The sequence below is a fragment of the Callorhinchus milii genome, unplaced genomic scaffold, assembly GCF_018977255.1.
Source record: "Callorhinchus milii isolate IMCB2004 unplaced genomic scaffold, IMCB_Cmil_1.0 Scaffold2, whole genome shotgun sequence".
Lineage (NCBI taxonomy): Eukaryota > Metazoa > Chordata > Chondrichthyes > Chimaeriformes > Callorhinchidae > Callorhinchus > Callorhinchus milii.
In genome coordinates this window covers 20,248,437-20,386,035 of record NW_024704743.1, presented here as the reverse complement: position 1 = coordinate 20,386,035, position 137,599 = coordinate 20,248,437, and the positions used below count along the sequence as shown (strand labels likewise).

The window sequence follows — 137,599 nt, the reverse complement described above, 5'->3', positions numbered from 1 at the left end:
AGGGAGCAGCCGTCAAAGGCACTCGCTTGAATGCGGCGTCTGTCCCAGCAAAAAGGACATTATTTTTCTTCCTTTCTTTCCTGTGGGATCGGGTGCACACACACACACACACACACACACACACACAGGGATCCAGTTGGCATTTGTTATTGGCGTGAGCAAGTTTTAAAATCGCGGGTTTCGCACAATCATTATCCCATGTGTTCCTGGTGGAAGCAAAGCAGAGATGCGGGAATCAGGGGATTATTCTGGCGATAACCAAGGATTTATTTTTTTTTGCAATTGCACCTCGTCTGAAATATAACAAAAAAAAATCCCGCCTCATATTTCTCCCCGTAACAGACCTTTATTTCCCAACAAGTCAGAGTTACAGAATAAGAGAAGTGTTGGCCGCACATTGACATTAACACTGATCATTTCTTCTTTGAAACATCTCGACTATACGAAAACATATGCAAAACTACTGGTTGCGATTGTACTACTTAACATTATTACGATTTGTTTGCAAATGTTGAGACACAATCGTCCTGTTTGTTAAGCATTCAAAATAAATAGTACATCTCGCATGAAAGTATTGTATGGTTTATCTTTACTTCCATCAAGAAACAATGGCATCTGTCGCGAGATGAAAGTTTTGTTTTACTTAGTTTACTTTGTTAAAGCCTTCTCTTATTTTTAGGAAAATACAAATAATAAATGTTAAATATATTACGCTAAGACCAACACAATGATTTCTAAAGTGACAATTACTAGTGATTATATTTCCCTGTTTTCCCTCAATAATGCCTCACCGTTAGTATTTCCACTGTCAGGTTCCAGTTTAGTAGTAAATCGCTGAACAGTAATTGTGTTTAGATTTGCCCTGGTTATGAGCTATTATTCTCTTCTATTGTGTAATTTTATGGTTAGACTTAAAATCTTTACAATTGATTAACTCTTCAAACGACTTATGGTTTTAAATCCATTAAAAGCCATGAAGCGGAGGAGAATGTAAATCAAGCTATTCTAACATCAGACCATCTCAGCTGATACAGAACTGATCAGCATTTGCAAAACATAAATACTAGCCATCAATATGCTCCCGCTGTTTCTCTCAAAATTAGTTTAAAAAAAACACATAAGAATAATTACGATGAAAAGTGAGGGTGAGCGAGCTAAACTACAGAAATGGATTGCGCACCTATAAAAGTAAAATCAGTGGGAAAATTACAGCCTATTTTGTGGTTGTACTGTGTATTTGTGTGCCGACATTTGTGGGATACGTTGTCATATTTTTTCTTCCAAATCTTGCAACATTTGTAGTGCAACTGAAGTAAGATAAGAATTAAGGGGTTATAATAATGTGCAATTCCCAACAGCTATTTGACATTTACAGAAGCGTCTGTGTAGCAAACAAACAAGGAAATTCCTCAAATTGTCTAATAAATACAACTACTCTATTGACAGCTATCTTCAGTGCCACATTGACCACTTCCATTAACAAGGAACATATGAAAAGCAGCTTCAACGACTGATCGCTGTGTTGTTGAATAAATTGGGCATTCATAGGCCATCAGAGCACATTTTGACCATCCTCGACAGTGCAGGAGTTGGGAGCAATACGAGTACAATATAAACGTGATTCACTTCAAGCGGTTTGCATTATGTATAACTTTATCCACGTCATTGCCTTTCCGGGCAAAAATAAAAAAAAAGGATCGTATGTGTAGAATACTGGGTTGATGTGTCGGTAAAGCAATAACCTACTATATATGCAACCTTTCAACCTCCTCAGAGAGTGTTTTTTTCTTTTTCAAATAATATTGTTGGTGATTTGATAACATTATCCCCTGTACCACATATTAGATTAGAAGAGAAGAATGCATAGTACCAAAAGCAATGAAGATATGATCACATTGTTTAAAACAGGCAGCAAAAAATATTTTTGCTGATCCACTTCAGCTGTACCAAAAACGTGGGGAGAATATTCATTCAACTGACTGCGCTGCACTCTCACTGAGCACACATTGTGTGCCGTGAAATTCCGTATATCTCCAATGAGGGAACAAAATGCCAATACCATTTATTAATATTACCAGAAATACGCATCACTTTCTGTATCTATGGTGCTTGCATTTGAGGAAGGTTGGAGTGACGTTTAGTTTGGTAGTTGATTTTGAGATACATAAGGATACAGTATATACATTCCCTAAAGCTAAACTTCAAAACAGTTCCTGAAACTCCGCCACGTCGTCGTGGGCTCAGTAATTCCATTGAGGACAGATGAGCGTTTGTAATTTCTGTTTCACTTTTCACGTCTCCAATCCACTGAGATGGCTGTGAGGGGGCAACATCTCGACCAGGGATGGAGATGGAAATGTAACAATGAAATCGTTGTGGCTAAAGCCAGTCCCTTTCCAGTCACTGATTGCCTTGATTGGGTTAAGATGCTTATCACAGAGCTTCAGCAATAATCTCTGACAAGAAATGACAAGCACACATGTTAGTGGCACATGTATACAGACCCTGTGACACTAGGCCACAAGCATCAATAATAAGCAACTTGTTGTGTTGTCAAATGAATCCCAAACTTGCAAAATAGATTGAACAATTTAAAAACAACGGGCGGGTAAGACATGAAACAAAAACACACGTAAAACGCAACTTTAACAATTAATACTGACATAAATCGCAGAACAGCAACAAAATTAAAACGTCCGTATTACTGGTAAATGATTAAACTTTACTATTATGGAATCTGACTTTGTTGATGTTTTCTTTGTGCTCATGTTAGCTCAAAACATTGTCCCAAATGATTCGGAGAACTGTTAACAGTCATGGTCGTTTCAAACTTGTCCACTTTTAATTTCAATACAATTAAGTAATTCATCTAGGCTTTTTTACAGTCTTTAGAAAACAGAGATGGTCATTTGGTCTCGACTGAAAGATGAAGGAATCGGAGACAATGCATTTCGAAGATATCATTAGCATTTGTATAACCATTAGACATTGAAAATAAATCACTCATTTCTTTGACGTTTCGACTGACCATGTACAGCCCTTGCCATTGATGTGGGTAATTTACCAATTAAGACTTTGCTTATGCAGAATAATTCTAATCTATTTCATACAGTCATCAGACATTTGGCTTTCAGTCAAACTAAAGTTGGTAAAATCAGTAATTTTGTTTTAATTTGTGTTCTTATTTTTATTTTTTTTTAAAAATTTTTTTGGGGGGGTGGGTGTGGGAGGGGTTTAGCCTGATGTGAAAAGGCAGGGGATGTCTTTATTAAGCACAGTGCCGCTGAGTTGAAACAAAAATCATTGTATGTAAACATAAGGTTGGTTTATTCCGAGTCCAGTTGGTTTTATGTTTAGTTAAGGTTTGATTTCAGTTGCATGATTGATAAAATATCCTTGTTGGGTGATTTAACACTGCACACCTCAAGTCAGGTGTTTGTTGTTTGTTTATTCAACAGTGGATGCCACAACGTTAGATGAATTTTACCCCCTTTTTAGGCACAGTATAATTTCAACCCATTAAAAGATAAATATTGATATTGAGATGCAGCAGATTGTTACTAAGTAAAGCTTTCAATCCTATTCAAGTAATATTTCTTGGGAGAACTTTTTTTTAAACAACTGATGAATCGGACCTTAAATCAACTTATTTCCACGTGGAGTTGCTGTTCGTGATAATTGACTATTAGCTGGCTAAAGAGCTAATGAATCCACTAACTAAGTTCAAAAGTAATCATTCAATGGAGTAACGCAACGGGCAAAAGAATATGCATTTGTTTCTGACTTCCCAGAATGATCACAGCCCTCTTAATCCAATCTCTGTGTATTTTTTTTCCAGAGACACTGTTTGTATTGTATTGTAAACTGATCTGCTTCTCAATCGCTGGATTCCAAAGGCAGCTGCATCTAAGATGTAAGCTGCAATTGGTTAGAAAAATTACAACTAACGTATTTACTTTGTGCTGTGCCCCCACCCTATGATTGGGCATTGCTCAGGATCTGCACCAAACAGATGCATTTGATTCTTTATCCGCATATAAATCGAGATCCTTCCAGTTCGCTTCTGTGCATGTGCATGTAATGGGAGTGCATGAATAAATCTGCTTCTCTCTGTGTCGGTTCTCAACCCCTCTGCAAAATATGACACTCCTTTCAGGTGACACGGTGCAGTAGAAATAGTTGTGTGAAGCCAAGGAGAGCAAACTGTGATTCCATGAAATACAACATGGCTCACACTACCTGAACACGTTTCCACCACTCAGGCAGCATTTCCTGTGATTAATTCCCTTGAGATCTGGCATTGCACTTACATGTATTTATACGAGGCAGATCAGCAAAGATGTAATTTCACGATGCATCCAATCCAGTCCAGATAAAATTACCTTTGGGGTGTAATTTGAGTAAACTTTAATTGTTCAGGTTTCTTGGCGTACTTTCCCAATACTTCTCCGAGTTTGTGTTTAACGAAAAAAAGCCTTGAAATAGCACAGAAGTTTAAAGAATCTCTTGCATCCCAGTTGTGATTTAATTATCTGAGGGGAAGAGTAGATGTGCGCTCCCTAACGATTTAAATCATTCAAAACGTGCAGAGACATTTCAGCAAATATTCAATAAGTGAAGGGCCTGATGGTATTTTCATCTCAAGCTTTCGAAGTATAGCACTAATGGTGCATTGTCTGATCATATAGAAACATGGTACAATATTGCATTTTACTAGGCAAGTGGGGTATTTCGGTGTACATAGGACTGAGATTTATTATCTGGAAGTGTTTGACACATTAGCTGGTGCAGCCACTTGCCTTTAGGCTACACTTAAGAGCGCGCTAAATTCTCCGTATAAACCAATTTGTAACATGAGCTTTAATTGGAAAGTTTTCTGGATGTGTAGGAAACAAATAAACGCACAATTCCTGTGGTCAAATAAATGATTCCTTTTGATGATAAAATGACCAGAATAACATAAACGTAAAAGAAACCAATACAAGTTTTTTTTTGATGTATTTGCATGGGGAATACTCCAGGGGAAACTATATTCACATTAGTTCAGATATAAAATAATGCCCGACAAATAGATTTTGTCTGAACATCTGAACTGAAATAACTCACCTGGGGAAAGTTTAAGGGTGGGGAGTGTTTTCTTTCCCAGGACGATTATTGCATTCACTTATAATTTATGTTTGTTGTCAACTTGTGAAGTAATTGTATGACGAGATGCATTTTCTCTCTGTTGCTTTTTTTTAACGGGACAATCACAAGGCACCTGAGCACTTCACTTAGTTGTGTGCATTCTTTGAAGCATCCAATTGAAAGGGGGTTTAGCTTCATGGGTTTGAGATTGAGTGCTTTAATATGATCCGTTTTGGGTCTCTTCATTTCCTTTTGAAATATTAATATGTATACGATTACCACCACCTTCCCAATTTCCATGGATGATGCCTGATTTCTAACATGTAGATTATTTAAACTCCTGACACCTTTTAGTGCAGCTATTTTCTGTACGAAAACGTACTAATCCTTCTCGACTTGCGAAAACACGCCTCCCACTTTTTTGTGTGCCACAGGAAATAAATGTAACCCTTTCCTGGATTGTTTTTTTGCACTGAAGACTAGTCCGCTTTATCTGTAGTTCTATTTATGTTCTTTCTTTTTGCAGGTGTTTCACAATTGATAGAATGATGTATTTTCTCTGCACAAAGTGGGCAAAGTGGGCAGTAACACAGAGACAAGTATTTTACTGTACTTACTGAGAGGGGTGTTCAGATTCTAAACACCTTGACATCTCCACATTTTGAAAAGGGCAGCACTTTTAAAATAAATAAATGTGAATATAATTATTTTGCCTGAATCCCAGTTTCAATTCACATGGTATCTGTTAATTGAATATGTGGCAGATTGCAGTTATTATATTAAATTTCACATTTGAGGAACTGGGCTTCATATTTTGTTCAAATTAGTGAAGCTTCTTCATATCACCACTTCTTTCAGGAACACTAAATATCCTTGTATATCACATATCGCATAGATACAATAATTATGCCAGCGATTGACTTGACTGCACCTATGATGTGACGCAACCAAATTGTTACCTTTTTTCTGCTGCAGTTTTTTATTTTAGAAAATAATCAGAATTCCATTTGGTTATAATAAAAATAATCTCGCATTTGATAATAATGCCTTATCATGTAATTGAGATGTCTCAAAGTGCTCCACAAGATAAACTGCAAAGTGCATGGACTGTGTATTTTACAGGCAAATACGCAGTGAATTCTGCATACCAATGCCCCACAAACAGCCATCAAGTGAATGATCAATTTCATCCTGGGGATTATTGGCCAGGACACCAGGAAAAAAAATCTTTTTGAGTGGTGTCATGGGAGCTTTATCGTCTACCTCAACAGACATAAAAAGATCTGTCTATAGTGAAATAAATAAATTATAACATATGCAGCATGTGCTTTGCAAATATAGACTTTGAGCAGTTACCTAAGGTAAGCATAAAAGTAGTCATTTAACTGCTCTAATATTTAATTCAATGTGTTGGGATATAACATTAAGATAGCTTAATGTAAGTTGAGCTGTATCTTTGCTGACCTGTGAGTAAATGGTTAGTTAGATCAAAATTTATATGAAAATGCAAGTTATTTCTGGGCTTTTGCAACAAGGGTGTTTTGCTTTTCATAAATAAAACAATTAGGTTTAATCCTTAGATGAATCTCTGCCAGCTGGTAAAACAGAGATTTCCATCTACATGGGACAACTGATTTTGCATATTTTCAGTTCATGACACTGGAAACAGTCCTCCCACATACAGACAGATGTCCTAAAATTTGTATTGTGTTACTAACAGTAACCCTGTAAGACTAAAATCGTGTTTAATTTTTATAAGAAACTTCACCAGTTGCACTTTAATCACATTAGCTCCAAGACCCGCTACTCCATTCTTTCGATCAAATTAGAATATTTATTAGTTTCTACATGTAAAGTGCAAAGATCCCTTGCAGTTCCCACCATTCATTTTGGAAGGTTGGCGCAATCTTTATTAAATGTTTATATTGCCCGAAATGGTTTAAAGGTTAGCTTTGCAGCAGAAAAATTTTGGTCGCCCAACATCATATATGCAATCAGGTCAATCCCTGACACAAGTACTGTATCTTAATGACAAATGACCTCTGACCGCCCCCCCCACCTCCACCCACCATAGACATGGAACTTTGTGAACAATTAATCTTTCCGTGGATCCCCAAGAGTTGACTAACATTGCTTCTGGTGTAGTTTTTGAATGCAATATTTTTGTTCAAACAGGGTTGATGGCATAATTTGGGGGCAACTATGCTGAAGAAGATTTTGAGTCTAACAGTGTGAATGAAGTGAATTAATATATAAAAAAATACAGATCATTAACCTAGGGTTTGTCAGTGATTATATAATTTTAACTGTGCATATTAGTCATTTCATCCACATCATCGGTCTCAGTAATTCTTTCCAGCTGGATTCCCCACTGCCACCATCAACACTGATTACTTAAATTAATACGTTGGTGTTAATTTCACTGTACCTAGCAGTTATAAATGAGAGCAGAATAATAGCAATGATACAGTGACTGTGTGAAACAAATAATGTACCGTGTTGGCTTTACTACACATTAGTCTACGATCATTTAATAAAACAGTTAACAAAGTATTCCAGATCTTGCAAAAAACATGACTTCTTTCTCAACTCATAAATCTTTCACAGCAGACAAAACATAAAAATAGCCAGTACATAAAGAATTCCATTTTCCTACTTCAACTGACCCAATGCATCTTTCAAAGCTCAGAATGCCTATATGGGCTAATGTTAGAAGAACATCAAAAGCTGAACATTATCATATAATAAATAAACCATATCACCATCCATATCGCAGGTCAGCTATTTTTTCCCAATAGTATTTAAAAAAATATATTTGTACTAAGCATTTTAATTTATGGTTTAACATGAACAATGTCTGTAGTATTGTTAGATTTTGATGCACTACATATTGAACAAAACATTTATTTGAATTTAAGTAAGGTATGGATCCATTTATAAATAATCAGACTAGTAATTTTATGCACCAAGATTTGTATAAGCTTCTGGGATCACCGAGTTCTTCATACATCAGTCAATATCAAAAGTGGCACCAGATGACCTACATTCTTTTGTTGTAAAAAGTGGTCCAATTTGCTATGTATTTGGTCTTTATCGACTGCACTCCCTGCATCGTATTTCCCAATATAACTATGTCTACCACATTGTTATGTCGTCACATTTTGTTTGGGCTTTCAGTCTGTCCCCATATAAATGGAGGCAGTAGTTGATTACACACAAAACAAAACATCTTTACTGGGAGCTACATGGTATTCTAAGGTTGGCCTAGTATACACGCAGCTTGATCATTGGGGACGGGACCATCAAATGGATTATTCAGTTAATTCAAGACAATCTCCAGTCAGATTTTTGCCTTCTCAATTGTATCAATAGTTCTATTTGTTTTCTAAAAGAAAACTTTTAAAAACACAGACAGATCATTGAGGATAAAAAAAACAAAAAAAGTTATGAAATAAGAATGAAGCACTTAAAAAATATAGATACTGTATTCAAATTATAGTGTGTTTATGCAGGCATAAGCAATATTATGGTAGGAAGTGCAGCTCAAAACAGACAATCATGCCATAATATTTATAGCTATTCAGTATTCATTGATTTGCAACCTGCAGTATCTAGGTTAACCACGGAGTACATTAGTATTGTGCAACTAATGCCAGGCCGAAAGGGATATTCATCTTCAGTGTTTTCAGATTCCCTGGGTATTGACTGACTAGAGCGAGAGCTTCCTTGGGTAACTTCAGAAAAGATGAATCACTATACCTAATTCCTCACTGAAACTGGCATGAGTTACTAATCTGTGGCCGGCAAAGTTTATTAGAGTTGAAGTATGCCATCTTCAGGACCTTAATTCAGATCAGTTTAAACTGGGTTACAGAAACATAAGCCTAGCTACATGGAGAAAAGTCCAAGATGAAGACAATGGGCCATAGGAAAATGGGCCATTCCAAATGAAAGCTGCATTCAAAGGCAGAATGAAGAATTCTGTTTTCCTTTTTTCCTAAACATCCAATTCGAGACACCGTGTCCTGAATATCGAATGTGCATTGTATTGAGCAATGTCCTCAATTCTTTGTCAAAATGTGGTATCTCAAATGAGTTGCTACACTGACATGGCTGCATATTATTTTCAAACCTGAAATTGGTTTGAAAACAATGACTCATCTTGAATCTCTGGGCAGAAAGTGTCAAATTTTTAGGATCATAATGAAATGAGTTCAGATTTATCTCTTCATTAATCATTTGCACGCGTAAATATGTCACTTTGTTGGTAACCATAGTTAAAACAATGTTTTATATTTTTGATGTTGTCCATATGGGTATAATTTATGCAACTTTCTCTGACATTGAAATTAGCACCATATGAATAATGTTTCATAGAAATGGTTCATAAACAAATGGAATTAAAATAATTAAAAAACGATATTTAAGAACAACTGCATGTCATAATAAGAAATAAGAGGGAATTTGCATTTTTATAACACTGTATCACATTGAAATATCTCAAAGCTTTTACCTGGTAATTACTGATAAATATAATTGTTTTGTAGGCAAATACAACAACCACTTGAATCTACAAGGCCACGCAAATAGTCAGGAAATGAATGATTGTTGACCATCACATCAGAAGAAACCTTTTCAAACAGTAGCATGGGATCTTTCACTTCCACCAGCATAGGCAGACGTTTTTAACATTTCATCTGTAAATACCTCTGATAATGTAGCATTCCTCAGCCCTGGAGCCTAGACTGTGAGCTCAAGTCCCGGTTCAGTCAAGAGAGCTATCAACTGAGTCAAATTGACACAGATGTCAGTTTGACTCAGCTGGTAGTACTCAGTTGGTAGCTTCATGTTATAATGGCTTACAACATAGTCTTTTCATACGTGACAAGTAGGTTTGAATTCTGTTTACGCAAATGCGAGAAATTTCTTCTGATGGTTTTGAAGGCTATTAATGAAATGTTGAAAATATGGTTGGACAGTTTCAAAACAGCTCTTCCAAGTAAAATTCTGCCTCTAATTTGATACAAATTGGGAATGTATAGATAAGGTAGGAAACAAAAAGTGAGTGATCTTCTCAGGTTTCAGTAAAGGGGCACTACTGGCATAATTTAGGAAGGTCTCTCTATAGGTACAATTTTTGTACTTGAGAAACATTTTGTGCTTGCTACATGAACAGTCTGAAAGAACAATTACAACAAAAAATGACAGGCATAGATGTCATAAAGATATGTAGCATGTAGCACAACCTTCGTAGAAAATTAATTTTACAGGAAACGTATTCCATGATTCCGCACACAGTAAAAATTGGATTTTAATGGACGTTTCCTACTTAAACCCCAAAAGTAGCATCATTCTGCCTTGAGCTACTTTTTTTTGTTTGCAATTACTGCACACACTGTCAGGAATGGGAGTTAAAGCAATTAACAATGTCTGGTAGGGAATTAAGCTGTGCAAGGCATAATTTTTCCTTAGTCTGAACCTTTTCAGAAAAAAGGGGTATTTAGTAAGGTTAAGATGAACAGAGCATCACAGCACCATAGGAATTAATCATCCTGTTTTGTAATTCCAAAATAAGAACATAGACACTGAATTAATGAAGTGTTATTGGTTGGGATTATGGGAGCACAACTGGACCATTTTTATCAGGACTAACAATCATATGAAACAAATATCAACAAGGTAATATACAGTTGTCATGCAATTGATGAATAACTCACACCCCACACACATTTCCATTATTTATCTTGTATATCTGCACATTACAGCAATTACAATAATTGCTGTTTATTAATTATAATGCAGTATAACATGCACACGGTTCACAAATTCAAGTATAACATTTTGTGAGTAATAATGTTGCCCCTGAGAGATGGAAGAACACATGGAAGATGTTGAACATACAGAGACACAAAAAGATCAGTGACAGTTAAATTTGCCACACTAGCTGCATTCTCCATGTTAAAAGGGAAAATGAATGATGGTATTCTGGTTATAATATTATGGGCATAAATGTCTGTTTCAGATATTTCCCTTCAATGTTTCCAGTTCCTCTGTTTTTAAGATGGATTGTGTAGGGCTATAGTAAATCAATGCAGGAGATGGTGCTGTTTGTCATGCTTTGGCTCAGTTATGGATTGATTAATTTACTGTATGTTCCCCTGACAATTGTCTTGCTAGAAAGCCAGAGTATGTACAAGAGAACTATTCCCCTGTGATCATTTTTTCTGAGAGCTGCACGTGCAGTCAACTCTCAATTCAATGTATTCTATAGAAATAACTATAGGAATACAGTAATAAGATACCAGCGTGGATATCGAGTGGAATATTTGACACTTTACAGTAAAGGTAGCGCAAAAGTTACTGAGTATTTGTCAGTAACCACCAACTAGGAATCCTTGATATTTCTGAATAATTTATAGTGAACTGTAACATTCTTAACATATTAATGATCTTTGCATTTAATATAGTATAATATAATATATAATATATAATAATAATATAATATATAGTATAATATAATATAGTAACATGTCTTCGAGACGTCTCAAAGCGCTTCACAGAATATACTGTCAAGTGAATTGACTGTATATTTTGCGGGCGGAGTATTTATTATGGATGGCTTTGTCTTTAATAGCCTTCATTGCCTTTAGCAGTGATTTTCCAATGGATGCGAGTTGAAATGTCTATTGCAAAACATTAAATCGTACTCTCAAAACGCCCTCCATCATACTTTCATTAACATCTGTGTGCGCTAATGATCATTACTAACTGCTCATTAAAAAATGCTGCAAGTCTCCTTAAAATTCTCGAAGGAGGGCCCTTGTATTCTGTTCTTAATGTCTAAGTAAAATAACCTGCTTACATTTCTGCCTCTGATTATTTTTAAGTCATGGATCATTTTGATTTTTTTCTTTTTTACGTGCTTGTTAAGTACTTCTATCCTCCTTGGGGTGAAATAAAGATGGTCTCCTCGGAGCTGAGATAGCTTCAAGGTGACATACTTGGGAACAGAATGTCGGAATCAAGTCAACCCTCTGTGGTGGTGGATTTGGTCTCCATTCAATTGGTGTATTGTTGTACAAATTTGGCTAATTAGAACAATAAAAGAGGGGGTGTTGTTTCAAACTAGTTTCCATTCACAAGTCAAAAGATATGGGCTCCAGATATCCAAACAGCCATATATTGTCAGTAATTTCACAAATGATAAGCTGAAGTTTTGAGCATTTCAGAACTTTCAGTATTTGGCAAATTCTTAAAAACAATGTTAATTTTGAAGCTGTTTTTTGTAAGTTCTTTAAAGAGTTTATTCTGAATTCCTACAAATACACAGTTTTTAATCCTGTGAAGTGGTTTGAAACATCTCAGTTATGTGATAAACGCTAACTCAAATACAAGTATTATTATTAATAATTCAAATTAAGTCAAAATCTGCATGGTCTCAAATACTATGTTCAGCAAACCTCTGGCTTACTGGGCTTTGGGTATCTGGAATGCAAACCTAGGCCCGAACCTAAAAGCAGACCAAAATTTTCTGCAAGCCCTCATGTCGACTGCCACAAGCTCAATTTCCAAGCATGCCCTAGTGCTGAGGAGCTCACCATCCTTGCCAGCTTTCACAGTGGTCAGGGATATCGACTTTGAATCAGATTGTTTGAATCCCGCGAGCAGAAGATGGCTTATTCGATAGCAGTATTCAAACAATTACACTGCCGGTACCAAGCCGGAAATTTCCCCCATTTAGTCTGGCTAGCTAGGGTTTAAGTGTAAATAGAATAAATCTAGACCCAGGTGAAGTTTCTCCACAAGAATACACATTGTAAATGTGCAAAAGACTTCCAAGGAATTTGGCAAATCAGAAAGATTACACTTAAAATTCTGTACTGTTATTTTATCCATTTGTTTTTGAAACATTCTCAACAGGCATGAGATTGATGTCCACAATGTCACTGATAATATGTTCAATAATACATGGGGAGGAGGATGGTACAAGGCAGCGATGGACCATTTTGAAATTACTTGACCCCTGATGACCCATGCATCTTTTTTTTAAGTACTAGGGCCAAATAGAAGGGAAATGATATACAGTGCAGGTGAATTGATATGCGCTTTGACAAGATGTTTTTGTTCCATTGAAAGTTTAGCCTGAAGAAACAACTTATTCTCTTGTATTTTATTTATATATTTTTTCTAAAGTAACGCAAATTCATTTGCTTATAGTATTCACTAGGCATGTACAATTATTTTCAAGTATTTAAAATTGATAAGATCTATTTATTGCATTGTTAATTGTTGATGTCAGGTCTGCCCACCCTCCTTTATTGAGAACATTGAGAAATGAATAGTAGATAGGGTGGTGGAGGGTTGCGAATGAAAGAAGAGCTAAATCAAATGGAACAATTCAAATCCATTATCTTCTCCGAGAACTTAAGGAATAATTTTACTGCAAAAAAGTCATGAAACAATGGTTCAACCAAGAAGCTCTAAAACAGTTCAGTGAGCAATTTTTTCCCTTTAACTAAATTAATAATTTGCACATATTTTACAATTTTACAAATTTTCTGTTTACTTGGTGTGAAGAGCTTGTTTGTAAATATAGTTGACAAGGTCTAAGGACATAGGATGTTATTAATGTGGGCAGACAGATTTATCAGAACAAATTAAGGAGAAGGGTTTATTTTGCTCATTATTTCTAATGAATTTGTGTATGAGGACTAAGCTATTCTGCTTGATTCTTAAGTTTAGCCTGTAGATAATAAATAAATATAGTGCAATTTTAAAAGCATAATTTAATTTTATTTCTATTCATGTCATGTTATATATAATTTGGATTGCATTATAATAATTTATAAGTGCACAGGGAGAAATTTGCAAAACCTACTGAACAGAGCAGAATAGCGCTGAGGCCACATAAACAAATTTGTTAAATGGAGTACATAGGGCAGAATAACCCCCAAGTGATTCACGATCTGGTATGTAATTACATAGAAATGTCCAAAATTAACAAGCCTCAGTTGGGACTAGAGATAATAGTTTCCTCTTGTCGGGTAGTCGTTATTTGGAATAGATTTCTAGTACTGGATCATACTTTGCATGAATTTTTTTTTAAAAAAAGGAAAATAAGTGTCTGACACTCATCGCTATGCTTAGGTGTATCTAAACCAGACTGAGAGTTCCACGTATGCATTCCACCTATTCATGGATACTTCCCTGTCTCCAGAATGGAATGTGCACTCTCTCTCTGGATGGAAACAGTCTATTTATCTAATTCTGGAAAGTATTAGATGCAAGTTGGCAAGAGACAATGTTTGGGGACCCCAAAGTTGGTTAAACTGATTGAGTTTAACCAACCAAGCTTTCTGCTGTTACTCTACCTAAGTCAATACCGCTTGATAGGGCTTTGGCTTTCCAGTCTAAGAAGAGCCAAGTTATATCAATAACACAGTCTGGCAAGCTTTCTGCTGGTGTAATGTTGCCCCACCTGGCTGGTATTCATCCTGCATTCTGTTGCCTGGTATTTCACCTTGTAGCCAGCTCAGGTCTGAGGAGACCTTACTGATCTCCCCCAAGGCTTTAAGTGGAGGGACTGTGGCATGGAGTTCCAGAGGGTGGGGGCAGAGTGGCAGAAGGCCCTCCCGTCAATGGTGGGGTGGGCGAGGTGGGGGACATGAAGCAGGCCAGAACCCGCTGGGCGGAGGGAGCATGCAGCAGGATAGGGGGTTAGGAGGTTGCAAAGGTAGGGGGGAGCATGACCATGGAGGGCTTTGAAGGTGAGGTCCAGGATCTTGAACTGTATCCTCTGTGTGATGGGAAACCGGTGGAGTCAGGCGAGGATGGGTGTGATAGGGACACGGAGCCTGGTGCAGGAGAGGACACGGGCTGCAGAGTTCTGGATGATCTGTAGCCTATGGAGGGAGGAGTTGGGGAGGCCAACAAGCAAGGACTTTGCATAGTCAATCACGATCCATAGATGCACACTCCACCTTACTAAGCCAATCTGGAACCTTAATAATAATAATAATAATCCTTGCATTTGATATAGCGCTTTTCACGTCGGGAGGACGTCCCAAAGCGCTTCACAGAACACACTGTAAAGTGAATTGACTGTATATTTGTGGGCGAACGCGGCAGCCAATTGCGCACAGCAATGTCCCACAAACTGTCATGGATTGAAAATGACCAATTTATTATTGTTTTTTTTTTGGAGGGATTATTATTAGGCGTGTGGAGTAAGGAAACTTGCCCAAGGTTTCACCCTGACCTGCCTGGAATTGAATTCAGGTCTCTCGCTTGCAAAGCGAGTGCTCTAACCACTGAGCTACAGGACTCCACCTTGAGTTCTTATTTGATCCTCAACTATCCTTTCTGCCCCACATCCATGCCATTAACCTGTTCTACCTTCCCCCACCTCTGCAATATTGCCCGGCTCCACCACTGTCTCACACCACAGGCCGCACCTCACACCCACATTCATTACATCGAGGCTTGACTATGCAAACTCCTTGCTTTGTCTTCCTCCCCAACGCCTCCCTCCATATGCTGCAGATCTTTTTGATACTCTTAAGCAGAGTAATGGGTTTCCGCATATATCAGATACTTGGTTGACCAAAACAAAATATGTGATTTGAATGCATTAATAATCTTTGAATAACTGAACTAAAAAAGTATAAAGGGCAATGTCAATAATTGCAAGTACATGGCATTGCTTGAATCTTGTAGTGTGTTTTAAATTTTAAATATTTCAATGAAGTGGGTCATAAATTACATCTTAAGTGTATGAAACAGCTTTGTAATACTATACAGATATTATAAAAATGAAAACATCTCCAATGGCTTAGTGGGTTTATCTAGTGCAGAGCTCAGGCACACAGAGTAGGAAGGCCGAAGTTTCAATTCCTAATCAAGTGCAAGGCCAGCAGTAGGCACCAATTGATCTGCCTGTGGACAGCAAAACCAACCAGGCTCCCAATTCTTGATCACTACCCAATGATCTTGTTGGAAATGCATACATGAAGATAAGATCATGCTTGGTTGTAAAGCCCCCAAAGTTCAGATTCACACATGAAAAAAGGCCACTTGGGAAAGCTATTGAAGAGCAGCCAGTGAATGTGGATCTGCATCCCAGTACAAATCTGCAAGAGAGGATGATTCTTTTTGTGATTGGAAGGAGGGACTTACAAGCTGGAAAGAAAATTAGGAAATCTACAACATGGGGAAGTAGATTTAAGGAAGTGGCAAGATATTCTGCCAAACATCCATTTTTTTTGAAGGGTAAGGTGTTAAAATGTGATGGTTGTTAGAGGGGGTACGGACCTAGCAAGTTGTTTTTGATTAAACATCATGAGATAAAATGTTCATTTATTTTCTGCTTTTAAATCCTGACTAGTTTAGTTGGTTACCTTCCTGGGAAGTAAAGAGAAAGATTCCTGGGTTCGATCCCTGGCAAGGTGAAATGTTGGGCAAGTTTCCTTTACTCCACACACCTCTGTGTATTGCTTTCCTGGGGGTAATAATTCCTTCAAAAAAAATTGTTACTTCAATCCACGACTGCTTGTGGGACACCGCTGTGCGCAATTGGCTGCCACGTTTCGCCTACAAAGTATACAGTCAACTCACTTTACACTATATTCTGTGAAGCACATTGAGACATCTCAACTTCACGATAAGGCGCGATATCAAATGCAATATAATAAGATGAGCAGGGTCTCTTTATAATAATAATAATAATAATAATCCTTGCATTTGATATAGCGCTTTTCACGTCGGGAGGACGTCCCAAAGCGCTTCACAGAACACACTGTAAAGTGAATTGACTGTATATTTGTGGGCGAACGCGGCAGCCAATTGCACACAACAATGTCCCACAAACAGTCGTAGATTGAAAATGACCAATTTTTTTTATTTTGTTTTGGAGGGATTATTATTAGGCGTGTGGAGTAAGGAAACTTGCCCAAGGTTTCGCCCTCTGCCTGGAATTGAACTCAGGTCTCTCACTTGCAAAGCGAGTGCTCTAACCACTGAGCTACAGGACTCCACTCTTTGGGGTTGAGTTAGCTCCAAGGAGCCGGTCAGTGTAACATTGGAATCGAGTCAATCCTCTGTGGCTACCCCAGTCGTCCAGTTCCTGAGCCAAGCAGGTCTGCACTCCAAAGCACCGGCTTATTGCCAGGAACCGGAGAAGCAAAACAATCAGCAAAGCCTGGGATTCTTCCCCTTAACTCCTATTAATAGGCAAGGTGGATCTAGCTGGACGAGCTCATGTTAGAAACGTCACAAAAACTTGCGGAGGGTGACCAGATGCCACAAATAACTTCAGTGGCAACCCGATGACCTGGAAGCGGGCGATAATTTTTTTTAAAAAAAAAAACCCCAACCCTTTCTAAGCCGATTTCCCGGGGGTAACAATTTTACTGCGTTACGACGAAGTCCGCATTGACGGGGGCCGTCTTACAATTGATCAAGGTTAAAGGATCTCGGTGGGTTCCTCGATGATTCGGGGTCCGCAAAAACGAGAAGCGGAAAGTAATCCTTTTAGCAGGAGAGAGAGGGGGGAAAAAAAATCGTGACAATTGGAAGCAGAATCAATAGGATGTCAATTATTTTTTTGTGTGTGTGGGTAAGAGAGGAGAGAGAGAGAGAGAGAAAGAGATGATTGAGTTGGTGGAGGCAATGCCAAAAGGCAAACCTGCAGTAAATGAAGGGTATGGGATGACCCCACAGTGGAGCAGTTTGTCTGGTCATCAACCAATTGGTGGTGTAAAGACACACGCGTGTGTGTGTGTGTGTGTGTGTGTGAAAACCAACCCCTCCTCCTCTCCCCCACCACCACCACCTCCACACAAAACAAGCGCTTGAGGACGCCCCCTCTACCCCCCCCCTCCCACACAGCTGAACAAAATACATGCGGTGCTATCTCTTTCTTTCAGAGACGCCGATCGACTTGCTCCTGGTGTTCCCTTCTCCTGGTATCTGGGGGAGTGAGTGAGTGGGTGGGTCGGGGGTGACTTATTTACTTACTTACTTACTTACTCACTTGGCACTTGTGTCGCGGCTCCTTTAAGAAGAGCAGTGCGTGTGTGTGTGTGTGTGAGTGAGTGAGTGAGTGAGTGAGAGTGAGGACGAGGGAGAGCCACGTTTCCAGGCGAGTGGCGGCGGCGGCGGAAAGAGAAGCGAGAGAGTGGAGTACAGTGTGTGCGGTCGGTCGGTCAGTCAGTCAGTGTCGGGCCCGGGCCCTGGTCCTCCTGAAGTGAAGGCAGAAGCCAAGGGGGGGGGGAGGTGGGGAGAGCTTCTGCTGCTGCTGTTGTCGCTGCTGTTGCCGGTGCCGCCGCCGCCGCCATGGCCGCGCGAGGCGGGCGGTTGGGACGGTTGGTCGCGGCGGCGGCGCTGCTCGTGCTGCTGACGTGCGGCCGCTGCTCGGCGAGTTGGGACCTCGAGCTGTTCGACCTGGTGGAGGAGGTGCCGCGCGACTTCTACAGCTTCCTCGACATCAAGCAGGTGAGGGAGGGAGGGGGGGAGGGGGTGCACAACACTGTGTGTGTGTGTGTGTGGGGGGGGGGGGGAAGAGAGAGAAAAGACCCCCTCCTCCTCCCCAAACTCCCTCCTTCTCCCTCTTCTCTCTGCCCTCCTTCTCCCTCCTCCCCCCCCCCTTTAGTTACCAATCCATCGTCAATCAATTGCTTATTGCCTTCAGATCAAGTCCCCCGTCCCCGTCCCCCCCACCCAGGTTAGGAGTTCACCCACGGCTCGTTTGGCTGTGGCGGATGGCAGGGCTGCCGAGGCCTAGTTGCTGCTGCTGCTGCTGTTTTTTTTGGGGTGTGTGTGTGTGTGTATGGGGGGGAAGGTGGTGCTGGTGGTTGCTGTCTGTTTGCCGGTAACACTGATAAATGTCGTCGTCGTCGTCGTTCATCTCTTCCCGGTTTGTTTGCTGAAGGGAGAGGACGGTTTTTACGGCCCTTTTCCTCTCTGTCTCGACTGACTGACTGACTGACTTGGTCCCATGTTTTTAAAGCCGTTTCCCCCCACACACCCCCCACACACACACACACACACTGTCTGTGTCTGTCTGTGTGTGAATTTTCACCGGTTCAGTCGTACCCTTTTTTTTTGAGGGGGGGGGGTTAAAAAAAATTAAACATATCTTTTTGGGGGTTAAAAAAAATGAGAGCGAGAGAGAGAGAGAGAGGGAAAGAGTTTCTTTTCCCACTTCCCTCCCCCCCCTCTCCAAAAAAAAAACACTTCAGTTATTTGAGAGATTGGACGGGATCCCAAGCAAAGAAAATTTAAAGTGGTGTTGGAAGTGACTAAAACTCCTGGTGGTGAGGTCGTGATGTGTGTGGTGGGTGGGGAGGGGGGAGGGGGAGGGGGAGGTGAGGGGCACTCGAGGTGTGTTGGCAGCTTTCAACACGGATTTAAGTTTCAAATCTAATGTTTTAAAACGGCAGTTATATTCAGGGTAAACGAGGCGGATGTTTTGCTTTCTGGTTTCCATGCAGACTGGTTATTACAGAGAGAGCTGTTTGTTGCCACACAGCACAGTCATTGTAATAACTGTTAAGATGCCGCTGCCTCTTATGAACTCAAGGATTCAGTTAAGTAATCAATCAACTACTGAAATGTCAGTTTTTTTTAGGTAGATTTGTCCCATGCTTTCTTTTGTTCCGTGAAGTTAGTGGGGGTTGACCATTGAATGGCGGCGCGCGTTTGCGATTGGCGAAGGGGGGGTTGGAAATTGCAGCATTTTCTTTTAAGTTGTCCTTGGTTTTCTTTCGGATGCGTACACATTTCCCGGCTGACTGATCGCTGCTCACCCCACTTCTTTCTCGGTTGACAGAAGGCGCAGAGGAATGTAACAGGGATAATTTCCACCCTTACCGAAGCGCGCGAACCACTACGCTTCACCTCCTCGCAATGCTGCTGCTGGGCTCAAATTGTCATTGCTGCTGTTAAAGGCATAAATGTGATTGCTGCTGTTGTACTGCTCATTAATATATGGTGTTTGAATTTATGGTGCTGTAAAAGAATGGGATTTCCCCTCTTTTGGTCATCTTCATTTTCATGGATCGCTTTTATTGACCAATTGTGATTATCAAAGTTTACATCATATTACTTAAATATCAATTTACAATGACCAGTACAGAGATCTATTAGTTATAGTCATCAAATGCAGTCATTGTTTTTTTACAATAAACTAAAGCTGTGAGACTGCAGACATATTACATGGGGTTAGGGTTACAAAGGGCAATTTCATGTTAGGCGTCAGGAAGTACTATACCGCAATAGAAATCCTTAATCCAAGTACTACTTCACGGCTAAGTTAAACTCTTGCCTCGGAGTTTTCCTTCATAGAATATTAATAAAAACTATCAATACAATGAATCTATTCAGAGATATAATGAAAAACTCTAGCGGTTTCCTCCCCTTCTCTATTATACTGTGGATGAAGGAATCCCTACACACATCAATGAACAGTTTGCAATCTGCTTATACAATGATGAAGTTGTGAAAATAATTTCCCCATGTTTTTAATTCTTCAGGTTCCAATGAAATTAATTTACGAAGGAGTTGGAACATCTTTGTGTAGTTATTACTCCTTAAATTAAAAAAATTACTGTTTCCATAATAAGTTGTGATTGAAATTACCCCCGTGGGCATTAATTGCATTTGGTTCTGGTTTATTGAGTCCATTTCCAGTCCTACCTGGAAAGCTTTCCCACTGCTTGTGCAGCGAGGACCACTCCTACCTGTTTGAACTTCAGCTTGCAGGGTTAACGGGAGCGGAGTGGGAAAAGCCCCTGCTCTCAGTGACTGGTCTGCCCTTATTCAGCCACTAAATATATTTATAATAATAATCATCCTTGCATTTGATACAGTGCCTTATTACGTCTTCGAGATGTCTCAAAGTGCTTCATAGAATTTACTGTAAAATGAATTGACTATTTTGTGGGTGAAATGCAGCAGCTAATTGCGCACAGCAATGTCCCACAAAGAGTCGTGGATTGAGTGACCAAATTTTTTTTAAAGCAGTTATTACCCCCGGAAAAGCAATACACCAATCAACTAACAACCAGGCTCCTATTTACTACTAGGTAAACAGAAGCGTGTAGAGTAAGGAAACTTGCCCAACATTTTGCCCTACCCGGGAATCAAACCCTTATTTGTAAGGAACTAATGTATTTGCAAGGATTCACTATACTTGATGCACATCATAAATACATTTTGTTTATAATTGGAAAAACAAAATTCCATTGTAATTTAAATATTTGTTTTCTGTGCAGTAGAATTCCTCATACCATTTTGGTCATGACAAATAGCCTTTCATTATGAAACGATGTTAGTGTTCAGTATTGTGTTTGCGAACAGATTAAGCAACACTGTAACAGAACTTAATGGTATAATACTGTGGTAAAGGATTGGCAACCTCTTTCCCCTGGGAATACAACTGTAATGGTTATTGCATGTACATGGCTGTCTCAGCAAACCTACCACACGGATTCCCAAAGCAATTTGGTTAGTTGATTAATTTTTGAAATATAATTTTCAAAAATATTTTCAACTTCTCACCAAAAACAACTTGAATTTATATAACACCTTTCACACATGGCAGCATCTCGGAGTTCTCATCATTGTTGAGTGGATTTTTCTAAATATTGTTTAAAATGATAACTTGGGGAAAGGTTTACTTGTTTGATGTAAGCAGTTATCTATCAAGGGCCCTTTGCAGAGTTTTTTTAAATGTGGAACTGATGCATAGGGCCTGGATTAAGTTCACTTGCCTGCTTACCTAATTCCAGAAAGAAGTAGGTGCACGTTGGCAAAAAACACAATTTTGGGCTCCCCAAAGTGTGCTTTGGAGTACTGCTGCAGTTTAACCATGTAAAATCACATAGATTGCCATTGCAAATTGACTGGCAAACTTCTCTGTACCTGTCTTGCCTGGACTGCGCTTCCAGTTAGGGCTTTGGCTTACAGAAATAACAAGAGCTGAGTGGTGGGGGTGGGGTGTGGTGAGGGGAAATCCTCTCCCAAATGATTGCTTTCTTCCAAGTCCTGATGATGAGGAGGTGGATGGTGGGGTAAGCTGGATTCCTTGGAGCTCAACTGGCCTCAAGGTGACTTGTTTGACAAAGGAATATCTGAATCCAGTCGATCTTCTGTGACTTTCTCAGTAGTCTGGTTCCTCAGCCAGACAAGTCTGCAGTTCTCCAGGGCTAAAACCACATGGCTTACCATTGAAAGCACCATCTGGCAAGCTTTCCTCTGCTTATCCAGCTAGGACCACCCTACCACTTAGAGATAGTTTCAGTGAGTTTCGCACCAACCCTCACATGGAGAGCTGGAGTATACATCCTGGATAAAATCCAAGTCTTGTACTCCCATAGCTTTCAGGTTCTCCATGAGGACTTTATGAGGCATTGGGTCAAAAGCTTGCGTGAATTGATTCCTGCAATGTAGGTGGGTTTCCCCATTACGAGTTCTGTGATCTTGTATCTGTATGAGGGTTGATGGGATTATAAATGCCAGCATATTGACTGTTGGGAAGCCATATGACAGATTGTACCTAGACTTCCAAAAGGTGTTTGACATGAAAGATTCTTTCACAAACTGATATTCACTGGGTATCAAGGGTAACACATAGACATTGATTCAACATTGGTGGAAGGAAATACAGAAGGTTGTTGCTCGGGAAGCTAAGTCAAAATGGGGGAGGTAATAAGTGATGTACCTCCAGGTCTGCACTTATTAAAACCATGTGAAGCAACAAAAATAAGCTCAATAGGATGCTTGCCAAATTAGCTGAGGTCAGAGTCCAGACCTCCAGAAGACTTCCTGAAGTTGTATATTGCTATAGTCAGGTCATATGTAGAATACTGCGCACAATTCTCGTCACTATGACAAAAGGAGGCTGTTCGGGCCTTAGAGGCTGTGCAGAGGAGAACAACAAGGATAAACCATGGCGTTAGAGGAATAATAATAATAATCCTTGCATTTGATTTAGCGCTTTTCACGTCGGGAGGACGTCCCAAAGCGCTTCACAGAATATACTGTAAAGTGAATTGACTGTATATTTGAGGGCGCACGCGGCAGCCAATTGCACACAGCAATGTCCCACAAACAGTCGTAGATTGAAAATGACCAATTTATTATTGTTTTTGGTTTTGGAGGGATTATTATTAGGCGTGTGGAGTAAGGAAACTTGCCCAAGTTTCGCCCTGACCTGCCTAGAATTGAACTCAGGTCTCTCGCTTGCAAAGCGAGTGCTCTAACCACTGAGCTACAGGACTCCACAAATGACCTATGGTTAATAATTAGACAGTCTTGGAAGGTCTTTCAGAGGGGTCTTTATACAACAACAAGAATACATTTGTATAGGGCCTTTCACGTCAGGAGGATGTCCCAAGGCGCTGGACAGTGTACAACATTTCAGACCCAGGAAGGGAGAAAGGGGAGAAAGGGAAGTTGACCGATGACATGGTCAAAGAAGAGGGTTTTGAAGTGGTATAAGATTTTAAATCGGATCGAGAAAGTGAATAAACAAGAAATATTTTTTTCCCAGAGGGTGAACAGGATACTAGGAAGCGAGTTTGAGGCCAAGACACTAGACTCATTTTTAAAAAAGAAAAGTTGGTGCTGTGATGAGAGGATGGAAGTTTTGGTATTTTGGAAACATGAGATGAGAAAGGCATAAGGACCTTCTTCATATAAACCTCTTGGTTCTTCTATGGGTCTCGTCAGTGGGTCAAAAGGTTGTGGTTTTGAGACCTGTGTAGGGATTTTAAGAGTATCCTAGCCAGATGCTGAGTTCCATCCTATGCATAGAAATGACCTTGTTTGGAATGGAATGCACACTCTTCTTGGAAAACTGCAACCTGCTTACCTAATTCTGGAGAGTATTAATGAAGTCCTATAGCTCAGTGGTTAGAGCACTCACCTCGCCAGCGAGGGATCTGGGTTCGATTCGCAGGAGAACGAAACCTTGGGCAAGTTTCCTTACTCAATATGCCTGATAATCCCTCAAGAAAAAAACAATAATAAATTGGTCACTTCAATCCATGACTGTTTGTGGGACATTGCTGTGCGCAATTGGCTGCCGCATTTCTCCCACAAATATACAGTCAATTCACTTTACAGTATATTCTGTGAAGATGCTTTGAGACGTCTTGAAGATGTGATGAGGTACTATAACAAATGTAAGTATTATTCTGGAGAGTATGAGGTGCAGGTTGGCAAAAGCCATGGGGTAGACACCCCAGAGTATGTGTTGGAGTACTGCTAGAGTTTATCCAGCAAAAATACATAGTTTGCCATTGAGAAAATTATCTGGCAAGCTTCTTGATCTTGTCCAGTTAGGACCACTCTACCCGTTGCCTGTTAGTGAAGCCCTGCAGGGTTAACTGGAGCCAAGTGGGTACAATTCCTAACTCCAGGGTCAGTCTGTCATCAACAGTGGCTTGGAGTACTGTGGATGGGTGTGTTTCATGAGCTGGACTACCAAAACTTGCCACAGAAGGTTAACTTGATTCCCACATTCCACTGGAGTCGCTCTGGAGCCAGTGCAGCTCCAAGGAGAGTGCTTACCTCCCTCCACCTACCGTCCCAAGGAGGCACAGTGCTAGGAGTAACAAACGGAAGAACTAGCACCAGTATGGATTCAATGAGCCGATTGGTTTCCTTCTGTGCTATAAATCTGTACTTTGACCATTGCTGAAAAATGTGAGAGGGGTTAGCCCAACAATGGGCTTGGTGGTAGTGTTTTCATGGTCGTCTAGACTGCTGACACTTCCCGCCTATGCTCACACATGAAGAATGACCACATAATAATGGGGTACCAGATGGTAGTTTGTCCTGCTACCGTTCGTTGAATTTTATCTGTGTTTTTATCATGAAAAGGCAGAAAGAAAAAGACTTAAGCCAGTAATGAAGCTTCAGTTTTAGACATGGTATTCAATTAAAGTGGATTTTATGCTTGTATCATATAGAAGCCTGTGTTCAAGGATTATTGCTTGAATTCTGCTTTTCTTGCTAAATGCTTTTACCAAGGGTACCTAAAACTTCAAAGCTTTGGTCTATTTTAAGATATGGCAGATTGATGGTTTGGAAGTCAATGAAAAGTTTGTGACTCTATTTAAAGTTGTGCTATTCCACTGACTATTTTGAGATCTTCTGTAATTATAAACCATGTTTTCTGGCTTTTTCAAAAACCGTTCAAGCTGCTGCAAATTCCTTTTGAGTTGCAAGTCTGTTCCATAGTGATGAGAAGTAAAGCGCATTAGAGGAGAACAAAGAATGGAAAGATGACCTCTATTGCAGAGTAACTTAATCTTTTTATCCCAAAATAAGATGTAATCTCTGAGCAACAACTTTTACTTTGCTTATTGCGTTTACGATTATATTGTACAATTGCTTAAGAATTCTGAACACAGACACTTTCATTGCAAAATCAAGATTCAAGGAGTCCAAAGTACGAATATCAAATCTGAACATCTCTTCAGTTTCAGTTTTCATCCTTTGTATAATATATACAATATTTATTCCCATTGTTCACCCTATTCTTTGATGATAATTTTAGGTTTTTATCTGTTGTCATTCAGGTGGATGTAAAGTGATTTCAAAGAAATGGTCTTCCTTCTGATTCCATCATGTTTTATATTCCCTTTTTAATCCAAATTTGCCAGCAAATTAGAATTAATTGGCTGTGCATCTTGTTTATTAGTTGTGGCTGGCATAGTTTATTCACTTAATTTTCAATTGGTTACATTTTGTAAAATCCTTCAGTGCTTCCATGTAAAGGCACTATCAAAATCCAAGTTGTTATTTTCATAGATATAGGATAAAACAACGATTGTGCTTCATCTGGCTAGTGTCAAAGTAAAATAAATCTTCGATAACCCTCATGCTCCTTGATCAATTTCTTTTGCCTAATAACTCTCATCCCTCTTAAACAAGATGCAATCAGCCTCCATGATCTCGCTGTCATTTATTTAATATATTCACCAGTCACTTTCTGGAAAATATTTAAATTTCAACTATTTATTCACTTTCCTCCTATGAACTTGTCATATTTTTCTTGATTTTCTTGTCCTTCCTCTCCTGAGTCCTTCTGACTCGCTACCTCCCTTACTTAGTTCAAGGTCTGTCTCGAGACTACCTATTCCCCCCCTTAGCTCACACCCCCATCTCAGATGCCAAGCCAGCAAGTGTTTGGGACATCTTCCTGAGGTGAAAGGTGTTATATAAATGTAAATTCGTATTGAAGCCATTTGAGTCTTTTCCTTCTGAGGTACAAGTTAGCACTTCAGTTAAACAGCCCTGGGGTACTCTTCAGAACTTCACTAAAATGTAAATTTTGTGAATGTGTGAGTCTTAAATGTTACTGAACAGCCTAATTGACTGCAGGGGGTATCGCAGCTGAATCCCAGTCACATACTCAATCAACATCCACACATGCCTGCCTTAAAGCAGGGGAAAGATACAGTCAATTCACTTTACAATGTATTCTGTGAAGTGCTTTGAGAAGTCTCAAACATGATAAGGTGCTATATCAAATACAAGTATTATTATTGTTAATAAGAGTAATAGTAATACTAATGAAGAGTTACAGGGATAGTTATATAGGGATTGAAATGAAACGTTGGAACCACAGCAAGTTTTCCTCTCCTAAAGTTGGGGTGCTGAGACCAATTTTACTACCCGATTAACTAACAGCATAGACCTATTTACAATGTTCTTATCTGTATGACTATTATACACTCGGCCATTATGAGACGCCTATTCTCTCAAGTTTTTAGATGGAGTATGCTGATCCGTTTTCCCAATTGTATATGATTTGATTGTAAATTTGTACTGAAAGTTGCAGTTTTAATGCAGAAAATAGTTTATATGATGTAGGTTATCCACCATCATTAATGTATTTGATCAGTCAGCCCTTCAGAACATGAAGTGACCTAGTGGTACAGTTCAGTGTTTACTTCTGTGCTCACTTGTGCCTGTGGTATGGTGCAATTTTGATATCTTAGATTGGGGGAGGATGGCTAGAGGGTGAGCTACTTTTAGCAAATAGTGGAGATTGCTTCAGGGTGTTTCTAAATTCTTTCAAACAGTCTAATGTGTTGCATAATTAGTTAAAATGAAGCCCCAAATTTCCCCCTAATGATTCAATTGATAAAGTCATTGCTTATTGTAATTGAACGCACCAAACTCTGCTCCCCGATTACCCCAGTCCTTGCCAGACTGCACTGGCTGCCTGTCCCAGAGAGGATCGACTTCAAGATCCTCACCCTTGTATTCAAATCTCTCCACTCCTCTGCATCCCCCTACCCCTCTGACTTCCTCTCTCCTCAAAACAGTACCCGTTGTCTTTGTTCCTCCAGATCTGGCCTCCTCCTCATCCCCCGAGTCCACCGCTCCACCCTCGGCGGCCGTGCCTTCAGCCACTATGCCCCGAGGCTCTGGAATTCCCTTCCTCGCTCCATTCGCCTCGCTCCTTCTCTTCCTATTTTCAGGTCCCTGCTAAAGACCTTTCTCTTCGACTGCACCTTTGGTCACCTTCTTCCCCATCCCCCTGGCTCGGCCCCGAGATCCGTTACTATAAAGCGCTCTGAGACGCCGTCCTGCGTGGACGATGCTATATAAATCCAAGTTGTTGTTGAACCATACAGAGCAAGGAGGCCCATCTTAAGATAAAATTAAAGGCAAGAACTCACATTTGCTATGTAAATACAAATTGTTGTTTGACATTTGGCAAACTATACTCTTATTGCAGTCAAGTGATTGATCTTATCTTAGTTTCAGAACAGTTTGTACTCTTCATATGTTGACTCTAATTGAAGCAATCAAATATAGAATTAGGTCTTGCACAGTTCCTTCCAAACAATTGCTGTCTGTTGTTTGTACAACAACAATTTGCATTTATGTAGTGCTTTTTACGCCGGGTAGCATCCCACAGCGCTTAACAGTGGCGAAGTCTGACCCCGAGCCGGGGGGAGAGGGAGGGGGGAAGTGATTGTAAACACAATTTGAAAGTGGTGTTTGTAAGTATACAGTTTAACATATGAATGAAAACTTTTGCAGATTTTATAAGAACTCTTAAGAACTGTAACTTTTGTGTAAGTTGTTTGCCATCTTTATTGAAATGAATGGTCAAGCTTTATTTTTTTCAATATTGACAAAATCTGGTTTATCCTCTGAGTAGTCTTTACCAGTTCTTGACCAACAATTTACAGACAAATGTATCGATTAGATATTTATAAACGTACACTGCCATGCTTGGTGGGTTTACTGTGCAGTATAAGAATGTTTTGAAGCACTTTATAGAGACAGTTTGGGAGCCCGAACTAGGAGGATCGTGATGGAGTGACTATAAGTGCAGTCATAAAGGTTTTGAAAGTAGGGAGGAAGACAGAGATATGAGAAGCGGGTTCCAGAAAGTGTGTGGAGGGGAGGAGAAATGGCTGAAAAGCACTCCCCACAATAATAAGTGGAACGAGTGAGAGACATGAAACTGACTGAGTTGGTGAAGTAGTTGGAAGTAGGACCACAGGAAATTGTAGGAGAGTGGGGAAGGCCATTAGAGGCATTTGAAGGTAAGGATGAAGATCTTAATGTTGACTTCGCTGGGGATAAGTAGCTGGTACAGACAGACATGGGGTGGGGATGGCTTGTGTAACCTTCCTGCTGCTTGTCCAGCTCGGACTAGCCTATCCATCAGAGCTTTGGCTTGTAGGGTTAACAGAAGCTGAGTGGATAGAGTCCCTGCACCCAGTAACTGGTCTGCTGTTAGGGGTGGATTGGATGGAATTAAAAACAGGATGAAGAGGGAACCACCAAAGAGATGTAATGTAAACTGAGTCCAAAAAGTAAAGCAAGTACGTTATTTTTGTGAATGTTGTGTTCGCTCATCATGATTTAGGATGCTAATACTTTGAAATGAAGATTTTTTTCCAAACAACATCCAGTATCGCCAGATGCAAAGTGGAGCACCTGGAATCTATTGGCCTGCAGAGAGGCGCGCATCTCCTGCTTAAAATCCGCCACTCCAGTTGATGGAACCATCGCTCAATGGGAAGGGATGTGTGCCCGAGCTGCGGACTGGAAGATTGTGGCAATGCTGTCGCGCATTTCATTCTGAGATGTGTTGCCCACCGGGAAGCTCGCAGATGTTCCGGGTACCTACCATCCACTTAGTGAGGGCGCAAACCCACACTTGTCGGATGTTGAATGACCAACTAGTTATCCACTAGGCAGGCGGGGGGGGGAAATGTAAACGGGGTCTCCTTGGAGATGAACTGGCTCCAAGGTGACATGTGTAACAACGGAATGTTGAAATCGAGGCAGCCCTCTGCGGTGGTCTCAGTAGTCTGGTTCCTGAGCCGGGGGGGGGGGGGGGGGCGGTCTGCAGTATTCTAGGATACTGCAGATAACATCACCTTGAAAGGCAGACCATTCACTGGGGGCAGGGAGTCATCCCTCTCAGCTCCTGTTAACTCTGCAAGTTAACTGGTAGGTTGGTCCAAGCTGGAGAAGCAGCAGGAAAGCTTGTCAGACAGTAATATCAATGGCAAGTTATGCAGTTATACTCCAGCGGTACCTCAACTCACACTCTGGGGTCCCGAGGCTTGGCTCTTGCCAACCTGCACCTAATATTTTTCAGAATTGGGTAAGCAGGATGCACCTCTTCAGGAAGTGAGTGTGCATTCTATTCCATCAATCTTATCTCTGGGATTACCATGGGTAGGTGGGATGCATGGAATTCTCAGTTTGGTTTGGATACTCTCAAGCATGGTGGTAGTTTTTTAAAAAAAATTCTACTAATCCATATGTTGTCAATTTTCACACTAGCCTTCCTGTATTCCTTTTGAGTGAGATCGCCGGTTTAGTCATGTGAAGTAGATCTGTGACCACTAGCCATTCAGTTGAGACTCTGGGTTGGATTTGAACCTTTGTAAAGACTTGAAACTTGATAATCTTAATAGGTTGTTTCCATGCTCTATACAGTGCGTGCATGTATATATTTTATATTATATAATAATATGAGAGTGTTGAGAAAATTCAGCCAAATAAAAGGGAAGTTTTCTGCAAGAAACAAATCTTAACCATAATTTGGAGAGCTACTATAATAAAATCCTAGCTAAAAGATTGTAGAACTTTTATCAGTGAGAACTGAATAAATGAGACCTGATTTTAATTTGAGCTCAAAACATTTCCCAGTATATACAAATATAATGTCTTTCATATTGGTGCCTCCTTTTTTTTAAAAAAAGTCAAATCTCTACCAAATGTGAACATTTCTAAAAGGCGGGTAAGTTGAGGTGAATGAATTGGTGTTTCGAACAATAGGCTGAAATGGCCTTCTCCCAAACTGTAAGTTTCTGTGGTTTGAATTAGCGACAAACTCCAGCTGATCCAAGACTTGGCCACTCCCATTCTTACCAGCAACAGCTTTGCATGTCCATCAACCCCACTGGCCTTCTGTGGCTCACTGCAGATAGATTTCAAGATTTTCAGTTTCAACTGCAAATACTCACTTGTGCTCGCAACACCCTACCTCTGTGATTTTTCTCCAACCTACCTCTTTCACCGTGCCTACATTTCTATGTTTTCCAGCAAGTAAGTTGTTTCTGTTGATAGGAAATTCTGCCTGGTGTTTCTTTTTCTGTTACTAAAACTTCCTTGGATTTTGAAGGGGAAGGCAATTGTAATTTTTTTCCTATTAAAGAATTTATAATAAATCATTCTTGCATTTAATGATGTGCTGTCGTTGAGCTGTCTCAAACCGCTTCACATAATATACTGTAAAGTGTGCAGCTATGTGTATTTTGTGGGCGAACCTGGTGGCCAATTTATGCACAGCATTGTCCCACAACCAATCATGGAGTGAGTGACCAATGTTATTTATTATAATAATAATCATCATCATCATTGCACTTGATATAGCACCTTATATGTGTTTCAAAGCACTTCACAAAATATACTGTACAGTGGTGTGTGACTGTATTTTGGGGCGTATGTGGCAGCAGATTTATGTGCAATATCCCACCAGTAGCCATGGAGTGAGTGACCATTTTTTTTATTTAGGGGCTTGTTAGCCTGGACACTGGGAGAAACTCTTTTCGAATAGTGCCACGCAGACAGACGGGACTTGGTTTAGTATTTCATCTGAAGGATGGCACCTCCAACAATGCAGCGCACCCTCAGCCCTGCATTGAAAAGGGTGCAAGCTTGACCAAACCAAGAAAAATATATTTTTGTATTTCTTGACGACATATACAGAAGCATTTGATAGGTTATTGGATTCTCCAGCTCTATAATTAAATTGAGAGCTGATATAGCACCTTATTGGTATTAATTTTAAGATATTTAATGAATGAGAGGGAAGATTATATACACGCACACACCAGCACAAACGTGCAGGTGTTTAGATGTGGAATACTTTACCAGGTGTAGTGGTCGAGGCAAAAACCCTATTAGCTTTCAGGAGGAACTAGATGGATATCTTAAAAAGAGTAATTTGCAGGTAAACTGGGGTGAATGCACGAGAGTCAATCCAGCCTGAGTCCTATGTCACACGAAGCTTAAACCCACAACCTTCTGACTCTGAGGCTATAATTTGTGGTCTTGCTTGAAGACTCAAATCTGTGTATTTTACCTCCAACTGTACCTCACACCCAGCATAGCCGAAACTCTTGTCCATACTTTCATCATTTCCTGCCTCGACTATTCCAATACCCTTTTTGCTGGTCTGCCTAGTTCCACTGTCCACAAAATCCAACTGATTCAAAACTCCACCGCCTGTATCCTCAACCCCTCGAAACACCATGATCCTATCATACCAGTCCTTGTAAGGCGCCATTGAATCCCTATCCCAGTACGGATTGACTTCAAGATTGTGGCATTAGTCTACAAATTGCTTCATGCCCTGGCATCTCCCTGCCTATCTGACCTCTCCACTCCACTACCCGCCACCTCCATGCGGCTGGCACTGCCCTCCTGCTTAGCCCCTACACTCCACCATAAGCGGCTGTACTTTCAACCACTAAGCTCTGAAACTGTGGAACACTCTCCCTCCTTCCCCATTTTCAGAACATGCCTGAAGACCTTCCTCTCCGGCCGTGCTTGCGGTTTAAACCCCCGCGTTCCCCCTTCCCTCCTCGGCTTCAGGCTCTGCCATTGTTAAGTGCTCCAAGATGCTACCCTGTGCGAAGGGTGCTATGTAAATGCCAGTTATTTCTTGCATTCCAGTTCTGTGCTCATAAGTCAAATAATCTATATATTAATCAATACTTTTCAGTATCTTAAATTCCTGCATTATATTTCCTCCCTCAATTTTCTCTAGCATTCTGTACCTCTTAACAGTTCACATGTTCCGGGAATCAACTTTGCTCTTTTCTGGCCCCTCTCTGAAACGCATTAATATCACACTAATATCATTTTAAAGGCAGAATGCCCTAAATAGCGCACTGTTAGTTTATTATACACTGATCTTATGATGGCCCAGTTATGAAGATTGATCCCTTTTGATGGAATTAACACAATTTTGTACATTTTTGTACAAATAATGGAAGCAATGTCCTCTACACATTTCTCCATCTATGTTAGAGTTGATTAAAAAAAATAGACTCCCTCTGCGATTATGCACTGTTATGTGTCTGATTGTGCACATTGTTAAGGGAAAATGGGATCTAAGTGTTTAAAGAAGACGAGAGAGGCCTAATTTATCTTTTTTCTCTCAGGTTTAGAGCATGAGGAATTGCTCATTTTATACGTGAAGATCCCATTTGTAAAATGAGAATTACAGGTATAATGTAAGTAATCTATGTTTGGAGCAAGGTTGTCCTTTTTTGGAGCAAAGTCATTTGAAATGTCACCAATTACCATACGCCAAAGCCTAGTAGCAACTAAATGAGCAATTTTAGGTGGCAACTCAAAAACGTAGGTGCATTAGTGCCCAATTTGAGACTCGGTATATTGTAAAATTTTAATCCTTTGACAATGATCTATAATCTTTGGTAAAATGCTTTTAAGTTAAATGTATAGTTCTCTTCAGTATTATCATTAATAATCATCGCATAGCTTTTCCCAAGAAATAGAAAAAAATTCCTTTTTGCGTTTTTAAAAACAGTACACAGATCTAGACTCATGATTCCTTCCCTCTTTTTATAAATGGAAATTTGAGCATCTAAAAAAATGCAAAATAAAATTTATCAGTAATCTGATCAGTTTAATCTCCAATTTAGCAAAGTAGCCACAGACCATATTGGTTTATTGGACTGCCAAGGAATTCCAATGAATTAATTAGTATACATCCTAGATTTGGATTGATACTTTAATGTCTTAAACCTCAAAATCTATTTGGATAAATATTTCAGTATAGAGCTTCAGGATTTCGTAATTGTGAATAAATATTCAAAGGTTATTGATCTTGTTACCAAGTTTCCATAGTAATTTCTCTGGATTTCAAAATCTCTATGTACTTGTACCAGATAAGCTCAGTGAGATCAGGGCAGCATAAGCAAATAATTTCTAATGGCTAAATTTACAGTAAATTTATTATAGAAAGTCTGAAATAGTAGGTTATGTCATAGATGAGTTCATCTTAAGTATGAATTCTGTTGATATATTTACATTCACACACAAATGATTATTTGGAGAAAAACGAAGAATAATGCTGGACAAATGCTCTGGTTTGAATAGTTTTCTGGCACACTCCCTGTTTGGTCCAGCCAGCCAGTCTTCCCAGCTCAACCCTCCACAAGCTACAGATCATTGGAAACTCTGCACTCCATATCCTTTTCCAAACCAGGCTCACCAAATCCATCTTTCTAAGACTCCACTGACTGCCTTACAAATTAACTTTGTTCTAACATTTTAAATGCCTCCCATACCCTTGTCTGAACCCCTCTCTTTGAGTCCCACTCTCTGCAGTCCCATTCCCTTATGCACTCCTCCACTCTGCCAACTCTGGCCTACTTCATGACAGCTCCCATCTTGCTGAGCTTTCAGCAATTTTACCCAGCTCTCTTGAGACTTTTTCTAAATCCCTCTGCCATGCAATCTCCCTCTCCCATTTTGTAAAGTTTGACTGTGCATTTGGTTGTCTTCCTCTACCATTCCCCCCCCCCCTCGTCTGCCACAATGTTCGGGCTCTATACATGCAAATTTTACAAAGTTTACAAAAAATATACAGCACAGAAACAGGCAACTCAGCCCAACCAGTCCATATTGGTGTATAAGCTCCACATGAGTCTTCACTCATTCTCTTCTATTTCCCTCTCTCTTGTGTGAAGGTCTGGCTTTATCTTATAATAATAATCCTTGCATTTGATATAGCGCTTTTCATGTCGGGAGGACGTCCCAAAGCGCTTCACAGAACACACTGTAAAGTGAATTGACTGTATATTTGTGGGCGAACGCGGCAGCCAATTGCGCACAGCAATGTCCCACAAACGGTCATAGATTATAAATGACCAATTTATTATTGTTTTTTGTTTTGGAGGGATTATTATTAGGCGTGTGGAGTAAGGAAACTTGCCCAAGGTTTTGCCCTCTGCCTGGAATTGAACTCAGGTCTCTCGCTTGCAAAGCGAGTGCTCTAACCACTGAGCTACAGGACTCCATGAATGCGTCTATACTGTCTGATTCAACCACCACGTCAGGCAGTGAGTTCCCCAAACTCATTACCCTCTGGTGAAAAGTATTATTCTTGCAAGTATTATTATTTTATAATTTTAAACTTCTGTTAGGTCCTCCTTTAAACATTCTTTAGTGAAAAAAGGCCTAAACCTATCCAGTCTATACTGAAAGCAGTAAGCTGCGATGTGTGGTATCGTCCTCGTAAACCTACACTGGACTCTTTCCATCGTTCTTATAACAACAACTTGGATTTACATAGCGCGCTCCATGCCGGACGGCGTCTCAGAGCGCTTTACAGTCACGGATTCCGGGGCCGAGCCAGGGGAGGGAGAGGAAGATAACCAAAGGCGCGGTCGAAAAGAAAGTTCTTCAGCAGAGACCTGAAAATAGGAAGAGAGGGAGTGAGGCGAAGGGAGTGAGGAAGGGAGTTCCAGAACCTTGGGGCATAGTGGCTGAAGGCACGGCCGCCGATGGTGGAGTGGAGAATTCGGGGGACAAGGAGGAGGCCAGACCTGGTGGAACGAAGGCAACGGGCACTGTTGTGAGGAGAGAGGAGGTCAGAGAGGTAAGGGGGTGCAGAGGAGTGGAGGGATTTGAAGACAAGAGTGAGGAGACCTTGAAGTCGATCCTCTCTGGGACAGGCAGCCAGTGCAGTCTGGCAAGGACTGGAGTAATCGGGGAACGGATTTTGTTGCGGGTAAGAATGCGGGCGGCAGAGTTCTGGATGACCTGGATTTTATGAATGGTAGTGGAGGGGAGACCAGCGAGGAGGGCGTTTGAATAGTCTAGCTGAGAGGTGATAAAGGCATGGACCAGGGTTTCGGCGGCTTTTGGAGTGAGATATTGGCGGAGATGGGTGATGCGTCAGAGGTGGAAGAAATCATTATCCTCTTTATAGTGCAGATGACACCAAACCCAAGCTTGGTGTCATCTCCAAATTTTGACACCATCTCTTATACCTGAATCCAAATCAATTATATACAGTGTATATGTGTACTTTGTATAAATATATATATATATATATATATATATATAGATACCCTTAACTTCTACACGTTGCTTTAGGTTTCCTAACCATTTTTAATCCATTCTGCTACCTCTCCCATGATTTCACATGCCCCCTATTTTAGTCACAAGCCAATCACGGGGCACTTTATCAAAGGCCTCCTGAAAATCCAGATACAGTACGTCCACTGCATTTCCCTCAGCACTTTATCAGTTACATCTTCAAAGAATTTAATAAAGTTGGACTAGCATGACCTTTTTGTAAATCCATGCTGGCTGTTCTTAATTATCCTTCATGTTCTCTAGATGACTACTTGCTTCAACTTTTATTATAGATTCTAATACCTTGCCCACAACCAACGTTAAAATGACTGGCCTGTAGTTTCCTGCATTAGCTTTATCACCCTTTTTGAAAATGTCATTGTGGTTGTTGAGTGATACATCTTTGATTGACACTGATGCACGTTGGATTGCACTTGGTTGCATGCATTATTACTTAATTTAAAGCATTGCAAAAGTTTTCAGTTGCATATGGGAAGCATAAACCACTTGTCTGGAGGCCACATGAGAAATACGTGCACCATGTTACAGTGATTAATTTAATTGGAAGACAAGTTAATTGACGTCAAATTAATTGGTTTGAAGGATTTAAATTATGTTATAAGATATGTTTACAAATGTACAATTTATTCTCTGGGGTGGGATGTACTTTATAATATTTAGTATCATACAGTGATAACATGATGATTTTAACACAAACCTAAACCTAAATGGGTCTACCTTTCTGGCATATATATAATATATAATATATTTTCTGTTACTTTGTCATTAATTCATTCCCTTTGTCTTTTATTAATTTGTTTTCAAAGAGGGAAATTAATTTTTTTTCTTACAATGCAATTGGTTGCATATTTGAAGTGAAAGCTATAGGAATACCAGGAGCAAAAGATATCAGTTGTGACATCCTGACTAACCACTTGATGGCAGTGCTGTGGAGCTTGCATGTCCTTTGGTTGATGAGTACCATGACACTGATGATTAGGTTGCGAAGAGCAAAAAGGAGCTGTCTCACTTTGGCATTGTTTGAAAAGTTCCACTGATTTTTAATTAGTGCATATTCTTATGAGTGTGAAGAATATCCTGCATTTAGCATTAATGTTACTAAAAGTACGTTCTGGTTCTGAGCTAGATTGAAAAATCTAGCATTCCCAAATAATACTTTCTATGTTTTTTCATCCTCCTACAATCCCACTGAAAAAAGTGTGGAAACGTATTTTCCACAGATGTATCAAAATCTTTGTAACTGGAAAGATCAAAGCAGTTTCCAAACTAAATTGCGACGATTCGAGAAGTTGATGATAATTTAGAAATAGCACATATGTGTTCCTAATCACTAATGTTCCTTTCTAATTGTTATAGATGTTCTCTAAGAAATATTCTTATGTAATGCAGCAGCTTAGTTGGTAGATTTTGCCTTGCAAGCTTGATCTTTTTTTTACTAGGAGCTCTATGGTTTGGCTCTGCTCTTTGCTTTATGGTTACAATCCCTAGGCCCAGACCTCAGTTTCTGGCAATGTAAATCTTTTGTTAATTTTCCACTTTGTATGTATTTTGTGATCTGTAGACCTTAGTCCAGGTCACAGTCAGTGTTTGTTAATATTTATGTCTAACATTTCTGGTGCTCCAACAGAGATTTCATTTTACATTTAAAGAAACAATTGACATATATCAAAATTCACAGCAACATTTTTACTTTTTGTTGGGTAAACTGATAGATTAATTCTTCATTACACGTTATTTGATTGAATTCCAGTAATGCATAGGGAAATCTGCTTTCTGGGCCTTTTTAATCCTCGCATAACCCAGAAACTTTTTAAAACAGAATTCAGATGGCTCTGCCAACGTAAAATGTGATTTCTTAACTTGCAAAATTGGTATTGTAAGTTTTCTTAAAAATATTAAAAACTTCTTTGTCACATCATCAAAGAAAACCAGTTAATTATATTGGCAAAAAACACCCCTTTATGAACCCATATTGGCTCTCTTTTTTTATTTTATTTCTGTTCATATGCTGCATGATATCTCTGTAATGTTACCCACAATGGATGTCAAATTCAATAGCCTGTAGTTTCCCTGGTCGCTTTTGCTACCATTTTTAAAAAAAATAGTAACAACTGCCCTTTTCCAGGCCCCAGGCACCTTTCCAGTATTCAATGATTTCTGGAATTTATGCCAATGTTCCTGCAACTTCTTCCCTTACTTGAGGATCCTCGGATGCAATTTATCAGGCTTCTGAGATTTATTTATCTTAAGTTTTGTGAAACTGTTTGGCAACCATACTGGTAATGATGTGAATTGTGTCACGACTTACCTCTGCTATACCTTTGAGTTTCCTTTCCAGATCAAATGAGTTCCCTGTATCCTCCTTAGCAAAATCTGAGGGAAAAAAACGTATTTACCACTTTTACAGCCTATGTAGCATAGTTTGTCGTGTCCTCACCCGATCCCACCTTTGGTGGTCCTATTCCATCCCTCGTTTTTCTTTTTCTGTTAATGTAACTAAAATGTTTTGTTATTCTTCACATCTCTCATGTTCAATTCAAAATATTTCTTTGTCATTCTGATGACTTTTTTTAACAATCCTGGCATTCCTTTGATAATGAATCCATCTTAATTCTGTGCCATTTTCCTTCGTGGCCTTAAGTGCCTTTGTTTCCTGTTTTTATGAGTTGCTTAGTGGCACCGTCAAACCAAATGGGAGTGCCTTTGGAGTTCGGTAACTTTTGCTTTGCATTGGTCCATTGCGTTCAGAATTACCTCCTTGAAGGAACGCCATAGTTCTTCTATTCCCCAAGCCATATTTAAACCTGCCAGGCTCACTCTAACAAGACTTCTCAAGTGCATAAAGTTGGTCTTCTTAAAATTTTACAATTTGTTGCGGTTTTTATTACCTCAATAATTCTTGTAATGTCAAACGTGCATGTATTATAATCACTAAAATAAGAAGGTTGAAAGCCTAAATTATGTAACAAGTTGGTAATAGACCATAGAAATGTGCAATTTCTCATCTGTTTATTTAGTTTTCTAGTACTTTGCCTTTGAGTTGCTTTTTGTGACTGCTGTCAGATTTGCCTCTTCAAACTATGACCTTTAACTTTAAAATTTGGTAAGGAGTCATATTTTTCAAAATATTCTCCCACAGCACTGGTCTTCTGTAGTGTTACTGTGTTTTTGTGTGCATGTTTTGTATTGTGGGCATCCGTAAGCTTGGTAAATAAACGATTCCTCAATGGATTTTGTGTTTAAAAAAGTTTCTGGCTCCCAGTTATTTTTAACCTTGCTTACAAATATATCACAAATCTGAAAAAACTGGTAAGATATACCAGATTAGATGTTACTAAATTGTTCTAAAAGAAATTGCAATATCCTGACAATTAAGATATGGAATTCCTTACTATTGCAAAGCAGCTCTATTGGTAAATCTCCAATCCCAACTCCATTACACTTGATTGAGGGGGCTTTGTTTTGGTCACAGTAGCATTACAGTAATAAAGTAATTAAGATCGAGACGTCTACTCTTAGGTAAAAAAATAGAACATTATTATTACTAATTTTACCTGCCACCAATTGAATAATTATACTCTGTACTAGCTACTGGATAATAGATCATAACTTAATTCACTGCTCGGGCCAAATACTAATAATTAATTATTCTAGTAATTTGTGTTCTGAAATCACATAAATTCCTACCTGTCTCAATACAAAGAGAACAAAATCACATCAGAACACTGATGGTTCTATAGCTATATTTTTGCCAATTTACTCTTTTACTGTGCTCTTGGAGGGATACGGTTCCAGGGGTTTTAACAACTCCCTTGTATTTTGCCAAATTGGCTATTACTCATGCGGAAACCCAATGAATGTTGGCAGATTATTTAACTACGTAGACAACATAGTTGAGTACGATCCTGTTTTCACTCAGTGTCCTAACATGCACTCTTTCCAACAGTGATTATCAGAAGCAGGATGTGTAGATTGTTTTATTTTCCCTCAGTCTGAAAAGGCTAGTTGAGGTATTCGAACTGGTAATCAAATATTCTTTCAGAAGAAGGAAAAAAAACAGCATAGCAATAATCCAAACCCAATTATAAACTTTTTTCCTCCTGTCTCTGCCTTCTCCTCCTCCAGCTGCGAACACCCAGTCCTGTCAGCTTATTTGACGGACATCATGGCCTGGATGAGTGCAAACTTCCTGCAGCCTGAATGTCGGCAAGATGGAAGCCATACTTTTTTGGCTTCCATCAATGTCTTCTTTCCTGCGTTTCTGAACTCAACCTCCCTGGGCTTTCTCTCAGACTCACCGAACCCGTGTGCAACTTAGACATCAGGTTCAATCCACAGCTTTCCTTTCTACCCCACATTCTCTGGCCAGGACCACTTCTTTCTACCTCCACCACATTGCCCTCCTCCGTCTGTACCTCACAACAAACGCAGCCGAAATCCACATCTTCGTCACTTCCCGGCTGGACTATTCCAATGCCTCCTCGCTGGTTTCCCTAGCTCCACCACACACAAAATTCAATTAATCTGAAAACTCCGTTGCCTGGATACTCCCACACAAAACTCTGTACCCTGTATCACAACAGTCCTTGCCTGGCTCCCAATTACCAAACAGATTGATTTCAAGATCTGCAATCGTTTTCAAATGCTTTCATGCTCTCGCACTTCCTTACCTATCCAACCTGCTTACCCCCCACTCCATCACCCGCTGTCTCAGCTTATCCGGCTCCGGCCTCCTATTTGTCGCTCACTGCCTCCGCTCCACCATCGGTTGGCCGTGCCTTCAGCCACTACGCCCAAAAATTCTGGAACTCTCCCTCAATCCCTCTGCCTCCCTCTCCACCTTCAAATCCTGCCTAAAGACCTTCATTTTTGATCGTGCTTATGGTCACCTCCCTCCCCCCCCCCCCTTCCCCCTGGCTTGTTGTCAGACTCTGCAACTGTCCAGCACTCTGGCACCCTAACCTGCGTGAAGGCACTATATAATTGCAAGTTGTATCTTTCAAAATTTTCTGAATATCAGCACCCTGAGCAGTCATTGCGGAGATTGACACGCAATGTAATCATGTTTGTGGCATGCGATATGTTAAGTCATTTTTTGGATTTCAAAGAAAGTGCCCTGTTTACTTTTGCCAATTTTCACTCTCTTTCTGGGAGATGTTCATTATAACTGCTCAAATACCTTAACCAATGGGCCATCCTTAATTTGTGAGCACAAACGATGATTAGCATCTAGCTATTTGCTTATGAGGAAATCAGAATTGAACGTGATCATGTTGTCACCTGTAGTTAATCCATGCACTTTCCGGACATGGGTTATTGGATGCAGAAACTTTAGCTGACTGTTTGTCTCCTCCCTCATTGCTTGAATAGTGAGGCCAGTTGTTACAACAGCTGCTTCTCTGAATGGAGACTGGCTGATCAGCACAGGACCTGGAGCTTTGACTTGCTGCTGGATAACTATGGCAGTGCTACGTTGGACAGCTAAGAAAGAATGTGCATTTTTATAACACCTTATTGGTCAAAACTGTTTTAAGTGCTTCACAGAAAATTACTGGCAAGTGTGATGACTGTTCTTGTATCCCTCTCATGGCACCCGCAATCACCCGTATCAGTAGTTAGGTCAGTATTTTGTAAGATTGTATCCTATAATTCGCCATTTTCCTTGTTAATGATTTCACCAGTAAAATGACTGTTTTCGAAGGTCCAATAAAAATCTGGAATTAAAAGAAATTTTGAAAGATGAAACTTTTGAAAGACTACAGGAACTTTTTTTTATAGTTGGCACGCAGTTTTAACATGTACAGTGCTAAAGCACACAGCATAAGGACCCTTTTGCTTATTTTTAAAAAAACGATGTTACATAAACATTTTTATTCTTATTAACTATTTCTGATAGCAGAGGGGTTGAGGGAGAAAGAATGGTGAACGTAATTATTTTAAATGAAGGAACTAGCTGCGAAAAAGGACAACCAGCTGGGAGGATTTACTGCATTTAATTTACACCTGCCTGGCCAACCCTGCCCGGGGATAAGCACTGATGATGGGGGTGTTCTTCATATTTCTACATGATGTCGTTTTAAAAATACTGGTTTGCTTTTTTTTAAAGTTGCACATGTACATGATGCTTGTGCATCCCAATGTGATCACTTCACATGGCATGTGCAAATCCCAGTTTGTGCTACTTTGTAAGTAGTAATGCTAGTGGAGACCAAGAGCTTTGTTTGGTTGACTTTACCAAGTGGTCTTTTTCATGTTTCCTACTGTATTGTAGCTCAAGGCTTAGTTTGATATGGGCTCAAAGCAGAATAGATTGTTTTGATTCCAGCCACAATGATAACATCAATGACGACCTGGAGAGACCTGGATTCTATTCCCGGCAAGGCGCAACGCTGGACAAGTTTCCTTACTCCAAATGCCACTGTTCACCGTAACCTGGTTGTTAGTCGATTAGCGGATTGCTTTTCTGGGGGGGAATAAATCCTTCAAAAAAAAATGGTCACTCAATCCACAACTGATTGTGGGACACTGCTGTGTGCAGTTGGCTGCCACATTTGAGCCACAAAATATGCAGTCCATTCATTTTGCAGTATATTCTGTGAAACACTTTGAGACGTCTTGAAGACGTGATAAGACTCTATATCAAATGCAAGATTTATTATTATTACTTCACAGTCTAAATGTGCCATTCTGTTGTTGAATTAACATCAGTAATGGTGGTTGTTTACCGGGAGTACTTCAGTGATTCTGTCATTTCTGTTGTATATTAAATTTGGGTTCCTTGCACTGACATTTTAAGTATCAGAAGCCTGACATTTCTCCTGCTCTTTCCTCAAGACCATGGTCTTACATTTTAATATCATGTAGAATTTTTGAAAATACTTAAATTCAGTCTTAATTTTGAAGCTTTTTTTGTACCCAAAGGGACTGTGGAAACTAATTTCCAAATTTAGAGTGGAGTTTAGACAAATTTAAGATTTTTCTAAAATTGGTGTTATAGCTAGTATTGTGAAGAATTTTGATTTTAGATTCAGAAGGGCATGATTGAGAAACTACTGTATTTTGAAACTATTTTCAGATTATAAATGTTGAGCAAATCTGATAAAAGTGTCTGACTATGATTCCTGATTAATTATATCTAACAGAAATTGTCAAAATGAACTGTTGAACTGCAAATTTAAACTTGTTGATCAGTTATTATACAATGCTCAAAATTTAAGCAGTAAAATAGCTTTTTCTAAATTAGATTTTTGTTATTTATTGATGATATGAGCATCATACAACATTTTGAAGTACAGAAGAACATTCAGCTAATTGCATCTTTGCTGGTGCTATCCCTTCTCTTGAAGGTATTGACTCCTTTCTTCCTTCAACAGTTTTTTCCCTTTATTGTAACTGATCTCCAGGGCATTCAATGGAAGGGTGTCCCATGGGGGGAAAGAACTCTCCCCCCCTCATTTTCTTTCCAATGCCCTCTCATCTTCTGAACTTCTTTCCCTTTGGCCTTCCACCTGCCCCGACCTTAATATTGACATCAACCTATTTAACGGCTGTCTTTCCTCCACCTTCACCAATGTCAATGCCTGCTATCCCCACTGAATTCAGAACCATCTTCCATCCTATCTGTCCCCACCCCCCCACCTTTGCCAATACAACAACTACCTCAGCTCCCTGAATTCACAAATTTGCTCACTAAAGTGAGCAATAAACCGTCCTTGCAGCCTATTGCTAAATCTAGCTGGACCACCAGAAAAATATCTGCCTGTCTCTCACCAAGGTGAAAACCTCTTTCTACTCAGGTCACTCTGGACGTCAAGGACAACACTAAGCTACTCTTCACCACCAATCACTGCCTCCATTTTCTGCCCTAAACCCTCACATCTAACTCCGAAATACAAGGAGATCATGGAATTCAATGTTACTAAAAGATCCACTGGGATGCTTCCTCCTCCAGCTTCCACCTCCCTCCCTACATGCTCCATTCCCATGCTTTGAATATCCATCTATGTATGAAACATGGGACAGGATTGAAGCGTTTGTTAATCAAATTATTTTGTGGTGGACTATTCATTGAAAAGGTAGTCTTTGTTTTATTTCTCAGCCCCTCTTTGTATATTTTTTTGACATGAAAGAGCCAATGTAGGTTGAAGGTCATAGAACTCATGGGACTTTTAGCTCATAGTCTAGGTTGTCACTCCAGTGCAGTGCTGGAGGAGTACTGTCAAAGGTACCATTCTTTGGATGCAACACTAAATCAAGGATGTCTGCCAATTCAGGTGGACGTTAAAGATCCTGTGATACTAATTGAAAGAGAAGAGAGTTTACCCGGCGAACAATCCTCTAGCTGAAATTCGTCATTCATGTTATGGCTGTTTGTGGGACTTAAGTTTGTCCACAAATATAGCAAACTCCTGATAATGTCACTCAAAGGAAAACGGCCTCAGCGACTAGTTATTTGGAATGACCAGTTAGACATAGGCCCTCCTGTTCTCCAAGGAGGTGCTGTAACTCGTGTGGACACTCACCAGAGGTTGAGTGTGCATGTTTTGCAGAGGCTCTGGTCTATTGGAGAGCCGCGCCATGGCCTCCCACCCTATTTTGTCACAGGATAGGGTGGGAGGCCTCTGTGATGCAAGACACCATCTTATAGGGTGAGTTATCTGAAATAAGCACTTACAAGGATTCCTAGATTGTAACCAGTTACATGTTAAGTGGAGTGACCAGTAAAATGAGTCCCTTATTAACATTTTGCATGGGAAGCGGCTGGGATATTGAAGGCATGGCATCTTAGATTGTCATGACAAGTTAAGACCGGGTCCTGTTATCAGGAGTTTATTGTACATATAATTACATTGATTAAACAATGCAGAAAACAGGACACTCAGCCAAACTAATGTCCGTGTTTTTACATCACATGAGCCTCCATTCCTCCTCATCCCAAATTTGCCCCTTTCCATCCTTAGCTGCATTGAACTTACTCCTTGCCAAGCTCCACTTTGGAGCTTCCCATTTTGGCTTCCCATCTTCCAGTGGGTTGCTATCAAGATCCTCACTCTCACTTCTAAATCGCTATATGACCTCACACCTCTGTGATCGCCCACAAAATATGCAGTCAATTCACTTTACAGTATATTCTGTGAGGCGCTTTGAGATGTCTTGTATACATAAGGTGCTATATCAAATGCAAGGATTATAATTATTATCTCTGTGATCCTATGAGTGAAACTGTCATGTCATTATAGAATTTTAGGATTTTATGGATCTCAACCACCATGTTATAATGGGGTTCCACTGTATTTCCCGTGACTAGGTAAGAAGGGTGCACACTCCATTCCAGATGAGAGAAATTCCCATGCAAATGTAGAACTATTGTCTGGATTGGATACTGTTAACCAAAGTGTTGGTTTTCTGTGTGTGTAAGGCACCTGGCTGACCAAAAATAAACCTATCTTTCTTCACACTTTCCACAGCACTTCCGTTGAAGAACAGTTCCACAGATATCAGTTGCCCACTCTTTCAAGTGGGCATTAATCTTGTGTGAACCTTGACCTCGAATGTTGTCAAACTATTTCAGCATTGAAGGACATGTCCTGCCTGAAGCAGGAATTGAGGGGACTATATCTAAATTTGCGGATTATACTAAGCTATTGTATTGAAAAGAGAATGGGTGAAAAATACAAAGACATATACAGTTTAAGGTAATCCAAAATCGAGGGAATCCACACAGCTGCCTCTGCCACTGCAACCCCCTCCACACCTTTGAACCCATCTCCCCCTCCTCTCATCACCACCATAACCCGCAGGAAACCCACCACCTGCTCCCTCGACCCCATCCCTACCCCCCTCCTTACTTCCCAGCTCCACCTTCTTGCCCCTCTACTCACTGACATCGTTAACGTCTCCCTGTCCCACCACTTTAAAAAACGTCATCACTCCTATCCTTAAAATACACTCCCTGGACCCTTCTCTACTCCCTAACTACCGCCCCATCTCCAACCTCCCCTTCCTCTCCAGGGTCAGCTCGGGTCCACAACTCTGTCTGTCCAGCACCTTGGCATGTCCTCCCAACGTCAAAGGCGCTATACAAAGGTAATTTTGTTGTTGTTGTAAGGTAGAACCATAGCAGATGTAGATTAACATTGCAAAGTGTGAGGAACAACAACAATTTACATTTTATACAGCAACTTTAATTTCGGGAGAAGGTCTCAAAGTGCTTCCCATAAGTAACTGGGAGCCTGAGCTGCAGTGTCCGAACCTACTCCTGCTACTATGTCTCTTATCTCTGGAACTCCCTGCCTCAATCCCTCCACCTTTATCTTTAAATTCCACCTGAAAACTACCTTTTCGACTGCACCTATGGTCATCCCTCCATCCCTTTCTCAGCATCTTACCTCACCATTACAGTGCTACAAAATGTAATTCTACTTGAAGCCCACTATATGAATGCAAGCTGTTCTTGTTGTACATCATTACAATCTATTTTGCAGGGGTAGAAGACTGTTAATAAGGCAGGTGGAATGGAATATAAATGTAAGAGGGTACTGTTCTGCTCAGTTATGTAAAGAGCTAACCTGACCTCCTTTGGGGTACTGTATTCAGTTTTGGGCATCCAATTCGAGGAAGGATATAATTGGAGGGTGCCAAATGTTCCTATCACCATTGAGTCCTAACATCCAAGTGTACCTTCCAATGAAAGAGGATGTCTCTGTATAGCGATCAGACCAGGTTATTTTTTCCCTTCTCCTCCCCCCATCCATAACCTAGGGGTACCGAGACCAATTTTATACCCATATGCTTTCTAGTCTAGTTGAAGTCAGTTAACTCAGCAAAGACCAGGGATTAAACATGCAGTTTCTAGTCTGTGCTGTCCTGAGAATTCAACCCTAGGCCACTATCAGTACAACATATAAATCATGAAAGCATTAAAAGCATCTTGTGAATAAATGGCAAAAAACTGGTTTCCAAATTCAGACTGAGTTTAAGAATTTTCTGAAATTCTGCATATTTTATGATGATGGTTTTAAGGCACAATTTCAGGGCTGAGATGTAGTATCTAAATCAGAGTTTGATTTTATCAAATGTAGGCTTTTTTAATTAATAATATTAATCCTTGCATTTGGTACAGTGCCTTTTAGGTCAGAAGGAAGTATCAAAGAGCTTCACAGGGTTTATTGTAAAGTGTAGTCATTGTGTGGTTTGTAGGTGAATCCGGTAGCCAATTTGTGCCCAGGATTGCCCAACAAACCCCCATGAAGTGAATGACCAATTTAAATTTGCCACTAGATATCACATGTGCATAATTGTGGAGTAATGTGATATAAAACATATTCTTCACAGTGTCCATTTTGAGATTTGAATTTTTTTTTAAAATGTGGATGTTCCTTTTACTGAACACAACTTCAACTTTAATTGCAAATATGTACACATAGTATGCACGGTTCATAAAATAAGCCGCATTTTCCTGTCAGATACCTTTATTCAAACTGCAATTTTGGAATTCGGCTCACTTAACTATTAAGATTAATTGTTTGGAAGAACTCTGTTCCAATTTGTGGACATTAAGGCAAATCAAAATTTGAACCTAATTAAGCATTCCTGAAGAGCATCTGTCTGCTGACTTAAAGCGTTTGTGCTTGCTGCAATCCTTTCCCTCCGTTCCCTCCACCAAGATGATGCACAGGCTTTCAGGCCTCAACCAATGCTGCTTTTGAGCTGTCTGATTTGACTTACACAAGAGGGTGTCAGCCTAACAAAGTGGCTGTTGCTCTGTTCAGCATCTTCCTTCTACCCCCCCCCACCCCCACGCTCCAATTGATGGGGAATTACAATGCCCATTTTGAGGATCAACTATACAGTCCTTGGCTCCTCCATCTGATTAATATTTACTCATGCAATCTTCATTTATTTTCCAGGACATTATTTTATACATAAGTATTTTCTAATCACTCTCATTTAATGCTTCAAGGTAATATGGTAAGGAGTAATTTTACACTGCTCTTTATTGCATTAATTTTCTAAATTTTTTAGTCAGGATCAATGTAAATTTGATGATAAATTGTGTTCTTGGTATTGGTGAACTGGACAATTTTTAAAATGCACTAAACTGTTTATTGCTGTGAGTGTAAATTACAGTAAATTGCTACCTAAAGCAGTCTGTCTTGCTTTGCTGCAAGCTTGTATTCAAGCAACCTGCAGTGGAGCGATACTGCTCTTTGATGATATTTCACGGAATGGATTTTACTTTTTGCAAATGCAGTATTTCTATTTGTTAGTACACATTAGACTGCACAGTAACCAACCAAATTATGTTTTGAAGAATTGGCTATTTTTCACATTGGTTACAGCCATTTTGATTTTTACAATGCTTAAAATATCGATGAGTTAACTTAATTTTTTTAGCCTCAACTGGCACATTTTTATAGCTCCCTGTTAATTTTTTTTTGTAAATGCACAATTGAGTTGCTGACATCTGAAATATCTCAGTATATTATTATGAGTAATATATTAGTAGAACCTCTGCTCCTATCCCCATATTTCCTGTAGATACAAGATACAGTAGTGAATATGGGTTGTGTGTATTTATTTTGTTTGATTTATTAATGCAATAAATTGAAATTCTTGTGGATTGCATTTTTAAAGTTCAAGATACAGCAATAATTTTTAAATAAAATCTTACAAATTTAATACATCTGATATTTACAAATTTAACAACTAATCTGTGTCTCCAGAATTGATATAGAAATTTTAGACGGCAGCTTGAGAAGTCTCTGGGTAATGTCTTTCTCTTAATTATTTTTGAAACTCACATTTTTTTTACTGAACAGTAAGAATTGCCTTTGTGTTCGCAAGATATTCCTTAATCTTTTAGTACTGTTCTTCAACAAGGATTTTGGAAAGAGAAATGTTAAAAACAAATGGATGGAAATCATAGTTTTGAATGTTAAGCAGTCAATCTATTGTTTGAAGGAAGATTCAAACTCCTGAAAGAGTTATTGCGCTTATGCAAAATAAATTTGAATTATTGTATGGAGAAATAGCTAAGATTATGACTCTTAATTGCATGATCAGTATAGTAAACTGTATTCAAAAACGAACATTCTGCACTCAACAACTCGTTTTGAAGTGCAATATTATTTGCATAATTTGATTTGCATTCTGTAGGCATTATATGCAAATCTGTTAATTGCTGACTTGAGTTAGAAAGTAAGGCAAGTGCTTTGAAGTGAGCCATTTGAAAGGTTAAAAACTATTTGACTAATAAACAAGGGAAGAACACTGCTAGAAATATGAAGGGATCTTTAGTGGTGTTCGATTTGTTTTCCAAAATAAGTTGCACAATATAAAGGTTGAACAATCAAGAAAAGTCTCTGTCTCTAAGCGAACAGATGCCTACTGAACAGTATCATGTTAACTTTACATCTCTGCCTCCCTGCACTTTTTCTTCAGTGTGAACAAAGTCCTTATCCAGAAGGCTTGCAAAAAAAGTACACTGCCTTTTTATGTTGCGGCAGTTCAGAGAAGTGAAAAAGTTCGAACCAGTGACTATTTAGTCATGTGCAGCAGAGTGCATAACGTGGCTATGCCTTGTGTTGCTCAAATTACATTGCCCGAGGAGCTGCACTTGGCCTGCTGTCTTCCTCGATCATAACATTCTGCTAGGAGCTTTTTAAAAAATTTTTTTTGACAAAGTCGACTTTGTATTTCTTGCAGGATGCTTCATCTACAGACATTAGAAAAGCTTATCGGAAAATGTCTTTGATCTTACATCCAGACAAGAACAAAGATGAAAACGCAGAGACTCAATTTAGACAAGTAAGGGAGCTTTTGGTCAGTTTATTTTTACCTTTTTGTATATTCAGTTTTTTTTAAACATAATTTACATTTTGATTCTTTTATTTTCAGTTGGTAGCTATCTACGAAGTTCTGAAAGATGACGAAAAAAGGCAAAGGTATGATGATGGTTTCCAAAGCCTTTAAAAATGCACATACCTTTTGGAGTTGAATGCCCAGAATATTGAATTAGTTTGAGTGACAAATGTATTGTGGAATTTGTTCTGATGGAATATTGTTTGTTCACTGGCTACATATATTTCTTAAATGAGTGCACTGGTAGTAAAGAGTACATCTCATGATTTATGATGAATAATAAACCTGTTCTTTACTACTGTTTAGCCTCCTGGCAGTTAGTATTTGTCCACGAATACTGTTAGTATGATTGAGCTTATGCAACTTTTTTGTGTGCATGTGAAAATCTCTTTATTACACACAAATGTGATTCCAAATTTCATGCATGTGATACATGCATGATTACATACACTTTCCTTTTTTTCCCCTCTCTGTTCTTTCCTTTCCCCTCTCCAGTGTCGAGTCATAAATCTGCCTTATTCCAGCATTTGATAGCAGTGTACTGCATTTACGATCTGCTATATTGAATTAAAGTGGTAAGACTGCCTTTCCATCAATGGCAATTTGGTCGTATTTCTGTTTTTTTTATTGATTTGCAGACATATATTTACTTACTCTAGTTTCCTGATTCACTGGTTCAAAACGCTAGTTTTTTCGGGCAGGAAGTGATGTAACCTCAGGAATTTATTAGTTTAATCTCTATTTGGGGCATTTTAAGATGTTGATTGGGCATCGCATCAGAGATGTGAGAGGTAGTTCATGTGATGTAGGAAATATTAAGTCCACTGTGGTAACCATAATCCTCGTTAAAATATTTTATTCTTAGAAATGTCCCATTCAGTCAACTTTATAACCGGTTGCAGTTGGATGTGATTTTTAGGTTCTGGATTTAAATAAGTTGTAGAGAATTTTTGAGTATGAGGACTGACAAGAATGTTATTTTGTTATGTTTAAATTAACCAGCTACCATTAATATATTTTAACCAATTAAGTTTTTCTTAAATTTAGTCAAGAATTCTGAATACTTTCGTAGAACTAAAGAAATTTTGTGAAATAAATCTAGCTGGCAAATTTCCAGTGATTATTTTTAAATCTGATGTGTTTTGTGTATGAGGTGTACAGTATCTTCATTATGATTTTCCAGTTTCATAAAGTTTAGTTTTAAAATTGCACTGTGATAAATATACATTATTTAAAAACATAACTACAAAATACAGCATCATACTTTTGATCCATATTTTGGTGTGATGGTTTTTTCAGGAGTAAAGGGTAATTTTTGAATGAGCAAAATTCCTGTGCAGTAATATTTGCCTGGAAGATATTGCTACTGATCCAAAGTAGCATTTATTTATTAAATACATTTTAGTTTGCTTTACCTGAATATCATTAACCAAATGCAGCTCAGTGACCCACTGAGCTATTTAAAAATGCAATTGTAAAATCATAGTCTGCTTTTGAAAATCTTATATGGTGTATATGGCCTACTAAGCAGCAGGAGGGTTAAAAGGGAGTATATTTATCATTTTGGCTTTGAGCATAAGATTCTCTCTTGCCCCTGCCCCCCTCCCCCTTGGGAATCAGCTGTTTCCTGCTCACTGCTGCCTTCTCACTTGGTCACTGGATGAAATTGAGATCAGGACCTTGGTGTGGAGAATTGTAGGAGCTAATTTGCATCCTGTGACTCTCAATTTTCTTATGAACATTTGTTATCAATATGCCTATAATTTAAAGGCTGTATTATGAGTACATTTCAGCTTTTTTAAAAAGTTACCATTTCATTGATGAGGAATTGTTTCACAGAATGAAAACTGTAGATTTGAAATTGCTGTGGTTTGAGTGGAATTTCAGTATTACTCTTATTATCTGTTTTATTGTCAGTAAGGTTTGGCAGTCCTGTGGATGATATTTGTACAGATAGTACAACTTAAAATATATTTTTGTCATAATTCAAAATACAAAGCATACCAGAATTGCCCTTATTTGTAGTAGGATTTATGTTTCATCACCAGGAGGCAGTATTCAATACCAATTGACAGCAGTAGAAATGGGTGTTCATGGAATGAATAAGAACAATTTTATGAACTATCTAACTATTTTAATAGTTAGTGCTTTCTGCTTCATTCAGTGTTTGTATAAATCTGTTTGTGCACTGAAGTGTAATTCATGTAAATTTAACTCAGACCCTTGCCTCTGAATTTGTATGGCACTAAACGTTTGATTGTACAAAGGTATTTGTACAGCACTTTATAAGTAAATGTAGTATTTCTGCTACCGTAGGATTGACAAAGTGAGTGGTATGATACCTTTTATGGAATCAACATATGATTGTATCCATTGTATTTATTCCCATTAACTGTCTTAATTTTAGTAGTCCAATTCTGTGGAGGATATTTTTTTCTTACATCAATCTGCCTAGATTCTGTATTCTATTCTAATTTGCTAAAATACATTCAGTAAAAATCTCTTAATCTGAGAAATAACATCCTGCGAAAAATTGGTTATTCACTTTACACAAATTGACTTCATTTGATTTCAGTTGTGTGGAAGCAGTGATTTTTCTGCCTATCTAAAGTCTGAAATATTATAAAATTGTGTGAATAGAAAACGAAGGTGTAGCAAACTTATTTAAACTGATTTGAAATTGAAGAAATTAAGTGTACATGTATATCTGTGTTTGTTTATTGTACGCTTAAATGGAAAGAGCTAGTAACTAACAAGGTGGTTTGTTTTCAATCGTTAAGTGGTGAAACTGATCATAGTTTTGATTTGCAAGCAGTGTTAACAATTATTTACAGACATCTACCTTGCATGCTTGCTCGACAACTTTTACTTGGGGGGAGAATGGGGGAATATAAAGCCTGGTTGTTATTCAAATAAGGTCTTTTTATTTTGTATTTTATGTCTTAGCTTCCTGCTGTTCACTGCTATTAAGTACAGCATACTCTGTAAAAATATGGATCGTTTTGATCCATACCTTAACTTTTGGTTTTCTGTTAAATGGTTTAAATGGAATAGTGCTGGTTTCTTTGGGTGTATATTTTTGAAGTCCCCCCTGACATGAAAGGTGCTATATAAATGTAATTTGTTGTTGTATTCAGGTAATAACTTGTCAGCTATTGTTCTGTGGCAAAGTTGATGTTTTATAAGAAGTATTATACTGCATTTTTGTTGGTACCACAGAAATGGCTTAGAATTCATTTTTAATTAAAAATAAATCATAAATACTAAGGAGATGTGGAGGAATGTTGATGGTTAAGAGAGAAAATAGAGTGGGAGTAGATTTGCTCATGTAGAGAACATGAGTGCAGATTTTGTGGACCAAAATTTTTTTATGATTCTATGGCCCTGTTCAGCTGAAAATACAATATTATTTGGATTACAGCAATTCTGAGGTTTAAAAGTACACCTACTCTGTGAATACTGAATTGTGTTTGGTATAATTCTGTAATTTGAAAGAATAGCATGAAATACCTGTATTTGCATTTTAGGATGAGAAAATTCCTGCCGTTCCCAGCATCATTTCATAGATGCTTTGTTTCAGGCTTGTGTTGAAATTGAGCACTATCTGTATTTAGATCTTTGTTGAATTTATACACAGTGACATTGTATGAAATCCAAGCTTTGTAGTGAGTTTTATCAGAAATATCAAAATTTGCAAATTTTAAAGTGCTTGTTGAGAACCAACAGCAGCATTGGAAGCAAACCTGCAATAATCAGAAAAAAGGTATTCATCTGGATTTGTATTGGTTGGAAAATATATAATTGCAAATGTATACTGAAATCACCTGGTGGTTTGCAAACTAATCCATTCTTTTTTTTTCAAAAGCTGTTCTTCACCAAGAGGTAATAACCATCCATATATTTTGAGATTTAAGAATCATTCTCCCTAAACTGTCATGTAACAGCAGTGTTAAACTTTCAGTCGTGACATCTTTTTAACAAAACAAATGACATTGATACACACTTACATCAAGATATGATATTTCACCCACCCCTCATGTTTGGTTTTATGGCCGTATGAATACCCTTTCAGTTTTTTGTTTTACTCTTTCAATATTGTTGTTTTTAAAAATTTATACAAATGTAATTGAACAGTTTGTGGGATTAATGATAATGAGGGATCTTATGTAGAGTTTCAAACAGGGTTGCTGATTGTTTAATATATGCATTCTAACTATCAGAATAATTTATATTACATGGTACTATACAAATCATTTGGTTAAGTAGACTTCACGTGTATCCTTACACAGAGGCATAATTTGAAGATGGACACTGCTGAAATCAAAATCTTTTGGATTGCAGCGATTGTCTTCTTAAACGGATATGAAATTATAGGGAAATAATTTCTGCTTGTTAAATATTAAAGTTGTGTTTAGACCCAGAAAAATATGATATTTGGTTGTTTTAACAGCATTACAAAAAAAATCTTTATTCGTTTTCATTCTGCTTTGGAACTCCCAGTGGGGAACTGTAAATGTTAGAGGGAGTTCTGTTTCCTTAACTGGTAATTAATCACAACACACATTCACATATTTGCTTCTTTATTGACACAAGTAATATTTAAACAAATTGAGTTTGTTAAAATCTCTTTCCTATCATGTTGAAGGGAAAAATGTCCAGTAATGCCTGAAAATTACCTTGCTTTTTGAACATCATTTGTCTACAATTTTTGTGCTTTAAAATAAATCTGTGGTTGATAAATAATTTTCAATACTTCTTCTACCCCCTCCCCTAAAGAACCAAACACAATTTTCCCCCTATTAACTGAACCCTTGCCTTTTGTTTTTTTTTTAAAAAAGACATAAACTCATCTCTACCTATTAAAATGCAAAACATTGTCTCAAATTCTTAAGTAACCACAGTGTACAGTTTTGTTTTCCATTCTGTTATATATTTGTTTTTATTTGAATTTCTGCAAATTTATAACTGGGTTAAAGTATTAATTTGTATGGGTGAAAAAAAATAACTGGTGTTACCCCACCTCTTCAATTGATATTTTGAGAATTGTTAACCCATATGTTCTTTTAAATGTACTATGTATTGATATAATACAATACAATTTACATTTATATAGAGGCTTTCACATCGGGAGGTAGTCTCAAAGTGCTGGTGGGGAAAGCAAAGGGGGTGGGGAGGGAAAAGATGACCGAAAGTGCAGTCAAAGAAGTACTTCTTGAGTCAGGCCTTGATTTTTTTTACACACAGGAAAGGTTGATAAAATACTTGTTTTTCAAAATCTCATCAAACATGCAGTGCTTTTCCCAAAGAATTTTTCCAGTTTTCAAAATTAGCTCTTCCCCTAAAATTTTAAATTATTTTTTATTAGGATAACATTCATAATTGTATTCTTTATCATATAATCTGTGAATAAATATTTTATAATATCATTTATGCTGCTTAGCAGGAATGTTTTTCTTTAAAAGAAAGCTGGGAATTTAGCTGCTGGTTACCAGATTTATTTGTTGGTTAATATTAAGTAAACTGCATTAATTTACTAAGCAATTTCAGAAGAATGCAAACCTAAGCACTAATTTTTAAAAAGTAGGGTGTGGGCATTGCACTAATTATTATACTTTCATTCATAATATTGAGATTTCCAGTTTTATTTTGAATCACAATCTTGTACCTCAATAGCGGAACAATAAAATGTTCATTAAAATCCAATACATGAAACATTTGCTTGTTTTACCAGTACAAATTTATTTGGAGTTTGCAGTCATGTTGCTGGATTTAGATTGAACTCTGCAGTAAATGGATGAAATTGAGTAAGAATTTATTTTACCAAATATATTACTTGCAATAGGTTTAAACAAACATCTGAGGAGAGCTCAAACTGGATTTTTTTGTGATGTTCTAAGTGCTAATTAATGGATGAAAGTAATTTAAAATGAGACCTTTGGAAATATCTCAACTGCTGTGAGATGACAAGTTTGAGTAGATAATACAACTACCTGAAAATGTTTTGACAGAGGGGTTATTTTTAATCTTGGTAGCTTTACACAACGCCAATATGTAGCTGTGGCTAAAAAATAATTACTAGTGGATGCAGTTGTGCTTGTGTGCTTTATGTTGATGTGAGCAAATGTGCCAGCCACTTGTAGGAGGAAAAATCCTTACCTTCTATTTGCCTAGTATCTGATTTTGCTGCACTAAAAAACTTTTAAATACCATTGAGTATTGTATCTGCGTGTCTACGCAAAACCATGTTTTAACAAGGGAGCCATTTGGCTTTGCATACGATATGTTACTTTTATATATGGATAGGGAACACTTGTGTATTGTGTATGCAGATCCTGGATCATAGGATTGTGCATTTTAATACTTGCTATAGCTTTCTATTTGACTTGCCTTCAGGACGTTTAGACGGCTCTACAAAAAAAATCTATTTGAAAATACAAGCAGACAATCCTGAAAGCCAGGGCTTGTGTTTCACAGTATGTCGCATTTCTGTTCTTGAATTCTTATGCCATGGAGTCTTATAATTAAAGACTCACTGTAAAAATAATTGTACCATAATTTGGCACTGCAGCATAAAAAAATGACCTGACTTCAATGCTGCTTTTAGATATGTGCCCAGTTTTTGAGGTCATCCATAATGCAATTTGTGACTGCTAATGATATTTTTATCTAATAGTTGACTGGAAGTGACTGGACAGTAACACTTTGTATATTAGGTAAAGGCTTACTCTGATCTTAGTAATTTTATGTTCATCTTCAACCTGCCAAATGAAAACGGCTAGAACTATGTCTCAGCCTTAAGTCTAGTAATTACTTTTTTATCTATTTGTCTGCACAATTCTTGATTGTTTCTTGTCGAAGAGAATTAGGCCATTAAAGCATTTTTAATTTAACATTCAATTTGCAAATCTATTTAGTGTGTTTGTTGTATGTCCATATAGGTGAAGAGATGGGTGTATTGTAAGAAAGGACAAAGTATTTTCGCTTTTGACATGCAATCATTTCAGGTTTAAAATTTAGTGGTTCATTTATTTTGTAAAATATATAAGAATTCAAACTTGAATAAGAATTAATCAACAACGACATGCATTTGTATAGCACCCCTCATGTGGGAATAGAGTCTCGGAGCCCTAGGATAGGATCATAGGATTTGTATAACTATAAATAATTTCACTAATGTATTATATTGTTGCTCTATCTAAACAAATAATCTAAATACAGCTTCAGATATGAAGCTGAAGAGATCTTTTTGAGCTGTTCAGATGAATGTGTTTGTTAAATTACACAAATAAAGAACAATCGGCATTTACAATGGTAGGAGCACAGTAAGTAAGTGGGTCAAAATAAATGCATGGCAGCTTTACTCAAAATGCTCGTTTGAACAATGTTAATACTCATTGATAGAAAAATCAATCCAACATTGATCTCCAATTGTATTCCTTGGTGGTTGTAGAGCAGATCAGAAGCTGTTCTCCAAGGAACTCTATTCATTACTTTTACTATTCATAATACTTTAGAAAACTCTGAGCAGACAGTTTCTGTACAGTAAAATATTTGATGTAAGGTGTCATGTGGAAATGTGCAACTGTTACTAACACAGAAATGTATATAGGGTTAAATTCCAAGTAGCTGTGCCTGAGAGATTCTTTCTCTTGTTTTGAAAATGATTGTGTATTGGACTGTTTGGCTCCTTTTTGTCATTGCATTATCAATCTATATAAATTCTATGTTCATGGGAGAAAGACTAGGAGAAGGTAAAACTAGCTGTAAAATTCTACACAGAAGATACACATCTTTCCACATTTGTTTTGATCATTTTGCTCCACTACTGCTTCAGTGTACTCTTTGACAGTTTATTGTTTGCTTGGAGTAGTAGGTTTCATCTGCTCTTTGTTGTGGAAATGCTTTCTACAATAGATTTTCTAGAGTAACATGGAAGGCCATGTTGGGGAAAAAAAGCTTGTTTTTATCCATTTAAAAAACACATTTCTGTATGTTTTTCTGCACTGTATGCATTTTAACTAATACATTGTTAATAAAACGAGGCCTGTTGCATCTTTACTGTAAAGTGTGGTGAAAAATCAATGAATTTTGAAAATTGATCTAATGATCACCGTATTTTGGGCACACCTAGATAAATCTATGCAATGTGCCCCATTTTCGGAAATATTTTTAACCCCTAAAATTCCTTTCTGTATTATAATCAATTTATAATGCAGTTTGTTCTGCCTACAAATAGTGTCAGCATTGGGTTTTTAATTGCATTCTTGAATGCAGTGACCTTCCAGATTCCACTTGTATTGATGATTTTACACTCATCATTCTTGGATATTCTGTAGTGATATACAAATTATTTAATTTTACATCAATTGCACAAAAACAAATAGTCACAATTTTGAGGTTATTTGAAATGCAACGTATATCAAGGCTATATATCAATACAAAGAAAGTAGAAATTCTGTAACGTGTTAATAATGCTCAAGGGCAATGAAGGCATTTGTCTAAGAAAAATATGTTTTAATTTGTTAATCACTTCTATTGTGCCTTTATTCCCATATTTTCTTATTTAGAAGTTTGAGGCAAAAGCCTGGAAGTTCCCTGTAGTATCCACTTTGAATAAAATAGTGGTTAATTGAATGATTCTATGCACATTGATTATTCTATTATAAATACACAATTTATATTTTGAGTAGGAATGGGTGGTATGATTAAAATGTTGCTTTTTTAATTGCTAACTAAAGCTTGCTGAATTCAACCTTTTGGTTCCATATTGAACTATATGAAACCTTTAAGTTTGTAATTCTCTTTGTTCAAATACTAGGGTTCTGTTTATTAAATTTAATTTAACAGAATTTAAAGATGCAAGTAAATACAGACAGCTTCTCATAACTGCTCATAATTATTTAAACTCATAATATTAAAAAAAGTTAATTATTCATAAAGATCATTAAAGTCAGTTTATAATAATAATTTTTGCATGTTTTGCATTTGCACCTTATCACGTCTTTGACACATCTCAAAGCAAGGATTTACTGTAAACTGAATTGATTATATTTTGTGGCTGCGACTCAAATTTTCTGACTAGATTTTATCTCTACACTAAACAAAATGAAGTACAAGTAATTGAGTAAACAACAACAAATTGTATTATAATTGCACCTTTCATGTCAGGAGGACATCCCAAGCCTCTAAACAGTCTAGGGGTTGCACCCGAACTGCGGGTTGGATTCGGGAAAGGTGGAGGCCAAGAGGGGTGGGAAGATGACAGAAGGAATCTCTGGAGATGGACCCTGAAGGTGGGAAGGGAAAGGGAAGGTGAAGGAGATGATGGAGTTCCAGAGGTTGGGGGCAGAAAGGCTGAAGGCCTGACCCCCCCCCCACCGCTGATGGAGCGGTAGTACGGGGGACGTGAAGCAGACTAGTGCCTGCTGAGTGAGGGAGCAGGTTTGTAGGGTGTCTAGAAGCTCACAGAGGTAGGGCGTGGCAATACCTTGGAGGCGACACGTGTTGCAGTGTTCTGAATGGTCTGCAGGTTGTGGAGGGAAGAGTTGGAAAGTCTGGTGAGCGGAGAGTTGGCACAGTCAAGCCTATATATGATAAAAGTGTGGATAAGGGTCTTGGCAGCCTGAGGGGAGCAGTAGTGTCAGAGGTGGCCAATGTACTCTGCAGCCCATATCCTCTCCCACACCAAGTTCCGTGACCCCATCTCCCCCATTCTCGCCCGACTCATTGGCTCCCTATCCTTCAGAGGATCCAGTTCTAGGTCCTGTCCTCACCTACAAAGCCCTCCATGGCCTCGCCCCACCTTACCTCTGAGACCTAACCCCCTACCAACCTGCCCGTTCCCTCCGCTCAGACGGCTCTGGCCTTCTCCACGTCCCCCAACTCACCCGCCCCACCATTGGCGGGAGAGCCTTCAGCCACTCTGCCCCCAACCTCTGGAACTCCGTCCCTCAATCACTCCGCCTCGCCCCCTCCTTAGCCTCCTTCAAGTCCCGCCTCAAGACCCTCCTCTTCGACCATGCCATCGGCCACCTCCCCTCCCTTCTCCCTCCCTGACCCCAGCTCGGGTCTGAAATGCTGTACACTGGCCAGCGCCTTGGTATATCCTATACAAATGGAATCTTGTTGTTGTTGTATTGGTGGGGGAGAGGTGAACGGGTCAAGGCAAGTGTCTTCCTAGCTCAAGGTTGATAGCACTCTCACCTATGAGTTGGAGATTGTGGGTTCGACCCCCACTTTGGGATTTTGAGATCATAGTCTAGTCACTTCAGTGCAGTCTTGGAGAACTACAACATAAGTGGTCATCTTTGGATGCGATGATAAACTAAAATCCTGTCTACCTATTCAGGAAGATGTTGGAGATCCCATGGCACCTTTAAAAATAGAAGGGACTTTGCTTGATGTCCAGGTCAACAAACCCCCAAACCAATTGAATGTTTGTGGGATATTACTGTGCAAATTGTGTACGTTCACCTATCAGTACATAATCACTACACTTTACTCTGCACTGTTTATCCTTAATAATCATAATCCTTGCATTTGGTATAGCATCCTTCACATCAGGAGGATGACCCAAAGCGCTTCACAGGATTTATTGTGAAGGGGAGTGACACTCTGTAGGTGTATCTGTAGGAGAATGTGGCAGCCCAATTGCGCACAGCAAAGTCCCACAAACCGCCATGAAAGGAATGATTGATTTTTCAAATATTATTTTGGGGGAATTGTTGGCCAGGATACCTGGAGAAACTCTTCTCTTTTTGAGCAGTGCCTTGGGATCTTCAAAGTCCTCCTGAACTTCTCATGTGAAGGACATTACCTCCATAATGCAACACACCTGCAGTTTCGACTATGTGAGTCAAGTCCTAATGTAGGTCTTCTCACTCGACGGCGAGAGTGGTATCAATTGAGTCAGGCTGATGTTTTGACATGACATATATCAAATGCTAGGATTATTACCATAAAGGCATGCTGTAACAAAAAAGTGTAGTTGCAATCTTGCATACATCTAGACTCACAATGCAGTGTTTGCACATTCCTGGAAACTGATGCATTCCTGGAAACTAAGTGTGTGCAGCATGGAAATAAATTGGTTAATTCACATTATTTTAGATCAAAATGGGGAGAATTGTTTTTACTGATTGACTTTCACCAAAAAGGTGGTGATTAACATTGGTTAAAAACTTAATTATGTGACATTGTGACTGGTTCTCCGTTTAGCCAACTGTTTTGATATTGTTGAACATTTCAGCAACTGAACAAATACATAAAATTTGTTTATTTTGCAGCAAAATCAATTTCAAGATTAAGCAGTAATCACCTTGATTTGGTTTCCCTCTTGTTTTCTTTAAGTGCAGTGGCTAACTAACTATCTCTATTTTTAACTTTGAAACAAAAAAAAGCTTCTCATGGATTGTAATATCCTAAATCATTTATCCTAAATCCCTCTTAGGGAATTCTTAACATAGTGCCCTAACCTCCTTGAAATTAGATGAAAGCTGCTTCACATGACATTCTCACTAAATGTTAAATCTGACATGTATGTTAATGAATTGTAAAGCATTTTAAACAGTAACTACGAATTGTCACATTTATCCATGAAAGAAGGTACCTTCATCATAGAATATACATTTTATTCCACAGCTACCCATTTGTTTAAATGAGCAGGAGTTCTTTGACTGAATGCGTTATGTGATTTCTACCTGCTCCTAAAATAAGAAATTGATTTACTGTATTTAGTCCATAACATATGTTTTTGTATTCCTAATTCTCCTGGTTGGTGAAAGTCTATTCCTAAACTGGTCTATGCATGATAAATTGAAGGAATTTACATAAAGCTTGTGAGAGCTTGCATAGTATATAAGATGCCTAAGCATAGCTTTTTGTACGCACAGTTCGCATGTGATATTTTTCAGCTTTTTGATTTTAAAAAAGGCATCATTCAAGATGCATTTTAGTTTTCAGTTTCTACTGAATTTAATGTGTTGCCAATATACAATCATACTTAGATATGCATAGTACATAAATCCGAACTATTTTTTACTCTGATAAATAGACGTTGTAACATTGAAGGATCAGTGCTCATTAATTTAGAGTAAGGTACTTTTTGCTTTACCAGTTTACATTGAAAACACATAGGTCTTATTTACTACCTTGGCCACACACACTCCCGCCTCCACCCCCACCCATCTTGATTCCAGCCCCCAGCTTGGGTACAAATCCTTAACTGTGCAGTGCCTTGGGACATCCTTCCGACGTGAAGCCGCTATATAAATGTAATTTTGTTGTGATGTTTTTCAATTGCTGGAATGCATTTTCCTTTCATTTTGATTTTAGCATGGTCACATGAATTTGGTAGCATATTTGTTGTTGCAAGAAAGATGTGTGTCTTCAAATTCCCATTTATATTTGACAAATTGTAATTAAAATATTTCTGGTCAGTAAATATCAGATGTTGTACCAGAAAATGGAAGGACAGACCATTTCTTTACTACTACAACAACGACGACAACAACAACTTGCACTTATGTAGCGCTTTCCAGGTAGGGTAGCGTCTCAGAGCTCTTAACAGTGGCTGAGCCTGAACTCCAAGCCAGGGGAGGGGGGAAGGGGAAGCACGGTCGAAGAGGAAAATTTTCAGGCGGGACTTGAAAGAGGGGAGAGAGTGGGCAAGGCGGAGCGATTGAGGGAGAGTGTTCCAGAGTTTTTTGGGGCGTGGTGGCTGAAAGCACGACCTCCGATGGTGGGGCGGAGGGTACGAGGGATGAACAGGAAGTGCCAATTTTAGTACAATTTAGTTTAGTAAATTATCTATATACTAAATTTTCAATTTAGTACAAATTAGTTCAATTTAGTACAATTGAAAAATATTAAAAGGCTGTATTATGTGTCTGATATCAATTTTTGTTTTTATCTTGTGTACATTTCAGTTGCCCACTGGTGGAAATCTATGTGGAAATACTGTATATTTTGATTACACTGTTAGGGTATTAACATTAACTTAGTGATTTTGGAACTGCATTGTGTGACAATGTATTTTTTGTTCAAAGGGCATGCGATACAAATGCAGTTATCTTCAATTTATTCATGACAAGTTAAAATGTGTCTACCTCAAAGAATATTCTTTATTTATGGGGGGCTTGCAGACTTTTAGGTAGGTGGAGATGATTTATATTTTACAATTTGTTCTTGTTTAATGTTTTGAGTTTTCTAAAAGGGACAGAGACAGAAGTGCCATTCAGTTAATTTGCAACAAATCCCAATGCAAGCTTTTTAAGGAAAAAGTAATAATTGCCATTTGTTATGAACAAATCAACTGGGTTGGGGAATGTGGCTTAAATTTGATCAGATTTCAGATATTTTGAGGGGAGATTTAGAGTTGTCGTGACGTATTGTTTCATTGGCAAGTGTGAAAAAAATAGATTAATTGTATCCTGTTGATATATTGTCCTAAAATTTTATTGTGGATTTGTACAAAGTGAATTAAAGCAGTCTCTAGTTATGGTCCTGTTGTTTTTCATCCTGAAGAATATAGAGAAATTAAGTATACCAAATTATGTCTAGAATATTCCAGGTGCTTTGGTTTCCTTGTTTACTCTTTCATATCTTGCCTCTCGGTCCTGTCGCTTGTTTTCGTGCCAGTAATTTATATTCTGAAATTAAGTGCAGTCCTAAAGCTTGAATTTGGAGAGATGCAGAATAAGAAAATCCAGGCGTAAATATGACCTACTGGGGGTGGGATGGGGGGGGTATGTTGAACTTCCCCACAGTCCAGTGTGTTTTGTTTGTTTTACCTCTCCTTAATCAGAGGTGCCCATGAGCAAAACTAGGTATTGTGCTGCACAACTGTATATGGTGTGTGGAATCCATATGTTCTTTTAGCTTCTGTAATTACCATATATATCTATAGAGAATTACCATTTAGTTGCAAAGCTCTGATTTCATGACCATTTTCCTTATGCATTGTTAAGAACAGACAATTTTAATTCTGCAACACATATGAATTTATCACTGCTGTGATTATTCTGATTATTCTGGCTGGCTGTTGTAATGTAAATGCTAGTGGGTTATGCAGGGTGGCTCCATTATTACACAGTGGCTATTTACTCAGGCCATGCTTTACAGCAAAGTTGTACAAATGGCTGCCTTCTAGCTTGTTAGGTTGCTGCAGATCTGTTCCTGTACATTTTTAACTTAGGGAGACAGTTGCATCGCGGTTGGATTATAGCACAGTGCACCCATACTATAAGCAGACTTGTGCTAAACCAGGGTGTGAAATAAGAGGGGCACCTTGTATTGTATATGACCTTTTGTATTGTATATGACTTTATGGGAAAGAGGGAAACTTCTCTCTTTTTTTCCTCGTCTTGTTCTATCTATCCTTCCCCGGCAGAGAAGGCTGTGGGTGAGAACTTAATATTAATGATCCAGTGAGTTCAATTCCCCCCCGCCCCCCCCACCCCTTCCCGCCCTGTGTGATTGCCCACTTCAGATTGTGAAATTATTTTATCATAAATTGCTGCTTATGAATTGCTTTCCAGCACACAATAGCACAATGCAGTGTTATTGTAGTGAATGATAATGTGAAGAATTTTTACTAAATTTGCCATTTTCCACAACTTTTTTTTACTTTTAGATTTCTTACTCCCCTCCCCCTTCTCCCATTTTCTGCTATGCAATTTCCTGGCAGAGAGGATGGGCTGGTGACCTGCTGCTAGGTTTCTGCCAACACTGTTCTGTAGCTGTCTGCTAGCACGTGAGCAAGAATGACCTGAGGTGACGTGTTATACCCTCTCGTACAGAGAAGTGGCTGACCTCTGTAGCTCGCCATGGGAAATTGTAGACACACACCCAGGTCCTTCCTCTTCAGTAGATTGAAGCTTCTGTGGTATCCAGATTTAATAGAATTTGTGTGGTTTAAGGCTAACCTAGAAGAAAATATTCCAGACTTGATGTAATTGGAAGACTATACTGTGAAACTACACAGTGAATATTTTAGGTATATGTTCTATAGCTTTCATCTGAGAATTGTCTCACGCTTCAGCTTTTTTTTTTAAAAAAGAAAATTTCAGTCAATAGGATAAAAAGTCAATTGATTTGTGTGGACTCAGCCAGCCTAAGGCTTTTCCCACCCAGATGTTCCAGGAATGCCTATTATTTTAAGTGAGTATTCACAGCCTCTGTTTTTGGCTGCTTTGAGTGGAGAAGAGCTTTAAACCAATTATTTACAGGCTACTGTAAATAACAGATCTGCTACTAGATTTTTTTTTCTGGCGTGCTGTAACATTGGGAAGGTGGACAGATTTGTGCTATACTCCATTATTTCCAAAATGGGCTTCAAAAGAAATTGACAAAATATAATTTTGTTTTGATACTTGTAGAAAATCGCAATACATTTTGACATTTGAAGCAGAATCACAGAAAAGCAGCCTGTAATTAATTTAGGGTCATTCTAAGAACAGTGCAGAACTTGCACTGTGATTTGTTTTTGTTTTACACTTTCATAACACTAATTCACCATTTAATTGTCATAAACTGAAGCTGAGGATGATTTGCTTGTTGCATGAGTATGAAGCAAAATGTTTCTGAGCATGGTCGATCTGAAATACCTTTCAATCTTAAACTTGAAGACAAAATGGTCTTGCAGACTAAGGCTGTGTAGAATTGTGAAAAATTCTTCAGTTTTAGTTTGGATTCCAGGTCTTTTTAAACTTATTTCGCTTACAAATATAGGCACAACACATCACAGAAATGTTGTGAATGCCTTTGAAACATTCTCAACATTATATGCACTATATCAAATGCAAGGATTATTATAATTATTGAGAACTGTGGAAAGCTGGCTTCTGAATTTAAGAATTGTCAACACTTCTTTGCAATTTTAAATTTTGAAACAAAATGGTCTTACTGGCTAAGATGAAGTGGACTTTCAAGTCTGCTGTATTCATGCAACAGTGCCAAAAAGCAAAGACTGATGATATTTAAAGCTATTGTAGGAGACAGAAGGGTTGATGTGAGACAGACTTTTCTGTTGGTAAATATCCCTGCCAGTATAAATCCATTTTTTAAAATTTAAGTAGGGCCTTTAACTGCTTAGATCGACATTCCAGCTGTAAGTCTGAGACAAGGTATTTTCACCGATTTTCTGAAATTAGCTTTTGTTTCACTTCAGTGAATATTCAAAATAAATTTGTTAAGATCTTTTCATGACCAGGACAGTTTACATGTGTTTCTCATTCACTGAATGCAGCAGAGCTAGAATATATAGTTGATTGAATCATAAAGAGATTGAATGGCAGTGGATGTCTGACCTATATTGTATGGATCTATGGCACACTGGGACTTTCTCTCCAACCGTAGATTGGCTCATCATGAATTGAAAAGCAGTAATATAGTTGAGTAGTTCTGATTTGCTTTTGCAATTTTATAAACCGTTGAAAAGCCCCCAAACAGGTAAAAGCACCAGTAAAATTTCTTTGACATAAAGGACGTCTGGTGCAGGAAACCCAATATGCCGCATGCCAAGTGCAAGGATTCAGCTCTGAGACACTTATCCTAGTTTTCATGTCATTTATTCTGCAGTTTTTCTCATTCAAGTACTTTTTCAACCCCACCGCACAATTCCAAATTTGAATCACTGTCAGCTACTTATTTCAAATTTAAAAATGCATAAATATAAACTGTTTGATGCCAGGATAACATATACTTGAATAATAGTATTTTGCCAGGGTATTTTTATTTTTTATCTTTTGCCATAGGAAATTCCTGAATATGTATAATTTAGGTATATGCTGTTAAAAGGATTTGGAATTGGAACTGCTAGAATAATCTTGGGTTTAAAAAGATATGGTCCTGTTTATTATTCAAAATGCTTTTCTGTCTAAAATATTTATTTCACGATAAATTTGAGGCATTCGCATAGTTGGTATGATTCAAACAATATGAATATTCTCAAATACTTCATTTGTACTTTTCTTTCATCAATACACTGAGCTGTGAGCACTATATACATCCTTAGATTTTGAGGAACCTGAAATGGGGAAACTGTTAAGGTTGGAGCATTGAACAAGATGGAGGGGAAAGCCTTGGGAAACTGTAGAAATAATCATAACTATAGTGTGTTTAAAGTAGGATTATTTGCAGTTAATCATTTGACCCGGAGTAAAAGGGATCCATTATAAAAATGTAACAGGATTAAAAATTAAGGTTAACAAATTCTATTATTTTAACGTGGTCTTTACAATTGTATAATTCACAAAATTTAATGTTTTAGGATTTTTAAAAAATAAGATCACCTGATTATATTCCTTATACAGAGAGATTGAGTAGAATAAAATGTAATATGGCTTTTTGCTTGAATGTTTAGTTATGTTTAAGGAAAACACAATTGCCTTGAAATTATGGATTTCCAAAAAAAGCTTTCAATACATTTTAAGAACCAGGAAAAGTGTGTAGTGTGATGAGTAGAATTGTAAATCTGCTGTTTTTATGAACCATTTGAGTTATATAATAGAGTGAAATACTGGTTGTTCAAGGTCAGTCATAGTAGTAGTGTAGCAATTTGAGGCGGTGAATTATGAGTATTGTGTAGCTTTCCTGATAACTTCTGTCTGGTGTAGTGCTAAACCATACTGGCCAGAAGGTTGCAGGTTTGATTCCAGGGGAGAAGAAAATTCAACGTTGTTAAGTAATCCTTGCTGAAAGGGCATGTGTGTAGGCATCTGGTAAAACAAGATCAGGCTCGGCTGTGTTGTCCTCTGTAGAATTCGGTGTTGTACTCTATAGTATTCTGTGTTGTGCAGTGGGAATAATAATCCTTGCATTTGATATAGAGCCTAATCACGTCTTCGAGACACCCCAAAAGCGCTTCACAGAATATATTGTAAAGTGAATTGACTGTTTATTTTGTGGGCGAATGCAGTTTATGAGATATTTGAGGTAAATGAGTATTAGTAATGTTTGCATTTTAAACCAGTTCAGTGCATTTTATGAATTAAATTTTATTTTAGAATCTGTAGGTTCTTTTCTTTCACAACTTTCAGTTTGCAACATTCCATGACCACCATGATACGTAGTCGATCTGCACCCGGATAACCAATGATGCCCTTCCTCCATCCAGCTGCTTTGTGGTTTATCAGAATGGCCTAGTATTAAAATACTGTCGTGCTTATTTCTGTAAGCTCGGACGTTTGTATGTAAGAAAAGTATGCATTCACATTCTGCTTTTAGTGGTTCCATCACGCTGGTGTTTTTTAAAAAATTCAATCTGTTTGAAAATGGGGTTTAAATTTACACTTTGCACCACATCGTACATACATGGTGGTGACCAGTGCAATCTCCATTTTTTTATTTGTGACCTAATTTGTTTGTGACTATGTCTCTTGAGAGTTGAGAGATTTCCTCCACTTGTAAAGTAGAATAAGAATTCCACAGTTCCCCAATGTGTACACTCTGTCAAATTGACATGATCTTGTTTCCATAAAGGTAATTGACAAAACCCACATTGAATGCAGCCGTAAAGCACATACAGTAATGAATTGCTGTAGCTAAAATTGTTTTATGCCATAGGGCAACTGTCTTTGAACCAAAAGCAACAAACAGGGTAATTGGTCAAATTTATTAGTCTTTATTCTTCGATAAAATTTCTTTCAGATAGACGAATGTAGTGTGTAGAGCCTAGCTATTCAATTTGTGACAAAAACCGTGGGCATTAAAATTGATAAATTACAAAGAGACTTTCGTTGAGGTTTAATAATCAAGGCGCTTTTATAATGACAGATTTTTGGTGGCTGTCTTGCTCAGATTCTTAGATTGTACTTTTTTCCTGTGTACAGGTATGACGATGTTTTGGCGAATGGCCTGCCAGATTGGCGACAGCCTGTTTTCTACTACAGGCGAGTAAGAAAGATGAGTAATGCGGAGCTTTCACTGCTGCTCTTCGTGATTCTGACCGTGGGCCATTATGCTGTGGTTTGGTCAATTTACCTTGAGAAACAACTGGTAAGTTGACAAAGAAATAAGGAGCTTTTGATAAATTGTGCTATTTTCAAGTCTTAGCTTTTACAAAGTTAGTACAGTCAAACTCACCTTTTTCAAATTACATAATCGCCTAAGTTGTACATTCACCTGAGTTCCATTCAGTTTCCCATCAAAAACACTTAGATTTCTTTGTGCTCCTCGTATTAATCACATCCTAATTCATAATGCCACTGCCCTCCCCTCCATTACTAACACACTGACTGGTTGCATTGAATCTCATGAAAGTAGTCTTGATCCGTCCACGCATGCACAAAAGAACTTCATTAAATGCGACAGATCAAAATGCATAGAATTGTGGGAAATGTAGTCTTGATCCATCACCGCATGTGCACTTACCAGCTGCAGTTTCGAACTATTGCATGCGCACTTACTGGCAGCATTAACTTATGCATGTGCAACGTATATTATTGATTAAATCGGATTGCCAGCAACTCGGACTTCGCATACGTCATATTAAATGTTATGATCCAGACTGATGCCACTTGTGTACTGAAAATGAGAAAAATGCAAATTTATTATCTGTATGGTCACACCCTAAAGATAACTATATAAGGTGTTTGTAGATTTAAATTCAAATGCTTTCAATTTTTTGCAGTTGATGGTGTTTGTTTACATATCTCTTTCTTAAGTTGCATCTTATTTAATTTTGGCAGTTTTTTTAAGAGGGTGCATTCCGTTTTACAGCATTATAATAATTGATTGATTCATGTGTGGGTGATATCTTGTAAATAGGGACAGAAAGCCATTCAAGTTAAGATAATTGAGATGCTAAAATATAGAGCCTCAGGAAATTTGCAAAGATTTTCCTGATGACTCATTTTCCTGATTTTCTGTGTAGAGGTGACAAAATGGGTGATAATGAGTCAGATCTGGGTGTCTGGTGAGAACAGTATAATGCTTGGTTATGAAGCCTCCAGCCAAAGACCAGTCTGCTAACAAGATCATATACATAGATAGAATTTTCTTAAAATGATGCACCACAGAAATAGGCCATTTGGCCCAACTAATTGTCCATGCTCGTGCTTATACTCCCCGTAAACTTCCACCCCTCCTAATCCCCTCTTCTGGAGCGCTTTATTCCCTTCTCTCACTTATGCACAAAACTTCCTTTTTGTAAGGAGATGAATCTAAATAAAGTGATGCCTTTTGCTTCAACCATGAGCTTTCGGCAGTCAGTTGCACATTCTTACCACCCTCTGAATAAAGGAGTTACTTCTAGACTCTCTTGTAGATCTGCTACTAGCAAACTTATATTTTTGCCCCTCGATTTGGATTCACCAACAAGTGGAACTGCCTATTAATGCCTAATTTACCAAATCCTTTCATAGTCTTAAAGATATCTATCAGAATCTCTCTCAGTTACTTATTTTCAGAGAGAAAAGCTCTGACCTGTCTAATTGTTCGTGATAGCGGTATCCTCGTAGATCTATGCTGCACTCTCTCCAATACTACAATATCCTTCCTGTGGTATGGCGACCAGAACTGTACACAGTACTGCAAATGTTATCCAACCAATATAGTATGAAGAATATCAACCTGATACTGCAAGAGGTGTTCTCCAGGATGATTTACAGAGGATGGGAACAAAAATGGACAATAAACTCATTTTTCTAGCAAATATTATTTTGTATTTCACTTTCTTTTCAAAACATTTTTGTTTTCCCTTTGTATATCTCTTTTAATCGAGGCGAGGCACAGTTCTATTGTGCCTGGTCCATTGAGAGAATGGGCCAGTTGATAGAAAGCGGATAGTTCAATGAGAAAATGCTATTACAGTGGAGTATTTTAGACCCATAATGGCTGTTTGAAGCGCTCTGGGACGCTACCCATGTGAAGGTCGCTATATGAATGCAAGTTGTTGTTATTTTGTGGTTCAAATTTGAAGATAAAGCAGTCAAAAATAACTGATTTTTTTAAAAAAAAAGTATTACAGTGAACTTAAAGTAAAATATTGCATGTTTTAATGTTGTAAATGCCTTCAGAACAGTCTGGAAGTGTTTGAAAGTTCCCCTATTTTTATAGTACGTAAATATTATAATTTTGTCGGCTATGACAGATATGGCATTAAGCAGACTCGACTGTATTTGCAACATATATTGTACCAGTTTTTGTAATGGTATACTAGCACAAATCCTACTGAAGAATAGTGTTACCCAGGTATCAGTTCATTTGAAGGGAGAAGTTACTAAGGTTCCTGAATCAGTCACGTGAGTGCCAAATGATAATCAGCTGCTAGTTCCATCTATTATCTCCATAAATCTGCTTGTGCTTTATTAGATCTGTTGCTCTGTGAAATGTATGAGTTTGGATATTTTACGTTGCAGCAGATTTATAAAATGTATAGATCAACAGAAATCAGGTTCATGAGTCTTCTCATTGGATCTGAAATGTTTCACATATAAATGTACCTTTAATGTTCTATGACCAATTCACATTAGTGAGTTGGCTGTGCACAGACTTTAGTGAGTCTGAAAGTATTTCCCATTGAGAGAGCTGTATGCTTTGCACTACAATGTGGTAGTGAGTTTATGGTGGCGCCAGCTTTCAATACTGACTAATATTTCAGAATAGTGCATGTGGGAAACTGTACCTACCTGACAATGTGTTAGAAATAAATGAATGCATTAGAAAAGAAAACCTATTTTTCACATCCTTATACTAATTTTTATGTTTTCTTATTAAAATGGAGAAATTATTTTCCGTTTTCATGTTCCATTTTCAAGTGCATATTTAAATATATCTTTATTCTATTGCTTGAAGTATTCTTTTTTAAAAAAATTACTCTAAATGGTGATGGATTGGCTTATTTTTCAATTTGGGAGGAGCAATGATCTATTTGAGGTTAAAATTAATGCATTTTGCACAAAAACCCTTTGCTTATTGTCAAAAGTTCCTTTTTTTATAATTTGAAATACTAAATAATTACAAGCAGTCAGCAACTGTTGTTTCAAATGTAGTCATTTAAGTTGTCAGAAACCATCAGTGATTGGCTCGTGTACAGCATTCGTGCCCCGGAATTGTTTTTACACGGAAACCTGAGGTTTACCTTATTGCTCTACTCGAGTTCCCTTAGTTTCAGACCCGAGCTGGGGTTGGGGGGGGAAAGGAGGGGAGGGGAAGGGGGGTGGCTGATGGCATGGTCGAAGAGGAGGGTCTTGAGGCGGGACTTGAAGGAGGCTAAGGAGGGGTGAGGCGGAGTGATTGAGGGACGGAGTTCCAGAGGTTGGGGGCAGAGTAGCTGAAGGCTCTCCCGCCAATGGTGGGGCGGGTGAGTTGGGGGACGTGGAGAAGGCCAGAGCCGGCTGAGCGGAGGGAATGGGCAGGTTGGTAGGGGGTTAGGAGGTCGCAGAGGTAGGGTGGGGCGAGGTGATGGAGGGCTTTGTATGTGAGGACCAGGATCTTGAACTGGATCCTCTGAAGGGTAGGGAGCCAGATAGGCTCCAACGTGATATGCTTAGCAATAGAATGTCAAATTGAAGTTGAGTTCTGTGGCACTCTCAGTTGTTCGGTTCTTGTGTGAGGTGGTGCGCAATACGCTGGACCTGGAGGAACAGTCCAGTCATAAGGACGTGAATTCATGCCACTCAGTCCCTGTTAACCCTTTAAAAAGCCGTAATGAACGGTCCTAGCTAGTTAAATTTCAGCAGTAACTGAATATAGTCTTGGCTCTCGCCAATCTCTGCCTACTCTTTCTAGAATTAGGTAAACAGGATGTATTCCTCCAGGGAAAGAATGTGCACTCTATTTCAGACACAGGAAATTTCCATGGGTATGTGTAAGTGGAACTCTGTTTAGTTTGGATACCCTTAAGCATTACAACAGGTTTCTGCACATGTCAGGCACCTGGCATGTGCAGAAAACAGCAGCCAAAGTGCTGGTCTTTGAACATTTGTCTTTGAGCATTTATCTCTGTCAATTCATGTTTTTTAGTCTATCAAATTACATCTAGTCAGCAAAATATACTTTTACAGACCTTTGCAAGCGTGACTCTTTTGTCTACTTTAGTTGTGTGAAACCTTGCACTTGTTTCTTGAATTGTTTCTTGCACTTGACAAGAGTGATTGCTGTGGAAATGCACATGACTGATCAAACCGGAAATCAGTCATTTATATTTAAAAACTGGACTTGATGCTGTGGTAACAGATGATCTTGGCAGAGGCAAATAAATTTATGTAATAAATATGAATTGCAGAGGACCTTTTTGACATTTATTCTTCATACAGACCCGTTAACAGATTGTCAAAACTTTATTCCAGGGTCACCAGTAGCAATGCTTCTCTTTCCTTTCAGGATGATCTTCTCAGCAGAAAGAAAAGAGAGAAAAAGAAAAAAGCAAACAGTAAGATTGTGGATGAAGGAAAAACAACCGGTTGTCTTGAGAAAAACGAGAGGTAACTATTAATAATTACTTATTCTAGATATCTAAAAATGTTTCATTTCTGATTATATGATACTGACCAAAACAAATCATGCTTTTGGTTGCCCACTGGACATATTCTGATGAATTGGAAGTGTATTTCATTAGTTCTTCTGCAAGAATATTGTGCGTGGCCATGAAAAATTAGTCGAGGGGGTGGGGTGCAGTGAGGGAGATTCAACAAATATCGTTCTGGACACTTTCTCCTAATCCTCTTTTTCCTGTTGTGACTTTTCTCATCTTTTCGCTCCCCACATTACTAAGCCTTCACAACTTCAATATCAGATGTTCTATTTCCATTTATTATGTCCTCTAGTCTTGTGGTTCTCAAACAAATCTTTTTTTGGTGGCCTCCAATTTTGGTTAGAGGCCAACATGCACTATTCAGGAAGAGTTGGGGTGGGGGGGAGGGAGGGAATAGAGACTGGGAGAGGGAAGGAAGGGGAGACGCAGAGATGAAAAGGTGTGGAAGGTGGAGAAAATAATTGTGTGAAGGAAGGTATGAGAGCTAAAGGACAGAGAGTGAACATCAACACAAGGAAGATATAGGGAAAAGCGTTGTACAGAGTGTGACCGATTCAGTATGAAAGAGGTGAGGAAAGAGAGACATAATAAAGAACAGGTGAGTGTGACATAACATCTTGCTTTTGTATAGTGCCCTTGACATAGGAATTTCAGAGCGCTTAAAATGACTAGGTTGGACTCGGGTTAAGGTGACCATAGGTGCGGTCAAAGAGGTAAATTTTGAGGCTGAGCTTTCTCTTCCCAAACCAATAGGGCCACAGTTTATAACCTAGCTGAGATTAGTTAACTCAGCACAGACTGAGATTCGTATTTGCAGCCTTCCATAACAACAGCAAATTGCATTAATATAGCGCATTTCACGTTGGGAGGGCGTCCCAAGTTCCTGGACACTCAAGGGGGGTGGAGAGAAAAGGGGGGCTGTGTGGGAGGATAACCAAAGGCACGGTCAAAGAGGAAGGTCTTAAGATGGGTCTTGAAGGAGGCAATTGGGGTCAAGGCAAAAGTATTCCGGGAAGGGGTACCGGAGGGTGGTGGCAGAAAGACTGAAGGCCCGACTGCTGATGGTGGAGGGGGTGGGCAGATTGGAAAGGTTTTATCAGGTCGCAGAGGTAGGGAGGGGCAAGACTGTGGAGGGCTTTAAAATTGAGGATGAGGATCATACAATTCTGGGGGATGGGGAGCCAGTGGAACCGGTCAAGGACATGGTAATCTAAACTATTACTAGTACTGCGCAATGCCATTGTACCAAACATTTTTGCTCGAGTATACAAGGGTCATTGATGTATGAAATCCACCTGAAATCAATACAATGACTTGTTTACTGGGGAAAAAGAAACCTGGACATTAGTAGGATTCTTGGGGCAGCTGTGGAACTGAAAATATCGTTTGTGTGTAAGGAGATATGTTGATCTTGAGAAGAATGGTGATCTATATTAATGAGTTTTAAATGCACTCAACTGAACTTGTTAAATCTGTATGGTTGTATGGGGTTGAGAGATGTGGGAATGGGATGAAAAAAGTAGGATCTTAAAAAGAGGTTCTCAAATGATTTTAACTGATTAATTGAATGATCAGAGGAGTTATAAGGTTATCTGACATTCAACCACTATTTTGTTTACATATACTTGGCTCCTAAGTTGTAAGAAAGGGTTCAAACCGTTTGCACAGCAAGGATGGGCACAAGATTGATGTAGAATAGAAAGTAGAGGATCTTCTGCACCTCTTTTTCTCATGGTATTTATGACTAATGCTCTACTGAACAGTGGATGATGTTACTTTTAATGTATTGGTTTGTTTATGCTGCAGTCTCTGATCAGGTTGTCAGCTTGTGTGAATGTAACGGGGATGGGAATGTTTTAGTAAAGGTAATCTTAGGGTTCGGAATTGAAAAATGCTTTCATTAAGAGAGGTTGTAAAAAAGATGGATGGAGGCTAATTGAACAAACCAAATTATGGTGCCTTAACCTTGAGTTTCCTTTCTTCCGGTAACAACTAGTAGTTTTCTGAACAGATAATCTCGGCTTCTCATAGCTGTTCTTTTGGATTTATAGTCTGAATGTTGCTTGCTGACAGTTTTTAATTAGTGGAGTCTTATTTTTGTTGTTGATCCTGTGCATGTTGCACATTGTAAAGTTTGAACGTTTGAAAGTCAAATCTGATCCTGTGCTTTTTCATTGCTCTGTTAAGTTTGTTGGCTCTGAGCAAAATTAATGGAAATAAAAAATTAGAAGTTGTATTGCAACATTTTCTGCAAGATTATATAACACTGAGAGTTTATGATTTTATGATGGTCTTTTTCTTTCCATTGGTCAAATGAATGTTTCAGTGGACTTTAGAACATTTTGTGCCAAAAACTATTTGAGTGAGTTTATATCACTACACCCTACACAGTAACATCGCCCGACTCCTCCACTACCTTACCCTTCAGGCCGCTGAAACTCTTGTTCATGTCTTCATCAATTCCAGGCTCGACTGTGCAAACGTCCTGCTTGTCGGCCTTCCCAACTCCTCCCTCCACAGGCTGCAGATAATCCAGAACTCTGCAGCCCATGTCCTGTCCCGCACCAAACTCCGTGACCCCATCTCCCCCACTCTCGCCCGACTCCACTGGCTCCCTATCCTTCAAAGGATCCAGTTCAAGGTCCTGGTCCTCACATACAAAGCCCTCCATGGCCTCGCCCCACCCTACCTCTGCGACCTCCTAACCCCCTACCAACCCGCCCACTCCCTCCGCTCAGCCGGCTCCGGTCTGCTCCATGACCCCCAACCCACCCGCCCCACCATTGCGGGAGAGCCTCAGCCACTCTGCCCCCAACCTCTGGAATTCCATCCCCAAGTCACTCCGCCTCACCCCTCCTTAGCCTCCTTCAAGTCCCGCCTCAAGAGCCTCCTCTTCAACCATGCCATCAGCCACCCCCCTTCCCCTCCCCTCCCTTCCCCCCCAACCCCAGCTCGGGTCTGAAATGCTGTACTCTGTCCAGCGCCTTGTGACGTCCTCCCGACGTGAAAGGCGCTATACAAATGTAATCTTGTTGTTGTTGCACACCCTGAAGAGTTTGGCTGACTTTGAGAATCAAGGATATGGATGTGTAGTTGTGAGTTTATGACCTGCATCCCCTCTATATTGCACGATGTCACTGGAGTAGATTTTTATTCATTCCGTGGTAACCTGGGATCTGAATCAGTGTACGGTTTATCTCTTTTCTATTGTTCTCAACACTGCAATTATACAAATCCCAACTAAACTGTAACTTTCATACGAAAACAGAAGTTACTGGGAAGGCAGCAGATCAGGCAGCATCTAATGAGAAAGGAAATTGAGTCTGATGAAGGGTCCACAACTGGGCATGTTGGGAGGGAGAGGCTTTTAACGTCTAATAGAGAGGGGGGAGACATGGCAAGGAAGACAAAAGAGTAGAGGACAGGGGATAATGGGGTAAAGAGGTGTTAATGATGAGCAAAGAAGGTGAGCAGGATAAGGGGGAAGAACGAAAGTCACGTCGAAGAGAAGAGCAATACTCCTTAGAAGAGAACTGGCAGTGAATTAAATATAAACAAAACGCAAAATACTGCAAATGAAACAAAAAATCTGAAACAAAAACAGAAATCACTGGGAACACTCAGCAGGTCAGGCAGCATCATCCCCTGTCCTCTTCCCCATTTTCTCTTTTATATTCCTTGCCCTGCCTCCCCCTTCTCTGTTAGTCCTTAAAAGCCTCACCCTCCCAACACACCCCAGTTCTGACGAAGAGTTGTAGACCCAAAACATTGACTCACTTTCCTTTCTCCATAGATGCTGCCTGACCTGCTGAGTGTTCTTAGCGACTTATGTTTTTGTTTCAGATTTCCAGCATCTGCAGTATTTTGTGTTTTGTTGAAACTTTTATAGTTGTCCACCACTGGATTGTAATAGTACAGCGTCCACAGATAATGATTAAATGTGGTTCCCTGCCTCCTGTTGCGATTCATTCTACAGTTAAATCCGTTTTTGAGCGCTCAGTGACTTTTCTGCGTATGTTGACCAAAAAATGTTTTTTTCCTCAAAATTATAGATTGCTTCTCTACAAAATATTTGGGTGAATTACAGTTATGCCCTAAAAATTTGTGGAATGTTTGCGATGGGCAGGAAACAGGTGGGCTTGTAGTTGGTATGTTTCGTGGTTTTCTTTAATCTTTATTGATGAGACTGTCCCACAGAGTAAATAGAGTGGTTTTGCCAGCAGGAGGTGAACATAGCATATGCCCAGAACTGCTTTTAAAGGAAGCATTGTAATGCAAATTAGGTACTATAAATGCAACAACAGCCTTCTTATTCTATTATGCAAGTTAGGCAAGATGCAGTGATAGACCACTTGGCGAAGGCGCACCCGTGTGAAACATAGCCATACAGACCTGAAACATCCTTTGTTCAATCCCAGGTCTATGTTGAGTTAGCTGATCTCAGCTATGAAATTAATCAGGGAGTTGCAATTGACTTTTTTGGTCAGCCGGGTGTGTGACACATGTGGAAACCCATCACCATGCTTAAGAGTATCCAAACCAAGCTAAACCATGCATCCCACCTCAGCATGGATATTCCAGAGATAGATTGTTGGAATGGAATGTGCACTCTCTCCTTGGAGGGACTCATCCTGTTCACCTAATTCCGGAAAGCAATAGGCACAGGTTGGCAAGAGCCAAGGTATGGGTACCCCAGAGGATGTGTTGGGATACCTAACCAGCTAAAACCGTATAGCCTGCCATCGATATTGCTGTCTGGCAAGCTTTCCCGTGGACTGGGAAATAAATATTCCGACCAAATGTTTAGAAGAGACAGAGTAGGAAAACAGGGTGAAGGCAGTAATAATCAAGGATTTTAATGCAGTGCTAGAACACAAGGATGATGGAAGGGTGGGTGAAAAAGTTGAACAGAGGTGAGAAATAAATAAGAAGGGAAGTATTACTCTGTTAAGAATTTATTATTGACCACCGAACGATCAGATGGAGGAAGAAATCAGTAGAGAAATCAGGGAGAAGTGCAGAAATAACAGGGTCATAATAATTGGGGACTTCAATTGAAATATACTAAAGGATTTTATAACAGCAGGAGAAGTAAAAGAATAGTTAAAGAAAGGGTAGGACCAATTGGAAATGAAAAGGGATATTTAGTCATAGAAAATGAAGGTATGGCAGAGATACTTAATGAGTATTCAGCCTCAATTTTTACAGAAGGGAGTGGTAGTGAGACATTTAGTGTATACGAATAAGGAGGAAGTGCAGTAATTGGAAGGGATAACTTTAGAAAAGGAAGTGATGCTGAAGAGATTCATGGAAAGAGGACCTGGTATATATATTTTTAAATATATTTTTGAATATATGTGTATATTGGTTGCTAGTTGATTGGCGGATCACTTTCCATATATATTTATTTTTGTGTGTGTGTATATATATATATTTAGTTGTTTTCTGGTGGTTAATAATCAAAATAATAATAAATTGTTCACTCAATCCACGACTGTTTGTAGGACACTGCTGTGCGCAATTGGCTGCTGCCTTTCACCCCAAAAATACAGTCTCTACACTTTACAGTATATTTCGTGAAAGGCTTTGAGGCGCCTTGAAGACGTGATAAGGCGCCATATAAATGCAAGGATTATTATTATGTATGCATTCAAGAATGTTGAGGGAAGTCAGGGAGGGAATGCAGTAAACTCTTGATAACTCGTCACTCCAAAGGAAAAAGGCTCAGTGACGAGTTATCTGGAGTGACGAGTTATGTATAAGTACATAATAATAATCCTTGCATTTGATATAGCGCCTTATTACGTCATTGAGATGTCTCAAAGCGCTTCACAGGAAAGTGTAAAGTGCATTTACTGTGCATTTACATAAATAAATGCGGCCAGGATATTGACAGCATGATGACATAAAGGGTAGGTAGTGACAAGTTAAGATAGGGTAGGTTCTCAGGAGTTTACTGAAGTATATGCTCTTACTGTAATTTTTAAAAATATCCTTGGAGTCAAATGTTGTGCCAGGAGACTGGAAACAGTTAATGTAACACCTCTGTTTAAAAGGGGAGAACAAGACCGGCTAGGTAATTAGTCTAACTTCCACAGTGTGCAAATTTATAGAAGCTATCATATGGGAAAATATTAAAAATTACTTGGAAAGATATAGGTTGATTTAAACGGTCAGGATGGATTTGTTAAAGACAAGTCTTGCTTGTCTAATCGAGCCTTTTGATAAGATAAATAAAAAATAGATGAAGATAATGCTGTAGATATGGTATATATGGATTTTCAGAAAGTTTTTGATAAGATGCTGCACAGGAGGCTTGTGTCTAAAAAAAGAAATTAGAGTGAGCGTTATTAATGGAAAGGTATCAGCATGGATAGAAAGTTGGTTATAGGACAGGAAATAGTGTGTGGCATTACAGGATTGTTATTCTCAATAGAGAGATTGCAAATAGTGGTGACCCCCAGGCGTCAGTACTAGGACCATTGATTTTATTTACATAAATGACCTGGATTCTGGTGGAAGCGGCACAATTTCTAAGTTTGCAGGTGACAGCAGAACAGTAACTGACAATGAAGAAGCTTATAAGCCATAGGCTGATTAGTTGATTCGGCAGAGAAATGGCAAATGAAATTTAATTGCTCTTGAGGGAACCCGGCACAGACACGATGGGCCAAATAGTCACACTCTGTGCAGTAAATTTCTATGGTTTTGTCTACACATTAGGGCTTTAGTTTCCAGCGATAACAAAAACCAAGTGGGAAGATTCCCTGCCCTCTGCTGATCCAAGTTTTTTGATGAGGCAGCCTGTCTGGTTTGTCATCAACAGTATCTTGGTGCTCTGTGCACCCTGTCTGGCTCAGGTACTGGGCTACTGAGACTGCATAGAGGAGCAACGTGATTGTGATATTGCATTGCCAGATGTGCCCTCTTGGAGCTAGCTTATCTCAAAGAGACACCATTTACCTCTCTTTTACATTTATATAGTCCTTTCCATTTGGGGAGGGTATCTGAAAGCGATTTGAACTGCTGGCTTGGCACCTGAGTTGGGGGTGGGGGGTGAAGCTGAAGAGTTTATTTGGTTTTGCGCCTTTCACATCGGGAGGATATCTTAAAGCGATTCACGGGAGTTGCTTTGATGTATCTGTAGGCAAACACATCCGTTCAGTTGCACACAGTAATGTCCCACAAAAAGCCATGCTATGAATGATCAATTTTTGTATATGTGCATGAACAGAATGAAAAAGTATTAGTACTAGCAGAGTTTGGCAAAGGCAGAAAAGAGGCACCTCAAAGTAGGCTGCCTTGTTTTAGCTGTGTCAGTCCCTTGCAATGTTAGGAGCAGTGTATCTGATCCTTAGGATAGAAATGGGAGTTATTGAATGTTACAGTTCAGGGAATTAATACTATATGTAAAACTGATAAAGATGAAGGTTATATTTGCCTCATAATATTTTGTTCTCAATAGAAAATTAATGAAACACCTGTACTTTTTTTAAAAAAATTGTAGTACATTTCTCCTTCCCCAAAACAGATTGACAGTAAGTTTTGAAGCACTCTGGCCAGGATTTTGCTCCATGCAGGCCATGATAGTTTCCTCAGAGAATAATAAATTTTTTTTTTACTGGCAGTTACTGCTGCAAGAGACTGTTTGAATTGTTGGTTATGTTTTAGTGATGCAACAGCCTCACTGGTGTAGAAAAGGCAGCAAGTCTGAAATGGTAAGTAAAAGCTAAACATATTAGTTGCCTCTTCCCTGTAAATCATTCTATTTTAATGCATAGTCTGTCGTGTCTGTAAGAGACTATATTTTTCTTTCCCAGGTTCTACAGACATAAAGCTAACTTCCCAGATTCCCTTATTTTTTTGAAAAAGTAAAAGGAAACATAAGCATTGAGGTATCAGTAGTTATTCAAATTCTCCCCCTTTCAGGGAAAATTGTCAGATTTTTTAAAGAAAACTTTCTTGCCAACCAGAAAATCATAGTCCAGTAAAGATTTTATTAATAATCTAAAGGGTTTGCTATCTAGATTTGACAAAATAAGATATAACCCAATATCTAATTTTTGTGAACTTCAAATACAATGACAGCCTGTGTCTGATTCTTTCCCACTTGATCTCTCTTCTGGGTTAAATTGTGTTAATTTTTGTATTTGTAACATTTGAATGCTCTATGCATTTGATTTCTGTATTTCAGATTTTCAGAATGTACAACTACAACAGGAGGGAGAAAATATTCGGGTTGAATACTGAGATTAATTATTTTGTTTACAAGTTGACTTGCATTGCATGACTTGCAGTCTAACTTGTGGTACCTTAGCGTGCCTTGTACTGCAGCTGAATATGCTGTTCAGTGGATGAATAACAAACACAATGGGTTATTTTTATGATCACAAAATGTGCATTGTTCTTGCATTTTGTTTATCTTTTTTCCCACACAATTGAGAAATTAGAATGACTTGCAAATGGAGGATTTTAAAGAAAAACATCGAAAGAAAAATAGTCAATGATTTATTTGAAATTGCTTTAAGAAAAATAAAACAGAGCTTTCCCTCATTTTCTGCTATCGTAGTCATCAAAATTGATTGATTTTATTCACAAATTTAAGTGTACTCCAAGAGTGTAAAATAAAAAATTATTGAACTGTGTTTGAATATGCATTGTGTTGCTGTTTTGCCCAGCCCATCTATCATTCATGTTGTCAAGAGACAATACCATAGAGATTTCAAATGAAAGGCAAGCCTGTTACTCAGTTGACAATTGCATTATACAGATTATACTTGTCAATTTATTTAGTAAGAAACCCAGTTGTTTGGAAGAGTTAGGAGGGAGAGGAGAAAGCTGTTTCCCTTCTCTCCCCTCAAATAAATCTTCTGGAAAGATGACCAGAGAGCAGCAATGTGTTCGATTCAAAAATGATGCTGCCCTCCCAGCTGCAAAAGGTATCTGGCCTTCAGGTTGCGAATTTGAGTTGGAGAGAGAAGACTTTTAACATTTCAGAAAACATTACAACCAATAATTTTGCTATTATTTACAGGGTTAAAGCTGCAAAAATTGCCTTCTGGCTCATCAAAGCTTTGAACTGCTAACAAAAATTGCAATTTTTTTTGAATGATAAGACTTCAAATGCATTTTTTTTCCTAAGAATTGATCAACCCTGGTGTAGCTGAATATAAGGATGCATTTGTTTAGGTTTTCTTGTGCTTCAGAACAAAAGCAATTTATGGAGAAAAGTAATTTTAAATAAATTTGGGGATATTTATAATTATCTCACCAGAGGGGAGAGTGTTGGTAACTGATTCAGCTGTGGGGAGGGGAAAAGAAGAGGGAAGCATTCCAGAATCCTAATTTTATTCTCACTTTCCAGCAGGGAACCATGCCTAGAGTTAGGAGAGGGAACGTGGGTGATCATTTTGCTTCCAAATCCCTCCTCCCAACTGGAAACTGTGAAGGAAATTGTTGTATCCCACGACTGATCAGCTGAGATCTTTGACCTCACCATGGATCGTACCTAGGGCTTTCAGATTCTGCATGTTCAGAGGTTCTCATCCTCTGAGACGTAGGAATGTTATGGGTATGAATTTGCTGATTTGTATGATTTAATGTGGTAAAGAATTTTAGGGAAAATAAGCCCATGGAGTCTGCACCAGCTCTCAGAGAAAGGTGTTCATCTACTTCCCTTTCACTGCTTATTTCTACCTAGAAAGCCTCTTTATGAACCTTGCTTTATGGATTACCCTTTCCCATTTAATACTTCAGTAGTTTAATCTATGGTTACTAGCACCTCCCTTCATCTGATCTCACTTCTCTATCCCTTCTGAAAATGCTGTACCCAGGAATGTATAGTCCCAATCTTGCTTAAACTGAAGTTACATTTCAGTTAGTGCTTTTACATCACATCCCTTTTCCCAAATAGTTCATCCATGTCTAACTGTGTATTTGTATATAAACATTTTAACTAGTTTATTTTTCTATTCACTTTTCCTGCTTTCTATTGTTTTGTACTTTTTTGCCTTTCCATATTATTTGATTTTCTATCTGTCAAAATGCAAGCCGACCCATCTGTACAATCAGCCCTTGTCCTGGAATGTGTCCTAATGAGTCTAAACCCCTTCTGCCTGCACCATTTCATAGGTCACAGATTTCCTTAATCTGCCTCTCCTGATTTAACCTTGCACGTGGCTCTGGGGGTAATCCAGAGATTACAACCCTGGAGGTCCTTCTCTGTAACCTAACAATTAAATCCTTAAAATTTTGTTCCAGGCCTCCTATCCTCTTTTTACCTATAATTGCTGATTCCTATAGGTACGGCAACCTGTAGATATTTGCCCTCCTCCTACAGCAGGTGTTCTATTTGTTCCTCAATGGTCCTTAGTCTTCGACCTGGTGGCAACGCACCTTCCAGGATTTGTGTCCAGAGCAAATATGAGTTTTATCCCTCTCAGTAATGCATCCAGTTTCTAGTGCCAGTGAATTGTGCTCTTTTTTTCCCCCCTATTTTGAAACAGAAAATACTTCCCGCATTCCCCACTGAAGAGATGAAGTGAGTGAGTAAATGCAATTCTATCCACTAAAGCTCTCCTGGTAATATATTAACACTCCCATCATGCCAGATAGTAACATGTTGCTTTAACTGCTAAATTATATTTACTCTTTGAGTAAATGTTTTTTCTGAATGTATAGAATATTTCATTTCAATTGTATACTCAACAAGGACCTTCTTGATGTATTTTTCCCGACTTGAAAGGGGCTATACACATGTAAGGTTGTTGTTGTTGTGTTTACCAAACTGAGAGTTCCGTACATCCCACCTACACATGGAAACTCCCGTGCTTGCAATGGAATGCCCTCTCTTTCCTCTGATGGGCACATCTTGCTTATCTAATTTCGGAGAGTAATAGGTGCAGTTGGTAAGAACGAAAGCTTTGGGACCCCAGAGTGTGTTACTGCTGGAGTGTAACAAGCCTAATAATTTAGTTTATTTAATATTTTATATACAGTATAGGAACAGGGGGGTGGCCATTCAGTCTATGGGTTGAATACTTTGAGGTGGCTCCCAAAGCCAATGTTTCCAAAGTAATCTTTGTTTTCTAATGTATGTCCATATAGCTTGAATCTGTTTACAACGAGAATGTTCTGTGGACTGGAAGTTTTTGGCTTCTGGTGCTAACTGGCTACTTTTCTGAGCACGAACAGGAAGCCAGTCAGCGCTGGAAGCCGGAAGTGACACTATTGGTGACATTTGCCCTGACTTCTGGGACAGTGGTCCCTTTTGCAGAACACAGGAAATTGACTGACCTGATGATTTGGATGTTGACCATTTTAGTGTGACACGCCAGATAGTGCACGGAATTCGAGTGGGCTGCTGCGCAGATGATCAGTGAATGGAGTCCACAGTACAGCCACCTTGTGTAAAATCACACTAAAGTGAAACGTGTTTAACAGGGCTGGAATGTACTTACTATCAAAGCTCACGTGTGTATAATTATAATAATCCTTGCATTTGATTTAGTGCCTTATCCTGTCTTTGAGATATCTCGAAGGGCTTCATAGGGTATACTGTAAAGTGAATTGACTGTATATTTTGTCGGCGAAACGTGGTAGCCAATTGTGCACAGCAGTGTCCCACAAATAGTCTTGGATTAATCGACCAAATATATATTTTTTTATAATGAACCCGATGCTCAAAGGAAATTCCATTGCACAGTATGTTGCTATCAAACCAGATTGGGCACTCAAATAGAAGTTATATCGACAGCATTGAACTGTACTAAATTGCACCTGAGTGACTTGCTGTTAAATGGAGTAACTGTATTTTGTTTTATTGTGGCTGTCTTGCAGATCTATTGTAAAACCTCAGTGGCAGGACCTGTTGCCGTGTCAGATTGGAATCTGGTTTTATTGCGCCCTGAAGTCATTACCACAGCGTTATCAGGTAAGATGGAAAGAAAAGTGTAAAACCTATCATTTCGAAAAAATTATTTGAAGAGCAATGTCACCATTCTTGTGGTTGCAACTTCCTGGAAGATCTGGCTCTGAATATTCTGTTTCCACCACTATCATTGTCCCACAGTTCTTGCTGTTGTAGAAGAACTACTTAGTGTAGCATATACTGTACTACTAATTTTAAAAAGTTTTAAGTGCAGACCTTTGGTGTTAGCTCATTTGGTAGCACTCTCGTCTCTAGGTGTGGGTTCAAGCATCAAGTTGGGAATCAAACTCGTAATTTAGGTTGGCTTTATGGTGTTGTAATGTCAAATGTTAAACTTATAGAAATTGTTAGTTAAACCGGAATTGTGTATCCCGTTTTGCTCACCCCGCTTTAAGGGGGATGTAATAGCATATAGGGGCACAGGGGATTTACTAGGATGATATTACTAGGATGATATTGGGGAAGGGTGAGTGGTTTGGCCTTTCAGCAGAGAGATTGGCGGAGCTGGGAAATCTGGTGAGCAGGGTATGTGAATAGTTGAGGCTGGGCATGATGAAGGCATGAATAAGGAACTTGGATGAAGTTATCAGTGTCCAGAATACAACTATTTGATTCAATCAAGACTAATATTGAACTAGAAAAAAAATAAGGGCTCCTAGCTAACTTATTTCAAGAAGCCCAATTTCTCCCTATTCCTTTGCAATGACTCAATTTGAAATGTATGTGTTCCTACCTGTGTATTCCATAGTTGAGTAAATCAGTTGAATTTAGATTCCCAGATGTTCTGCTCCTTATGATTATGGTCTGCCGCTGTTAAGTGCTCAAAGGTGCTACCCTGTGTGAAGGGCACTAAAAAAATACAAGTTGTTCTTTTTGTTTATTGTTGCTCTGTGGATTGAAGATCGATTCTTGTAGTGTATTTTATTGTTTGCCTGGGTTAGACTGAGTTTAAACTGCATAATTGGCTTTGGAAGTTGCAAAACTGAAGATGTAACCAAAATCGGTAGTGACCAAGAAAAGTGCTATTGAGAACATTCAATAGGAAGACTGAATCAATATCTAAAAAGGAGTAATTTCCTGAGATATGGGTAAATGGCAGATAAAAAGGCAGCACAGTCACAATGGGATGAATAGCCTTTCTGAGCTGTGGATTTCTATGGTTGAATTCAATTTATAGTTACTTGTTTGTAATTTGACTAAATGGTCCATAATTTTTGAATCTCAAGGAAGTAGAATTTTCACAGCATAAAATAGGAAACTGCACCTGTTGTGGTTTAGAAAGAAAATAAGAACTTTCATTTTATAGTACCTAATTATGTCTGAGCATCTCAAAATATTAGAGAAATAATTCCTGTCACGTGTAATAACTGTTTGTATTTACATTTTAACGTATAACCGATTACGGAAGGAGGAACATTTCAAATTTAAATTTTGAGATTACATTAACTTGTTTATTTGGTGGTTTATTTGCAACATGGAACAACATTTTTAAAAAATTTAATAAATTATTTTGTCCCATTGTGAAGGATTTTAGCAACCCTATTAAGTTTGTAGATGAGCTATACTCTCTTTTGTATATCTATTCTACTTGTATTTGATATACAATTTTCAATGTTAAAAATGTGATTTTATAAGAAAAGCACTGTAGATGACAGGACATAACTAACTGTCCATAGAGCTAGCACAGACGAATAGAATATGGTCTTTCAAGGAGCTGTGTTTCCCCCCACTCCACCAACAATGTCATGTATTAATATCCTGTGCATGCTGCCTGTGCTCACAGACAAATGTGTAGCTGCAAATTGAGTAAACGTTGTGAATGAGGGCATTTACAATTAGTGTATGCTAATAGTAGCACCACATATGCATCGACTGGAAACTCCTTCATTACACATTTTTTAAATATCCTTTTGATGTGAAAAAATGGCAGATAGAATGATGACTGTCATCTGTTTTCTTTACGCCAATTTTAATTCACAGGCATAAAATGATTATTTCTCTATTCATAGTTCTTACATTAACTGGATCTTTAAGAGGTTCATCTGTAAATATTGTATACACTTTCATGTTAGTGCTAGAAATTGCTAAAGAGCTGAAGGATTTACACACATTTGTAAAATTCAAATAGTTGCTTTTAAAAATGCACATGGAAACTTTTATAATTGGGAATTCCATATTAATAGCAGCACCGATTATGAACTGTGACTTCATCGGGTGTTATTACTGATACTCATTTGATATTTATTTGTGAAATTATAAATTCATGAAATTAAGATATTTTGTTGACAAACTATTATGACCAAATATCTGCCAGCAGCTTGTAATTTGATTGATTGGATTTTTACTAGTTGTAACATTATAAATCAAAGGGAATATAAAAAATCGGTATGTGTTACAGGATGCCATGGATCTTTATCAGGAATGGAAAGAAATGAAAGTAAAGGAAAAAGAGGAGGCAGAGGCACAAGCTCAGTTTGAAGCTGGACACAGTAAGAAACATCTGCATTTCATAAACTGCTGTTTTGTCACTGGTGTGAGACTAGTTAACAAATAATGAACAGCTATAGTAAAATGCCTTAAGACTTCATTTTTCTCCTCAGGAGACCCACATTTCACTGTAATCCACAGATAGCAACTTATTGTAAAACTGTTTTGATTGGTTGTATTACTCATAGAATCGTTGCATTAAATTGCCTCTAACTTTATCTGCTGCTTACTAAATCAAATGTGGTTCCAAATGGCCAGGATGTCCAATTTCAAATATTATCAATACAAATTGGGAACTGCGAATTGTAAGGTCATCTCAGACCTTCAATGCCAATGCTTTTCTGTTTAAAGGATCGTTTTGCTTTGATTTGAAAGTCTTGGCCCATAAAGATTTAAACACATTAATAGTATTTGAACACTGTCAGCTCATCAGTATGATTGGATAATATTGTTCTGAACCTGCTGAAGTACTGTGTATAGACCATTTTGCAGTCAAATCCAGATGTGAAAGACCATTTGAAGTACATAAATGTTTATCTGAAACAGCAATGCTTTATTGTGAATGACCCTTGTAAAATGAAATGCAGTGGAAAGTTGTTCATTGAAACTGACTGGACCTCCCAGTATGTATAATTATTTCCATTTGAATCTGTATTTGTTTTCAAGCAAAATTAATATTTAATGTAGTGTAGCATTTGAATTAATACACAATATTATCAAAATTATCCACAGGATCAGTTATCCACAATTATTCACACAATTGCTGCTTGTAAACACTTGTTTAATAACTAGCATAATAATGTGATTATTTTAATAGTGATCGTCTCAAATGAAAACCGCACTACTGTGGCAAAATACATTTGTTAAAATAGCCCTTACCACACAGAAGGATGGTGCTGTACATCTCATAGTAGTCTGTGTGTTCGTAATTTGGTAAATCATAGTTTGGAAGCGCAGTTAATGATAACATTAACATCTTCCTAAGAGGGCAAATGCAAATCATAAAGATTGGCATAGATCTATTTTGCGCTGCCTGTTTTTCATGACCTAATTGCTAATCTGCCTGCATGTCTGTCTGCTTTACCACGGAAACTGTGCAGTTGTCCTCTTGGGACAGAAATAGTACGGTAGTGTGGGATTCTGTGCAATTTGCAAATTGAGAGAATGCAACACGGGGTCTCATTAAAACAATGTGTTGCAGCAGAAGACAAGAGGTGTGAATAGATAATCTTCTTGAGGTAAATATTACCCTGCTGGGTGCATCTTTGCACAGACATCGTGAGCTCTGATATTTTGTCTGTACCTTTCTGACATTTATTGGCAGTTTTCCATTTCTTTGTGGTCAACAAATTTTAAAAACAAGAACCTCTTTTCTTTATAGCAATTCACAGCTTGCTCAATATGATTATAACATTTGAAATAACGATCTTTTACTTCAAAATTTACATTTCGACTTGCTGAAGTAACAATCGCTAAATAGTAACTCCTCATCCCCATTTAGATATGCATTGTAGGTATTTTTAATAGGTTTAATAGTTTTTTTTAAAAAAAACTGAAGGAAAGCCTTACAGCTTTGAAACCTTAATCTTTTAAGGTGTGAAAAAATAAAAAAGTACAGTAGTTGAACTGCCTTTTTGGATACCTTCCAGAGGAAAAGAAGCCCAAAGTAAAGAAACCAAAATCTGAGTTTCCAGTATATACAGCCTCCACCTCTGGAGCCAGTAGTGTCTATGCAACATTGCACGATCAAGCTTCAACTATTGAGGACATTGAGGAACAGATGGCTGACTGGCTGGACAATAGCACAAAATTGCAAAAGAAGAAGGTAAGTCACAAAACTAAATGTCAGTTTAATATCTTAAGTAACTTTAATTTGGTATATAATTATGTGGAAATCTTTTTAATGAGGAAATGTCTGGTAGATATTACAAATAATTAAGGATGTTAATAGACATTTTTTAGAATTCTGCCATTAGAACATTAAAATCAAAAATACTGCAACATGAGCCCTGCAATGTTAAGACTCCTATTTTATCCTGTTGTTATAATTTCAACACAAAACAGTAGAACATTTATATCTCTCTCATGCTAATTTGCAAACTAAGATGTTGTAAATGCTGGTTGCTTAAAAGCTGCAAATAATTTATTAACGTGGAGGCTTGATTATGACACCTTGTAAACAATTAGTCTACTGCATTGTACAATATGATTTTGTAAGTGGACTAGTCTAATAAACTGTTTGTTAGATGTAATAGGCAGCCACTTTCAGAAAATTGTCAGCAATAATGATAAACACCTGACCTACTGAAAAAGGATCAGAATTGTTTAAACCAGATTCCTGTCACACAGAAACTATTCTAAGTAAAGTAACGTGGTTTTATTGTAGAGTGTAAAGGCAAAGGTCTATTTGACCTAGGTATCAATTGGTTTGGGAACTCAACTATCTACCAGGTGCAACCCTATCAGTATAGTAATAATGTTCCAGTGTGATGGATAAGTGGGATTCTAGTATATTTTCTCTTGAACCTCAGTGAAGTTACTTACACTGCTTTAAATCTATAAAACTGCAATCAAACAAACCCTTTCAGTTTGTGGGATTTTTTGTGTTTGAAGTGATGTTCAGTATGTATTTTACCATTTTAACCTTAAAGTGCCTGAATCATCCACATGTATTTTTATGAAATGATCCTTAATCCTTAGGATTTGTATTATACTTTTATTAAGTTGTAATTGATTTGCAAGTTTCAAGGCTTGAGTGCCAAAGTTAGGGGACCCCAGAGAATACATTGGGTTGCTGGCAAAAACTGAAAGCTTGCCATTGAGAGCACGATCGGACTTGTGTGTCTCAAGAGCTGGACTATGAATCCAGAGGATTGATACTGACTTTCTTTTGTCAGTTCAGCTCCAAGGAGACAACTCTGCTTACCTTGTACGCCTCCTCCATTACCTTGTACGGCTTGATGTTCTGCTCAGCTCCACAAAGTTGAAATCTGTGCCATTTGTATCCTCACCTGTAACAAACTCGACATCCCTATCACCTCAGTCCTTGCCAGGCTCCACTGAATCTCTGTTGCAGAACGGAACGGTATCAAGATCCTTACACACGCCAACAAATCACTTCATACCCTAGCATCTCCCTACCTCTGAAACCTGCTCACGATCGTGCATACAGTCACTTCACCCCCCTTCTCTCGGCTCAATGTCAAACTACCTATTGTTGAATGCTTTGTGACTAGCCCTCATGAAGGGTGCTGTATCAATGCAAATTGTTGTTGTACCTCTCCCCCAGGTCACTGGAATGCTCATCTATGTCTTTATTGCACCCCAGCTCGACTATGCAAATGCTTTGCCGAACTCCCCAGCTATTCCCTGCACAGGATCTGCTCATGTCCCCGCAAGCCTATCGGTCCAATGCTTGTTTGGCTGCATTTCCCAACAGCTCCTTGTTCTCGCATTTATATCTCTCATTGCCTCGCCCCACCCTACCTCTTCAACATCTTTCACCCATTTCACTCAGGTTTTCAACACTTTACTGTTCTCTGTAACTCCTTGCCCAGGTACCTCCAACTTACCCCCTCCTTCCTTTCTTTCAAGGTATGTCTCAAAATATACCACTTTAGCGCTTTCGTTCATCTTTCCCTCCTCACCCCCCAGCTTCGATGCTCAGGGAACATTGTCAAGTGCCTTGCAACATGCTCCTGACATAATTACACTATATAAGTGCAAATTCAGTTGTGTTCTCCCTCAAAACGAAAAGGGAGTTTCTCCCAGACCAACAATAGCCCAGATAAAAATTGTTCCTTCACTTCATGAATTTGGTGGGGGGTATTACCATGTGCAAATTGGCTGCCATGTTCACTTATAAAATACCCAGTCACTACACTTTACAGTAAATCTTGTGAATCGCTTTGAGGCATCCTCCTGGGATGAAAGATGCTACATTAAATCTAACGATTATTACCAATTCATGTTTGGTTTTCTTTCATAAACTGTTTACAACATTTCCGTGTCCCAGTTTGATAAATGTTTAGTTTTTCAAGCCATCCCCTACTAAAATTTGTAGAACGTTCATGAAATAAGTGGGAATAAATATGCAATGTTATAACACTTTTGTTATTACTTGCAAATACTGTGTGTTTCTGGGAAGAGAAAATAAATAGTATATTATTAATATGGAACTGTGCTTCAAACATCAATGAAAGCTAAAACATCCCTCAATTCAGTTCCTTTGGGAATTAAAAGTAGAAGAAAAGGAGAGCTGTTTCTGTTGGTGTGTATGGGTCTGATAAGAGCATAAATAAATGGATGGACTTGTCCCCCAGAGTCGGGCCTTTTATTTTGTTTAGCAATAGGAGTAGGATTAAACTGTGCCACACAAACCATTTTCATGTCCTTACTCTAAAATCTTTTAGGTTTGAAGAATGTAGAATTTTGTGTATCAATAAGTCATCACATCAAATCTTGATTTGGGTCTGAAAGTAATCATTTTCTATACATCTGAAATCTGTAGAGGAGTTGAACCCTTTGTAGAGATGCTAAACTGAAGTCCAGTCTGCCTGGGCAGGGAACTATTTCAGAGTAAACTTGATCCCAGTTCACACAATATGTATTGATTCTGTGAGTAATAAATTTAGTTTGCACTGCGTAGCTTTGTAAATTGACAAGATCAGAAATTTACAAGAATCTGTTGATGGCTGGCTATTCTAAACGAGAAAAATCTGACCATAATGAAGGACAACTCTTTCCACACTATATGTTCTTATATATAAGAATGACAAATTACATTTGTTTAGTGCCTTTCACGTCGAGAGGTCTTTCCAAGGCACTGGACAGTCAAGGATTTGCACCCGAGCTGGGGGTTGAGATCAGGAGGGATGAAGCGCAGGAGCGTAGGTTAGGAGGGTGACTGAAGGAATGGTCGAAGAGGAAGGTCTTGAGATGCGCCTTGAAGGAGGAAAGGGAGGGGGCATACAAAATATCATTACATAGTGATATCTTTGCTCCCCTACCGCCTCCATTTTCTCCCTTCTCTTCCACGCTAATGATTCTTGCTTGGAGTATGATTTCACAGATACCAGCAACTTTCTGATACATCATTCAAGTGACATTTTCCATGTAATAATAATAATCCTTGCATTTAATATAGCGTTTTCTTCTAGATGTCTCAAAGTTCTTCACAGAATATACAGTAAAGTGAATTGACTCTATATTTTGTGGGTGAAATGTGATAGCCAATTGCGCATAGCAGTGTCTCACAACCAATTGTGGATTGAGTGACGCAAATTTTTTTTAGGGATTATTACAACAACAACAACAACAAGATTCCATTTATAGAGCGCCTTTCACGTCAGGAGGACGTCCCAAGGCGCTGGGACGCCTTGGGACGTCCCCCCAAAAAGCAATCCGCCAATTGACTGACAACCGGGTTCCTACTTACTGCTGGATAAACAGAGGCATGTGGATATATTTAGTGTTGGTAGACTAATTGACTGGGAGAGGGAGAGGCAACCTCCTAATCATGTTCACACATCTTCAAAGAGTGGTTATTGCAGCAGAACAATTGGGTGGTTAATATTCCCCTCCCTTTAAAAAATAGCTGAGGTCATTGAGGGCACCTGATTCTGTCTGGACCAAGAATCTTACCTTGGGGTCTTCCTGGTTTATATGGCTTTGTACCAAACTAAAAGGCTTATTTTTTGAGCCAATTATATTGTGCTTCCGAATTTAGGTTATAAACTAGAGTCACTAGACATGATAGTAAATGCTGTGAAGTGCTTTGAGACGTCCTCCCAACGTGAAACACTCTATATCAAATGCAAGCATTATTCAATTTATTCTGATTAAACCTAATGTAGACTGCTTTATTGAAAATGTTCTAATCTATTCTCATAATGGAACCAGCTGCATCTTGCTGAGAATACCACTCACTCAAAAAGAGGATGTTCCACAAACCATGAAATGAAAGCCTGATTTATCTGGGAGAATGTTGGCCAAGACATCAAAGGAAACTCTTTTCAAATAGCATCATGGGATCTTTAATGTCTACCTCAGTTGGCAGACGCAATCTCAGTTTAATGTCTTGCACAATGAACAGAACCTCCACATTGTAGCTCATCCCCAGTACTGGAGTGTCTCCTTCCTTTTAGTCAGTGATTAATCCACATCTATGATCTTCCCACAGTATCCACCAACATTATTTTGTAAAGGAGTCTCTTGTGTAGCACTTTATTAAAGGTCTTATGGAAGTTGTGGCACACTATGTTATATTGCTTCCCACTGCCAATTTGGGATGTCATCTGAGGTTGGTAGCAAGATCTTCCCCTTGTGAAGCCATGTGCTATTTATTAAATGATTTTCATTTTGATTCTATTGATTTTCCAATTGTTGAGGTCAGGCTGATGGATCTGTAGTGGTCAGGTATGACTTTTGGCATCTTCCTTAAATACGGGAATCACATTTGCAGGTTTCCAATCTATTGAGGTGATCATTTTGTTCCTTCAAATGATTTTTATTGCTTCATAATTTTCCTTGTTTGTAATTACCTTGGGGTACAGTTCATCTGCTATGGGAGTTGCTACTTGGGTGAGCTACATAAGGGTGATTGATGTAGAACAGTATCACCAACGGCAACAAATTGCATTTTATAGCACCTTTCACGTCGGAAGGATGTCCCAAGATGCTGGATAAACAAGGGTTTGTACCCGAGCTGGGTTGGATGAAAGAGGGCTGGGGACCAAGGAAAGAGGGGTTGGAGTGGTAAGATGACCAAAGATGAGGTCAAAGAGAAAGCTCTTGAGATGGTTCTTGAAGGAGTCTAGGGAAGGGACAAGATGAAGGGATTCCCGGATAGAGTTCCAGAATGGGGGCACAAAGCCTAAAAGCACAACCACTGATAGTGAAAGCAAGCTAGTGCCTGCAGAGAGGAGGGAGGGGGGTTGGTAAGGTTTTAGAAGGTCAGAAAGGTAGGGTGGGGCAAGACTTTTGTGAGGACAAGAATTTTGAACTCGATCTTTTGGGGGATGGGGAGCCAATGTAGTTGGGCAAGGTTGGGGGTGATAGGCGCACAGTGCCTATCTAAGCGCTCTGAGACGCTACCCTGCATGGAGGGCGCTATATGTGTGCATGTTGTTGTTGCCTGGCACGGGAGAGGACACAAGCAGCAGAAATTTGAATGTTAGCCAATGGGTTAACTGATGGTAGACAGTCAGAAGAGTCATATATTTTGTCAACATTCAGTTGAAGAAAGTTAGCTCTCATCCAGTACTTAGTGTCCGGCAGGCAATCAGACAGGACATCAGTAAATGTTGGAATTGAGGGTGGAGGTAGAGAGAGTTGGAAGTCATCAGTATGCATATGGTAGTTTACCCAATGCTTGTGGATGACATCACCAAGCGGGAGCATGTAAATGCTAAAGAGTACCAAGTATAGAGCCCTGAGGAATTCCACAAGTGACGATGTGGGGCTGGGAGGAGAAGCTGTTGGTAGATTCAAAGTAGAGACACTGGGAAAGGTAAGAATGAAACCTTATAAGGACAGAACTGTGAAGCTGGAAAAATGAGTGCAGAGAAGAAGAGAGAAAAACAGTTTGGCAAACTAATCTTAACTCACTCTGTAGAATACGTTAGTTTTTTGTTGTGCAGGGGAACAGTTTTACAGCTGCTGGCACCCCTTTGTTTCTTCACGCGTGCGATTGTTCACATGTGAGCCAAAACGTATCATTCTCTTTGACAGTGGGGTGAGACATTTATAGAATGTTCATAAAGTAAGTGGGAATACATATACAATGCTGTACAACAACAACTTGCACTTACATAGCGTCTCAGAGCGCTTAACAATGGTGGACCCTCACTCCGAGCCGAGGGGGTTGTTAGGTGACCGTAAGTGCAGTCGAAAAGGAAGGTTTTCTAACAGGATTTGAAAAAGGGGAGAGAGGGGGAGTGTTCCAGAGTTTTGGGGCGTAGTGGCTGAAAGCGTGACCTCTAATGGTTGAGTGGAGAGTGTGAAGGACAAGCAGGAGGCTGGTGCCAGCCGAGCAGAGGTGCCGGGTGGTGGATTGGGGAGTGAGGAGGTTGGAGAGGTAGGGAGGTGCGAGGACGTGAATGGATTTGAACACAAATATGAGGATCTTGAAGTCGATCTGTTCGGTGATGGGGAGCCAGTGGAGTCTGGCCAGAACTGGTGAGATGGAGTTTAATCCGGGTAAGTATGGGGGCAGCAAAGTTCTGAATGAGCTGGATTTTTTGAATAGTGGAGCTGGTGAGACTGGCGACAAGTGCGTTTGAGTAATTCAGGCGGGTGGTGACAAATGCATGCATGAAGGTTTCGGTTGCATTTGGGGTAAGGTACGGTGGAGGAAGACGGTTCTGGTCAGGAACCAGATGTGGGGGGAGGGGGGTGGAAGGACAGCGGGGGTCGAACCAGATGCCTAGATTGCACACTGGTTCAGTGAGTGTGAGGGAGAGCCCAGGGAGGTTGAGGAGTTCGGATCCGCAAGAGTGAAGACAATGACGGGAACCAAGGAGTCTGGATTCCATCTTGTTCACATTCAGCTGCAGGAAGTTTGCACTCATCCAGGCCCTGATGTCTGCCAGACAAGCTGATAGAACATCGGCGGGCGGACCTGGAGGCGATACTGGAGGAGGAGATGTGTGTGTCATCTGCAAACATGTGAAAGTTTATGAAAGTGGATGATATCGCCCAGAGGGAGCATATAGCTGAGGAAAAGAAGAGGGCCAAGGATGGAGCCCTGGGGTACCCCGCAGGTGACTGGGGGGGGTGGGAGGAGAAACCATTTACCAAGATGAAGTGAGGCGATTGGTTACGTTGGACTCGAACCATGCGTGTGTCCCACTAAGGTGGGTGAGGCAGGAGAGGCGGTGGAGGAGGATGGCATGGTTGACTGTGTCAAATGCGGCAGAGAGATCCAGGAGGATGAGGAGGCAGAGGGAGCTCTTGTCACAGATAGAGAGGACGTCGTTTGTGACTTTGACAAGCGCTGTCGCTTTGCTGTGGGCAGGGAGAAAAACAGACTACAGGGTCATGAGGAAGGAGTTGAGGAAGGCATTTCCGGACTTTAGCAAGGAGGGGTAGGTTCTGTTACACATTCTGCCCAGTGACTCGCACCCTTCTAATTTTTAAATCATTCCCCTGCTTTGAAAGGTAAAACATGGGGAAAATGTTGAACTGTCGATTATCGGGATATTTGTGAATGGTACTTTGGAAGAGCGCTAATAATTTTTGAGGCTGCATTTTTGTTCCTGAGAGAGTGCTTTTGAAGCATATTTTGCTTGTTTTGAAATCTGTGTTGAAAACTAAGGAACCGTATTTTTGATTAAATAGAGATAGTGACATTTTAAAAAATGAAGACCTCAAATTGCACGTGACTCTTTTACAACAAAAATATGTTGAACTGAAATCAATTTTTAATTATAATTTTTAATTGGCCTTTAAGAATTTTTACGATTTTCTGTTAACCTGGCCTTGCAGAGCAGACACAACTTGCAGACAGGAGGTTTGCAGGTGGTTGATTTTTTTTATTAACTTTGCAGCTAGCTATATTACTCTTGATAGTTTAGGCGATGCATGAGAATAAGCCTGTAGTGAAACTCCTCCTAGCTGTCCCTGTAGGGAGCTGCTTAGCTTCTTACCAACTCAATGATCGAGTTAAGAATGGTAACTCTGGATACAGCTTGGAGGGAATGTCAACCTTTTCATTCTAAACAGAAAATAGCAAAGAAAAATGTTCCCTATGCAGTTAAACTGATTAAATACTAATAATTCCCGGAATGCTAAAGTAAATTAATTAAATAATTATTCTGGGTTTTTAAAAGCCCAAAAGACCTTTGGTATGTATAAACTTGTCAAAAGAAATTCTGTTTAAATGTTTAAGTTTTTGTCTGTCTTAGGTTAATTACCTTTAAAAGGAACTGGATACTAAATCGTTGCTGCTTTGTTTGAATGACTTGGATACTTCCAGGTTTACACTCTGTTAAGATTTTGCGATGGAAACCAGCGTACATTAATTTTGTGCAGAGTGATGGCTGAACACTGAGAACCAAACTTCCCACCCATTCATTTTCCTTAAGTAAAATAATCTGAATCTAAGAGTAGAATGTTTACATTGTTCAAAAGAAGTCTGCAAAACCTTTTAAAATAACATTCATTTTTAAAAATATAGCCCCTCTTTGGTAGGAAAGACATGCTGATACTTATACTGTTGAATAATTCAGTACCTCTCAGAATTGCATTCTTATGTTAATTGAAAAATAATGTAGAAATACACAAAATATTTGTAATTTATTTTTATCAATTAGTAATAGTGATATTGACAGTTCAATTTTTTAAAATTTAAAGCATTGGTTTGCTTGGTACTTTCTGTAAATTAGGATTCTCTGAAGATGGCAGAATGTAGAAATGTTTTTTGTGCGGCATTGACACTTGACATTTTGAAATACTGTACAGCAGTTGCGCAGGTCAACTAAAATGAACTCTTGATTGCAAATGTGTAGAATAAAAAGGTACGAATGAACTAATAATTCTGAGAGTGATAGTTTTATCAGTTTTGTTACAGAATGTAGCTGGATTCTTCCAAGCTTTTATTTTAATAATCCAGTAATAAATTATCTGCTTAACTACAGGAAGTTTATGTTGTCATCATGTTGGAGACTCTCCCAAGCTATACATGTTTTTAACTGTAGTATGGAACAGCCGCTTTTATGTTTTGTCTACACTGTGTAACATCACATGTTCAAAGACACCTGGAGTCCTTCAATCTAAGTAGAAAGACCATGTTAATGTTTAGTAGGAGCCAACAGCTGAATTTAAAGTATTACTTGCTTTTACTCTCCAGTTCCATTCTTTATGTTGCTGTCATTGCACTCACTCATCAATCCCAGCAAGGGTTACCTATTTTTTTCTCATGTAATTCCTAGCTGAACATAAGATGATTACATGTCGTTGTGCAATCTGTTGAGCGACATCAACATTCACAGTGCTGTTGAGCAGGACAATTAAAGGAACAGAGACACTTATAAAGTTTGGTTCAGGAGACTCCAATAACAAGATGCATTTAGGCATTTTACCATTACATTTAATCCTACACTGAGAAATAATATTTACACTGCTGGGAGGATAAGCTTCCTGTGTCAATTGTGGCTCAAGTCAATAAGTTAGAGTAGTTTTACTTCTAAGATTTATTTCTGAGCGCACAGATGTCTGACCTGGAAATTGCTGGAATTTGAAGACTTCAAACAATAGTAGATAAGANTTTTTTTGTCAGTTACAGACAGCTAGTTTGTACTGACAACCTTTATGTTTAGAGAAAAGGTGCAAACTTCCATTTAGTTGCATTATGCTGCATGCAAGACTGTACACCGACCGGAATAACTGCTTTGTTTTTAAAAATTGAACTTTATAAAGTTTGTTGCACTGCATAGTTCCAGTCATGGCCATCCTTTGATTTCGGTGTTGTTTTCGGCTTCACTTGTATTGGTACTCCTTCAGCTTTTTAAGGTCAGGTTAATGTAACTGTAGTTCACCTATGGAACCTAGAATGCTACAGTTTACTTATTAGCCGGAGGTATTCAGAATGATGCAAGAGGAAGAACTCCCTTAAGTTTGTCATTTTAATGTCAATACGTGAGTCACTTATTAGTACAGTAAAAGTTACATAATCAATTGGGGTCGTAACATTTAATATGACTTAAGCAAAGTATGAGTTACAGGCAAACTTGTATAAGTCAGATTTTATACGAATAAGACATAACAATAAACAAGTAGCACATTTCCTGCACTGGTTTCAGAGGAGAACACTGCATACGGTACTTCATCACCGCAGCTGGTAAATGCACATGTGGTGACGGGTCAAGACCTCGCTTTTCACGCTTGTTTCAAACGAAACCCTGCGCCTGCATACTTCAATGCAGTAGGTAAGTGAGCATGTGGTTACAGGGCAAGACACTATGTTCAGTGTTTCAATGTAGTCTCAGAGCGCATGCAGTTAAGGGTCAAAACTTTGTTTCCCGAGATTCAATGCAGCCAGTAAGTGCGGAAGCGGTGTTACGAGTTAGGAGATAATTTGCATAGAGTTTAGGATTATTTGCTACCAAGAAATGTTACAATGTAACCATTTAGACAACTAGTAAAATATGACTAGCGCAAAGATATCTAAGCAGTTTTTGGTAGGAAACTGAATGGAACTCAGGTGCATGTATGACTTAGGCAATTATACAATTTATAAAGATAAGACTTATGTGAGTTTTACTGTTTTTTTGGCAGACATAGTATGACCTTAGCTATAAAATTGAATCAATTTTCTACATAAGCAAATTGCACAAATCATCATCAATACTGTATGAAACAAATTCAAGACAGTAAAAGTTAAATTTTGATTTTTGAACTTTAAAAATGTTTTAGTTGCTGAGAATAAGACTACATGATTGCAATAATTCTCCTATTCACTCTTCAACATAATATTCTTATCTGATGTAACTTTACAGCTGCTTGACAGTTGGCCTGATGCAAAAGCTCTTCCCTCTATGTCCTAGATTTGTATTCGCTCTGCAAGAGGTGTTTGATTTGTGGTGACTAGGGTTTAACTTCTACAACAAATCTACAACAGATCAAACTCTGAAAACTCTGACAACCTTGGTAACTCCTCTCCTTGGGACACTTTTTAATACTGGTGTTGTGCTGCACAGCTGTGTAAGACGTGATGTCATCTACCACCGTATGTCCGTTTCTGATATTTGAACCAGATGTACTTGATCCCATTGCTGTGGAGTCCTGTAGCTCAGTTGTTAGAGCACTCGCCTTGCAAGCGAGAAACCTGGGTTCGATTCTCGGCAGGGTGAAATATTGAGCAAGTTTCTTTACTGCACGTCCCTCTGTTCACCGAGCAGTAAGTAGGAACCTGTTGTTAGTCGATTGGCAGATTGCTATTCCTTTAAAAAAAATAATGAATTGGTTACTCAATCCACGACTGTTTGTGAGACATTGCTGTGCGCAATTGGTGGCGTGCACAAAATATGCAGTAAATTCACTTTACAATATATTCTGTGAAGCGATTTGGGACGTCTCGAACAAGTGATAAAACGCTATATCAAAATGCAAGGATTATTACTACAAGGATTATTCTGTCGTCAAGTGCAATCTAATTTGAAGGAAGGTAGTCAGTGTGAACATACTGAGATTCTTACCGAATTTTCTACAGGAGATTAAATCAAATGATTACACTCTCACTTATAGCTCTGATGTCCGAAACAGTCCTACAACAACAAAATTACATTTATAGAGCGCTTTTCATGTCGGGAGGACGTCCCAAAACGCTGAACAGTCAGGTGTCGGGGCCCGGGCATGAGGGAGGGGTGGTGTAGGGGTGAGGGAAGACAGAGGTGGAAGGGAGACCAAAGGCACGGTCGAAGAGAAGGGTCTTGAGACCGGCCTTGAAGGAGGCAAGGGAGGGAGCGAGGCGAAGGGACCGTGGGATGGAGTTCCAGAGTGTGGGGGCAGAGAGGCTGAAAGCCCGGCCACCGATGGTAGGGTGGGTCAGGCGGGAGACATGGAGCAGGCCGGAGCCTGATGAACGGTACTGTAAAATAAATGTGGTGCTGCTGCCTTGAAAATCTCTTGAGACACACCAAACTCTGCCTCTTGATATGGGATAGCAGCTTCTGTATCCCTTAAAGAAAAATTTTATTTTCTCAATGGAAAATTTACCTACACCCTTTAAGGATTGCATCTCCCGTGGCTTCATGCAGCAAGTTATCATCACCTGAACAAAAAAGGCCACATGACATCGCAATGCTGTTTTTCCATTTGAACTTCACTTATCTCTGTACTATAAAAAAGAGCATAAAGAGATGTTTTTCACTCTTGTATTCAATGGCTGCAAACCCTGTGATGTTTCTTTCCACATTATTTGAAAAAGAAGTGGTAGTCATCAATAAAGATAATACTATGACTATCAACAACATATTAATCTACAATATATTATACATATGTTGTTATACAACAACAACAAATTACGTTTGTGTAGCGCCTTTCATGTCGGGAGGATGTCCCAAGGTGCTGGACAGTTAGAGATTTGGACCTGAGCTGGGGGGTTGAGATCAGGAGAGGTGGAGGTTAGGGGTTGGAAGGTGACCGAAGGCAAGGTCGAAGAGAAGGGTCTTGAAGGAGGCAAGGTGAAGGGAGCAACTGCAGAATCTTCCAAAGGTTTGGGGGCAGAGAAGCTGAAGATCCGACTGTCAACATTGGGACGAGATGGGTGGGCTATGTGGAGCAGGCTGGAGCCTGCTGAGTGGAGGGAGCGGACAAGTCACAGAGGTAGGGAGGAGGAAGGTTGTGGAGGGCTTTGAAGGCGAGGACAAAGATTTTGAACTTTATCCTCTGGGGGCAAGGGAGCCAGTAGAGCCAGGCGAGGGTCGGGGTGATAGGGTCGTGGAGCCTGGTGCGGGAGAGGACACAAGCTGCATAGTTCTGGATGATCCGCACTTGTGGAGGGAAGAGTTAGGAATACAGTTTATATGTAACATCACTTACTATTGTCCCTATCTTGCTCACAAAGCAGCCAAAATGCTCCTTCACATCGTACCTTCAGACTTGATTTCTCCAATGCCTTTCTTCCTGGCCTTCCTCAGTCAACCCTCCATGAGCTTCAGGTGATTGAAAACTCCATAGTCATATCCTTTCCTACATTAGACTCCCATCAAATAACTCTTAAGATGCACTGGCTCCCTATTCTCAGCAGATTAACTTCATAATCCTTTTTCTAATTCAGGTATGTCATGCTCTTGCCCCACCCTATCCAATCTTGTGGAGTCCTACTCCCCTGACTACACTCTGCTCTCTTAACTTGGGCTTGTTTCACATCCTCTGCCCATCATCGATGGGGAAGCTTTTCAGCCACTTTGCCCTGTGAGTGCACTGTAACTTCCTCTCTAAATCCCTCAGCCTCGCACCCTTCCTCTATGCTTTCAAAATCTTACTAAAATCCTACCTTTTAAATTATATCTTAAGCCATCTCCCGCTTAGCCCCCTTACCTCCCACCTTGCTTAATCTTCCACTTGGTTTCTGTAGAGTGCTTTAAAACTTTTATTTTGTGAATGGCGCTATATAAATCAAAGTACTTTCTTGTCCTTTCCTTCCACTCCCTATACAAGTCATTTACATTTACCATAGCCAGTGAATAATACATATTTACATGCATTTATTTTCTGTGCATAATAGGCTTAAAATTTCTAAATGTCCTAGCTGTAAAACACTTTTTTNAAAAAAAAATAAAGATGGTGTAGAATTGGAGAAATCTTAAATTTGGAAGCCAGTTCATGTTGAGAATGAATAGAAACCTGTTTCCAAATTATGACTGAGTTTACGATAATAATCTTTGATGGAGTGCCTATTACTTTGGGACGTCCTCCTGACGTGAAAAGCGCTATATCAAATGCAAGGATTATCATTATTATTATTATTACATCTTCAAGACGTCTCAAAGTGCTTCACAGAATATACTGTAAAGTGAATTGACTATCTTTGTGGTTAAAATGATATTTTAAGATAAAATAGCTAAAAATAGGTGGCATTTCAGGCCTAATATTTCAGGAGACATGTTAGAATGATTCACAATCTTAATGTTTTTTCTTGCTTCTAGGCAAGTATTTCTTGCCTAGAAGTGGAGTCCTGTAGCGTAGTGGTTAGAGCACTCGCTTCGCAAAGCAAGAGGACCCCGGTTTGATTCCCGTCAGGGAAACGTTGAACAAGTTTCCTTACTCCACACGCCTCTGTTTACCTAGCAGTAAGTAGGAACCTGGTTGTTAGTCGATTGTCAGATTGCATTTTCGGGGGGTAATAATTCTTTAAAAAAAAGTAATAATTTGGTCGCTTAATCCACAACTATTTGTGGGACACTGCTGTGCGCAATTAGCTGTCGTATTTTGCCCACAAAACATACAGTCAGTTCACTTAACAGTATATTCTGTGAAGCACTTTGAAACATCTAGAAGACGTGATAATTTCAAATGCAGAGATTATTATTATTATGAGGTAAGTCTAATTGAAGACGATGTGCATGTATGTTTCCTGCCCCCTCTTAACTGTCCCCTGTCCAATATATTACAGCAACACATTTTGTTTTTAAATTTTGCAGCCTTCCTTTTATGAGTCTTTGTGTGTTTTCATGTGTACACCTGTGGGCTCTTTTGGTACTTAATATTTCACCACTACCACCTGCAGTATTCCTCCCTGGGCATTACATCTGGAGTTCTTTGAAATATGAGAGCTCTTGGCAAACGGTAAATAATGTACTGAGAGTTTCACTAAAATCCTGCTATGGATTACCTGACTATTGTTTTAGACATTGTTGCTCAAACTCTTGAAGTAATTCAGTTTGTTATTTAGAGTTAGTAAAACTTCTAAACATTCAATAATACAAATCTGGAAATCGTGTACGGTTGTTTTATTGTTCAGTAATGCAGCAATGAGAGATTTGAAAACATAACTGCTGGCAAGCATGTATTTATAATAATAATAAGACAACAGCTTGCATTTATATAGCTCCCTCCACGCCGGGTGACATCTCAGAGCGCTTAACAATGGTGGAGCTCGAGGCCGAGCCAGGGGGAGGGGGAAGGTGACTGTAGGCGCGGTCTAAGAGGAAGGTCTTCAGGCATGACCTGAAGATGGGGAAGGAGGGGCTGAGGCAAAGGGGTTGAGGGATCGAGTTCCAAAGTTTCAGGGCATAGTGGCTGAAGGCACGGCCGCCGATGGTGGAGCAGAGGATTTGGGGGACACGGAGGAGGCTGGACCCAGTAAAGCGGAGGCAGCGGGTACTGGTGTAGGGAGAGAGGAGGTCAGAGAGATAGGGGGGGTGCCAAGGAATGGAGGGATTTAAACACTAGAGTGAGGATCTTTAAGTCGATCTGCTCTGTGACAGGGAGCCATTGGAGTTTGGCAAGGACAGGAGTAATCACGGTATGAAGATTGATGCGGGTGAGAATGCAGACAGCGGAGTTTGAAGGATGGTGATCTTTCAAACACCTGATTTAAGTGTGTAAATTTGTAACTAAGTGGCATCGTTGCTATTCTGCATTTCTATATCTGGTCCATTTGCTACTGCTGAATTTATTTATTTATGGTGCTATGAAATAGGTAATGAATATCCAAACACATTGTTCAGTCCTTTGAAGATATATTGTACAAAAGTTATGTTTCTCTGGAAATTTTAAACTTATTGATTTTTATAAGTTAAAAGTACAAAACCGACATCTCCTGATGTATCTATGTTTAGAAGGATGTTCATTTCTTGTGCATTTAGAATTCTTTTACTGAAGTATGACATTTTTTATCCGCTACTGTCTCACACTGCAGGCCACCGAAAACCCTCAAACACACATTCATGACATCCAGGTTTGACTATGCAAACTCCCTGCTTGTCGGCCTCCCCAACTCCTCCTTCCATAGGCTACAGATCATCCAGACCTCTGCAGCCTTGTCCTCTCCCTCACCAGGCTCCGTGACCCTATCACACCCTTCCTTGCCCAACTCCACTGGCTTCCCATCACACAGAGGATACAGTTCAAGATTCTGGTCCTCACCTTCAAAGCCCTCCATGGTCTTGCTCACCCCTATACCTCTGCCACCTCCTAACCCCCTACCAACCTGCCCGCGCTCTCCGTTCAGCGTGCTCCGGCCTACTTCACATCCCCCGTCTCGCTCGCCCCACCATTGGCGGGTCAGCTTCTGCCACTCTGACCCCACCCTATGGGACCTTTGTCTGCCCCCACTCTGCCCCCACCCTCACCCTTTGTCTTTGACTGTGCCTTCGATCACCCTCCTTCCCCTCCTGCCCTCCCTGATCCCGGCCTCCAGCTCGGGTCCGAAACACTGACTGCCCAGCGCCTTGGGACGTCCTCCTGATGTAAAAGGCGTTATACAAATGTAATTTTGGTTGTTGATATTTTTCTTTCATGATGCACTTAGATTTTTAATTATGTAAATATGGATTCAATTTGAAGTTATATGAAGTAATTTGCTTTTAATCCTTTCAATAGATTTTAATAATTCTTCAATTTTAGGTAATTTCCAGAGCTTGGTCCTATAAATTGTAGTTGTGGCTAGATCAAAGGGCAACCTAGGAGGTTCTCATCTTGAGCACTTGTGAATGATTCATGGTTCTTTAAACTGGAATATAATCAAACTACAGTAGTTGCTTGCCTAGACACTGGATATCATGCCAATCTGGTTTGCGCAACTAGTTAAAAGTTATATTGCTAAATTTCTGTTGTTGATTCTCTCTTTTATATGATTAACCAGTAATACACTGTAAAATGAATTGACTGTATGTTTGGATGAAACAACTGTGTATTGAAATGATGGTCTTTGATTTTCTCAGCTTTTTTAAAAAAATTGCAAATTTGTTTAATTTGCCTGAAAACAAATGAGTTTTTTTTACATAAAATCGAGAATTCTCCAATGGGTGGATTGGAACAAAGTAATTTTCTGCAAGCATAATTTTGATGAAACTTAACAAAACTGAGTGGATTGATTTCCATGTACAAGTAGAAATCTGTGGGTTTTGAAATTGATGTCTGCTCCCTATATTTTTCAGTTCCAATTATTTTAATTCTATGTTAACTGGGTTCCATATCATTAATATGGATCACATAATTGCATTAAAAATCTGTTAGTCGTCATACTTTATAGGTCTGGTTATCAGAAAACAGAAGCAAAGAGCAGACATGAGCATCACAGTTATAGAAATGATGGAACTAACGAGGGAAGTAGCTATAATTAAAGGGGAAGTTAGAAAACCTTTCTTTCAACAGTGAATTGAGCATGGAGAAAATTACTCCTGGGCATTGCCGATGACAGTCAGGGGAACTTGTAGGAGCAGCAGGAAGCTTGTCATTCGGTGTTTTCAATGGCAAGCAATGTGTGGTTCTAGCTGGTTAGAATTCTGGTTATATGTCGGGAATTTCTATGTTATGCATAGGAACTCTGTTGAGTCGGATTTAAGCATAGTGATGGGTTTCTGCATCTGCATCTGTCAGTTGCCTGGCTGACCAAAAAAAAACTCCAGCAGTTACCCCAACTGATGTTTTGGGTTCTCCAAGCCTTGGCTCTTGCCACCCTGTGGCAAACACTCTCAAATTAGGCAAGGTTGTTTATGTTCTTCTAGGGAAAGTGTGCATTCGATTGCAGACACAGGGAAACTTCCATGTGTAAGTGGCATACATATGTGGAGCCTTCCCTGGTGTGGATACTCTTAAACATCATGATAGGTTTCCATGCGTGTCTGACACCGGCTGACAAGAAAAATGCTATACTTGCCATATAGTATTCTGTTTAAAGTTTTGTTCACATTAAGCAGGATTGTTATAGTATTATTTTTCAACCTATTGCAGCAAAGTTTACAGAAGTGAACTAATTTATGAATTGAATTGAGCCCCCTTTCCTCTTTCCCTCCCCTCATTTTTCTTTAATCAGCTGGGTATTTGACACATACAGAAACCCATCACCATGCTTAAGATTTTCCAAACTAGACTGTCTGTCAACAGCTGTGCTCTGGAGTATTGCAGACCCGCCTGGCTCAGGAACTGGACGACTGAAACCGCCACAGAGGGTGCATTTGATTCCGACATTCTGTTGCCAAGTATACCTCACCTTGAATCAGCCTTTCCTTGTGTCCTTAAGGTGTGAATCTTGCGGTGGTTCAATTCTGTGGATCCATCACTTTCAAATAAAAATTATAGTATCCCCAGTGGGATAAGTGTGTTCTTCCCTTTCCCTTAGTTGTTTGATGAGATGGGCAACAGATGTGTTATGTAACATTAGACAACGTTAATAATAATACTAATCTTTGCATTTGATACAGCACATTATTATGTTATTGAGATGTTTCATAGCGCTTCACAGAATACATTGTAAAGTGGATTGATTGTGTATTTGTGGGGGAAATATGGCAGCCAAGTGCATACAGCAGTGTCCCACAAACAGTCATGTCCATTTTTTTTAAACAGACTATTGTGCTGTTGGCGTAACTTTGTGGGACATTTTTAAATCATCTAATAATGTAGTAGGCAACACATTTGATTGAGACATTTGAAGTGAATGTAAATCCAGTAGAGGTACAGTATTCTGGAAGCATTTAATTGGGCGTATGTCACATATCTGAACACTACTGTCACATTGGAATACTGGTGTGGAAATGACAGCTGTCCCTTTGCCATGTGGCATCTGCTATTACTTTGATGTATTGTAGGAGTAGTTTTTTGGCGTCCTGGTTACAAAACAAAATTGGGAGCTGCTTGGTTTTCAACCATAAAACAGCATGCTTATGCATTCAATTGACAGCAAATAGCTATGCATTAAACCAGAGACAATCTGTTCATGCAAAGAAAACTTTGAAAACTTGTGTTCAGTAATTCTTGCTTTTAAACCATTTGTGTTTCAGTATTTATTCATTCTGTCTGGAGACTCAGTTAGCTGTTGCTCTGGAATTCTTAATTAATCACTCAGGATGGATTGCAGCCATTCTGGTTTAACAGAATTGTGGCTGTCCCTGGTTAACTAGTTACTGGCTGATTATACCATACTGCGATACTTCCTGAAGAGCACAAAGTTTTGGATGTTCTTTAGCTGTATTCATATAGTTTTAGGCGGCTTTTTTTTATGCTGGATATTCTTTTTAGAAAAATATCCCACAAAATATTTTGCCCACAAAATATACAGTCAATTCATTTTACAGCATATTCTGTGAAGCGGGTTGAGATGTCTTGAAGTCGTGATAAGGCGCTATATCAAATGCAAGGGTTATTATTACATCATTGAAAAAAATAGCTTGACTCAAATTCATAACGAATTGGGTCTGTGTTGCATGTAACCCAGTCTAGAATGCTACATAAATGTGAATTTTTGCTTCCACATAGCTAATTAACCAATGGTGAAATCTTTCCACTTTCCAAAATAGAAGTTTGTAAAATGACATTATTATTTGGACCTTATTAAATACTATATTAGTTAACTGATTATTTTGCTACCTTGAGTTGGAATCCTTTAATTGTCTACAGTAGTACCAACCAATCTATTTGCCAATGGACAATTTTCTGCCGTTTTAAAAAATACCTCCAACGAAAATTGTAATATAAATAAAATATTTTGCATGTCTACTTAAACAGAATTGCTTTTCTAAAAATAATTCTTCTTCTCGCTACTTAGGTTGTACCACATGGGCATATTTTAGATAAGATGAAATCGAATATTGTATTGGTTTACATTAAATTCTGTGATCAAACCAGTACTAATTCATACATCAGTTTGAACTTGATAATTGCACTTGTATACATAAAATGTTTCATTTAGTTTATTGCTGGAGTTAACTGATTAATTTACATTAAACTACGACTAAGACTATTTACTGAGATGTTTGAAGTAGAAGCTCTCAACCTTAATGGCAGTTTAAAAGTGCTCCAGAGTGACTAAATTGAAATTCAGCCGATATAAACACGTCTCATTTGAATCCGTGCTCCACTGTGGCCCCACTTTGCATTAAGCACATATGCTGGACTGTAATTTGATACTGTGTGATGTGACCCCGGTTTAGGGCAAAGGTGCAGTGTAAACATTAGAGAGATCGAAGTCAGTTCAGATCAATGGAGTCCAAATATAATCTGATCGGCAGTGTAAACTGGGCAAGGATTTTATCAGCTGATGAATTGCAACTACAGCCTTTGGTTTTACAGAATAAATACCAACATTTTCAAGAAAATGTAGCCCTTGTTTAAATGCTCTTACCCAAGAAACCCAATGAGTCAAATACTGTATCAATGAATATTTGTTTGATAACTCGATCCTTTCAAAAAGATCCATTAGGAACTCTTTAAATGTGAATAGAAAATAGATTTGCATTCTTTTTGTATTGAATTTCAAGGTTATAAGCAACATGTAAAATTATCCTGTTTGAGCAACAATTACTGTCCTACTTTATTGATCCTTTTCCTGCAAAATTTCAAGATTGTGAAACGTATTTATAATCTGTTTTTGGTTAGAACTTATGTGCTTGAGGGTTCAGAACTATAATTTTACTCTGATTTTATTCTAGAAGAAAAAGGTTTGGGTTCCAATATGATGATCCCTTTTGTAGTTTGGTGGTTTGATTATTTATAATGAGTAACAATGAGGCTCTCAAATTCCCTTTTGATTATTTAAAAAAGTCCCACAATTACGGGTAGTTTTTAATACTGTTGTGTAAGCGATCCCCAAATAATTATAGGACATTTTGGTGACTATTTTGAGGAGTTTTGTTTTCAGAATTTGATCCCAGGTTTAAAATGCGGACTGCTGTTGTTTTTACAATTATTACGTTTTAAATGGTTAAGATTTACTCACGCATGTTGATGTGTTACATTTCTTCAGTTTCAACTGAATAAGATAGAATTTAAAATATACACAGAGTATTATATCTTGTTTGCTTAAGGCAGGTTGGGTACAATTGTACATATTTAAAAAATTAGTTATCTTTTTAAAAAAATCATTATTACAAACCGGATTAAAAGGATAAATGGATTTAACATTGCGGAAGAGGTGAAAAAGCCGAAACATTACTGACCATGTATGACAATTGTATACTGGCTTTAAGTGGCAGGTCATATTTATGCCCACTTATCTGCTTCAGGGAACATTCTTGATAGCAGCAGTACAGAACCCACTGAATAACGTAGTTTGCTTTGCAAATTAATGCAAATGAGTAGGCCCGCCGAGAAACCCTTTACTGGGTTGTGTGCTTTGATTATGACTGAAGCTGCCATTTGGACATGGTGAAAGGAGTATGCTTGAACCATTGATTAGGGGCAGCAGTGAAAAAGTCAGGAAGGCCCTGTTAATCTTGCAATGCAGCAGGCGGATGTCAGTATGGTTTGAGCACAGTGGGAGAATGACAGGGAGGATTAGTGTCAGCAAGAGGCTTTGCCGTAGCTGTGGAGATGGTCCCTGGGGTCACTCACCTCTGTGACTGCATTCTGCAGTGACGGCTTAGTAATACAAACCCCATGATGCATGGTTGTTCATTACTGGGGTCAGAGATGATTATATATGAAGCATTTATATCTTCAGGGATTTTTTAAAAAAAAAAAATTCTATTGGCAACGTTATTACAGCAAAAAAAATTCACATCTACTGATTCTCTCATTAACAATCATTTTCAAAATGGTTTGAAATAAAACGATTTCTACAGCAGAATTTATTGTGGTAATTAAATTAGTTAACATTATGAAATGTTCCTATTTTACGTGTTCTTTGATTGGTTTGATTGCTTTTTTTTCTGACTTTATCTCCCCACTTTTTTGGACATCATTACAGGCACCTGAGTGGACAGAAGAGGACCTTGGCCAGCTGACAAGAAGTATGGTTAAGTTCCCAGGGGGTACTCCAGGTCGATGGGAAAAGATTGCTCACGAATTGGGTCGATCAGTAGCAGATGTGAGTCACTTGGATTTGCATTGTATATTGAGTGACAAAACCAAACAAGACAGGCAGTGTAAGGGCAGCATAGATGGGGTTAGACAGTGTCTGAAAAAGCTGCAGTTATTTTAGGACCTGGAAGTGAACCATTAACTAACTAAGCAAGAAGCAGATGTGGGAGAGTTCCAATCACCGAATCAACAGCTGTAATTGATCAGTTGTACAAGGATTCTAGTACTCAGAGGTTAGTGCTACTGTAATGTGATCACAGGAAGACAATATCACAGTACAAAACTATGTAGTAAAGCCCTTCCGAGTTGTGAAAGGACATTTGTGTACTTAGTTGGGAAGATGCTTTACATTTTACAGAGTAATTATAGTCCAGTCCTCGTGGATCGGATGTTTTTGATCAGATTATGAAAAACAAATCCATTGTTTAAATGTTATTTGTGATGCATACTGATTAAACTATGAATTAAAAGTCTTATTTATTAAACACTGAATAGAAAATGTTAGACACTGAACTCATTTTAGAAATGCTCCAAAGGCTCTGATATCCAAAACATGGGATTGAGATACCCTCGTGATTTTTTTCAGGTATAATGTTCATTACTGACCATGTTTTCGAATTCTATGCCAATTCAAGGTGTCATATTTAGTGTGCTTTTTATCGAAATATTACAAAAGAACAAACTGCAGGTGTTTATTTCAGATGTATGTGAAGCTGATACTAAATGTCTACCAAGCTCAGTACAGCAAAACTTAATTTATGTATTAGTTATCAACACATTTAATAATACATTTATTAATGTCTGTGAACCATAGAAATTCCCCCAGTTTTTGAATAAAACTTATATTTATTGTTCAAAGTTTAAAATCATTACAAGTACCACTATTTCATTAACCTCCACAATTGCTCTTTTTTGTTGTGTTACGTAATGGGATATTGAAGAAGTAACTTGTGCATAAGATTTAATGTAATTCTGTGATCTATAAAGTTTGCAAATTCACAATCTGTAATTGGGAATGGGTCATTCTTGAACAAGGGTGGTTTCGGCCTTCGAAGAACCTCTGTTTGGCTTCTGCAATGTACACATTCATCAGTCATTTTCTTTAACAGTAATTTACTACTTGAGAAGCAAAACATGATTGCATTAATCCATAACAAAAACCTGTGTCTAAATTTATTAGATTAATTATTTGGAAATAGTATAGTTAAAAAGTAATTTTTTTCCTGTCAGAGCAATTGATTTTGTTATTCAGAAAAATGCCATTCTTAATTTGTTAACCAATGTTCCTTTTGAAATGTGGTATCACATTGGTCAAAGGGTCCATTTTGTTTCAAGAAAATAATTATAAAAGAAGCAGTAATTTACTAACCTTAATATTCATTTATCAAAATACCATAAGTCAAATAACAGTAACCCAATTCTAAAACTAAAATCAACTATGAGTAGAACTTGCTCCCTTTCATATTTTCAAAACAATTGGATTACCAAATGTAACCATGGTTTGTTCCCTTGATTTGGTAAATCAGTAATTTTGTTTTGGACAAATTGAAACCACTTTGCTTCCCAATTAGTATGTATCACTATTCAAAACAAAACTGATGAATATTTATGTTGCTGTGCCATACAAAGGTTCTTCCTAGACCTGAAAAGGCCCCTTTGCTGACTGCTTCATGCCTCTATTGAATACCCAATTGATCTATTTCCGTAGGTTTTTTTTTAAAAAAAGTTTTTTTCTGAATGTTCCTGAAATAGTTTTAATAGTTTTATTTTTCTGGTTGTGCAGTTTTCAGAATTTTTTTCATTTGCAACAGTTGCCTGAAGTGCTTGTATTAACTGTTTTAAATGCAATCAAAATCTTTGATTCAACCAGTGTTGTTGTATCCAGATAAGATGTAGATGTTAGAATGTTAGATGCAGTGAATGATCTTGCATGCCTGTTGATATATGGTATTAATCTGTTGGTTTTCATCAGATATTTGCTTAAACCAGTTTAGATTTTAATCTAATGAGAGATCCCAGGTTCTGACCCAGTTACCTGTACCAGCATTCTCTTTCTGGCTTCCCACATCTGTTCTTTGACCCATTTTCCGTGCTGCATTTGTAGCTCCAGGCTTAGCTCTCATTTCTGTCCCACAAGTGCTTGCACTACGTTGTGTGACTAACATCTGACTCGTTCTTCTACAGAAAAAGTCACGAATTTAACTGTCTGCCAAGCTGACCAGACTGTAATATGATTATTAACTACCGCAGTGCTAAAGTAGAGGCAGGGAAAGCTTGAATGACTTATTTGTAAAGTAATATCATTCATTCAACCCTGAGCATGTAAACTGAATCCGTTTCCCTCTGTGGTCACTAATCTCTCGTATTCAAACCGTGATAGTAGTCTGATAGGGGATTTACTGTCTACACTCAGGTAGGAAACAAAACAACAGACAGGTGGGTTGATGCTAGCAGACCTTTCTAATTATTGTGGTGCCTGACAGCATGTGGTAAAAGGACTGAAGTTAGATAAGCTGTCCCATGTGTCTTAGAAAAGATGAGGAAATGATTAACGGGCTTTGTACCAAACAGGTTGGGAACACTGATTCATGTCGCTTTTATATGCATACAAAAAAATCAAAGAGAATTTTACTGTCTAGGGTTTTACCAGGTAACAGCTGCAACGTAGTCAATGAATCTTATGAGACAGAGCATTGCAGGCAAGCTTAGAGCTGTCTAGTTATTTAACTGGAATTACTGTGATATATGTTACAGCAAGTATGGAAGGGAAGAAATCAGTGTAACCAGCAGTTGGCCAGGCCAAAGTTGTATTTCAGAGGTTTTTAGGTTGGTCATTTGGTAATGAAAGTTGTATCTTAATGTAATTTTAATGCTAAGATAAGGTGACTAGGTAGGCCAATACTAGAATGGGAAGAAGAAAAAGATGGTGAAATTTTAGAGAAAGCCTTTCAGAATTAATCTTTTGGTTACGTAATGTTCTTTAAGAAGACACACTTTGACATTTTTTTTGTAGATTTTGAACATATATTATAAATTAGTGAGATGTTAAACTGAGGTCCAGTCTGCCCTTTCAGATGGACGTTAAAGATCCCATGGCCCTATTCGAAAATGAAGGAAATTTCACCTGATGTCCTGGCGAAAATCTCTCAAATAAAATTGGTCATTTATTTCATGGCTGTTTGTGGGACATTGTGTCCAAATTGGCTGCTGCATTTACTTACAAAATACAGCAATTCCTATGAAGTACTTGATGACGTGATGACACTTGTGTCAGCTTGGCTCACTCTTGCCCCTGAGTCAGAAGTTTGTGGATTCAAGTCCCATATCGGGAGCTGAACTTACATAATCTAAGATGGCACAGTTCGGTGCTGGGGGTGTATTCAGGTGGACGGAAAGATCCCATGGCACTATTTGAAAAGGGAAGGAATATTGCTCTGTGCAATTGTGCTGCCCGTTTGCCAAGAAGTACACAAGTCCCTCCATTTCACAGTCAATTTTGTGAAGCTTTGATACGTCTGGTGTGATAAAGTGCAAGGATTATTATTATTACATTAAGACACTATATCTAATGCAAGGATTATTATATAGCAACCTTCTGGCTCTTCCCAGGTGCGCACTGCCCCTTTATTTCCTTGTCCACATGTGCTCCTCCTCTCACTTATCCCTTCTCTGCTTGTGCATGCTCTGTCTCTTGTTTCCCATGTTGCACAATCGCTCTGTCTGTCTCTGCTCATTCAACATCTGCTTTCTATGCCTGTGAGCTTGCATGGGGTGGACATGATACAGAGAGAATTATGAAAAGGTATTTATTGTTTTTGCCTGTTATGATATTGATTCTACTTTAAACGTATAAGATTCTGCCTATCTCCTCTCAAGCACTTGGTATGATTTAATATAATACGATACAAAGAAAAGGTGATAAATGCACGAAAAGAGGGAAACTTCTTTGATGTGTTTGTTTCCCATAACAATCAAGCTGTATTGTTTGGATTCTTGGGTTAGTATTAAAATGTCATGCAGGGTTACTTCTTTTCCCTATTGTTAATCATAGAATTCTAGAAGACATGAAAAGGGCTGTATCAAATGCAAGGATTATTATTATTATTATAGTTAGGTTTCTCTTACTCAGTTGTTTTTGTTTTGTTTTTCTCATTGTTTTCCTCTTCTAAAAGCAGTGCCTGGTGTTTGAGGGTGTCAGCAACCGTCAAATACTTACTTATTCTTTACACTCTCTCTTGTGCATGGGCATACGTACAAGCACACACGCTAGACACTGAATAGCAATCGGGAGCAGAGCAGGAACCCCGCTGATATATATTGTTTTCTTTAAGCAAGAGCATTAGGCAGTCTACCACTGCTGCAGTTCAGATCATCTTAATGTTAAGGATAAATGTGAAGCCTTCCTGAGGGTGAAATGATTCATTGTGTTATTACACTTAAAGACCATTGTCTTAAAATTAAAGATCACACTGAATTATGAAAAACTTAATTTGGAAACTGTTTTTCTGCACTTTTGGGGGATTATTTTGGAAAGGCAGCCCTCAAAATAAGACTGAATTTAAGACTTTTCAAAAGTTTTTCATCATTTTAAAATTTTAAGTCTCAAGGCTAAGACGAGGAATAATTTTGAGCCTCTGATCAAGCGCTCCGGGACTCTACCCCAGGTAAAGGGCTCTATATAATCCAAGTTGTCGTTGTGGTTGATCAATGTGGCTCAATACACTGAATTGGTGCGGGAGCCTACCCAACAGTATATTATTTTAAATTCATTTGGGATAGCACTATCTTTGCCTACTTGCTAAATCAAGCTGCAGTTGAAAAAAAAGCCGAATGTGGCTACGTGGGGAGGGGGATATTCCCTTTGTGGTGAGTTGAATGGGAAAGTCATGTGAATGAAAGTATTTAAAAGAGACTAATGTCTTTGTGGTTTGCTCATGACATCTTTTCCTGTGGCCAACGGAGGATAATTTAATCTGAAGAATGACAATTTCTTCTAAAGAAGAGTAATTCAATCTACCTTTTCTCTAACTCACATGACTGAAAGTGAATAACTCATTAGGAAACGCTGTAGCAATTTTTGGAGTAATCCACAAATTACTTTAAGGAAAAGGTTAGTTATGCGTGATACCAAAAAATATGCCTTACTCTAAAATTCTGAGTTAAATATTAAATGTGAAGATAATTCCAGGATTTGAGGGTCTAAGTTACAAGAAGAGACTTGCAGAGCTGAACTTTATTTTATTGGGGAAGAGATTATGAGGGAATATGATCCAGATCTGTACATTGCTGAGAGGCATAAATAATCTAGGTGTGAGATTTAGTTTGGAATATGAGCACAGAGATAAATTAACAAGACTGTTACAAGAATGTTTCGCATCCAGAATTTTGTAGGAAATGTTCTCCTTTAAAAAGTAGTTGATATAGTGTTAATGAACTGCTTCAAAATAGTACAAGACAAATATTTGGAAACTCAGATTCAAAGTGTAGACAGAGATGATCAATTAAATGACTCAATGAGATTTCATGACTACTCTGCTGAGCAGAATGGTTTGTGTGGTTCAGGCAAGAGTTGAATTGCTGAGATGTGGGAATGCATAGATAACATGGTGTTTGTTTAATAATAATCATCCTTGCATTTGATATAGAGACGTCTTAAGGCGCTTCACAGAATTTACTGTAAAGTGAATTGACTGTATATTGTGTGGGCAAAACGCAGCAGCCAATTGAGCACAGCAGTGTCCCACAAAGAGTCGAGGATTGAATGACCAAATTATTATTTTTTACAATTTTTTTGAGGGGATTATTTCTATTATTATAATAACCTTTGAAGAGCAAAGACCTTTTTCCTCGATATGTTTTATGGTATATATAGTTGTTTCTCATTTCTATGCGTTCTTAAGTTCTTGTGAGTTCAAATTTATTAGCTAACATAAAGATATTTTGCAAAGAGAAGAAGATGAATTTACACAGATCACCCCGATCTGTTCATGCATCTTTTGCTGTTCTTTTCCTCTTTCACGACTTCAGTCTATCCTTCTCACTGTTTGTCTCTCCCTCCTTCTGTTTCTGTCTTCCTCCTTTGCTGTTTCTGACTTCTCTTTCCCTTTCACCTCTTTCCCGTTTTCCCTGTCTCCTCCTCCTCTCCCGGCTGTGCTTTCTCTCTCTCTCTCTTTCATTGTACAATTCTCTGGTCAAGTTCTAGGACTTTGCTTTCCAGCCAGAAGATTGTTAGTTTGAGTTCCAGGGCTATAACCCTTCAATATGTCTGCCATATGGTACTGTTATAAAAGCAAAATTATAGTGTTGTGGCTGCACAAATTAAACTTAATTTGCCCGTGCCATCTCACTCACACCTGCCCTGTTATACTTAACTGGCTCTTGAGTTTTGTATGAAACTAGATTAATTGCCATATGTGCCCCACTTCCCAGGTCTGCACACATGTTTAACTCTGAAGTCTGTTACTAGCGAAGTCCATAGGAATGGGAAGAAGTCAAACTTATAAGATCACACAAAGGGACTTCTTTATCTTAATTAAATTTAGTTGAAGAAGGCCCTTTCGCCCATTTGATCGTAATAAATATATATAATAATACTTGCATTTGATATAGCGCCTTATCACATTTTCAAGATGTCTCAAAGCGCTTCACAGAATAGACTGTAAAGTGCATTGACTGTGTATTTTTGGGCGAAACACAGCAACAATAAAAACTTGCACTTATATAGTGCCCTCCACGCAGGGCGGCGTCTCAAGAGTGCTTAACAATGGCGAAACCCAAGGCTGAGCCAGGGGGAGGGGGAAGGTGACTGTAGAAAAGAAAGGTCTTCAAGCGCGACCTGAAGATGGGGAAGGAGGGGGTGAGACGAACGGGTTGAGGGAGGGAGTTCCAAAGTTTCGGGGTATAGTGGCTGAAGGCACGGCTGCCGATGGTGGAGTGTTGAATTCGGGGGACACGGAGGAGGCCGGACCCAGTACTGCGGCAGTCAATTGCGCACAGTAGTGTCCCACAAGCAGTCGTGGATTGAGTGACCAAATTATTATTTATTTTTTCTTGAGCGATTATTATCAGGTATGTGGAGTAAGGAAACTCCACACCTTGTCCTATTTCAACTCTAAACCATCTCATCCATTATTCTAACCTCTACCAACCTACCTCTATTCCCATTCCTCGTGTTAACCTCTATGTAAACCTCTGGTGTCTTCTAAAATTGCTCTGAATGATCCTTAACCTGTGCATTTTTATACTTCTGTCTAGGTGTATCTTAAAGTAGTGTTCTCGGTTTACTTTCTTTTTAATATAAACCTCTGCAAGATCCCCTTTGAGATATCTTTTTCAAGGCTGAAAAGCCCTTACTTATCTACTCCTTTCCCATAACTCATCCCTGAAAATCAAATTGTTGCTTTCTACTATACAGTAAAACTCACATAAGTCATACATGCACCTGAGTCCCATTCAGTTTCCTATCAAAACCACTTAAATTTCTTCGCGCTAGACGTATTAATCATCTCCTAACTCGTAACACAGCTCCCTTGTCCTCCATTACTTCTGAATTTACTGGCTGCATTGAATGACATCCTTACCCATCGACACATAGGCTGTTCTAATGCAGCCGGCTGACTGCATTTGAAACGCGAGAAACGTAATCTTGACACATTACTTACCGGCTGGATTGAATTACGCATGCGCAGTGTGGATTATTGATTAAATCGGATTTTATATGACTTGCGCAGGTTTGCTTGCAACTCGGACTTTGTGTAAATCATATTGAATGTTATGATAACAGCTGATACGACTTGTGTGAGTTTTACTGTCCTCCCTTAAGGGATTGGACAGTTTCTCATGATACAACATGGCAATCAGAACTGAGTACAGTACTCTTGGTGCTCTTTGACTAGCACACTCTACAGCTTGAAGTAGGACTTCTGGGAATCTAAACTCAATATTTTGGTGATGTAACCCATCGTTCTGTTACGCAGCTCAAATAGATATGCGTTGGTCAAGGACTTCTGATTGAGGGATATATTTTCAATTCTACAATAATAATGACAATAATCCTTGCACTTGATATAGCGCCTTATCACGTCTTCGAGACGTCTCAAAGCGCTTCACAGTAAACTGTAAAGTGTAGTGACGGTGTATTTTATGGGCGAAATGCACTATTTTAATTGTCAGTTTATTGCAGCAATTCCATGATCAGACTAGGATTTGAAGATGTATGTTAAAAATGTAATATGAACACATAGGAAATTGTTATGGAAATTGATAATGGATATCTCTACCAGAGGAAAAAGTCATCCATGATTTGTCATTGCTCAGCTAAAGGTAGTTGAGCTCATCCTTGAATATGTAAAACGGGTGATAATTATGCACTAGTGAAGTTTTCTGTAAAAATGTAGTTTCTGTTTTCTTTGTAGCACATGTTTGCCTAAATTTAACAAAACGAGTAGCATATTACGTATAATTTATTGAGTCAGTGAAATGTCCGACCCATGTGGAAATCCAGCACCATGATTAAGAGTATCCAAACCAAACTGCTGAGAGGCCATGTGTGAATGATGTTTCTGTTTATCTGGTGTGGAATATGTACCTTCTTTTCCCCCGAAGGCTAAGGGATCCCAGGGTGTGTGTCGGGATATTGTTTAACCAGTTACAAGTGTGCCTCTTACTATTACAAACACTGCCAAGTGTCAGTCAAGGACTATCTGACTTATTGGGCTTTGGGCTTGCAGAATTAACAGGAGCCAAATGGGAAGAATCCAGCCCCCAATGACTGATCTCCAAAAGCTGCTAATGAGCAACGCTGGCTGGTATTTCATCAACAACAACAAAATTAGATTTGTATAGCTCCTTTCGTGTCGGGAGGACATCCCAAGACGCTAGCTAACTCCTCCCTCCACAGACTGCAGATCATCCAGAACTCTGCAGCCCATGTCCTCTCCTACACCAGGCTCTGTGACCCTATCAACCTCATCCTCGCCCATCTCCACTGGCTTCCCATCACACGGAGGATACAGTTCAAGATCCTGGTCCTCACTTTCAAAGCCCCCCATGGCATTGCTCCCACCGATCTCTGCAACCTCCTAACCCCCTACCATCCGGCCCGCGCTCTCCGCTCAGCGGGCTCCGGCCTGCTTCACGTCCCCCACGTCGCCCGGTCTCACCTGAACTCCATCCTGCAGTTCCTCCGCCTCGCCCCCTCCCTTGCCTCCTTCGAGACCCATCTCAAGACCGTCCTCTTCGCCCGTGCTTTCGATCTCCCTGCTTCCCCCCGCCCTCCACCCTCCCCAATCCCGATCCCCAGCTTGGGTCGGAAACACCGAGGGAGGAGTTGAGGAGGCCAACATGCAAGGAGTTTGTATAGCCAGCGTCGATGTTATTAATGCGTGTGTGAGGGTTTCGGCAGCCTGCGGAGCTGGGTGATGTTGCGGAGGTGGGGTAATGCAGAGTGGGTCATGACACGAGGTGGGGTAGAAAGCATAGTTGAGAGTCAAACAAGATGCCAAGGTTCCGGACTGGCTTAGTAAGGTGGAGTGTGCATCCATGGATGGTGATGCTGTCAGCGCCTGAGGTGAGGAGGCGCTGACGGGAGCCAATCAGGAGCGTTCAGCTGAAGAAAGTTACCTTTCATCCAGTACTTGATGTCTGACAGACATTTTGTCAGGACAGCAGTGGTCCTGGAGTCGAGGGTGGAAGCGGAGAGGTACAGTTAGGTATCATCCGCAAAAATGTAGAAGTTGACCTCATGTCTATGGACATGTGGCGTAGTGTACTGCTGACCAGCCTGGCCCAGTTCACAGCCTGGACATGTACCCCTACCTATTGAGCAGTGGTTCACAAGTTGGAAGTGTTGAACTTCAGCAGCACAGCAAAGTAGGGACCAATCCCTGAATAAATGAATGTGCTTTGACAAACTTTGACTCTATAGAGCTTCCTCTCAGCTATTTGACAGAGATCTGCCTTCAGCACGATGGAAGGACCAACAAGGGACAACTTACAACATACCAAACCCCTTGATATTCTAGGGATAGTAATTCTTTCAAAATATGTTCATTCTCCAAAAAGCAAACCTATTGTTCATGGAGTTTAAAAAAAATGAAGCTTTAATTAAGAAAGGCTTTACAGAACGTTACTTAGGTGGATAAATGGTGGAGTTTTGATAATCTCTGATTATCAGAAGTATTTTCCTCAGGAGATTAAAAGGAATGGGTAACTGCTGAAATGTACCCTTCATTTTAAATGTTCTGTGAAAGGAGCAACACCAACAACAAGATTACATTTGTATAGCGCCTTTCACGTCGGGAAGACGCTTGATAGGGCTCAATGATGCCTTTATCATTTCAATATAATCTTGTGTTTTGTTACAAAGTAGCCAAATCAAGCTGTAGATTCCCGTTTTAAATGCCAAAATAAATTCTGAAGGAAGGGGTACAATAGTGTACATTATGATTTAATTTATAAACTAAGTTTGAGGACTTGTTTTCTGATAATCAGACACTATAAAATGTTGAAGGAGGAGTATCCTAGATGCAATGAATAAATGTTGAATGTATAGCTTTAATAAAAATGGAAATTTAGGAATGTGAAGTTGGGTTTCTATTTAATAATTTGCATGTAAATGAAACCACTAAAATTCTAGAACAAAATTACTTATTCCTTACACGTTTCGGATATAATTTGTAGAGCACAAACGTTAAAAGTTAAAGGAAATCAATGTTAATTGATCGATCCAAAGCTGTTTTACGGGATAAATTTGAATTTAGCTACTTTTATAAAACCAATTAGTGGAATTACCTGGTTAATATCTACACCTTCAATCAATAATTCTCTACGAGGCAGACTAACAAGGTTATAATGTTCTTGGAATCCTTGTATTGATCATATTACAAACTCTTGCCAGCACTCTTTCCTTTTAGTCAGAAGGTTGTGTGTCCAAGCCCCAAGTTGGGACTTCCAACTCATATAATTTAGATTGACAGTCCAAAATATAGCTGGGGGTGTGCTGCATTGTTAAAGGTTATGTCCTTTGGATGAAACGTTAACAACATTTAAAATGTAGGTTGTTAAGCCGAGAACCAGTCTTCCTATTCAGGTGGTTGTTAAGGACCTCATGTCACTAATTAATAATAATAACAATCCTTGCATTTAATATCGTACCTTATCACGTCTTTGAGACATCTCAAAGTGGTTTGCAGAATATACTTTGAGTTGACTGTATATTTTGTTGGTGAAACGCGGCAGCCAATTGTGCACAACAGTCGTTTGTGGGACAAATTATTATTTTTAAAAAAATGTTATTATTACCCCTGGAAAAGCAATCCGCTAATCTACTAACCATCAGGTTCCTACTTACTGCTAGGTAAACAGAGACGTGTGGAGCAAGGAAACTTGCCCAACCTTTTGCTTTGCCTGGTAATCGAACCCTTAATTACCCAGCGTCTCAATAGCTCTGTGATCTGCATCACTGTTCTGCTGACGCAGGCATGTGCTCTAACCACTAAGCTACAGGACTCTATTTGCAGAGAGAAGGTAATTTCTCCGGGGTCCTGAACAATCGACCAAATAAAGTTGGTCATTCACTTCATTCATGGCTGTTTGTGTGACACTGCTGTGAACAAATTGGCTGCTGCATTTGCCTAAAAAAAAGGCACATTTGCTATACTTTACAGCATATCCTGTGAAGCTCTTTGAAACAACCTTACATCAAATACCACCAATACCCATTTACACCTTTGTTACCTCCTGACTCAACTTCTGAAATGCGTTCCTCACTGACCTCCCTAGTTCCTCCACCCATAAGCACCAGCTGATACAAAATCCTGTACAACCTCAACTTCACCAAACTCTGCATGCCCATTAGTCAATCTTCAGTAAGCTTCCCCTGGCTTCTGGTCTCCCAATGGATCAGTTTCAGTGTGCTCACTCTTTCCTATAAATCCCTTAGTTACCCAGCACCTCAATATTTCTCTATTCTTTTACCCCACTGTTCTGCTCATGCCCGTCAGTTGGCTAACTTTAGCATAGTTTCACCTAGTATGGTTGACCCATCTGTTGGCAGTTTCTGTTTTTTAACAGTTGAAGAGTTCAATGGACCCCACTCTGTGAATTGCTCTCACAATAGCTTTCAGTGGTGTGTGATGTGTTGAAGAATTAAGTTTATATATGTGCTTGATGTAATAAACTGATTTGCTTGAAGGCAATGTAGCTATAAGAATGTTAAAGCTCGGTTATTTTTGGTGAGGTGAGGCCTCACAGTCCCTTAAAATTTGTCACAGACCAGCAGAAATTTGAGTTATGTCAATTATATTCTTTGCTCTACCCCAGTTGTGTTGGGACCGCATATGAGAAATAATCCTTGCATCATACTCAAATCATTTGCTCACAAACACTTTACCCAAGCCCCAATTAGCTGATTCTTTGTTTTATCTCTTGAAAGCAGAAAACTTCAGTTGAGCAGCTGGATCTGTGGTTTGACTTTTTCCTGTTGGTGTTCCGTGTCTTAGTGGACTTAGGCACCTTCCCCCAATAGCTAAGAAAGTTTATCCGTTGAATAGCTGAAAATATTTAGAAGGTTTGTGCTGAATTATCTTATCTGTGGAGTCCTGTTGCTTAGTGGTTAGAGCGCTCGCCTCAAAAACAAGAGGATCCGGGTTCGATTCCCGGGCAGGGCAAAACCTTAGGCAAGTTTCCTTACTCCACACGCCTCTGTTTACTTAGCACTAAGTAGGAACTTGGTTGTTGGTCGAATGGCGGATAGCTTTACCAGGGATAATAATCCCTTCAAGAATTTTTTTTCAAAAAATAATAATTTAGTCACTCAATCTTTGTGGGACACTGCTGTACGCAATTGTCTGTCGCGTTTCGCTCACAAAATATACAGTCAATTCACTTTACAGTATATTCTGTGAAGCACTTTGAGACATCTAGATGTGATAAGGCACTATATCAAATGCAATATTATTATGGTCATCATAAATTGATGCCCTCTAGTCAATTGCCTTGATGTCCTTCCTAAAGAGGCACAACCAAAACTGCACACAAATGCAGTCTAACTATTGACTTGTATACGTTTAGCGTTACCTCTTTGATTTTACATTCTATGCCCTTATTTATAAAACCTAGGTGTAACACAGTTATGCATGAAGATTTATTCTATGCAATAGCTTTCCTATTAACACCATACCAACCTGTCTGCTCACTGTGCACTGGTCTGCTTCATGTCCCCTGCCCTATCCGCCCCACCAATTTCAGTCGGGCCTTCAGTTTTTCTGCCCCACTCTCTGGGACTCCATCCGCCTCAGTCCCTCCCTTGCTTCCTTCAAGGCCCGTCTCAAGACTTTTCTCTTTGATCGTGCTTTTGGCTACCCTCCATCATAGCCCTACCCTCTACCCCTCTTGATTCCAACCCCCAGCTCAGGTGCAAACCCTGAACTATCCAGCGCCTTGGGATGTCCTACCAACATGAAAGGCACTATATAAATGTAACTTTGTTGTGATGGATTTCAATTAAATGTTTAAAAACTGCATAACTGTACATTTTGTTTTGCTTTAATATAGGTGACAACTAAAGCTAAACAAGTAAAGGATTCTGTTTTAAGTACTCCAGGTATGTGTATTTCATAGTATTGCTGAGATTAAATATATTTGTTCCGCAAGAAATGTGAACCCACGAGTGTTGTTCAGTCTGTCTGCATTGAGCAGCGTCAGGAACTAGAAGAGCTAAAACTTTGCATAGCCCAATGTTGATAAGACTGAAGCCATCTTCTTTAGCACTCGCCATTACTCATAAACTTCTTGTCTCTTAATTATTAAATTCCCTGATTGGTACCTGAGGCAGCCATAGTGTTTTGCTTTAGTAGACTAGTTCTCAACCTTCAAGTTTAAAGCTCTAATTGTTGTAACTGGACTAATACCATTAAACATACCAAAATGTTCCATACTTGTAATGATGCTCAGTTACCATTTTTGTTACTATATCTTAAGCATTCGATTAAACCAATGAGGCCAGTTGTTGGGTTTGGTTTCTAAACATGACAGTGAAATGTCTGCCAACTAAATGAAAAGTATGCATTTGGTGTAATGCCTTATCACGACGTCGAGATTTCTCAAAGTGCTTCACAGGATACACCTTAAAGCGGATTGAGTGTGAGCAAATGCTGCAGCCAATTTTGCACACAGCAGTATCTCCCAAACAGCCATGGAGTGAGTGACTAATATGATTTGAGGGGGATTGTTGGCCAGGACCCTGGGCGAAACTCTTCTCTTTTCGAATATCGACACAGTATCTTTAACGTCCACCTGAACAGGTAGATGGGACCTGAGATTCACGTCTCATCCAAAAGACGGTACCTCTGACAATGAAACAGATTCCCCCCAACCCTCCACAGCTTTGGAGCTTAGACTATGTGATTCCAAGTCCCGATGTGGGGCTTGAGCCCACAACCTTCTTACTCAGCTATGGAAACTGCTGTGCACAAGTGCCTACCACATTTCGCCCACAAGCTATACAGTCACCTCATAGTATATTCTGTGAAGCGCTTTGAGACGTCGCGAAGATGTGATAAGGCGCTATATCAACCGCAAGGATTATTGTTATATAATAAACATGAGGTAAAACTTTGAGGGTTATGAAATGCATGTGTTACTAAACCCCAAATATGTTTTTTTAAATTAGGAACAGTAAAACTATATGAACTCAAAACTGCTTCTCAGACTGTAAAATATGAGAAACATGGAATCGCTCCCCCTGATGACATTATCAGCAAAAGAGAAGAGGAAGAAGAGAAAGAGGAGAAAGAGATTGAAGAAGACTATGAGGATGAATTTGAAAATAGTAATAGCCAAGATAACTACACCGGGACACTGTCAGGGGAAACCCGACCTCGAAAACGGAAAATAGCAAAACCAGCAGAGACAGCTTTCTTGATCCCAGAACCTGAACAAAAGCAACGAGGAAGACGTCAGAGGGACTTTGATAATACAGAACTAGATAATGATGATGATAGTGATGAGGAGAAGAAAAGGAAAGGGAAACTTCGGTCTTCAGAGGAAACGACTGAGGTCTGGAACCAGAATCAACAAAAACTGCTCGAGCTAGCCTTACAACAACATCCAAAGGGAACTGCTGAACGCTGGGACAAAATAGCAAAATGTGTACCAGGAAAGACAAAGGTAGTTTCTCATTTTGTTCTTGCCTATTTTCTGCCCTCTCCTTAAAGTATTTAACTTCTTTTTCTTTCCACTGTGGGAATGGTTCAATGGTTCTTTGCCCAGGTGGCTATTTTGTGACATGTGAATGTTGGCAGGTTATTCAACCATGAATGGCATGACGGGAAAGGCTATTCCTGGCTGGAGAATGAACTACATTCAAAATATTAGGAAGGCTAAGATTAAATAATTATGAATACAGTAAATCCATTCTCCAATAAATGTTATAATGTGACTTCATTTATAGAAAATGTTTCAAAAGTCAGAGGAATTCAAGGCTATTTTAAACAAACACTGTAATTAATGTAAAATAATGTGTATTGAAATTGTGCAGGTGTTGTAATTTAAATTGGCAGAACAGTCAAGAGACTGGTCTGTGTTGAGTACCTGTAAGCAAAGGAATTTTTGTAGTGTAGATTCACTACGATGAAGGTATTCAGTTATGAACAAAGACTTGAGAAGTTTTTTTGTTACAGAGCACAGAAGGGGAAACCTGAGAGGTTTTTAAGATTATGAAGGGTTACTTATGGTAGAGTACATTTAGAGAAGATTTTTTTTGCTGCCTCCGGTCAGTGAATGAGGAACAAAATGCACCAGGTTCAATGGACCGAATTGCCTGTTTCTGTGCTGCAGCATTTTATGATTCTACTGTAATATTGCTGTCCACGTCAACATTGTGACAATACAAGTTATTAAGAACATTCATAGCTGAGTCTGTGAAGAACTGGTTTGTGTTTGCAAACGTATTTGTACTTTTCCTTCATCCTCACTATATTGAAATCAAAATTTATTACACTAACTAAACAATAATACAAAAACCTTTTCACGTAGGCAGACGTGAAGCGCCTCATTTCTCTTATCTTTCTGCTATAATCAGAAGTTTTTTTTCAAGCCTGACTTTTGCTTCATCTAATGATTGATTCTTGACCTACTTTGCGCTCACTATTATTCTGAGTACTAGAATAATCCTGAACTGGAAGTCTTGACCCTTCACTTTCTTCTCATTAAAACATTGGAGCTATCTTTAAAATATGCTTGCAACAAAGATTAAAAATACATTACTTATGAAATAGTCCGTCAATCTTATGGTTGCATTTATTTTCTCCTGCAGGAAGAGTGCATGACCAGATACAAACTATTGGCTGAACTAGTTATGAAGAGGAAACAAGCCAAAAGCTGACTGCAAACAACTTATGAGCACTGGCCTCCTTCCAGAAGCAGTAATACACCATGGACAGTGTATTGTGTAAACGTGGAGCCAAGTTGCTTATAATTTACCTCGTCTTTTTTTGTGCCTTAGTGAATAAAACATGTGCCACCATCCCCCACAAGATAATGGGGCTGCATTAATTTTTAAGAACCTTGTTTGTTTATTGAATGCATTGCACATTTAAATATATAAGAAACTCATTCTCTGCACATTGTACCAAGCTTTATGTATTCGTTGTATTTTTTGCATTCAGTGGTTTTTTTGTGCAGAATCTCAATACAATTTATTTCCTGCATTCAACTAATTATTTCTTCTATACATCCTAGTGCAGAACAGATTGTCTTATAGCAATTCCAAGATCAGCAAATTAAGGTAATCAGAGTAATATTTTTCAAAAATTTCACTGCTTCATTGTTCCAAGCTCTGGTCTATACAGTTCTATTGCCCAAGTACCCATTTTTTTCCGTGAACCTAGACAGTTAATATAGCACTACAAGTGACATCTCAGTCAAGTCCAATGCTGTCATCACCTGGCATATACTTGCACATAATTTATGCAATAGTCTTATTCAAAATCAAAAGTGAAAATTCCAGCTGAATTTCCTTCTGACCTTACAGTTGGTTCTGATGGTTGCCTTGTTTGGCTCAGTATAAACCATGTGATGGATCTACCCAATGAACATTTGGGGAAAACAACTCAAATTGATGCTTTAAAGCATTCAACACTAAACTCAACAGCAACAAGATCACATTTGTATAGCGCCTTTCACGTTGGGAGGACGTCCCAAGGCGCTGAAAATCAGATCAATAACTACTCACAGATCCTCAGTTTGTAGAATTGAAGCGATCTTGTCAAAGAACACGCCAATAGGGATCCTTATTTCTTATTTTCTGCAATATCTGCATCAGTAACGAGTTCATGGCTGTTAGCATTTGCTGATAGGGAGGGAGTACAATATAGCTTTGTTCCCCCAAACTGATTCGATAACCCATCCTTCATATTGAGCCTGAGACTCAGTGGATAGTGTAGTGATACCCATACAAGTGATCTATCTGTTTTGGTAGCGCGAATCAGGATCACATATGCACACAAGTTTAAACTCCTTTGGTCGTGGTTCAAAGCAGGAACAGAAAGGCAAAGCCACAGAATTTTAAAACTATTAACTTCTGTGTAACTTGGAGAAAGAACTCATCATGGGGCCCTGGTACCTCTACCTGCCACATTCAAGCTGTATGTTGAAATGTTCAGTTACAAGAAATTCCCATCCAGAGATCATTTTGTCAGCTGGCGCAGAAATATCTTCTGTGGGTGACTGGCCCTCAGTTATCTCCCCTTCTTAAGAGAAACTCGAAGAGCTTGGTGGAGAAACTATTAATGGCACTTTTTGTTATACCTCAAAAGCTGTTGGAAAGATTGAAGACTTTGATACCTGAAGATCAAGCTGATGCGCACATGGTCCTGGTGAAGAGTGTCAGAATTTTGATTCATACAAAAGCCTTTTAGTGACATTTGTATGAAATCTACATTTGAAATATGAAGCATTCTAATTTCAAGTATGGCTTGTGAGTGTGTAACAAATTGTAACGACTGAATACCACAGAAGTATTTTCAGCCAGTAAGCTCCTTTTGTATAACATTCTTTTTTCCAAATGCTACCATCAAGTCCGCATATGTTTGGCTTTATCATTTCATCTCCTGCACAAAATACTTGAGATTGTAGTCGATTGTTCCGAGGGGTTGGGGTTTTCCAGTAGCTGAACCCAATGCACAATGGAATTGTACTGGTTAAAAACAAATGGGGTAGAATATTCAAGCCTCCAGTGCCAGTGTAAATAATCTTAATTAAATGTCGCTGGTGCAAAACCTTGCTCTTTTGGATCTCGTTTCTGTTTTCACATCAATATAATCAGATGCCTCAATTGTATTGAGATTTGGTACCTTAATCTAAGACCATAAAATATGCTGAAGGTGGATTATCGTGTAATTGCTATGTTTATTGGATGCATTCACAGGGCAAATCGTGAAATAGTGATATGCATGTTATTATTTTTAAAAAAAATGCTCTTCCAAGTCTTTCCCTTTTCTTCTGAAAGTGGTGACTTATTCTGGTTCTAGGTACACAACTTCAAACCATTATTAAAGTGTGAGTATGGACAGTGAATGTTAGGGCAAAAGGTCATCATATCCTTATCTGAAGGCTGAAATTCTTATTGCCAGAGGGTGGGAGCAGAGTGGCTGAAGGCCTGCCCACCAATGGTGGGGTGGACGAGGTGGGGGATGTGAAGCAGGCTGGAGCCCACTGAGTGGAGGGATTGAGCAGGATGGTAGGAGGTTAGGTTAGGAGATCGCAAAGGTAGCGGGGAGCAAAGCCATGGAGGGCTTTGATCGTGATGACCAGGATCTTGAACTGTATCCTCTGGGAGCCAGTGGAGTTGGGCCAGGATGGAGGTGATAGGGTCAAGGAGCCTGGTACAGGAGAAGATTTCTGGATGATCTCCAGCCTATGGATGGAGGAGTTGGGGAGGCCGAAGCAAGGAGTTTGCATAGTCAAGCCTCAATGTTATGAAGGAATTTATGAGAGTTTCTGCAGCCTGCGGTGTGAGACAGTGGTGGAGCCGGGCGACATTCTGGAGGTGGAAGTAAGAGTGGGTCATGGCATGGATGTGGGGTAGAAAGAATAGTTGAGGGTCAAACAAGACGCCAAAGGTTTGGACTGGCTTAGCAAGGTGGACTGCATCCCTGGATAGTGATGCTGTCAGCGCCTGAGGTATGGAGGTGCTCAAAGGAGCCAATCCGGAGGGCCTCGGTCTTGTTGACGTTCAACTGAAGAAAGTTAGCGTTCATCCAGGACTTAATGTCCGACAGACATTCTGTCAGGACAGCAGTGGTCCGGGAGTCAAGGGTGGAGGCAGATATATGTATATATATCTACATGTGGAAGTTAAACCCATGTCTGCAGATGATGTCACCCAAGAGGGAGCACACAGATGTTGAAAAGGAGGGGACCAAGGACAGAGCCCTGAGGAACACTACACGAGACGGCGCGGGTGCTGGAGGAAAAAATATTTGTGAAGATGGAGGCGGTGTGAGAAGTGCAATCTGAACCAGTCAAGGACAGAACCGTGAAGGTTGAGGTGACAGGAGAGACGGTGGATGAGGATAGAGTGGTCAATGGTGTCGAAGGCAGCAGAGAGATCAAGGAGGATGAGGAGACAGAGGAGCCCTTGTCGCAGTTGGACAGAATGTCAGTCACTTTGACCAGGGTGGTTTCTCTGCTGTGGGCAGCACGGAAACCTGATTGGAGGGGGTTTGTGAAGGGAGTGACAGGAGAGGAAGGAGCGAAGCAACGACTCTTTCCAGGACCTTGGGAGAGGAAAGGAAGGTTGGTAGTTTGAGAGCAGGAATAGGTCCAGGGAGGGTTTTTTAAGGATAGGAGAGATGACAGCCATTTTTTATACACATCTGTGGGCATCATATTTGGTTCGCTTTCTACAATCCATTTGTTGCAGTATACATGGAGCAGCATTTGGTTATCGCTTAGCAGTTTATACTCAAACCAATTTAATTTGCAGAGCATTTTGCACACGTGTGTGGTGTGTATGCGAGAGAACTGCTTGACTGCTTGAGTATACACATATATGTAACTATTAAACTCCAGAGAGGCTTGTGTTTTAGCACAAATAATGTAACATTCCTATATGGTAGTCTTTTTCATTCTTTAAATGTTAAAGCACCTTTAACGTTCATATATTGGAGCGTGACCAAAATCTGAAAGTGAATGGAAGAGAAACACAAAAGAATTCTAAATGAATTGGACATAATGGTTTCAACAAAGTTTCACTTGAAGGTACTTTCTGATTCCGTGTGGAAAAGAAAAGCAATGTCCCAATATGATTAGAATTCAAAATGTCTTGGAACAGGACATCTTTTGTAGGTTTTCCCTCCTTATCTGGCGCCTGAATTTTCTCGTTGATCTGAGATGTTAGACTATGTTAGACTATGTTAAAAATTGCTAGGTGCAAAATTTTGGAAAATTCAAAAATTAAATCTTAATTTGGAAACAAATGTTGCTCAGTCATTAACAATAGTTTTAAGATTAAGGTCAGGAACAATTATGGGGCTGATGTCTAGCTGCTGGAGCTCCTTTTGAATTGATAGCAAAAACCTTAGGCAAGTTTCCTTACTCCACACACATGCCTCAGTTCACCGAGCAGTAAGTAGGAATTTGCTTGTTAGTCGATTGGCGGATTGCTTTCTGAGGGTCATAATACTTCCCATGAAAAAAGAATCACTTGATCCACGACTGTTTGTGGAACACTGCTTTGCGCAATTGGCTGTCGCGATTCACCCACAAAACACACAATCACTCCACAGTATATCCTGTGAAACGCTTTGAGACGTCTCGAAGACTTGATAAGGCGCTATATCAAATAAAAGGATTATTATTATTAAAATTCTGTTTTTGGTTCATTCTCATTCTTAAAATGTTTTATGCGTATACTCCTTATGTTACCATTGAGATGCTACCAGGTAAGAGAAAGGTTAAAAAAAGTCTTGAAATAACCTTTACCATATGGATATAGTAAAAATTGAATTAGTGATAAAATCAAACCAGTGCTGGTAATTTTAATGTTGGAAGAATGTATATATGAAATACAGGTTCTCTGGTATTTTCCTATTAAAGAAAAAATGGAAAATGTATTGTCTTTTGTCAAACCTTCATAAAGTTAATTTCTTATTAAATAGAAAGTTGCAATCTGTTGGGGATCAAACTGCACTGGATTTAGAATATAATATAAATATACATTGTATGTAAAGTTTTAATATCTTCAGAATAACACAAAGAAAGCAATGTGATTTTTGTCTATTTCAATACATTTTTCTGTGAGTTGATATTTCAGGCTTTGGAGCTTCAATAAATCATAAGATTTTGAGCCAAAGACAAATCCTCCAAACAAATATTCACATCAGTAAAATGGGGGTTGGATGCAACACCTGGTGGCAATTATTATAGTTTTAAAAGTCTAGACTTTTCTTTTTTTACAAATCTGATTCCATGATTTATTTTAACAGAATTTCACAGAAAATTACATGGGTTTTTTGTTTAATTTTCGCTGTTTAAAAAATATAATACTGTACCCTCTCAATTGAATTAATTTTGTGGGATCTGTTTTGCATTTAGCCATTGCACATTAATTCATTTTGCTTCTACTCTTCCTCTTGACTGGGTGGGTGGTTATGTGAGCTGCTCTCAGCCTTTATTGTACCTGTATTATGATTCATTGACATGATAAGGCACTGTATAAATACCTGTACAAGGATTATTATTGTTATCATTAAGCTTCCATACAACTGTTTTGACTTTGACTTTAAACAAGGAACTAACTGTACCAAGAAAAGCCAGTGACAGACATAAGGAAAGAGAAAGTTTCAGCTTCTAATGCATTTAAGTGCCAGAAATCGTAATGGATTAGGTGTAACCTCATGCACAGACTGCAAATAAAATGATGAAATTAATATGTTAAGTTTCAAGGAACATCACCGAAAACAAACTGCATTTATATAGGATATTTCACATAAGTGGGTTGTTCCAAAATGCTGGACAATCAAAGGTTTTGCACCCGAACTGGAGGTTAGATTCGGGCCTAAAAGGTCTTGAGATGGATGTTGGAGGTGAGAGTAGGGGGCGAGGCAAAGGAACTCCGGGATGGAGGTCCAGAGAGTGGGGGCAGAAAGGCTGAAGGCCCAACCTCCGATAGTTGGGTGAGCATGGCAGGGGACACCAGTGCGTGCTGGGTGGAGGGGTAGGGGGGGTTGGTAAGGTTCTAGGTCACAGCGAGGGTGTGGCAAGATTGTGGAGGGATTTAAAAGTGAGGGCAAGAATCTTGAATTCAATCTTCTGGGGGAATGGGGAGCCAATGGAGCCGGACTTTCTCACGGAGCCTAGTGGGGGGGCAGGGAATGTATAAGCTGCAGAGTTCTGAATGATCTGCAGCTTGTGGAGGGAAGACGTGGGAAGGCCAGTGAGCAGAGCTTGGCGTAATGAAGCCTGGTCGTGATAAAAACATGGATATGGGTCTCAGTGGCCTGAGGGGAGAGGTAGTGGTGGAGGTGGGCAATGTTGCAGAAATGGGGAAGTTAATAAGTGGATAACTTTGGAGGTTAGATTGCTTTACTTTGGTACAGCTTTCCTCAGTTATTAAACGTAAATAGGCAAATGAACTTCTTCACCTGTAGGTGTCACTTGAATGCAGCCTGGAACACACGCAGCATTTTTAAAAATGTAAAACAGCACCAGTCATCATCTTCAAGTTCTGCTGTCAAATCAGTCAGTGAGAAAAGGAGAAGATGGTTGATTGGGATTGTTTGTCAAATGCCCATCGCAAAGATAGAATGTTTAACTTCTTGTCATGTGCATCAATCTTACTTCTTCCAAGTTATAAAATTTTATATAGGATGACAATACCAAAAGTTGGAAATGTTAACTTTCAACCTTATTCCAAAGAGCATGAAATGGCCACAATGCTGGTAGAATTCACTTTAAACTTTGTCTGCTATAATAAACCTTATGTGTGGTGTAATAGTTTTCACATCTGAAAGTGTTTCACGATGTTACAAGTGGTCTCAGGCGCTACGTTGTGTGTATAAATGCAAGTTGTTACTGTGAAGTAGAGTGACTGGATCTGTAGGTAAATATGACAGCCTAATCGTGCGCAGCAACGTCCTACAAACAGCTGCGAAAGAATGATCAATTTTATTTGGCCAGGACCATGAAGCAACACAGCAAAATATTAGCACAATTTTTGTGAAACAAAGTAGGAGAACACCTTAGAGCACCTTACTGTGACTGAATGGTAGTGAAGTTGGGAACGAAGTATGTGTCCTTGAGTGTGGGGAAGAGAAGATGGCTAATAGCACAAAGAGATGGGTTTTTAGCAGAGAGAGGAAGCAAGCTTGCTGGTCCAATTCCTGAGCCAGGTATGTTTCCGCATACATAAGGAACTGGAACTTGTGCCTGCAGACTATTTGAACACTTGTTGGAGAAATCTAGTCTGCCAGTAACAAATGCATTAATGAGGTTTTTGGTTGTGTTTGGGGTGAGGTAAGTGAACTTAAAGCATGGATGAAAGGTAGATGTGGAGTCCTGTAGCTCAGTGGTTATACAGTTCATAAACCACACAAGAACGTTTCCTTTTTTCTCTCTCCCCCTCATACATACATAAAATTCCTTCATCATGCAAGGATTTGCCTCTATTGTTAGCTGTTAAGGATTTGACATGCCATGTGTCCCAAGCTACATAAGACTTGGTTTTATATTCTGCTTCAGAGAGATCAGTATGTCTTGGCTGGTGTTCAAACTAGCCTTTATCATTAGTGCCAAACATCTGTCCTACACACCCTCTTTAGTCTTATTTGGCTGACATACTTAATAGGTCTCAAGGAGCTTTCTATTTTAATTCAGAAACAGCAAAGAACAGGTAAGTAAGTATATATCGTCTTCTGGTCCCCAGGGCCCCAAATTCCACCTACTCAACCTACAAAAACATTCTTAAAATTTCAGATCAATCATAATTTAGAAGTTGGTTCAAAATTAAGATTACATTTAAGAATTCTCCACAATTCAACTACAACAACATGCATTTATATAGGTCCCTCCATGCAGGTAGCATCTCAGAGCACTTGAATTCTACATGATCTTGCATATTAATGCATAAATGGTCTTTTTAAAATTAAATGTCCTGTAATTTGATCTTTCTTGATCATCCACGATAGTGAATTTACAAGGATCTGAATCCATCTTACTTAGTCTCAGACCCACTGTACACCAACCTATCCTGCAAATTTCTCAGTTCTATTCCAAGTACAGGTGGAACAATAGATATTTGATGTGCACTGTACAGAAAATACCCCATACTCTTTGAAAATGAATGCTCAAACCAGGAGGGCATAATTTCAGAACCTTTTAAAAATAAGGAAAACATCTGATGCACTTGGTGAAATGTACCAACCTAAAGTGGTTTTAATTCAGTTTAGCACTAATGGCCAAAGCTCACACGACTACTTAAGATATACTGTTAATGCTCTTGTCAGAGGTGCACTCAGAGTTAGAGGATTAGAAACACTGTGCTCTTCTACTAAAGATTCATTTAAAGAAAATTAAACATTATTGAAATAAACAAAATTGCTAGATGGAATGCAATAAAGCACTAAAACAGGGCAAAGCTGTGGCTGTGTGTGTGTGTGTGGTGGGTGGGAAATGTTACACAGTTTAGGATGAGAGTATGTACCACAACTCTGAAATATGAATTTCAATCTTTAAAAAAGGTCAAGTGAATGATCTTGGGAATTATAGTCATTTACTTGACAATAGTGGGAAAGCATTGAAATACCATTCCACACAAAGCAATTCATCTACATTTAAAAAGTAAACAAAATCCTTAGAATGCATCTAAATACTTTCTTTGAGAATGAACCTTTGTGAAAAATGGTTCAAGTGGTGGAAATTTATGCTTTCTCAACTTTAAGAAAAGTTCAGTCCCTTATAGGAGCTATAACTAAATGTAAAGCTCGTGGGAAATAAGATGGGAGCTATAAATTGGATTATTAATTGGCTAGATAATAGGAAACAGGATAGTTATCCATGATAATATAGTTCTAATTAAGTAACTGGGACTTGGAAAAGCCCCCATAGATTAATCCTGGGATTCTCAGTTCAAAATATTAATTTTCATGACAAGGGTATTCTAAGCAGAATATCTGTACTTACAAAAGGCTTGCTGCAAAGGACCTTGTTCTGATAATATTCAGTCGCTTAGCAACTAGGCAGTGAATGGCAAATGACAATATTGAGAATAACCAGGATCTGAGAATAATTCTTGATGCTTAATTCCAATAAAAGTTTTCTTTGTCCAACAGCACGTATAAGAAATCAATTTAGTTCATCTCAACTTCAACATTAGACATAGCTGTTGGAATAAATATAATTCAAATACACATTATATATATATATATATATATAGGAACAGGAGTAGACCATTCAGCCCCTCGAGCCTGTCCCACCATTCTATTAGATCACGGCTGATCTGTACCTCAACTCCAAAAAAAAAATGCATAATCAGTCATTTGGAGTCCCAAAGATCAGGATGCGTGGCACTTCAATAATAACAATCTTCATCATTGATATAGCATCTTATCATGACTTTTTGAGGCAGCTCAAAGCGCTTCACAGAATTTACTGTAAAGTGAATTGACTGAATATTGACTGAAACGCAGCAGCCAATTGCGCACAGCAGCGTCCCACAAACAGACGTGGATTGAGTGACCAAAGTATTTTTATTAGGGATTACCCCTGGAAAAGCTTGCTTACTTTTAGGTAAAGAGGAATGTGGAGCAAGGAAACTTGCCCAACCATTTGGAACACACAGCAGGCCCAAGGTTGCTGAGCAGAGGGTGTGCGAGGTTGAGTGTGGAGGGGGAATCAGCGAAATAGGGAGGTGCTGGTGTTTTAAGGGTGCAGTCAATCCATTTGAGAAACTGGGCCAGGTGAGGATGGAAGCAACAGTTTTGGATTAGCTGGACCTTGAAGATGGTGAAACTGGGGAGACCAGCAAAGAGTACATTGGGAAAGTAGAAGGGGGAGGCAACAAAAAAAAGTGGCTCAGGGTTTCAGCAGCGCTTGGTGTGCAATGCTGTAGAGGTGAAAAAAGGGAAGAGAAGGATGGCCTGTTTTGTCCATGTTAAGCTGCAGGAAATTAATGCTCAATCAAGGCCTTGATATATTGACAGGCAGAGCATCAGTGGACTAGGATTTGAGACAAAATGGAAACGTAGATTTGGGTGTCATTCACATACGCCTGGAAATTCACAACATATCTGTGGACAACAGCACTAAAAGGAAGAATACTGTGCAGTACTCTAGTTATGCATCTACTTAATGAGGTTCCTGAAGACTAAATAAGAGTTGCAAAACACTCCATTCCTCTTTAAATGGAAAGTCCAAAGTGAGTAAAATGGCAGGATATACAAGATAAAAATGATGGCTGATGATATAGTTGATTCTGAAAGATCAGGTCAAAGATTATAACACTTTAAAATGGAAACATACCGAGTAATTGCATTCAGTACATACGCGAAGGCCGGTATTAT

General features: G+C 39.0%; 1 protein-coding gene across 1 annotated transcript; it reads left to right on the top strand.

The window, feature by feature from the left end:
* Window positions 1–18,426: 18,426 nt before the first annotated feature.
* dnajc1 (DnaJ (Hsp40) homolog, subfamily C, member 1) lies at window positions 18,427–129,316 on the top strand. The gene is made up of 12 exons (XM_042331904.1): window positions 18,427–18,618; window positions 49,525–49,626; window positions 49,717–49,763; window positions 68,511–68,676; window positions 73,006–73,106; window positions 84,995–85,088; window positions 87,484–87,574; window positions 89,222–89,397; window positions 110,926–111,045; window positions 124,593–124,641; window positions 125,710–126,206; window positions 127,354–129,316. Exons 1-12 carry the CDS (start codon window positions 18,460–18,462, stop codon window positions 127,420–127,422), a joined length of 1,671 nt encoding a protein of 556 aa, XP_042187838.1. The 5' UTR covers window positions 18,427–18,459; the 3' UTR covers window positions 127,423–129,316.
* The last annotated feature ends 8,283 nt before the right edge of the window (window positions 129,317–137,599 follow it).

Bases quoted from the DNA above. Each gene is read 5' to 3' on its own strand.
- dnajc1 (XM_042331904.1), top strand. From the start codon at position 18,460: ATGGCCGCGCGAGGCGGGCGGTTGGGACGGTTGGTCGCGGCGGCGGCG. The intron at 49,764-68,510 runs GTATGATGATGG...TCCTGTGTACAG, and splicing joins GATGACGAAAAAAGGCAAAG to GTATGACGATGTTTTGGCGA. The intron at 126,207-127,353 runs GTAGTTTCTCAT...TTTCTCCTGCAG, and splicing joins GTGTACCAGGAAAGACAAAG to GAAGAGTGCATGACCAGATA.